Source organism: Copadichromis virginalis, linkage group LG16 (genome assembly GCF_057382275.1).
Source record: "Copadichromis virginalis isolate Kocher_CV1m ecotype Utaka linkage group LG16, C_Virginalis_male_GT1.1, whole genome shotgun sequence".
Lineage (NCBI taxonomy): Eukaryota > Metazoa > Chordata > Actinopteri > Cichliformes > Cichlidae > Copadichromis > Copadichromis virginalis.
This window is the reverse complement of record NC_140633.1, coordinates 25,671,717-25,793,612: the sequence shown is the minus strand read 5'-3', so window position 1 is coordinate 25,793,612 and position 121,896 is coordinate 25,671,717. Positions and strand designations below refer to the sequence as shown.

The window sequence follows — 121,896 nt, the reverse complement described above, 5'->3', positions numbered from 1 at the left end:
TTTTTTGGTCTTAAGTAAGATATTGTGTAGCGCATGGGGGAGGGGGCCAGACAGAGCTCAGAGTTCTGCTGCAGCCTAAAAATGAAGCTATTCGTATTTATCCATAAAGTACTGGAAGCCACACTGAAACAGGAATATGTAGCCTAATAATTGGACATAAACTGGAAACAAACTGGAGGGAAACAGTTTGATATCTCCTGACAATTGGTGTCTTTCCTCTGTGCCTGAAAAAAAAAAAAGACAAAACATATTAAGAGTGACGCGTCCGCGTCAGCTGGCAGAGATGCGCGTGGTTTTTATGAACAGGCAGCGCGTCAGAGAAGCGCTAATCATCAGCGAGCTGCAGAGCGGCGATGATATAAACATGTGATAGTAGCTCAGTTACCGCTACACCTGACAGGATTACACGCACCGGAGGTCTCTGCTCCGTCTCTCTGATACGCTGCTCTGCTGAGAGAGGAACATGGATACTGCGGATCAGGGTGCTCAGATAGAGCCGCTGCTGCCATCGGTAAACAGAAACTGATGTCTTGGGGCAAATATTTACTAATGTACATTAATATTTCAGGACTAGTGTCAAGTTTAGTGCGTGTACTGCGTGGAGTACTGGTAAAAAAGATGTTGCTAAAAGAGGCAGGAAAAAAAAAAAGAAATCGGGAAGCAGATTCAAAACGTTTGGCTCTCAGATGGTTAAATAATTAAGTTAACTGTGGAGTTTTGAGGAGCTGTGGTTCACCTGCAGGGATCTACTGAAAGCACGCTGCCACTCCAATCAAGAGGAATGGCAGTATGTCAGCTCGTAATATTTTATTGAATCCATCCTTTTAGTGAGCCAAAATGTAACTTCATCTCCAGAGGCATGATGGTAAAATTTCTGAATTGAAACAGACATTGGGAGGCTTTCATTGCTACTCCTTTAAATTTCAGTATGATGCTGTGTTAATTCAGTGATGCTGTAACATGCTATAACATTTTGCAAATGTAAGGTAAATCCCTGCTGTGACAGCTGTGTTGCTATTAATACATCATAATTCTGACAGAAGTGACTTTTTATCATCATATTATGTAAATATATTATAACTTTCATCTTGTTAATGTAAAATCAGGCATAGCTACAAGTTGCACTAATAAAAGCAGGTAGTCTTCACACATTCAAATTCTGCTTGAGCATGTCATTTGGAGAAGTCATCTCATAGAGGATGTTCACAGAGGGAGGAGGACCCGTGTTCATTGGTCTCTTCCGATCGTTTTTAGTGGAGATTTGTTGTCATTATCTGCTGGCTGTTATTATGAAAACAGATTTTTCCATTTCTCTGAATGCTGGGAGTTGCGACCCTCTAATACGACTTTTAGAGCCAAATATAGATTTGGCTTTGAAACGTAAGGTCACAACCTCACCTTAAAAGTCACTCAGCAGTTAAGAATTGAACAGAACTCAGTGAGTTTTAAGAATTTAAGGACTGAGTTGAGCTTTTGGAAATGTTCAACTTAAAAAATTTGATTTGGTGTTTTATTAAATAAACTTTATTTGCAACTTTATGTCTTTTCAGGCCAGTTCTCCCATTGGATCCTCAGTTGGGCGAAGAAGTCTGGTGAGTTGTTCCTTGGGTTTTACACCTTAGATGGATGCCGTTAGGGTGAACTTGCCAATAAAAATGACCGTGGCTCAGGGGGTTAGGAAGCGTATCTGTAACTGGAAGGTCGCCGGTTTGATCCCCGGGCTCTCTGTCCTGGTCGTTGTGTTCTTGGGCAAGATACTTTACCCTACTGTGTACTGGTGTTGGCCAGAGGGGCCGATGGCACGATATGTCAGTCTGCCCCAGGGCAGCTGTGGCTACAACCGTAGCTTGCCTCCAAGCTCCACCAGTGTGTCAATGCGAGAGTGAATGAATAGTGGCATTGTAAAGCGCTTTGGGTGCCTTGAAAAGCGCTATATAAATCCAATCCATTATTATTAAAAGTTACATTGATTATCATTTGCATTTGATTATCACTATATCATAAGTGAAAGAAGATAACAGGTTCATTCTTGGATCAGCAGAACACTCCAAGAGGATTGAGTGTAACACAATGACCTTGTGGTTTTACTTTATATACATACAAAGCAGAGAGGAGACACTATATAAACCAAGGTTTATCTGCTGTGCAGCATTGATGATGTCACAGCGATAATCTCATGATGACAGAGTGGCGGCACTGTCGATAGATGCTCGATCACAAATTACAGTTGTTTGACACAGCAGAAGGGCATCAGCATTTATCAGACATGGTGTGAAGCTGGGCAGCAGGAGCTCAGCTTCTACACTGTCTTTCATTCAGTCACTACTGATTAAATAGCAGAGGACACTAAGGGAGAGCTCATGCAGTCTGAAAACGAACAGGCACCTTGGTTTTTCAACAATCAGGTAGGCTACAGCTCATGACGCCAGGCATTTATGTTGATGATGTGAACTGTTTTATTGATGTGAAGTTTCTCTCTGCTGAAAACCCAAGTTTGCTGCATGTTTAACAAGGGAAAAAGTGTTTGGTTAGCGAAGAGATTTTTCAGTGTGTCCAGAATCAGTGGAAAAGCCCGATTAAAAACTGGCAAGTGCAACATTTTTTGCAGCTGGGGGATGGATGCAGACCTAAAGTCTGCCAAAAATAAGGGGTCAGAGCTGCAAAACACCTTACGTAGCAGCTCTGGTTAAAAAGTGATTTGGCGCTAATGTGTCCTCTTACAGGATGTTGAAGTTCGAAGCAGAAACATTTAAGGATTACAGTACATTTTGTGCCACATGAAAGCCTGTGCGGTTAATGATATCGCTGCCACTGATGGATTCAAAATTGCCACAGCCATCTGTAGGGATCAGATCCAAGTATGTGCCACATCCTGTGATATCACTTCAGCTGTGTGGTGTGCCAGCAGCCTTTAACATGATTTTACTGGGTGGATGCTGATCATTAGTCTTGAAAGTAGCTGTCTTTGTGCGTGCATTGGGTGTGGTTTCTGGAAAGTAATCAGACTACTATACAACATTGTAACTATTTTTGTTTTTTTAATATTTGCATCTGTTCTTAAGAGCTAAATGCTTCAGGTGTAAAATGTGCTTATAGGAACCAGTCAGTTTATAACTGAAATTGAAGTGATAACAATAGTAATAATATGAATAATAACCTTTAGTTATATAGGACTTTTTAACCTTATTTTACAAGGTGCTTCACATAAGAAACAAAGCAAGCTCAAATAGCCACCTTTAAAACTTCAGATTGTCACATTGACATAGTATTTATTGATCAGATCTTTTTCTCATGTGAGCCCAGCTTCCTTAAAAGGTGACAACAGTATATCAGTGGTTTTTGTGTTTATAGTTTAGCACCCTTTTTAGTCAGTAAACCCATACAAACCACACAAAATAGAGGTTATAGACACATCATAGTGCACTGCTTCAGTGTATACAACATTCCTACAATGAATAACATATATTGCCATTTATCATTAACATGATGCACATTAATACCATCTCACAGACTAATGTGGCTGGTGTTTTAGTAATAAATGCCGGCTTTTAATCTGAGCAGGATGTTGATCCGTAGCTGTGCATTTGTAGACAGATTAACAGCATCAGCCTCGTGGCTTGGCATGCCCATGTGGCTCTGCAGCTGTAAACAGCAGTGCCCTTCATTATCGTAATGCTCTGACGGTCTACTGGAGGTTAAGATGGCTCACGGAAAAAGCTGGTATTAAGCTATCAAGACAAAAATATTGACTGTGTTAATATTGGTGGGTTTTTTTAAAATCAAGAGATTCAAAGCATGTAAAGGAGTTTCAATCTTTTGGTCAATACTGTGACAGGACTAAGAAACACCAACGTAGCAAAGTGCCTACTTCTGATAAGTCAGCATATTTAAATATCAGACTCATGAATGGCAGTGAAATTGTTGCATTCCTCATTATTTTATGTATAAATGTATTTTTTTTAGTGCTTCAATCAAAAAAATTGCTTTAAAGAAATCTGTCTATTTAGATTTTAGTTTAATGTGTCTAAGCCCACTGAATGAATAACCTGCAAAAAACCTTTGTGCTAAACTTTGGCCTTTATGCTTATAAACACAATAATTATTGAGTTTTTAGGGTGTTGTAGACTTCTGTTACCTGTTACATGGCTCTATTGATTCTGGTATTTTTTGTTAAGATACCCATTCTTGTTGTAGTTTCTGGATGAACGAGTTTGAGAAATGTAACAATCTTTTAAGTGCAAATTCATTTTTTTAAGATTCATTATAATACTTCACAGATTTGTGCATGTATTTAGTTTATTTGGCACATTGACACATGTCAGGAAATATGTGTACTGCCAACTTCCTGTACAAATCTGCATGAAGCACAGGGACAGAAATACCGTTTTATCTCTCCACCCACCATGAAGCTGGAGTGAGCGGGCTTTGTGTTTTGTTGTAGTCAGTGACCTCAGCCTACTCTACATCAAACTTGCCCTTTCTGTCCTGCGCCTTGTTTATGTTGTACCGTGGTTATGCATCCATCAGATGAGCACACAGAGTTCAGCTGTAAGTGCTCATGCTGTTGGTGTTCATCTGTGTAATCCTTCAAAGCTTTGAATTTTTTTATAAATCCAAATTCAAATAATATTTTTTAAAGAAAAGGTAAAAGCACTGGGTTTCTATCTGTTCTCATATGACAAATAATGATTTTTGAAGGTTTTCTGAATCCCTTTTACCACCTCCTCACTTCCATTATCTTTCACAAGTATTACATAAGCTTTCACACCACAGACTGCCGGTTTTCTCTGAGATCTGAATCTAATCATCTAAATCCATGTCCAGTATGAATGGTTTTAAACCTGCAGGTTAATAAGACAGGAGGATGTAGGAAATGCTCAGTCTTGAAAGGGTCTTAATATGCTATTTTGTGTTTTCTTTCATAATTTTAATATTTAAATTGTTGCTAAGGTTTTTGCTCATATTAAAAGTTTGAAATAATAATGGATATTCAAGTAATCACAGTGAGGTAAATTCTTGGGTTTCAGACTCCTCTAAATGCTCAGTTGCACCATTTTCTGTTTACATTTAACTCTGTATGATGTCAGGAAGAGGCGATATTCCTTAAACAGTCATCTGAAGCACTCAGCTATGGCAGAAACATCCCCACCCATCTGCTGTTCAAGACTTAAATTTTCAAGTGGCAGCCAATTAAAAGAAAAGCCGGATTGAAGGGAAAGGTGAGGGAGAGTGTAGCTTGATTCAGAGGAGGAGGAACTGAGGGTCAACAGGGAACTATGTAAAGCTACTTTAGTAAGGTATAAGACTAAAAGTGTAATTGAGCATAATTTAATTTTTGAGCAGTCCTTAAGTTACCTAACCTCTTCATTTGTAATTGTTATTGCAGGACTCGGGGTTTTTAAACTTGTATCTACTCATAAAACTGTTCTTGCTGCAATAAAAAAACAAACAAACAAATATAATATCTTAACAAAGAGAGGGTAATTTATTTGGAATGTGCGAAGTATTGTTATAAGACATTGAACAACGGATAAACTATGAACTGTAATGTGCTTCGTTAACATAAACAACCAGTTAGGAGGAATGCTTACTTGATCAAATTAAATCAAACAGTGATTCTCCCTTTGAACTCAGTTCCAAGTCACCACAAAGGAGACATCTTGAACAAAAGTAAAACTTTCTTTGTGGGTGGGTAAATTATTGTTCGCATTGTGAGAAGCTTTCTGTTTGGACTAAGATCATACTCTTTCCTTTCCAAGATAAAAAAGTGCAATTAGTTTCCATGGCAGCTGCACCGTTCAGTTGGATAATGTGTTTGTTCATAATGTTCTGCAAGGGAGCACCAGGTCAACAAACATTTTATTTCATGCTATGTTGAGTCGGGATACGCCGGCATATTGCAGGATGATGTTTCTTCCAGTTGTTGGTGTAACACTGTATGAGTGTGCTTTAGAATGATGTTCATAATGCTGAATTTGTATTTGTGCATGCATTTGCGTGTCTAACAGAGAAATGACGATGAAGCGGTGGTGGACAGAGGAGGAACGCGGTCCGAGCAGAGAACCAACTTTGAGCAAGAAGATCTTGAAGGTACGTGGATGTACACAATGTGCTGGGAAATACCAAAAGTGTCAAAGAGTGAAAAGGCTTCTGCAGCTGAGACCGCCTACTCTGTCCTCCCAACTGCTGCTTTCCTCTTGACAGCTTTTTTACAGTTAAAAGATAAGAGCAGAGTGGGAGGCAGAAACTGTGGGTGAGCTGAGTTTGCATCAGAAATTTCACAATTGCCCAAAAACACGGACAATCGAAACAAAGACAAAAACTGTGGGATCTCTGGGCCACTAAAGGCCAGGAGCAAGCACCGTCTATATCTGCAGAAACAGATGATCAAAACGTTACAGATTCTCTTTTCTGTGAAAGTGAATTACAATTAGCAGGTTGGAGCTTAAAAATCTATTTTGTTTAGCACGTTATCACAGTTATTTTTGACATATATATATTGGTAAACGGGAGTATTCTCTTTTATTTGTGTGTTTTATGTTAAAACAGCACATACATACTTAATGTAGAAGTATTCTTTCAATATATAAATAATAGTAAAAATAATTACACTCTTTCTTTAAATATACATTTCTATGAAACCAAAGTGGAATATAAAATCAAAAATAAACTGAACTGAAAAACAGTTTGATGTTACTGTAAAGTGCTTCAGAACAACAATATTCATAACAGAATAGCTTAATTAATTACTTGTGTTTTTCATATATGTAGCATCTAGGAATAGCTTCAACAGTCATTCCAGAGCACACTGTATATACATGCAACCCTGTGTTGTTCTGCAGTGAACTGAGTGGGCTGACTCGAGTACAAACACAGACTCTCTCTATCTCTTTCTCTCCTCTACTGTCTCGCTCTCCATGATTGCTGTTTTATACTTCCACAAGGAGATACAACATTTACTGCATTTACACTTATTTTCAGTGTTTATGCCTGACAATTTTCAGAAACATTAAAAAAAGGAACCTAAGTAAAATTGGTACCTAACTCTGGGGGTGAACCAATGTTGTGTCTACACATAATAGACAACTTAGTAAAGAACCAGTTTGAAATAGTATCTTTAGGCATTTTGTCACAAAAACAAATCAGTTGTTTAAATTTCTTTAGCTGAATCTATAAAAAGTGCCAAAGATAACAAAGTTTGACATATAAAATAGTGTTTTTGTGCATGATTCCCCAAATACTATTAAAGCTATAAAACATAAAAAACTTGGCATATCTTGGGATAGTGTGCAGTGTTTCTTTAAAAAATCTGAAAAAACTGGAGAAATGGAAGACAACAGGGGGAGGCCTAAAAATGATCTAGAGCCGTATCTGAGAATCATGACCAAAAAATGCAGCAAAGACCGACAACAGACCTCAGAGACTGATCTGGCCTTTCAGTTGGTCCATTTAATGTTCAGAAGTGGTCTCACTGGAAGGGTATAGCTGTCAAGAATCCACTCTTAAGGAAGAGAAACAGGCAGAAAAGACCAAGGAATGTTAAATTACACAAGAATTGGTCTTAAAATCAGTGTAACAGGTCTTGTGAATTGAATTTTTGGTTCAAATCATCATTAGTATGTGCAGGGGAGGTCATAATAGGCATCTGTAAAACATGTTGAAGGCACTCTCAAAGTTTAGAGCTACATTTTCAGCCAGTTGAGTTGGGGATCTCGTTAAAAATACTGAAATTATAAATGTGGAAAAGTGCTGTCAAAGTTTGCAGACTTTGATCCACCATGCAGCAACATCAGGAAAGCATCTGATTAACAGCATGAAAATGGTCTCAAACGCACTGCCAGTACAGTACAAGCATACCTGGACAGAAAAACACTGTGGAACACCATCAGTCATGGATTGGCCTCCCCAGAGCCTGAACCTCAATATTGCTGAAGCAGTGTAGGATCATCTTGACAGAGAACAGAACCAATGGCAATCAACATTGAAAGAAAAGCTTTGAAATGTCTGTTGAAATACTTCACACTTAAACACCTGGAAGAGTTCTGAGGTTATCTAACCAGTTGCTCTGTTAGATTAAAACAGAGAGGTGATCACGCTTTTGCAGCACAACACTACATCTATGGAATAATCTACCACTACACTACACATCTGCACTGCTCAGACACATTTAAATCTTTTTAATTAATTAATTAATTAATTAATTAATTAATTAATTTTTTAGCATTTGTGACTTTATTGGATAGTGTAGCAGTGAAAATAGACAGAACACTGGGGAAAGACACACTACGAAGGGCCACGAGTCGGACATGACTCCCTGCGGCTGCACTCGGGACATATCTGGGGCCTCTTATGTGCCCCAGATAGACATATACCCAGTATAATAAATGCTCTTGGTCCTCTTTCAACGTTTGTAAAACCATCTGTCAGGAACTTAGGGATTATCCTTGATCCTGCTCTTACGTTAGATAGTCATGTTAAATCTCTTGTTCGGTCTTGCTTTTATCATTTAAGAAATATTTCTAAATTGAGCTCTATTATATCCTATACCGAACTGGAGATTGTTATTCATGCTTTTATCTCTTCACGACTGGACTATTGCAATTCCCTGTTTACTTGTTTAAATAAAGGTTCTTTGGAGCGTCTGCAGATCGTTCAGAATGCTGCAGCAAGACTTTTGACGAAAGCTTCTAAATTTTCACATATAACACCGTTGCTCATGCAGTTACATTGGCTTCCTGTTGAATTTAGAGTCCAGTTTAAGATTTTGGTTTTAACTTTCAAGGCTCTTCAACAACAAGCACCACCATATATCATTGAACTTTTACAGCCCTATGCCCCTAGTAGGTCTCTGAGGTCGAGTAGTCAGGGCCTACTTGTCATTCAGTATACGAGACTGAAAACTAGGGGTGATAGAGCTTTTGCTACTGTGGCCGCCAGACTGTGGAATTCCCTTCCTCAGGACTTACGATCCGCTGATTCATTGATTACTTTTAAAAAACAGCTAAAAACACATCTTTTTAAAACTGCCTTTTGCTAACTTTGTTTGTATTTTGTCTTTTTAATCTGTTATATCTTGTAAAGCACTTTGTGATCTCTATCTAGAAATGTGCTATATAAATAAAATTTTACTTACTTACTTACTTACTTACAGTGGGATGCAAAAGTTTGGGCAAACTTGTTAATAGTCATTATTTTCCTGTATAAATCGTTGGTTGTTACAATAAAAATGTCAGTTAAATATATCATATAGGAGACACACACAGTGATATTTGAGAAGTGAAATGAAGTTTATTGGATTTACAGAAAGTGCGCAATAATTATTTAAACAAAATCAGGCACGGGCATAAATTTGGGCACTGTTGTCATTTTATTGATTCCAAAACCTTTAGAACTAATTATTGGAACTCAAATCGGCTTGGTAAGCTCAGTGACCCCTGACCTACATACACAGGTGAATCCAATAATGAGAAAGAGTATTTAAGGGGGTCAATTGTAAGTTTCCCTGCTCTTTTAATTTTCTCTGAAGAGTAGCAACATGGGGGTTTCAAAACAACTCTCAAATAAACTGAAGACAAAGATTGTTCACCATCATGGTTTAGGGGAAGGATACAGAAAGCTGTCTCAGAGATGTAAGCTGTCTGTTTCCACAGTTAGGAACATATTGAGAAAATGGAAGACCACAGGCTCAGTTCAAGTTAAGGCTCGAAGTGACAGACCAAGAAAAATCTCGGATAGACAGAAGCGACGAATGGTGAGAACAGTCAGAGTCAACCCACAGACCAGCACCAAAGACCTACACCTACAACATCCTCTTGCAGCAGATGGAGTCACTGTGCATCGTTCAACCATTCGGCGCACTTTACACAGAGAGTGATGCAGAGGAAGCCTTTTCTCCGCCCACAGCACAAACAGAGTCGCTTGAGGTATGCTAAAGCACATTTGGACAAGCCAGCTTTATTCTGGAATAAGGTGCTGTGGACTGATGAAGCGAAAATTGAGTTATTTGGGCATAACAAGGGGCGTTATGCATGGAGGAAAAAGACCACAGCATTCCAAGAAAAACACCTGCTACCTACAGTAAAATATGGTGGTGGTTCTATATGCTGTGGGGCTGTGTGGCCAGTGCAGGGACTGGGAATCTTGTCAAAGTTGAGGGACACATGGATTCCACTCAGTATCAGCAGATTCTGGAGACCAATGTCCAGGAATCAGTGACAAAGCTGAAGCTGCGCTGGGTCTGGATCTTTCAACAAGACAACGCCCCGAAACACTGCTCAAAATCCACTAAGGCATTCATGCAGAGGAACAAGTTCAACGTTCTGGAATGGCCATCTCAGTCCCCAGACCTGAATATTACTGAAGATCTGTGGTGTGAGTTAAAGAGAGCTGTCCATGCTCGGAAGCCATCCAACCTGAATGAACCGGAGATGTTTTGTAAATAAGAAAGGTCCAAAATACTAGTGATGGGCAGATGAAGCCCCATGAAGCACTGGAGCTTTTCATCCAATTGGTTCACCCCAACGCGAAGCTTCATGAAGCTTCATTTGCTCTAGCAGGACACCTACTGGACGTAAAAATAATAGCTGGCATGAATTTGAAGAGTGTGGCATTTTGCACACAGCCTGTAAATGTCAACAACAAAAGGAGTGTGTAAAACATGTATATTGTAGTGATGGCAGTATACTGTGTATATTTATGCTGGCAGTATGGAAAATGATTATTTGCGGCAAAGTTCGAACCGCTTCATGAACCAGTCACGTGGTACAGCCGGGCAGCGAGGCTTCGGATGTCATCATTTTCAGCTCCTCCCATAAATGAAGCAAGCCTCGATACGCGCTTCGCGGAAACGCCCCCTCCATTACTCGACACACGCTCCGAAGCCTCGATACAGAACGTCCCATCACTACAAAATACCACAATCCAGACTCTCATTGGAACCTACAGGAAGCGTTTAGAGGCTGTAATTTCTGCAAAAGGCGGATCTACCAAATATTTCTTTTTTTGTGGTGCCCAAATTTATGCACCTGCCTGATTTTGTTTAAATAATTATTGCACACTTTCTGTAAATCCAATAAACTTAGTTTCACTTCTCAAATATCACTGTGTGTGTCTCCTATATGATATATTTAATGGACATTTTTTAATGTAACAACCAAAAATTTATACAGGAAAATAATGACTATTAACAAGGTTGCCCAAACTTTTGCATCCCACTGTAGCATGCAACCTGCTCACCCACTGAACTAAACTGGCACCCACATGTAAATCTTATTATTATTTTAATTTATTATCTTTTGTATATATTGGATTTCACCAACTTAAAAAAAGTGCTATATAAATACATTTGACCTACAGGTAGCCTGATGAACGATTCCTGAAGACTATTTAAATAAAATACAACAAAGGTGGCTGTAAAATGATTGAACTTCAAGCTTGTTAGAAACAAAATTCTGTTTTTGTTTTATATACTGTCCATTTATGGTTACATGGTACAATTTTCACAGCAAACTATAAAGAAAAGAGGTGTAGCTGTAAGCAGGACGGTACATATACTGTACAGTACAATCATTGGATTACTTTGAAATATACTGTTGTAATTTTATCGCAAAATAAATAATGCAATATATTGCACCGTATGCTAAAATGGACCAGGTCACAATATTTATAGTCATCTATATTTATCAGTGGAATTAATATGCATTTTACGTACTAGAGTATTACAAATCCACCAACCAAAAAAACTTTTCCATTAATTTATTACAGTTTTATTGTTTTGTTTTTTAAAATGGTCATTATTATTATTATTATTATTATTATTATTATTATTATTATTATTATTATTATTATTATTATTATTTTAATGTAACCCTTGTTTCTTCTTCCTTTGTTTAACTAAGAAAATTGGCAACCTGGCAAATTGTTTCCATAATGAACATGTAGCTGAATAATCTTTGACAGTGTAGTTATAATTTTGATGCACATTTTCCCCCTCAAATCTAAGAAGGGCCTATTATCACTTAAAAATAATCTGATTATATAATCCTGTCTAGTTTGAAATCTGATTATATAACCTGCTACCACTCAGGCTTGGTTAGCATTTAAAAGATAAAAAAGAAAGCAGACATGAATCAACAGTGAGGCATCACAAATTCACAGAGGGCCCAGTATCACCAGGTATTACCTCATTACTAGGTAACTGCAAGAAAACATATAACACAAAGTCAGAAAGTTATAGAAATACATTTAACTGATTTAGAAGACTCTCATACTACCTCATGCTCTCTGTGTTCCCTGATAATTCACTGTAAGTAACAAATATATAAACAAAATAATAATAACGACAGCCTAACATTTCTTCTTAAAGTATTCTCAGTTATATAATTAATGCCATTTAAATAATTTTTAGTATTTATTTTTGTTATTGTTTTGCAAAGTTACATTTAATTTTTGCATTTTACAAAATGAAAGTGAAAAAGGCAAAACCTGCAGCTTTTATCCAAAATACAGTCTACATTATTGTTTGACTAACTTGAAATGGGCACTCCACCCTTTTCCAACTGAGAACCATTGCCTCAGACATCGACTCAGGTGCTAATTCTCAACCCATCTGCTTCACACCCAGCTTCAAATCACGCCAGTGCAAGCTGGAAGTCATCACTCATTGAAGTCAACAAAACCAGATCCTTAGGCCGCCAAACCTTTAACCCTCCACGCCTCGACTCAATGCAAACCAAAATCTTACTGCAGTTATACAGATACTAGAAACCACTAAAAACAGGTGAAGCTAATCAGACACAAGATTCAGTTCTAGCACTCAGTTTGCCTCCTGCTATGATCAGGGGCATGCTGACATGTTACAGGAGGAGCAAACAGTCGATACCTTCCCATCTGTCATTAAGGAGTAAAGGGAATACATTTTTACAGTACACCTGGAAAAAATATATACTAAAGCAGAAGCAGAAGAAATAAGAAGTAACAGGCATACAGTATACTTGCTTTAATATTCACAACTCTGTTTAAGCTAATTTGGACACAGATTCATTCTGGTTCATGTATCATTAATGACTTAACTGCTTGTCGAGTTAGGTAACGTTTTTATGTACCAAGTATGACATTAGCGCATTACATAATAGTTACACAGAAATCTGCAGGCGCCTGAAGAGATCACGATGAACTGGGCTGAAATAATAATTAATAATACATCAGATAAAGAAGGCTTTCCCATTTAAGTGTCACTGGATTATTGTGGTTTTTCTGCAATCTGTGGATGAAAAGAACTATCTGCTGTTAAATATCTGATGACTAAATGTTTGAGCAAAAAGGTCAAAGAAAAATAATCTTCTCAAACCACAGTTTCTTTTTAAAAATTGTTAAACACAAACAGACACTGCTGATTGCAGTTTTACACCAATGTAGCGATTGTGTCCAATCTGTGGAAGTGCGTCTGGTTGTGCTTTTTAGTATTCTGGTAGTCAACCGGCTGTGTGCAGGCAGGAGAAGGACCCAAAAGCAAACTATTGGAAACAGGGCTTAAACTCAAAATACAGCTTTATTTGCTGAGTGGGAAAAAGGCGATACACAACAATACAAAACTAAACCGGGAAATACTAATTCACACAGGAAACACAGTGAGGTCACACAGCTATGAGGGAGGACACAACACAGCACTGAGGGAGACTCTGACATGAATACACAGAAAGATAAAGAGGGACCTGGGAGCACACGGGGAACACGGCTGACACGAATAATCATAACGAGATAGGGGAAGCTATACTGAACAGAATGAACATGAAAACATGGGACCTTCACGATAAAACACGAAAGATGATGTGGGAGTGGAGGAGAGGCAGACGAGAGGGAGCGAGGGAACACGAGGGAACACGAGGGAACACGAGGGAGAGCACAGACGTGACGGGCTGGGGAAACATGATGGAATAAAACACAATGAGGGGAAACAAAACACAAGGACTCACACAACTCAAAACATCAGACTGTAAACATGCTTTTAAATTTAGACTATTTAGGATGGAAGCCACGAGTCGCCGTTGACCTTTTTGGTGCTTCATTTTTCATTTTTCAGGCTTGGAAGTTGCCCCTTGCTGACCCCGAGTTAATGCTCAGTGTGGCCTGGCGGCATGCCATTACGTGATTACATCTTATCTGTCTGAGCCATGCGTTCGAATAAAATAAAAATACGCAGGATGAATGGATTAACACACAGAAGTAGCATTTAACCTGGGCAGAGTGAGTGTATTTTATAGTCTTTAATCATGTTTGTCCCCAGGTCACAGGACTCTCTACATTGGGGTCCACGTCCCTTTGGGCAGTACCAGACACCGCAGCCATCGCCGGCACCGCCACCATGGAAACAAGTACAGCAGGAGGCGAAGCAAGGAGCGAGTCCGCACCTTGGTGGAGGGTAGAGAGTCTCCGATTTATGGTACAGACATTATTGCTTTAAAGCAGCTAGTTATTACTTTGTAATAACCATAGGATCTTGGCTACAGTTAATCTCAGTTTGTACCAATTATTTGAATCCACTGCGTTTCTAGATACTCCGTCCCAAAGAGTGCAGTTCTTGCTGGGTACAGAGGATGATGATGAGGAGCACATTCCTCATGATCTCTTCACGGAGATGGATGAGATCTGTGTGAGGGAAGGAGAGGATTCGGAGTGGAGGGAAAGTGCCAGGTACTGTCAACATGGACACATTATCTACAAGGTCCTCGCTGAAAGCTCTGATTAAAAATATCCACTTACACTGATGTTTTTGTGTTCACTAAATTAAGTAACTGCAATTCATAGCTGCAATTGTGGCGCATTTTTAAATTCATTTATGTCTGCAATGGTTGTTGATGTTAAGATGTCTTTTCTTGTATGTATCAAAGATTATGGATCTCTGTTGACATGGTAAATCTGACATGTTATTTAAAGAGATATACACTAAAGAAAAGCAGTAAAGAAGGAGACTAAAAAAGTACATTTTAGAGAGAAATATATGACTTATACGTGAGCAGAGAGGGACCTAGAATGAATAAGTGTTGTTACTGCAGCTAGAACAGATGGCCTGCCAGTTTGTGGTCTGTTGGCCTCTCCTGACAGGAACTCAAATTCCTGTTGCAGGTGGCTGAAGTTTGAGGAGGATGTTGAGGATGGAGGGGAACGATGGAGCAAGCCCTACGTAGCAACGCTGTCTCTTCACAGTTTGTTTGAGCTGCGCTGCTGCATTATCAACAGCACCGTGCTGCTCGATATGAGGGCAAGTACCATTGAAGAGATTGCAGGTAATGACTTGAATTCTGTTTTCAAGAAATTTTACTTTTTGGGAAAATTTGTAACTATTTTCAATGTATAAATATGGGTTTATTAATCATTTGCTCAAGATTTAAGTGCAAGAAACTGAATGCATCAGCTTGCGTTTGTCTATCTTAGACATGGTCTTAGACCACCAGGAGTTGTACTCACCACTGGGAGATGAACTCAGAAAGAAAGTGCGTGAAACACTACTGAAGCAGCACCATCACCAGAACCAGAAGAAGCTGGCTAATCGCCTGCCACTTGTACGCTCCATCGCTGACATTGGCCGGAAAACATCTGAGCTTCATCTGGATAAAAATGGTGAGAAAACCTAAGCGTCTGTCTCCTATAAAATAATATTCTAAAAAGAAAGAATCACTCTTTAGTTAAAGTGGTCACAACATGTTGCCTTATACCAACTGTTGGAAGTGTTCTAGTGTGTATAATTTGTGAATGCGCAATATGTGTATGTGTCTTTAATACATATGGTCTTAACTTGTGCATATTTCCATCTTTTGCTCATTCCTCATTCTGTCCACAATCTGCCCACCCACCTGCCACAGCCCCACTCAAGTGAACAGGTGCTGGTTTATACACTATGCCCTTGCCCCTTTACTAGCTTTTACTCAAAAAACACATTGCAGAGAGGCTTCTTGTGATTTATGTTGGCAACTCTCATGACTGGCAACTCAAAATAGATAATTTTGGTAGACAGAAACAGTTAAGTTAAAGAGAAGATTGAAAAGAAAATGTTTACTAGGCTGTATAAAAAATGTTAATATTGGTCTTCATGGTGCAAAAACTATTTGATTGAATTTTGGGCTGAATTTAGTAACTGGAAGCTCTATTTTCCACTATCTTTGCCAGCTACATTTTATAAGCTTAAGGTTTGCCAGAATCCCAGATCACTAAATTAGTTACAGAACAAACCAAACTGTTTGTTCAAAGATTTTCTCATTTGAGGGTGTTCTCAGTGTTGTTTTATTTTAACAGGCCGTTTTAAAGCAACAATCTGAGATAAGCTCCACGTCATGTATTGTGAGTGTATTAGACACTATAATTAGTGTTAATTTTTGACCCTGCTGTTTAATGAATACAGAAATTAGGCCAAACCTGTCAGGCAGCTTGGCAGTGATCACGTTGATGAGCATGGATTTTTTTAGACAGCAACACTGCTGAAATTCATTTTTTAAATCAATAATTGCTCCAGAAAGTTGTACTTATCTCTGTGTGATCATCCTCATTTGCCTTTATTTAATGAAATTAATCAGCTACTAAGTGTAGGTGACCACGGAGCGTAATGAAACTAGTTACAAAGCAGTTCATTAATAGATATCCAACTGAACAATAAAACAGAAGTAATTCAGCTTTTAACAATTTATTGAATAATTAATATTTGCATTCAAATACTTCATCATTTACTAAGTTTTGTTCAGATTTTATGTTTTCAGTTAAAGTATAAACTCAGATGGTCGCCATCATTAGCTGTTCAGTTTTTCGTTAACATGTGGCAGCAACAGACATGATTGACATGTTGAAGTTCAAAACAAGCATCAGAATGAGAGAGAAAGACAATTTAAGTGACTTTGAATGTGACAATAATAAGATTGATACCAGATGGGCTGGTCTGAGTGTTTCTGAAACTGCTGATGTACTGGGATTTTCCCACACAAATATCTAACGCCTTTACAGAGTGTGAAAGAGAGAAAATATCCATATCCTGTCTTCTTGTTGAGCTGCTCTGAGTTGCTCTGAAGGCAACAGTAAGTCAAATGATCACTTGTTACAACCAGGTATGCAGAAGAGCATGTCTGAATACAAAAAATATGTCAGCCCTTGAAGCAGATAAACTGCAGCAGCAGAAAACCACATCGAGTGCCACTCCTGTTATCTAAAAACAGGAAAGCAGGGCCAGAATTTACACATACTCACCAAAATTAGACAATAGAAGACTGGAAAATGGTCTGCTATGAGGACTTTGACCTCTGCTGCGACATACAGATGGCAGAGGGAGAATTTGACATTAACAATATGAAAGCATAGCTCCATCCTGCTTTTTATCAGTGGTTCAAAAATCGCTGCTGTTGGTGGTGTAATGGTGTGGAGGATATTTTCTGGTTTTGACTTTATGCCCTCTGGTATCTGGTCATTGTTAAATGCCACAGACTACCTGAGTATTGTTACTGACTGTGTCCATTGTCTTTATGACATGGTGACGGTTGGTCACTATGTCACCAAGCTAAAATAAACTTAAATTGGGTTCTTGAAGATGACACAGAGTTTATTGTACTCAAATGACCTCCACAGTCACTAATCACAATCCAACAGAGAACCTTTTTGAATGTGGTGGAACAGGAGAATCTCATCATGGATGGACAACAGTAACTGTGTGACGATATCATATCAATATCAACCAAAATCTTGGCATAATATTACCAGCAATTTGTTGAAACTATGCCACGATACTGTAGTATTTAAGGCAAAATGGGATCCTGTCTAAGCACGGTGGCACGGTGGTTAGCACTGTTGCCGCACAGCAAGAAGGTCCTGAGTTTAATTCCACCATCATGCCAGGGTCTTTCTGTGTGGAGTTTGCATGTTCTCCCCGTGTTTGCGTGGTTCTCTCCGGGTACTCCGGCTTCCTCCCACCGTCCAAAGACATGCACTTAGTGGGGATAGGTTAATTGGTCAATCCAAATTGCCACTAGGTGTGAATGTGCGAGTGAATGTGAGTGTGAATGGTTGTCTGTCTCTGTGTGTTGGCCCTGCGACAGACTGGCGACCTGTCCAGGGTGTACCCCGCCTCTCGCCCTATAACAGCTGGGATAGGCTCCAGCGACCCTGAAAAGGATAAGTGGACGCGAATGGATGGATGGATGGGATCCTGTCTAGTACTAGCAAGGTGTACCTAATGAAGAGAATGCAAATTGTTAGTTTCTGCTTTTATTCCCCCCCCCCCCCCCCCCCCCCCCAAAAAAAAACCCAAAACAAAACAAAAAACAAAAAACCCCCCCAAATCTATGACACTTATAGATAAAATTAATTCATGTGTATTTTGAGCTAATTAAATATCTGGTCTGGACTGTTCAGGTCAGCTGACCGCCTCCCAGTCTCAGTTAGCAGTTCAAGATGGAAAAGGGGATATCAGTAGAGATAACAGCTCTGTGGACTTCAGCAAGGTATGGTACACAATTTATACAGGTGCAGGCATAGTGTGTGTAGTATATGTGCAAAAGCCTAGAAGGTATATATATTGCTCTATGTATGCTATATACAATACATTTATATAAAAAAATGCCAATTCTTCAAAAATATTATACATTTTCATATGTAGACTACTCAACATATAAAGAATAAAAACACGCATTAGTGTGCCAGTAAAATGTTTGCATCATAAATGTATTTAATGCTTGAAATAGTAATTGCAAATAACAATGACAATAAAAATAACAATAAAAAGATACTTCTTGGAAATCCAGTGTGAATATACTGTAAGCATATACATAACACTATCAGATATGAGAAAAAGACTGTGTCATACCAGACTCTGAGCAGACTATTACTTTATTGTGTGTCATTGTTGGCATTTTAATGGAAAGGTCATCTAGTAAGGGATTAGGATTATAACCCTGTTAAGTATATAAAAAAAGACTGTCACCACAGATAATAACCACAACCACACACACCAATGATCGAAATAAAATCCTCACTGAAACCATTTGCTTAATGTTTATGAGTTTAGCCTGTTGTCTAGGTCAGTGAATTAACTGCTTCATGTGCTTTGCCAGGAACACTGGGACAGTTATAAAATGCACTGTGCTTTTATAATGGTTGAGATAAACAAACAAAAATCATTCACAGTAGAATTTTTCTTATAAAATAATACACATATGTTTTCCAACTGCAGGTTATAATTTACTTTAAATACAAAGAATAATTATTTCTCTAGTATAAAACTTCTAAAAATTCTCAATATTGCACTATTTTTGAAAGTCAACACATATAGAAATAGGAATTTGTTTGGTATCTGAATGGTTGCAGCACATGCATTACTGTGTATGTTGTGAATATTATTTGTGTTGGCACTAGCAACTGCCCAGTAATACAGAAAAACTAAAAAAAACTAACTAACTAAAAATACAAACTACCAACAACAAAGGATAAAGTGACTGAAAGAGGATTATTTTTATCATCAGGAGCAGGTTTTATATGCTATTAGGCATCTTATTTGCTTGGAAATGAAAAATAACCTAGCCTTATGAGTTATTATGCAACAAATCAAAGTAATATTTGTTTTTTTAACACTGTTTTGTTATATTTCATTCACTCACCTGCAACTAATTTGACTGTTATGTCCTCTGACACATAAATCCTGGGCAATTTCAATGCATTTAGTCTGAATGTCATTTAATATCTTACATTTGGGGCTTATTGTGAAGGTAAGGTGTAAAATGTGGTGCCACTATTTTAAACCATTCTTATTGTGAGACCTGTTTGGATGTTATGCTAACCATGAAGGATATTATTAAGCACTGTTCTTTGTGGCCTTTTTCAGATAGACATTCATTTCATGAAGAAGATCCCACCGGGAGCGGAGGCCTGCAATGTGTTAGTTGGCGAGCTGGAATTCCTGAACAAGCCAGTGGTGGCGTTTGTCCGCCTTTCACCGGCGGTTCTGCTCAACGGACTGGCTGAAGTCCCGATTGCCACAAGGTCACTACAGTATGATGTGCCTAAACTAGGTCAAGATCACAGAAAGAAGTCAGCCACATTTGATTTGACAAATCAAATTAAAATGATGTGATTTTGCCTCTAGGTTTCTATTCATTCTCCTGGGTCCCTTGGGTAGAGGGCCCCAGTATCATGAGATTGGGAGATCTATTGCAACACTGATGACAGATGAGGTAAGAATTCACTAAGGGAGAAATATTACCAAGTTGTCATTCTGAAGGGAGTATTTATTCATTACTGTTTTGAAGAAGTGGGTAGATTGGTGTAAATGTCAGTCAGATGTCATACTCAGACTTTCTGCAGGCACTTTGCATAAATTCACAGCCCAGCAGAACTCACCAAATTTCAAAAGTGATGGAACATTTCTCAGCGTGAAGTACAGCTCAGAGCTTTAATGACATGCTCTTGGTGATTACTCAGCCCCTGTGCTCTCCTTTTCTGTCTGGATCTTATGCTGTCATCCACCATAACTGTGGAAAAGAGAAAGTCTGAACTTAATTACAAACACACTGTTTGGAATAAGCGTAAATGAGTCAGTTAAATTTAGTTTGTGAAGCACCTGTCAGGTAATCCAAAGGTGAAGCTGCTGTAAACCGTCCCTAAGTGTAAATCCTCTTTTAACAGATATAAAAAGTGATGGCTGTTGTTCAGAGAGTGTTGCATATACACTGCACCACACTGATATAGTGCATATAAACATATGTCTCTGCTTGCAGGTTTTCCATGATGTTGCCTATAAAGCTAAAGATCGAAATGATATAATTGCTGGTATCGATGAATTCCTTGATCAAGTGACAGTCCTGCCTCCTGGGGAATGGGACCCATCTATACGGATAGAGCCACCAAAAAATGTACCTTCTCAGGTCAGTAGGAATTTTATTAATCAGTTGCTGATTTTTTAAATTCAGTCAAATTCAGGAACTCTTTAATATTTGATAAAACTGCGCCTCTGTAGTGAGAACAAGATTATTATTTCCACTGACAATACTTTCTATGCAGATCATTCCAAGAATCCATGCAAAACTGAGCCTTCATTCAATAATTGTTTTATAAGTTACAGGCTCTCGAATTATACAGACTGGATCAAAACATTTGCCTATATTTTCTATCCTAAGTTCTTAATTACAGGAGAAATTCACATAGAAATTCCAGGGCTGGAAAACATATTCAAGCTCTGTTAAAAACTCCAAGAAAACCAATTTTACACTTGCTTAGAGTTTCTAAATATAAAGACAATATTGTTGTTTTTTCATAGTTGCTTATAGTTTTTAGATTTTCTGAAACAGTCACCATGTGATGGGTCTCTTTTTTAGTCTAAAATTTGACACCAGGCCTATCCTAGTGCCATTAGAAAACTATGGGATTTTAGGTTGGAGAAACTGAAGTCAAATTATTTTTGACTGAATGATCCATTTGGCATTATGGCTCTGTGCTGGGACATCCCCATCCATCCAGGAAGAACAGCTGCAAGATGCCAGCACAGATAGAGAGCAAGCATCAGTGATGACAGATATGACATTGATTAAGCCAGACAGAACAAGAAGGGTTTGCAGATGCACAGCCACTGTGAGCAGGTTAAAGCAGCTTAGATAGTGCGCCATACATGAGATTTATCATTTGAATGTATAGAAGAGTATCACGTAAGGCATGAGCTGATTGTGTGCTGGGATTGCGGCTGAGCTTGACTTTTGACCTGCTTAAACTAATGCTATGCATCATTTGTGCCTTGTTTGTTAAACAGGAGAAAAGAAAGAAAAGTAACATTTCACCAAATGGATTAGTTGAGGGGGAAGAAGAAGAAGAGCACGATGCTCATGGCAGCCCAGAACTGCAGCGTACTGGGAAGTGAGTCACTTTGTGCTGAACATTGGGGGGGTCAAGATCTCTGTCTAAATAAATAAATAGATATGGATAAATTTCCAGATGATTAAACATGCAACCATTTTGCTGGTAATACCTGAAATGAGTAAAGAAAATCAACAGCCTATTTATGCAAGATTATTCATAATTTTATTGGGGGGGTTATATTGGTTGGGTCTGATTATTTCCAGGGGGGGTCATAACCCCCCAACCCCCCCTGGAAATTACGCCCCTGTGAGTCACCCAGGAAGTTTTTTTTGTTTTTTTTTCTCAAAGGGAACCGTGATCACCAGGAAGTTAAGATGTTCACTAAGCCACCTTATTAAGCATAAATGTGCTGGAGATAATTTAGGATAATTCTACTAAGCGTCTAATGATTCACACTACTTTATTTGGTGTGTTTTCTCCTCATGTGTTGTACACATAAAAGGAGTTTGAGGTTGAATCAGCTGTGCTTCTACAAAATGTAGACTGTGATGCTAATCGGCTATTCCTGGGGAAACTTGGTCTGCAGTTGCAGTGATAAAGTGGTTTCCATAGAAACATTCTATCTCCAGATCTCAGTTTTTGCAGAGAGACTTTATCCGTCACGGGGAACTATTACACTAAGCCAATAGCTGAGCACTGGGAAGGCAGCGAAAGGAAAACAAGTTAGGGGAAAAAAACTAGCTCATTTAAATTAATAAAACTGTCAAAATGAAAAGCTCAGAATGCTGACGCTAATATTTATTCATTTATTTATCTTCCCAGGTGGTTTGGCGGTCTCATTTTAGACATCAAACGCAAGGCCCCTCACTACCTGTCTGACTACACTGATGCTTGTAGCTTACAGTGTGTCGCCTCTTTCTTATTCCTCTACTGTGCCTGCATGTCCCCTGTCATCACCTTTGGAGGACTTCTGGGCGAGGCAACAGAAGGACGCATAGTAAATCACCTTCCTATAAATGTTCACGCTGTTCTGTAAAGACTAGCTTCACACTGTAGTAGAGTTTCACTAGACAATACTTGTAGTTCAACATCATGAATCCCTTTTCAGCATATATATCCATTAGTAATTTCTTTGTCCTTTCCCATCCCCCAGAGTGCAATTGAGTCACTGTTTGGAGCCTCACTGACTGGAATTGCCTATTCCCTGTTTGCCGGGCAGCCCCTTACCATTCTGGGGAGCACGGGGCCTGTGCTTGTTTTTGAAAAGATATTGTTCAAATTCTGCAAGTATGTTTTTTTTCCTTGACAAATGTCGAATTTTGTTTTGTTACATTGTCTGACTTGAAAATGAATGTATTGGCCATGAATTGATCTCATGGACAAAAAGCATGCAGTTTTATTTTAATATTGATTTTCCTCTAATTCGCAATATTTCAAAGACAACTGTTCTTGTTAATCTCAACATAGGGAGTATGGCTTGTCCTATCTGTCACTGAGGACCTGTATCGGCCTGTGGACAGCTTTCCTCTGTATTCTGCTGGTGGCCACAGATGCCAGTTCCCTCGTTTGCTACATCACACGTTTTACAGAGGAAGCCTTTGCCTCACTCATCTGCATCATTTTCATCTACGAGGCCTTGGAGAAACTCGTCCACCTGGGGAAACACTATCCCTTTAATAAGAACAACAACCTGGACAAACTCACCTTGTACTCGTAAGTGGACATTAATTCTCATAGCATGGGCTGTTTAGAGTAATGCAGGAATAATTTTGAAGACCATTTCTTAGCCATACAGTAAATCCATGATGACGGATTATTAACTTACCCAGATGCTCATGTGCTACCACAGATGTTCATGCGTTGAGCCTTCTGACCCCACCAATGGCACCCTGAAGTACTGGGAGATGAACAACATCACTGCTTCAGAAATCTATTGGGAAGCACTGGAGGTCAAGGTATTACTGAACCACTAAAAAGTATTAAAAAACAAAACAAAACCAAAAAGCAAAGCATGAACAAATCTGTTAGTTATGGTAGTTTTATATGCATATAAGACATATTTAAATACTGATTTACATGGGGACAAGTTTGAAAAGCATTTATTTAGTTTTTCCACCTTAAAGTGACATCCTTTTCCAGATGGGAGAGATAGAGCAGATTAAGGGCATGTGTGTTGGATTATATTGGATTACTCAAACTGCACTGCAAATCACTGTAAAAGCACATTTTGAAAGTTTTTTGTAGACATGGGAGTTCATAAACCCTGTAACGAATAGTTGTGCCTTGTTCTCTGCAGGGCTGTATTGAAAATCGTGGGGAGTTTGTGGGCAGTGCCTGTGGACCTCAAGGACCCTACGTTCCTGACGTTCTCTTCTGGTGTGTCATTCTCTTCTTTTCCACGGTCTTCATGTCAGCTTTCCTCAAGGAGTTCAAGTTCAGGAACTACTTTCCCACCAAGGTACTGTCCACAGTCTGTTATCAATTGTGATAGTGTGTCAAGATTATGACTGAATCATCAAGAGAAAGGTACTAGTTGTCACTAACTTAGCATGTCTTTACTTTTGTTGCACAATGCAGTGGCACACTCTAGTGGTCATACTTAAGTATAGCATGATTAAAAGGCAGTAGTGACTCAATTGATTGGTTTCTATTAATTAGTATTAATGAAACCCATACATTTATGGATTGTTTTAAGTTTTTTTTTTTTTTTTTTTTAACAAACACCCCTCTATTTTTTTGGTTTGTTTTATTTAGGTCAGGTCCGTTATCAGTGACTTTGCTGTTTTCATCACTATCCTAACCATGGTCTTGGTTGACTATGCCTTAGGGGTCCCATCTCCAAAACTGAAAGTTCCCAGTGTGTTTAAGGTGAGCCAGAGCATACAATAAATTGTTCAGTTCAACCTTCAAAATGAAAGATTAAATATACACAAGTCTATCTCAAAACAGCACACACATACCCACACACACAACCCCTGTTCTGAAAACGTTTGGACACAGAATAAAACTATTTGCAAATCTCGTAAGCCCCTTATTTAATTAAAAATAGAGAAAAGAAACACATCGATGTGTAAAGTAGGAAGCACATCTCAAAAAAAGTTGCAGCGGGGGTGACAAAAGGGTTCAAGCGGTACTAAAGCAAAACGACTTGAAAAACAAAGAAAAAAAAAAAGCAATGTAGTCAGGCAGAGTTCACCATTCTCCAACATGTTTCCCAACTTAAAATGTCAACATCTACATAACACCATGAAAAGACTCCAGGAATCTTGAAAAATCATGTCAAGGCTGAAAATCATTATTGTCTTAGGAAAACATGGACCTTGCATCCTGCAGACTAAAGAGGAGAGGGACCATCCAGCTTATTATCAGTGCTCATTTCCAAAAGCCTGCATTTCTGATACTGGTACAGGGGAGCATTGGCACCTATGGAACTGGCAGCTTCCACCTGTGGAAAAGCACCATCAGTGGTGAAAAGTGTATACAGGTTTTGTAGCAACATATGTTCCTATCTAGAGGACATCTTTTTCAGGGAGGACATATCTCAGCAAAACAGTGCTAAAGTGCATACTGCGGGTATTACAACAGCATTGCTTCACAGTAGATGAGTCTGGGTGCTGAACTGGCCTGTTTGCAATCCAGACCCTTCACCATATGAAAACATTCGGAGCATGTAAACAAATGAAACAAACAAATAATGAAGCAAAAACATGACAAAGAAGACCCAGGACTGATCTAGTCTGACCTAGCTCTACATCAGACTAGAATGGGGGAACAGTCATTTACCATAAAGTTCAGCAGCTGGTCTCCTCAGTTCCCAGATGTTTACTGATGTTAAAAGAAGAGGGGATCCTACACACTGATAAACATGGTCATGTCTCAAGTTCAGAATGACCTAATATTTGCTTAGTTTAAACACTAGATATGTTTTTAATCTTCTATTGTGAATGAAATGTGGGTTTATGAGATTTGAAAATTATTCTGTTCTCTTTTTATTTACATTTTACACTACATCCCAACTTTTTCAGAACTGGGTTTGCATATGTTGCTGCCCTTACTGGCCAGAAGAAGATACCCATCTATGGTGACTTTAAGGGATGGGGGAATGCACATCCCAATACACAGTGAATACACAATTTAAATACACGAGGACAGAGAATGGAGATTATGACTCCCCATCACTTGCTATGAGAATTCCTTTAAAATTACTCTTGACATGCTATTTTAATGTAATCACCTAACCAAACGCAATATTTTCTCATTAGCCAACAAGAGATGATAGAGGTTGGTTCATCACCCCATTGGGGCCTAACCCCTGGTGGACAGCAGTCATAACGGTGGTGCCAGCTATGCTTTGTACCATCCTTATCTTCATGGACCAGCAGATCACGGCTGTCATAATCAACAGAAAGGAACACAAACTCAAGGTACTTTCCTGCTTTCCTACAGACTGCAAATGAGTTGCATAATATCTTGCTGAACTGCATCAAAACAGCTCAACTTTAACTTTATTAACCGGTATCTCCCCTCTCTAGAAAGGCTGTGGATATCATCTAGATCTGTTCATGGTTGGGGTTATGCTAGGTGTTTGCTCTTTGATGGGGTTGCCATGGTTTGTAGCAGCCACCGTCCTCTCCATCACCCACGTCAACAGCCTGAAACTTGAATCCGAGTGCTCAGCTCCCGGGGAGCAGCCCAAGTTCCTTGGTATCAGAGAGCAGCGCTTTACCGGGCTCATGATCTTTGCTCTTATGGGGTGCTCGGTCTTCATGACATCAGTGCTCAAGGTGAGACGCTCGTTTGAACTCATTCTGCAGTTATGATCACAGTATTATTAAATGTGACTTGAGTTACAAAGATGCTTACTGTTTTATATCGCTATTTTCAACGCCTTAAAGCATTTGAAACATACACAGGTTTTTGTGTTTACACTTAATTTTTCCAAGTATCCCTCAGGAACTGTATGAAATATATTTCTCTATTGTTGATTTTCAGTTCATACCCATGCCTGTGTTGTATGGAGTATTCCTGTATATGGGAGCATCTTCTCTCAGAGGCATTCAGGTAAAAGTTGTTGGAATTTCACAGTAATATGTAATTTATTTGCTGAAATTATGCATGTGAGAAAATAACATGTGTTATTTTTCCTATAGGATAATCTGTGTAGGCTTTACATTCTTGCTTAGCCATCATAGGGGATCGCCTCCATATTGTCTGGCTGCCCAGATAAGAAGAGCTAATTGGTCTCTAGCGTGTTCCCATCTTAAAATGATGGGAGCTCACTAAAATAGTGCTTATTTTCACTATTTTTAACAGTTGCCTTTTTAAACTTCTTTTCAGTGGTCTGACTTATTGTTGCTACACATTCACAGAGAAACTTTTCACTTGCCTTAGTGTTAGACTTTCTGCACAAGCTTGTCAGGAGTCTAGTCTGCTTGGCTTTTGATGCTTAAAAGGCAATTTATTTTTGGTTTATAAAAGCTTAGCTGTTTGACCTAAAAAAAATAAAGCAGTGTTATATCTATAGGTTGTTCATTATAAACTTATACTGCACATCTAAACCTTACTCTGATTTTCTAAGTATAGGCTTTATAAACAGCTGATGCTCTCAGAAGCTCTCAAGAAGATTTATATAACCTTAAAGCTCCTTTGTGGGAAAGGGGGAAATTGTATGTTTAATCAGGATTAAAACAGCTGTCTATGGCCTCTGGGGTGAGACTCAATCATACCTAAAATGTCTAACTTTAAAACCGAAATCATGAGATTGCATTGTAGACAGAGAGTGATTAATCTTAACCCTCCATGTGTTGTGATTTTATAGTAATAATGCTCACATTTGGACTATTTTTAATCAAGAAGTAAATAAGTATAGTAAATAAGAATAATTACCTTTCCTTTGCAGTTTTATGACCGTCTCAGATTGTTCGGTATGCCAGCCAAGCACCAGCCCGATTTCATCTACCTACGACATGTACCCCTGAGGAAGGTGCACCTCTTCACCATCATCCAGCTCAGCTGTTTGGTTCTTCTGTGGACCATCAAGACATCCAGGGCTGCTATTGTGTTTCCTATGATGGTCAGTAAACAGCGCATTTTCCTCACACTCAAATATATTGGTTGGGGCTACAACCTTTAGGAAAACCAGAAGGGAAAAAGAGCGCGTGAAAGCATTGATGCACATGGTCGAAAATGATCTGTGATGATGTATCTGATATCCCTGTGTTGGTGTTGTTCCTGCACCATCATCATGAAACTGGTTTTCAGTTTCAGCATTGCTGTTAACCAGTCATGCTGTTGTGATGTTACAGTGTTGAAAAATTGAAGAAGAAAAAAATGCATTTGTTTATATAAACCTCTCTCCTGGAACAAGTGTTCCAAGTGTTTTCTTTATTAATTTATCCAATATGACAAATATACAGCAAATTTAAGTCACTCATGTCGGTTTGCTTGTAATAGCTTTCAATAGCATTGGCTAACCTCTTGGCTAATGCTATTAAAAGCCCAGACAGGGACTGGTCAGTTTCATTGTTGATTCTGGACCAACACTGTTATGATGACGTAGGAACACCAATACAAGGATATCAGATCATACATAAAAAATGCTGTATATGTTAAGTTTCTTACATACTTTGCTTCATATTAAAATAAATAGATCTAGCTCCTCAGCACAGTGTCCTTCGTTATTAAATGGTTCCTTGAGTCATCTGTTTGTTCTTCTGTGGCACTTCTGTAGGTGTTGGCTTTGGTGTTTATCAGGAAACTGATGGACTGTATCTTCACCAAGAGAGAGCTAAGCTGGTTGGATGACCTCATGCCAGAAAGCAAGAAGAAGAAACTAGAGGATGCTGAAGAGGTGTTTTTTCCCTTCCTTCCTAAACAAATGGCAATGTACTAATATTTTGTTACTATTTACATGGCTTTAAAATGAGTTGCTTTCATTTATTAAACCTTCAGGAGGACGAGGAGCAGAGTATATTGGCAGAAGATGACGGAGTAGAGCAAGTGCCATTAGAAGGGTATAAGTAAGTTTTAGGGGCAGCATTTAAATGCTTTTGTAAATGTTGATATTCATATGGACTATATAAGTCAATTTGTGTGTTGTATTTTTTAGAGGAATACCCATCATCAACATCACAGATGAAATGTCCAAAGGTTCTTTTGGAAATACTTGGAATGCCAGTGGTTGAGATACTTCAAAAAGAAAACAATATGGTAAGAATATTTGCATTGCATATTTGCAACATTTTCATACTTGTAAATCCAGTGCAGGAACTAGTTATATATATATATATATATATATATATATATATATATATATATATATATATATATATATATATATATATATATAACGGCAAGGAGGAGTCAGGACGCCAGGTCAGGGGGGAGATATCATCACCCCCACCCGAGATTGGGTACATAGCCCCAAGTGTGATAGGAGAAGGATCGTTGAGTGCGAGAGGAACTGACCTGAAAAATAGGATCATGGCCAAGCTTGAAACCTGGATCCCCCGTAGCCGGTTACCAAGATTACGTGAAGTACCCTCAGAAGGTCTGCTAGATGATGTTAATGCAGCACTACGGGCAATACCTACAACCACGATTACCGACACTAACAAGCTGATCTACAATACGGCAGCAGTGATCAGTGAGATGCTTGGCTACAAGTTGAACAGCCACAAGGGGCAGTACCCTCCATGGAGAAGGAGGCTAGAGGGCAAGATCAAAGTAGCACGGAGAGAGGTTAGCCAACTAACGGAGTTGCAGAAAGGTGCGACGAATAAGGTGCCTAAGAAATACAGCAAGCTGTCCATACCTGAGGCCTTGGAAACTGCCAAGCAAAGACTCACAGCCTTGGCCAGCCGCTTGAGGAGGTACACCAGAGAGATAGAAGGCAGGAGAATAAACCAGCTGTTCTCCACAGAACCAGCAAAGGTGTACTCTCAGTGGCAAGGGAACAATAAGAGAACAGCACCACCAAGGCTGGAGATGGAGCAATACTGGAAGAGCATATGGGAGAAGGATGCAACCCATAACGGCAATGCTCAGTGGCTAGAGGATCTGAGGGCAGACCACAGCGACCTCCCTGAACAGGGTCCAGTAACCATCACAGTGGCAGATATCCAAGAAAGGGTCTCCAGTATGAAGAGTTGGACAGCACCAGGGCCCGACATGGTTCACGCCTACTGGCTGAAGAAGCTAACTGCACTCCACGAGCGTCTGGCAGCACAAATGAACCAGCTGCTAGTTAACGAGAGACACCCGGAATGGCTAACTGAAGGCCGGACGGTCCTGATCCCCAAGGACCCCAAGAAGGGACCGGTCCCCTCCAACTACCGACCAATAACCTGCCTCAGTACTACATGGAAGCTCCTGTCAGGCATCATATCGGCTAAGATGAACAGGCACATGGGTCAATACATGAGCGGGACACAGAAAGGAATTGGCAAGAATACCAGAGGCGCAAAACACCAGCTACTGGTAGACAGAACAATCAGCCGAGACTGCAAGACCAGACTGACCAACCTGTGCACTGCCTGGATTGATTACAAGAAGGCCTATGACTCAATGCCCCACAGCTGGATACTGGAATGCCTAGAATTGTACAAGATCAATGGGACCCTAAGAGCCTTCATCAGGAACTCAATGGGGATGTGGCGTACAACACTAGAGGCCAACTCCAAGCCCATAGCACAAGTCACCATCAAGTGCGGGATCTACCAAGGAGATGCTCTGTCCCCACTGCTGTTCTGCATAGGCCTGAACCCCCTCAGTGAGATCATTAACAAGACTGGCTACGGATACCGACTACGGAACGGAGCAGTTGTCAGCCACCTCCTGTACATGGATGACATCAAGCTGTATGCCAAGAGTGAACGAGACATCGATTCACTGATCCACACTACCAGGCTATACAGCAATGACATTGGAATGTCGTTCGGACTGGAGAAGTGTAGTCGGATGGTAACAAAGAGAGGGAAGGTAGTCAGAACTGAGGGGATTGAACTACCAGAAGGCAACATTGCAGACATAGAGGACAGTTACAAGTACTTGGGGATCCCGCAGGCAAATGGGAACCATGAAGAGGCCGCTAGAAAAGCTGCAACCACCAAGTACCTGCAGAGGGTCAGGCAAGTCCTGAGGAGTCAGCTGAATGGTAAGAACAAGATCCGGGCCATCAACACGTACGCCCTGCCCGTGATCAGGTACCCTGCTGGGGTAATAGGCTGGCCAAAGGAGGAGATAGAAGCCACTGACATAAAGACAAGAAAGCTCCTTACCATGCATGGAGGGTTTCACCCCAAGTCCAGCACCCTGAGGCTGTACGCTAAGCGGAAGGAAGGGGGCCGGGGACTGGTGAGTGTCAGCACCACAGTCCAGGATGAGACAAGGAACATCCAAGAATACATTGGGAAGATGGCCCCAACTGACCAAGTGCTCAGTGAATACCTCAGGCAGCAGAAACCCAAGAAAGAGGAGGGAGACGAGGAACCATCATGGAAGGACAGGCCCCTGCACGGTATGTACCACCGGCAGATAGAGGAGGTGGCTGATATCCAGAAATCCTACCAGTGGCTGGACAAAGCTGGACTGAAAGACAGCACAGAGGCACTAATCATGGCAGCACAAGAACAAGCTCTGAGCACAAGATCCATAGAGGCTGGGGTCTATCACACCAGGCAAGACCCCAGGTGCAGGCTGTGTAAAGATGCCCCAGAGACAATCCAGCACATAACAGCAGGGTGCAAGATGCTAGCAGGCAAGGCATACATGGAACGCCATAACCAAGTGGCCGGCATAGTGTACAGGAACATCTGTGCCGAGTATAACCTGGAAGTCCCGAGGTCAAAATGGGAGATGCCCCCAAGGGTGGTGGAGAATGACCGAGCTAAGATCCTGTGGGACTTCCAGATACAGACGGACAAAATGGTGGTGGCTAACCAACCGGACATAGTGGTGGTAGACAAACAGAAGAAGACGGCCGTAGTGATCGATGTAGCGGTTCCGAATGACAGCAATATCAGGAAGAAGGAACACGAGAAGCTGGAGAAATACCAAGGGCTCAGAGAAGAGCTCGAGAGGATGTGGAGGGTGAAGGTAACGGTGGTCCCCGTGGTAATCGGAGCACTAGGTGCGGTGACTCCCAAGATAGGCGAGTGGCTCCAGCAGATCCCGGGAACAACATCGGAGATCTCTGTCCAGAAGAGCGCAGTCCTGGGAACAGCTAAGATACTGCGCAGGACCCTCAAGCTCCCAGGCCTCTGGTAGAGGACCCGAGCTTGAAGGATAAACCGCCCGCAGGGGCGTGCTGGGTGTTTTTTTTTTTTATATATATTTGTGTATGTGTGTGGATGCACGCACACACACACACACACACACACACACACACACACACACACACACACACACATATATATATATATATATATATATATATATATATATGCTACAATTATTATTTTAGCATGATGCCATGATACGTTACATTGTATATGCCACATAGATGTTGGCACTCACGACAGTTTTCATGCAATTACACGTAGAAGAATATTTCTATACATGGCACAGTTTAGATGCTCAAAAGGAACAGGATGAAGTTTAGACTTAATGCTATGATCCCACCCACCCTTTATAGTGACAGTGATGGCAATACTTTTTATTGCGAATTTTTATTCCAAATTCAAAAATAGAATAATGTATGTTTCAGGATTTTAAGATTTAATACAGTAATTTTGCAAAATATGTTCTCAGGCTTAAAAAAATCTAACAAAAAAAAATTCTCACTCTAATATTTTATTGGACTGCCTTTCACTCTGGCATTGTTTCGATAAGCTCATGCAATTTTACAACATTTATTTCTGTCCAGAGTTGCATTAATTTCTCGCCAAGATCTCATATTGATGATGGAAGTCAGACTGCTGCGTAAAGTCTCCTCTGGCAAATCCCAAATGATTCTCAATGGTGTTAAGGTCTGGACTCTGTGGTGGCCGGTCCATGTGTGAAAATGATGTCTTAAGCTCCCTGAAACACCCTTTCACTCTGGTTGATGAATCCTGGCAGTGTCATCTTAGAATATGCCCAGATAATTAGCTGACCTCACCTAGACCAGATCATAACAATGACCCACAGGCTTTTGTCGTGTACACTAGGCATGATGGGTGCATCACTTTATCCATCTCTCTTTTTACCACATGGCCTTTTTTCATCACTTTTTTATTTCATTCTAGCAAATTGAAGCATTTCTGATGAAGTTTCATGTTAAGTGTTTTTCTTAAGGGTAAATGGGCTGGTTCTTAAATAACATTTGTCTACTCTAATTGAGCACTCTTAGTGCTTTTTATTGCAAGCCTCATTCACCCAATCACACACACATTTATTCTCACACACAGCCAAACTGATGAATGGATTAGGGACAACTCAGGTTTTAGTAACTCTTCCATGCAGACTGGAGGATCCAGGAATCTCACCATGAACCTCTGATTAAAAGTCGGCCCACTCCACGTCCTGAGCCATAAATACCTCTAAGAGCTAAATAGCCACAATCCTTTGAAGTTCCTTTACTTTGCATACTTGTATTTTTCATTAATTTTGTCCAAGGTTAACACAATATCATGGCCTGTTGTGGATGATAGAGGGCGCCAGATGTTGTGAATGACAGCTGATTATTTTGTGACAGAAAAACAAACAAAAAAATGTATATGGATCTGGGGCACCTCGGGGCTTTTTTGCAAAAAGACCATCAAGTTAGAAATTTTTTGAGCCTTACATGATTGTAATATGAGCACACTGTGGGCAAAACTGTCATCGCCAAAGACAGCTGATGTTGGTTAGGTACAGTGTTTTTATTTATTTATTTTGTTCTTGTAGCTCCATGAGACTAGTACCTTTTATTTTATCATATTCAAAAGTCAGAAAGGAAATAGGTGAATGACATCACTAACATTCAGATGGATAAATAACACCATGAGTCAGAGAAAAGGAATATACAAAATCACTTTAGGTAAGCCGTCGATTTAAAGATGGTTATGTTTACATATTTACTACTTTTACACATTTTTATATCTTTTCTCTTTGGATTCTGATAGTTACACCGCTCTCAGCTTTTCTCCACAACTACAAATAAAAGCTGGAGAAGATGGAAGTCAGTGTGGACAGCATTACGAGTCTTTGTCATTGTTCCGTCTGTGTTTTCAAACAAATCTACATTGTGTGTTTCATATCATCAATCCTTCAAGTTTAGTTTTGCAGATCTCTGTAAGTAAAAAACTGCTTTATCTGATGTATCCCGGTTATTATGAACTAATAGAACCTGCTATCTAATTTTCTCTTGTTGTTAACATCTAACCCTATATACTGTTTGAATGTAAACCACAGAAGCATATATTTCTGCTGTTTTTGGAATGGGACCATTTTGAATTTTACGTAATGATTTTAATTCTGTGGAACCAAAAGCAATAGCTCTTTGTACCAAAATGGTAATAATTTGTATGAGAAAATATTTAGCTATATTTATATTGTCATTTATTTTATGGTATTTATTTTATATTTGTTTTGTGTTTGCTACAAAATACATGGTAGTCTAACAAAGACGTGTGTGTGTGTGTGCATATTGTTTTTATTGTAAATGTAAACTATACTCAAAGTATCCTGTGTTTAATGGTTGTATAAAGTTATGAATCATGAATTTTAAAGGCATCTTATCATCTACTGTTGCATTTCAATGAAGAATTGAGGGTTACTCGATTTTTAAAATCAAATAATAGTTTTATGTATAACTTGTCAGTGTGCTACACTAAATAAATTTCTATAAGCATTCTTGTTTATCTTGTCAAAGTCAAACTTACGCTCAAATGAAAATTTTTAAGGAAGTCAACAATTCTGTTTCTCTGTTTATCATTTTTGATTTAGCAAAACTTGATACACTAAACACTGAATAACTGCAAAAGCTTTGAGTGAATTTTAGAATTTGAAATTTTGAGAACATTCATAGCATTTTATAATAAGGTCGGTGACTAGAGTTTTCATTTTTCTAGATTTAAATAATTATTTAATTTAATTTTTGAATAAAATTTTATCTGTAATTAGAATGTAATTATATTTACCTACAACTATGGTAGATACACTAGAATTTAAATACCCTAGCAACCACAAATAAACCAGCAGTCTGAGATCCAACTGCTCTATTGGGGTGATTTAGTACCATGAGGTCTTTAAGATAAAATGGGACTTGATCATTAAAGACCTTGTATGTCATGATAAGGATTTTAAATTTAAATTTGATTCTGGATTTAACAATGAGCCAATCAAGAGAAGCCAATATGGAAAAAATATGCTCACTCTTTCTTCTAATCCCTGGAAGTCTTACATTGCATGTAGCTCATTTTGGCTGAACCTAGTCAGGCCTCATGAGCTAAGACTCAACCACAAGATGCTTGCTGAGCCTCTCCCCAATCTAGGTGAGGTAACTTGGTCTCTTGTTGACTTTTCCATAAAGGTTTTGTAAATTGCACCTAGTCTGGCTGTTCACCTAGGACCAACTTCCTTGGGAGATACCAGGGGCAAAGATGTCCCAGATTTATATATGCATGCATATAGTGGGTTGTACTTGTTGTATTTGTGGGCATATGCTAATATATTCTTGTGATGACTAATATTGTTATATATATCCTATATATCCTCCTGAGGACCAGTCTATTCATTTATGTCCTTTGTAATGGATTTATTTGGTCTGTGCCTTCTGACTTATTTGAGCTACCCTAGTAAGTCCTGATGTATTAAATACAGGGCATCCTGGGCGGCAGCACGGTGGCATGGTGGTTAGCACTGTTGCCGCACAGCAAGAAGGTCCTGAGTTCAATTCCACCATCAGGCCGGGGTCTTTCTGTGTGGACTTTGCATGTTCTCCCCGTGTTTGCGTGGTTCTCTCCGGATACTCCGGCTTCCTCCCACCGTCCAAAGACATGCAGCTTGTGGGGATAGGTTAATTGGATAATCCAAATTGCCACTAGGTGTGAATGTGCGAGTGAATGTGAGTGTGAATGGTTGTCTGTCCCTATGTGTTGGCCCTGCGACAGACTGGCGACCTGTCCAGGGTGTACCCTGCCTCTCGCCCTATGACAGCTGGGATAGGCTCCAGCGCCCCCCGCGACCCTGAAAAGGATAAGCGGAAGCGAATGGATGGGCATCCTGGGCTTTCCATTGATGTCTCATGTGTTTGGGTGGCCTTCTTCAGAGGAAGGAAATCACCAAAAACGTTCAATGTCAAAACTCTTTTTCCTCGGTTATAGGATATAGTGTACTAATAAAGCATATTATTAACACGTGAGGCAATATTATGGAATAAAATAAAATGTCTGTTTACATACATATATAAAAATATAAACACATTTACACATATATTGATGTGTACTATACATGTATACAGGCACAAACATACTCGTATATCCATACATACACACACTCAAAACTTACATATATACTATATCTTGATTTAACAAGATGTCAGAGGAGCGATAGATAATATTAGTTTGCTGCACATAATGCTTTCATTTGAAATGCCATTGGCAATTTTACTTATATAACACATTTGATCATTAGTGTTAAACAATGCATTTTATTGTATGCTAACACAACGCTCTTAACAATGAGCTTTACATAGAGATAAAAACGTAAAAACCAGTGTAGGTTATCAAGGATAGGGCAGAGATATCCAGTGTCAGTGATGCTGAAAACATTTGCCCGTTTTTAACCTTGACAAATTTTGGCTCACAAGTAAACTTGAATGGGCTGAGGATTACTGTAATCAACAGATGGTTTGATGTGCTACAGATGACAGCTTAGAGAGGTGGCCTATCCCAAAGCGTGTCAAGCTGCTGGCTCATGCAAATTACTGTTTTGTCTCAGTGCCAGGAGGAACTCAAGAGTGTCGACCCAGTCATTTCTCCCAACGAGGTACTTATGTGATTGACATGATTTTCTTTCATTTAGCATAACCATCCTTGGTGTGCAGTCTGCGCATTGCTTGAAAATCCTCCTCCAGTGAACAGCTGACAGGTGACATATCATCATTTTACCTGGTAAAAAATACCACAGCTTATTTCTCCCTCTGGAGTAACGTGTTCATTGATTTTTCTTCTACCTCCATAAACACAAGGATTAAGGGAAGGTGACAGTGGTGCAAACAATCAAATCACATTTTTTTTAAGCCAGTGACTATATCACTGGACCAAAATGTTATGTCGTGCTTATATATGACTTATTCACTAGTCAGCGAATATTGATTCAAATGACCACACAACTTTTGTTCTGTTCTTGATGGCCAATAATGAGTGTATCTTTTGTCTAAAGCATGATATTTATATATTCTCTGACTTCTAGACCTCATGCTAAGACTTGTTAAACCACCTCATTGGATTCAAGTATTTAGAAAGGGAAGCCATGGATTGTACATATTTCTTTATTGAAAACTAAATGTATTTTTTTTCTGAATAATAAGAAAAAAGCATTAGACTATTGACAGATGTAATTAATAAACTTGAAGTTTAAACCAATAATGTGATTTTAAAAATGAAGGAAAAAAAACTGAATAAATCATGTCATGAACGCTTGATCAGACATCTGACACATATCTGACACATTTTAAAATTTCCTTTAGCAATTTAAGGCCAACCGGGCTTCTTGTGAGGGCATTTAATATCTTACCAAGAAAAAAGTCTAGTACAGACTGCAAAACATATAATGGCACAGAGTCAGTGAGAATAGTTGCATTAATTTGGGAAATGGCAAAAGCTGGATCTCTTCAATCTCTTCTCCCTCGGCCAGTCTTCAGCCAGGACACAAACTCCTTGGCTGCCTGGTCTTGCAGGTAGGAACTCACATCGCTGGTGTAAGTGCCGTCTGCATGGCGTCTCCTGTGTGAAGAAGTCACAATAGCTGCATATGTAACTGTGGTGCAACAGACCAAAAAAAACCAAATCCACATGGGTACATTGAACATGACTTGGAATCATTTTGATTTAGGTTAAAATCACAAATGGAAACAAGAGAAGCAATCAACAGAATGAATGCAGTTATATTTAGACTTTAGACTGTCTTTTACAAATTTAAAGGCACAAACTTACAAATTTGTGTCTTTAAAAAAACAAAAAACCCCAAAACACTGTGACACTCACCCATTCCTCTTTGAGTTCTTCAGCCACTGGACAAAGTCTTGTGCTCTTCTTGTCTCCAGGTATTTGCTGTAGTCGTTGGAAAATGTTCCCTCTGAATGTCTCTTCATGTTTTGGATCTCAATGGGTTCGTTGAGGATGGAGTTTTCAGTCAATAGCCTAAAAAAGTGATGCATTATGAAAGTGAACAGAGCTAATGTACGCTCACCATTGCAATAGCCTGGAGTCCCCTGCTTCTTACAAGTTAACTCTTTATTCTTTATTCTGCATCATTCTTCTCATCTGTCCATGACTATTCATATATACTTCATACTTCTCAGAAATCTGGAGTTATATCAATCAATCAATCAATCAATCAATCAATCAATCAATCAATCAATCAATCAATCAATCAATCAATCAATCAACCGATTGATAGAACGATAGAACGATAGATCAATAGATCGATAGATCAATAGATCAGTAGATATAGGTATATAATAACAATATAACATTGTTTAGCATTAAATTCAAGCAAAAAACATTAATTTATAATTATTTATTATTAATTAATAAGTGTGCTAATCAAATTTTGATTTAAATTACACTTTATAAATTACACGGGCTATCAACACTGTGGATCATTTTTTTCATTTTGCCAACAGCTGCTCCATTAATGCAGCACATGAGACTAATAGTAATACTACTATACTACTACTAATGTCTGAGGCAGTGTAAAATGACTGAAAGTTGGTCTTACATAGAGTGTCGGTCTGTGTCCTGGTCAGGAACCTGCCAGCTGCTTTGAATGATGATGAAGAGCAGGAGTCCGGCTAAAGAATGAGCACTATTCATTGTTTGAGCCTCTGAAAAAATACAAAAAGAAATTTATGGAAAAAGTGACGTTAAAAATCCATTCAATAAAATTTAACAAGATATTCTACATTTAGATTGCTGCAAAAACATCTCACCTGTGGTTCTTTCTGCTGAGCGTTTGAGAGAGGGATGGCAGTTTTCTCTTCTTCTCTCTGGCTTCTTAAGCTGTTTCATGGTCCCCTCTTGATCTGCTCAGCGTTTATATAGGGGAGCTGAGGAGCACTCTCCCAGGTGACTTCACCGTCACAGAAACCTTAGCATATCACCTGTTACTTTCAATCCATTAGTCTGCTTCCGCCTTGTTCCCCTGAATATATTTGACTTTGGGTTTTTAAAAAATAACAGCTGGGTGGTGAAATCTGTTGCTTTATTTAGTCCAAAACAAACATGACCTCTACCCTGACAAATAAATCCATGCCCATGTATGTGTTTGATTGAATTCAACAGCTGGCCATTTTGGATATATAATGTTTCCTATTATTCTTTTATATTTTTCACAATTTATATAATTTGTATAATAAAACCTAATTCAAAGCACACATTAATGTTATATATTGTTAGTACTGGGTGTTTTTATTTTAATCTTAATTTGCATGTTTGAACAGTAAGGAGATCAGTAATAATCTTTTGGCCTATTAAAAGAACCATTTGTAAAGAAAAGCAATGAATCAATTAAATGTTGAAAAAAGTTTATTTGAATATTCTTATAACACAAATGACTCCACTTTGCAACAAATCAGTGCAATGCATTGCAGTTAATGTATGCTATGATAATCACACATACACACGCACGCACACACATACATACAATTTTTTAAACTATAAATGCATGATAGGACTTGTATCTTTGCATATCACATATTTTGCAAAAATTCCACACAACATACGGATGCTCATTTAAATGAGCAATCTAACATTTGTTGCATTAGTTCAACCTGGCTTTTAGAATATTACAATTAAAAAAAGCACATTAAAAATGCATTAGACAAAGAAACTGTGGTAACAACTGTTGCCTACAAATGCTGTTACATCCTTCACATCTATTTGGGACTAAGGAGGCATTTCTGCAGGAAGTGACTCATGTGCCTGTATATATGATGATAGGATGATCCACTGAGACTATGGTCCTTGTCGGTGTACCACTGAAAGCAATACCAGAATATGATTAGTGCATAGACTATAAGTCAATTCCAGATAACATCGTGCACATCTTAAATCACACTTATTTTAGATTTAATTTTGCTTATAATAGACCACGTTTTTTTTCCATTTGAAATCTTCATTACATCAACAACATCATTCCTAATATTAGCCTCACTTCCCTAAGCTAATATTTACCATCACCTCGAAGTCCACTTGCGCATCCACCAGAGCTTTGGAGATTTGTGCAGCCTGCTGGAAATGGACATTGTCTACGGGAAAGACAGAGCTTTTACTACGTGACTGAAAGCTCAAGTTTCTATCAAGGCAAACAGAGTCTATTTGTGCATGGCTTACTGTGTTACCTGGAACGCCTCTGAGAAAACGGGCTACCACATGTTCAGGTCTTATCAGAAATAGAAATGACTGAAAGAAATAACAGAACGTACCATCCGCTGTGCCATGGACCAAGAGATATTGAACATTTTTGAAGTTCTTTGCTCTGGAGGTCACTGTGGAGTTCTAGAAAATAAAAGAATTACAACAGTCTCAAGGCAGAAATGTGCCTTTACTTCACCACACAGCTAATCTGAATGATATTTACTTTGTACGAGTCGGAATTCTCAGTTGGCTTGCCCATGTAGCGTTCAGTGTAAACTGCATCTGTGGAAGAAAACTCAGTTAACACCGCAAAAGTGGATACAATGGAAACACAAAAATAAATCATGCGTATTTAACATAGGGAAGGAAAAGTTTAGATTGAATGATTACAAGCTATAGGAAATCTTAAAGATGAACTCCATCAACTTTCAAGGCTGAACGTGTCAAAATTACTAGTGTAGAGTTACAAAGAGGTGTAATCACCATCCTAGTTTTTATCTCTACTTGAGGCCAGAAGCTCAGGGTTCAATAACAGCAATAAGGATGCACTGTGAGTAATGTAGGTTAACCACAGTTAGGTTTTGGCAGGAAAAACAACACATCTCTCTTATTCTGCTGAATGTACACTGAAATCAATTCAAATGCTGTTACTTTTTTCTGGGCTTTTACTGACTTTATATATTTTCACGCCAAATATTTCTTAAGATGATATTTCAGTCTTTAGGTGGGTCAGCTGAATAATCAGAATGATTGCTTTGCATACTGCATCATCTGGTGCATGATGGAGGATGTTGAGAAAGCACTATTCTACAAACATTTTCATCATGACTTCACTAAAGTCGTAATGAAAACAAGATTTAGAATATTCAAGACTTTTGAGTAGCTTTGCAGTGAAAAAAAAGGCAGTGACTCACTGCCCAAGCCAGCAATTTTGGATACAGCATCAATACGCCCTTTCCTGCCTTCCCTGTACACATAAGGCAGGTTCTTATATTCAGCACGAAAATATTAATCACACTGAAGTTGTGGAGAAAAGTAATGGATTAAACATGATACTAACACTGTTACAATACAGCTTATGTAAAGTGAAGGCCATACAAGAAAATAAGCAGCCTGTAAAATTACACTGAGCAGCTACTTTGATAGTTAAATGTGTTCAACTGCTCATCAACACAGACGCATCACTTGCGTTCAACCCAACCACATGCATTTAGGCATACAGACATTGTTAAGATGACATGCTGATATTGATGGTAAATGAAAGTGACTTCGAACATGGCATGGTTGTTGATACCATACAGTCTTGTCTGAGTGTTTCAGAAACTGTTGATCTGCTGGGATTTTCCCATAAAGCCACCTCTAGGGTTTATAGAGCACTGTCTAAAAAAGAAATTATCCAGTGAGCAGCAGTTTTTAGGGTAAAAAATGCCTTGTTGATGAAAGAGATCTGATGAGAATCTGCTTTAAAAGAGCCACTTGTTACAACAAACATATACAGAAGAGCATTGAATTTACAACAAATCAAATCTTGAAGAAGACGGGCTACAGTGGCAGAAGACCACACTGGTTACAAGTTTTGTCAGCTGAGAACAAGAAACTGAGGCTATAATTCACAAAGGCTCAACAAAAGTGGGCAACAGAAGAAAATGCTGCTTGGTCCGGTGTGAGTCATGATTAGTAGTTTGACATTCAGGTGGTAGGGTCAGAATTTGACGCAGCATAGTTGGATCCTTCATTGTATCAACAGCTCAGGCAGTAGTGTAATGTGGTGGTAGTGTAATGTGGTGGAAATATTTTCTTGGCATACTTTGGGCCTCTTAGTACCAACTGGGTATCATTTAAATTCCACTGCCTGCCTGAGTATGGTCGGTGACCATGTTCACAGTGTGCCCATCTTCTGATGGCTGCATCCAGCAGGATAAAGCATTATTTCAGCAGTTGTTAGCAATAGTTCTTTAAAAACTTAACTGAGTTCACTCAGATGCACTCCACAGTCACCAGATCTCAATCCAATAGAGCACCTTTGAGATGTGGTGGCACAGGAGATGCCAACAAATTGCATTATGGATGCCAACAATTTTGCAGCAGCTGTGTGAAGCTGTCCTATCAATACGGACCAAAATCTCTGAGGAATGTTTTCAGCACCTTGTTGAATCTTTGCCACAAAAAAGCGAGGCAGTTTTGAAAGCAAAAGGGAATCCAAGCTACTCTGGCAAGGTGTACCTAATGAAGTGGTGGGTGAGTATGTATATGATAGGCTATGTATGCATGTTCACCCACCATAATAGTCCCACTTGGCTACTGGGGCTACTGCAATTCCACACTTAAAGAGTCCAGTTTCAGCACCCAAGGCCATTGAGGAAACATAACCACCATATGACTGAAGATCAGAACAGATTGCATTAGTAAGAACATGTAAAGTGATTATAAAGATAAAGAAAGAGGAAAAAGCAGGATAAAATACAGCTTACCCAGCCCCATATTGCTATTCTGCCTTCATCAATAAATCCCATGTCAATGAATTTCCTGTAACAGGGAGATCAGTTATTATCTGGGGCAAAACACATTTGTTAAACCAGACTACACCAGGCATTTATCTAGATGAAGACTTTTGTATGTATGTAAAAGATTACATTTCTTCAAACAACAGCTAAAGAACAACACTCATCACAGAGGTGATTGAACGTTTAGACAGACCTACCTCACAGCAGCTATTTGATCTTCCACTTCAAATGTCCCTAGGCGTCTATAGATTGAGTGCATTATTTCATCCCCTTGGTAACCACTTCCCCTTCCATCAAAGCTGGCAATGATGATCTCATGTGAACTGGAGAGGTACGTGCCCCAGTTCAGCTTGAAGCGATAGTTCACACTCTGACTGCACGGACCACCATAACTACACAAGGAGAGCAAGACAGTAAATTTACTTCTGTAAACGTTAGTGGTGTCACATGCAATTTGGAATATTGCTCACTCACACATCAATAAGAAGAGGATATTTTTTAGAATTCTTGAAATTGGGTGGTAACATCATTTGATACCAAAGATCTGTTGGCAAAAACACAGGAAAGAAGATGGAAAACGATGTTTCACATACTAGGACGTCATTACAAAACATCTGGTCAGCACATATAATGGCTGATATACTTACTGACTTACAATCATTAAACAGGCAATACAACCTTAGTTGTAATTCACCATTGTTTATGCTGAAAATGTTGCTGTTACTAAGAACCATCGTGTGTGCTCATGTGAAAAAGAGCACATTAGACATACATTCAAACACAAAGCAGAGGATTTCCATATGTCTTCAACAGTTTCTGAGATGGATTTTTCAACATGCATTTCTCACCAAATCCTCCAATCTTTAAGGTGCCATGTTTCATTGTTGGCATTTGGAATTCAGACAAACTCTTTTTCAGGTCCTTATTGTCTTGAAGAATGGCAAGCTCTGAAAACAAATAAATAAAGTAGCTGCAATGTTGTGTCCATAAAACAAACATAAAGGTGCATACTTCAAAGTGTTCATCATTGAGGAACCTTAACTTCTCTGAAACATTTTGATTTGCTGTTTATTCTTTTTTCTGGGAGCTTCGTGAATTACCTTCCTTATTTTGCACTTGAGGTGACGCGTTTAGACCACTCTGCGTCTAACTTAATGTAGCAAATGCGTTACAAAATATTCAAAACTCATTCTTCATCAGAGCATTTATGGTGCAATGATTACCACATTCTCTGTACATGCAACAGCTTCCCAAAACTGAGATGAGACACAAACCCACCCTCAGAGTTTCGAAAGCTAGTGTACTCTGTCAGTCTGCCCCAGGGCAGCTGTGGCTACAACTGTAGCTTGCCTCCACCAGTGTGTGTGTGTGAATGGGTGGATGACTGGGTGTGTAAAGCGCTTTGGGGTCTCTAGGCGGGACTAGTAAAAGCGCTATACAAATACAGGCCATTTACCATTTACCATTTACCCCCAGTTCTGGTCCCAAGCCTCGATAAATGGGAGGATTATGTCAGGAAGGGAATCTGGTGTAAAATCTGTGTCTAATCAAATATGTGGATCCATCTACTGCCATGAATCCTTGGGAAGTAAAAGAGCAGCCAAAAGTACTTGAACTTGGGCCACTATATTCGATCTACTGGCTGTATGAAACCAAAACAGCACCTAGTGCTGGTTTACAGATTTATTGCAGCCTAAAGTTAATGTGAAGTTACATATATGCTTTCAGTGGTACAACGTATCAAATCAAAGGACTTTAAAAATGAGCTTTTCGGCTTTCAGCTATCAGCTTTTTCAGTACCAAATTAACTACGTTTTATAGAACATTTTCAAATGCAGATAAAAACACAGAGATCTTAAATACTTAAAAACTTTCTGGACTATTAAAGCCTCGCTTTTACCTTGAGATCTGATCCCATATCAACTCCATTGGAAGCACAAAATATGAATGGCTTGTATGGACAGAAGGAATAACTACAGCAAGAAAATTCTGCTGGAATATTTACTGGGTTCTTCTTATTTGACCACCTTCAAAAACAGTAGCTTTATCCTTTAATAGTATACCATGTGAGTGCAATGAGTCATTTAACAATGTGTTTGGGTTATATGAATCTGCACCTGAGCCCTTGCTGTCCATGAGTGTGTACAGGGGGAATCCAGGTCCTGGTTCAAGAAAAACAAAACAAAACAGGATACACACAAATAGAAGTGGATTACACATCAAATCGTCTGCATGCCTTCAGCAAGGATTAGTGTTCACAGATGTTCACTACCCCAAATCGGTGAGTTATTGCTTACAGTAAGAGAAAATGTGAATGGGTAACTGACCGTAGCAGTCCATTCGGTAGTAAGAGGCGTCAAAGCTGAAGTAACCTGAGTTGTACTGGCACCTGTCCTTACGCAGGTTGCAGGTGAGACACTGGGGGGCAGAGGGGCTGCTTCCAATCATAACCCTGATGAAAAAAACAGCACGTCACCTATATAATTATCTACATATAGATTTTAACTGGTAAAAAAAGAGGACAGATGAGAATAATTCCTTACTTGTAGAGGTTTCTCTGTACAGGTATTCCTCCATACTCATTACTCACAAAATATCTGTAGAAAGGAATTTCACACACCAGGTCTTTATATTCTTACTTACATTTTTAAGATTTATGCAGTTTCCCCATAAACGTATGGATTCATCACTCACATGGCATCTTTGGTTAATTTGCTTATGTAGATAACTTCCCACTTCCCAGAGGTAACAGGGGTTGCTTTGCCCTTAATTAAAGAGCTTCCTTTAGTAACTCACTAAAATCTAAACACATGATTGATATGACTGTGCAACACATTCTGCATAAAGAAAACTGGTAACACTTACATCTTTCACATAATGAATGTGTTTGTAGCCATTAGTGTCACTCATCACTTTGTAGAAACTAAGCTTATCTTCAGCAAAGAAAAGAGGCAAGGGCACGTACTAAGGAAAAAACAAAGTAATACGTTATAGTGATACATCAAAGTAAGGTTTTAAAGAACTATATCAGTAATCTTTTGGAAACTTACATGGCCCACCCATCCAGTCTTGCTTGTTTGCTCGAATTTCTATAGATAGTAAAGACATCAGTTGCAGTTAATTAGCAGAGCATGGCCATCAAGACGATTTCCTCAGCAGAGAAGTCACAGCTACCTGTTTTTCTGTCCAGCGACTTCCATCAAAATCATAGATCTGTACAACCACATAATTCTGTCTTCTTGTGAGCCACTGCACTGCAACGCGTACATCTGTAACCCAGGTCACCGAGCACAAGATGTGATCACTGAGTAAACGCGACAGAAGGAGAAAAGGTTTTCACATAAGACAGACCATGAAGGCATCGCATTTTCCGGTAAATGATTACACATGTGCTAAATAATATACAGACCCAGAAGAAACAGAAGCGGGCGCAAACACCTGTGTGCGGTGGGATGGGTTTGTGGTATCGACAACAAAAAGTTTCACCTTAGTAAGGGGTGATCCAGCCTATACAAATACAAATATAATATTTGTGATAAATAATTATATATAACAAGAGATCTGACAATTTTTGACAATTTAAAATGATAAATTGATATTGATGGTTATATTTTGCTCATAATTCCATGTTTGAAAGTTATAGAATCCCACCTTTGGGTATGGAATGGCCACTGTCTGAGGATATTGCTCAGATCCATACCAAGAGAACTCCACTTTGTGAACTTCTGTATTATTAAACTCTGCATATGCCAAGAACTTTCCGGTTGAGGACCACCATACTGCCCCATTCGATGCAAACACCTCCTCTGAAATTATTGGAGAAAAATATTAACCCATACAGATGCACACTTTTGAAAAAGAAATAATAATGTCACTAACCCTCATACACCCAGTCAGGGACACCGTTAAGGATCTCATTCTTTTTCCCGTTGTGTGTCAGTTGCACAGCTTCATCAGCACTGACATTGGATTTGAAAAAAATGTTGAAGTCTGAAATGTAGGCCTGAAAAAAAAAAGTGGATTTCAACCATAAACATACAGCTACAAATTTATTGCAACAAAAATAAGCCACAAGTATTATAAATAAATATTTATTCAGATAAACCGAATTGCAACTTATTATTCACTGGAGACAAAAAGTACATGGTGAGCGCTTACATATTTGTTTCCGGTTGGTGCCCAGGTAAAGTACTGCACAACACGTGGAAGATTTGCAGGCGTGACAAAAGTTCTACGATGAAATATGAACACATACAGGCATAATAGTAATGTACCAACTGATGAATAAACATTTTTACAGATGATACATTTGGGGTGGGAACCAAAATTCATTGATAAAACTCACAAAAAACAGCTACTTACGAACTCTCCCTGTCATAGATCGAATATGAGGCATTGAATGAGTGTCTCCATTTCTGTAGGATTTTAACGACAAACACTTTCATTTGGAGGTTTTTCATTAGCAGAATTATAGAAATAATAATAATAAATAGAAAAAAAAATAATGCTTTAAAAAAAATACAAATAAAGATAGAAACGTAACTAGGTGAAATTTAACACCTCACCTTTGTGTAGTTGCTTTCAAAGGCGATGTATTTATAATCACCTGACAGCAAATAATCTGTGGCTTCAACTTGGGCCTGAAATAAAAATGACTGCATGAACTTATGGATGTGTTGCAGAATTCGTATACTAATATACATAGTAGGCTATTTAACATGCGTGACAGTATATATTAGGAAAATATTTGGTCTAAGTACAAATATATTACAAAGGTTGAATTGCTCAAATACAGCGACTCCTCCTTTGTTTCAGCATTGTGGAGAAAGACATTCCCGTCTCTTGCTTTATGCAAATACTCCTTATCTGCAGGAACAAGGATAATAGATAAGCTTCCAAGAAGTTTGTATCAAAGGTGGAGATTAATGCTACCAAAATCAGAAGGTATAGCAGAGGTTAAGTGACTGACAGTGATACCTGATATCCAATACAAATTGTAGGCTCTCCATCTAAAGGTGTCATTAAAGTAGTCATCAAGAGAAAAAGGCCTTTTGTTACCACCAGATTCTGAAATGATACACATGGGGTGCATTATTTATTTAACTTGCATGTAACGATACCAACTCTCCAAAATATGTGACGACCATTTTTTTTGCGCATTTACAACTTCGTTGCTTGAATAAAGCAAACAAATAGGAAATGCGCAAACACAGAAAGAAGTCTGCTTTGAAGTAGCATCTGTAGCTGCTTTTTGAAAAGAAAGAAAAGAAAAGCGACTCACGGGCCAAGGCTCTAACTTACTGTTGTAAATAACTGCTGGAATGGTTATTAACGTGATGACGACAGCCGCCCCTATCACCCCCCACATCACCTTGTTACTGCAGCCCTGCGAAAGGTGACACAAAAGTGGCAGCCTATAAAAATCCTCTGAAAGCACACAACAAGATGCTGACGCTGCAGGCTCTCCTTTAGTAACTTATTAGTCCCACGGTGAGCTTCACACTGTCACAGTAAGTAGCCATGCTTTTACACAGATTTTCTTTGTTTCCCCCCCAGTACTGATGGTAAATCGATTACTGACCATGGTCCAGATGAAGTCGCCGTGAAGCTCTTGGTTTTTTAAAATATTCCTCAAAGGCAGCTGGCGTGAAGTTTACAGTCACTTCTTGGAACATGCAGCTTAGTTAACATAACCGTACGCTTGCAAAGGTAACTTTAAACTAATGCAGCCGCATGAGAAAACGGAGCTCCGTCCCGCTTTAGTCGAAGGTTTCCTTCTCTCCTCGCTGCATTTCTGAGACCAGTCGACAGAAATGCCTCCTCGAAGTCTGCTGCCCAACTTTGAAAGAGCGCACAAGTTGCTGGTATTAGGAAGTGGCTTTTTCACTATGGGCGTAAAGTATTCACGCAACAAAACAGGACAGCTGGAAAAGCAGGTTTTTTTTGTGTGTCTACATCAATATACTTAACCATGAAGTGTAAAAAAATATTTACGTGGCTTTTCACTTAGCATACACAATGAAGTAACTGTATTTTTTTTTAAATGTTGTTGATTTATTATTTAAATATGAGCATAAAGAGGAAAAATGAGATAAAAATGAGAAGGGCAGTCAGTTTTGTAATACTTTTGGATCAAACAAGCTTCCTGCTTGTGTATCCAGACAATACGATCAAGCAGGTAATATATATGTTTGCGCAAACAAGCTTAAAAGAGGCTTTTAGGAATAGCAGTGCTGTCTCAATCGTAGTGACTCACTAACCTGTGGATTTAATGGAAAATCCACAGCACCTGTTTGTGTGTGACAGGTGGGCTCTGAGGGGCTATCACAGACTCGGTGACTCCCATCTCATGAGACAGCCAGAGTTTGAAAGGGAAAAATATATATATACTTTATTTTCTTGCTTTGCTTTTCCAGTTCATTTAATACCAGTGACAAACCCTTACATAGAAATTAATACACTGTAATCATGCATTATTTCAACAGTAAATCCCATCAAATGCAAACATAATTGAAGAGTAAAACCCTTATTCTGCAATTTTGCACAATTCACAATAATACTTTAACCATTAAAATGATGTAAAACATTCACACTTTTTCTTTACGAACACACTTCAGTCCCATCACCATTCATTTCTCCAGTTAACAAGTAAACATTCAAAGGAAACATAACATTCACTACTCTGCTAAGGTTATTAATCCTGTGTCGGCCATACGGCAACACAATAGAAATCAAGGCTTTCTCAGTCGCTGGTTATTCTACGTGGTTATAATTCACATTGTTTCGTCATCATCCGAGTTATCGGACATGGTCATGTTGATTGCATGTTCAGCGTAGTCGAAGGCAGAAAACTTGATGGGGACTTCATTCCACTTGGTGCATTTGCTAATCTTCTTTCCATTTAAATTCACCACAAAGTTTTTCACATCAAGGCAGGGGCACTCGATCCCCTTGTACATCATCATTGAACCCCATCTCTGTAACAGAATGCAACACAACATACAATGAGTATTTTATTCTCAATGCAGGCCTAACCAAGACTAAATAAAGGCTTGCTTTTATGCCCTTTTGTCCTGTAATCTAAATTTGTGGTGAAACATGATCTCAAATTAAAGGGCTGCAGTCTTATGTCATATGACAGACTCACATTTCTCTTTGAACTAGCTTTATTGCTTATGACCAAGAGTATTAAATGTCCTACTTTTTCTAATTATGCTTAAGCATCATGTTTGTGCATATGCTGAACGACTCCTTGTTAATGCAGCAATGCTGTGTTTAGTTATCTACTAAATTGAACATTCTGAATAAGATTATCTTTTTAAGATTCACAAGAGAATTTCCAAATAATTGAAAAAGCTAAACTGAATCTACCTGTCCGCAGTTTTTACATGCAATGAAGCCGTTGGTCTCATAGTCGAGAAGACGCTCCTGAAGAGTAGTATTTTCTCTCTGAATGTAAAGTTTTCTGTAAAAAGATGCAGTAAAATTGATAATAATCACAGCACAACTACACGAGTGGAATACAGTTCAACACATACAAACGGTTAAGAACTGAATTGTAAACTGTACCTAAATTGTGGCGTCACATTGACTCTGTGCATGTTTTCGATGATCTGGATGTCGTCGCCCGTGCAGATTGGCTCGCTGCAGCTTCGGCAACTAAACTTTACATTAGATGGGCTCTCGTTCTTTATGTCCTTCTGCTTCTTCTTCGTCATTCTTACTTTCTCTTCCATTATAGCCTGCATCTGAAACTCAGTGATCTGATGAACAAACAAACAAAAAAAGTCTCAAAGCCATGTGGGTTTTCAATTTAACTGAGACTAAAAATTCTGAAGTAAACGTACTCTTTTTTCATAGGCTGCCTGATTTAAGGATTTAATTTTCTGAATGGCTTTGTTCATCATGTTCTTGCGGTATTCATTGACGCACTCCTTTTCAGCCACCCCGGAGTTCTTCACCTCGACCAGCGTGTAACTGCTGTCCTCGGCTCTTCCTCTGCCTTGGGCCTGAGAAAGGCGATTGTGAGTGAAGGGTAGGCAACCACGTTTGTTTTACACAGGCTAATATTCCTTCAATTACTGGGTATACCACATTCAATGCTCATTATTCAACTCATTACTGACCTGAATCATAGCGATCTCGTTTGTCACAAGGCCATATCGAATAACGAAATTGCAGGCTGGTATGTCCAAGCCTTCCTCGGCTACTGTGGTAGCAATCAGCAGGTTGACTTGACCGTTGCCAAATTTTTTCAACACATCCTTTTGCTCTGCCTGATTAAAACAGATTTATAAGAGAAGGTTAAGTGTAAGGCGCAAATAATTGTGCAGGAAAATAGAGAGAAATGTAGCACTCACCGAGGTCATTGGTTTAACAACACTCTGGTCTCCTCCTCCAATGACATATGCTGATTTCACTCCAATGTCAGCAAACTTGGAGTTTTCCTGTATCCACTGATTTAGAGCAATGGCGCTGCGTCGTGTTTTGATGAAAACAATCCCTCTGGCTTCATCCCGAGAGCTGAACTCATGCAGAATTTTAGTTCTTAGTTTTGACAGGCTGTCATTTTCATACTCCGGATTCTTTGCTAGAGTTTCCAGCTCCTTCTTGTTGTCTGTCAGACACAGATTACAAAGAACTGAATTACACTTTTCTATCGCTGACATCAAAGATATGGTGTCTTTTTATGAGTTAAATATGAGGGTTTATACCTCTAGTAAGTACAGTGATAAGCAGCTTAGCTCAGCTAAACAACAGGACCGGAAATGTGGGAAGGGTTCAAATCTACCACAAAATTCACAGGTAGACTATAAATTTGTTTAAGTTGTGCCTGGTAGAAATCTGTAACGCATAGGGCTCAACTGCCAAACCATGAAGGTTCTCAAATTACCCTTTTAGGCTATCTCCACATATTCCAGAAGTAAAATGGCTAATTTTATAGGCAGTAATATAGAAAGTACAAAAATAATTTTGGTCTCTACAGCTTCTTTACCCCTGATGATGAAGGACACATTCATTTTTAGATATTGTTCTTGTTTAAATTGTACAAAGGCTTAAACTTTATTGCATTATTAGGAAATTGGATAACAAAAAGCTGCTATTTCTATGCTAAGAATCACTTTTTAGTTAATCTGAATGCCTTAACTGGAACTCCTGATAATAGTTTATTATTTTGATGAGTCCTGGAACCTTTTTAATGCATGAGACTGGCACAGAAAATGAATAATGGCTCAATGTGTATCAATCATAATAAAAGACTGTTGAAGAGGTTTTGTGTTTTAAATTTTAATATAATTGCAGGCACATATTAACTAATATCTGTGCAGTCTTTGGCTGGATCTTGCTATCCAAGCTTGCATCCATTAGCTGATAACTTATTACTTTACACTGTCGTTCAAATATGATCACATCAGCATCCAAAGTCAAATGACGGCAGCTATGATGCCAAACTCAGTATTTCAAAATGGTAGACTAATGACCATTGGCTGATGTTGCGTGGCCATGTCTGTCTTTTATATACAGCCCAAATAATTTGTCTTTTTTGTTCTGAATGCTGGCAACCACTGCAGACTTCAAAATCCTTTTTGCTTTTCATTTGCATATGTTCACAGGTGGACCTCATTTTCCGTGGACAAGTCTTGTTTAGCTAGATCCCAGTTTCACATCTATTAGCTAATCTAAGCCAAACGATATCTTACCTCACATTTACCAAAAAAAAAAAGATTTTCCAAATCTCAGATTATAAAGTCAACAACTACTTTGAATTTTCAGGCGAATGCTTAGTTTCACAATACCTTTAAACAGATTGAAGAGGAACCTCTCAGTATCTGTGATTTGTATCTTATGCTCCTCCTCCGGGGCAGTTTTTTTCTTCATCTCCTCCTCGTAGTATTTGTTCAGGAAACTGAAGGCATCTTGCATGCGAATCGTGTTGCAGAGATTCAGGCTCTCGCTGTACTGTCGGAGGTGCTCTGCACAAACTCGTACTTTCTGATTTTCATCTTTTGCAGCTAAAATGGATCGAGACAAGTACTTTTAGACACTACACACCATGGGAGGTTGAACAAACGATAACTAGTGAAAGATGAGCGTAAAAATCTGTTTTCACCTTGTCGTTCTTTTTGAACAACCCACTGTTCGTAATTCTGAGAGCCGAGGTCACAGGTGGGGGTCAGCTCGGCATGGTTGTGGATGGCGGTCATAATTTTCTTGATTACATCACCAAAGGGATCCTAAAAAGGATATTTAGTTTCACACACATGTAATCCTGCATTAACATCAACTGGAGTCCCTCATATGAATTAGAGTCAAAGAAAAGCTTGGCACAAAACCATGCCATGTTAAACAGCCATACCTCCCTCCTATCTTCAACAGAAACAACTATTTTTCTTTGCTCCTTTTTGAATTCCTCTTGGCGCCTTGTCATTATTCTGGAAGCGTCCAAGTTTGCACAGATCTGTGAAAAAAATACAAAGATTTATAGTGTTAAAATTAATCCCACATCTTGATCTCATGATAGAGCGTATTTCTGCTTATTTTCTGCTGCAGTGGAAACTTTATGGCTGCCTTGTGTGCATGGTCAGTGTGGAACAGTGGAAAGAACTTGGCTGAATCAACAAGTTTCTCTATGACTGAAGCAGAAAGAACTGGAGCAGGATTCTGATTAAAAAAAGATGTTGTTCACTGTGACATGTGAGTTACTTGGTATGGACACAAAGAAGCATGACTGATGACTAGTTTTCTTTCCCAGACTGTCAGATATATTAATCAGAAGCCTTAAAGACTATAGCTAACTTTAAATAATGACTAAATGTGCCAAGAATGAGTAGAGTAATATGCATGCAACACTTTTATCCACACAGGTGAAGACAGAGAAACAGTATTTACACGCAGTATGTGCTCCTCTGCTTTTTCCATTTTCGTGGCTCCCCCAACCCCTGGAGAGGCAGTCAGGCCCAGGATCTGAGGGAGGGGCACAGGCTCCTTCTGCTCCTTTACGAGCCTTTTGTTCTTGTGTTTCTGCTTCAGGTATCGCATCATTATGTGGTTGTAGACGCCTCCCTTCTGAGTGTGGTGACACTCATCTATTATAATGAGTGTCAGGTCTATATGTGCAAAAGAGAAACACATAAATGTTGCTTTGTTTCAAAAATAACATGCACGTGTCCCAATTTCTCGCTGCCACATTACTGCCAAGAGACAAAAGTGCTCAAATCTTAAAAGACTGTAATTTTCTCGACCAGCAGAGCTAATTTTATCCCATTTATTTTGCTTGTTACGTAAACAGAGGTGATTTCCCTCACAGATGCCATCTCTCTCCCAAACCTACCCACGCAAACCAGTACTTTTCTAGGAACCTTTGACACAGCAGTTTATGCCACACAATAACATATGTTGGAAAACTGTCTACTTCAAAGAACAAAAAACAAAAAAAACTTTATATAGTTTGGATTTTACAAAAGTGTAAGCAGGGTGAATTCTAATTATTCCCATGTACTAGTTTAAACGATGCAATGCAAAATCCTCCCTGGAGGAAAAAGAGAATGGAGAGTGGCAGCTTGATGTATTTTGGGTGATAGAAGCTCTCATGTGAATTTGATGAGCCACACACTGATGGCTTGAACAGACGTGTGGCCTGGAAACCAGGAGGAAAAAAAAGTACATGCTTTCAGGCGTTTCAACAAACAGCATATGTTCCACTGAGGTGGCTATTCCACCTTGGACTTGTGAGTGCCAACAGGAGTAAGCAGCAGAGTCGGAAGACTTTGACAAGATGCTATCAGGGGAGATGCCGCTCTGTCCTTTGGGTGGCTTTCCATTCCAGAAGCTGTCAGAGTTTGAAGCTTAAGCCTGGATAGATTTTAGTTAAAGAGTGTGTTTTTTTAAAAAAAATACAAGAATAATGTATTAAATTTTGTGAAATTTTGTTGAAATATCATACCACTTAAGTTCACGCCCTCATCCTCTCCACTGTTAGCCCTCTCTAAGTAGTTTTCCAGAATCTGGGCAGTGCAGATGATGATGTCATTTTTCTTCACGATTTCTGTGAAAGAGATTTTGAGCTGGGAGTCTCCGCTGACTCGCTCCACTTTATATTTGTTCTTGAGAAAGGGCAGGAATTCTGCAGAGTAGTGCTGCTCAACAAGAGGAACCTGAGGGCATCAGAGCACATGAAACTTTCATGAAGTCAATGCCACAAAAGTCAAGAGATTTAACTGACAAAATTAGAAAAAGTCTTTACTGTTGTTTTTAGGATCAGAGAGCTCCTGATGATTTAAGTGTTTGTGCCAACATTAGTAAACCAGAACACATAAATATATGCTAGACTGTTTGGTTAAGGCATGGTCTCAAATTAGCTGTGCAGTAATTTAGGAGCTTCTGTTGATGTTGGTTTTTAGAGCAGAGAGAGTAAAGGCACCGGGGTTACTGTTCTGCTCTTTTTCACAAATCAAGAATCAAAAACTGTGATGATTTTCTATGTGGTTGCATTGTTTTCAAATGCAACCACATAGTTTTACAGCTGGAAAACCTACAACAGACCACATGAAGTATGTGCTGAAAAATAACAATGTTCAGGAGTGCTTAATGAGAAATGGACAGAAGTAGGTTAGCATAATAGTGCAAACCCAGAAGTATTCTATACCAGACAGACATTGTAGTACCTTGTTCACCAAGACGATCACTTTTCTTGGTTTCCCTTCAGCCTTCCTTCTGTCCAGATGTTCTTTGGTAATATAAACTGCAACTCTGGTTTTACCGCTTCCTGTGGGGAGACATACGATGATGTTTTTCCCCTCCAAGGCAGGTCCAGCGACTTCCATCTGATAATCTCGAAGAGTAATTTCTTTTTCTGGGCTTCTGGCAACTTCTAAGGCACTTCCATCTGCAAAGGAGAGCAGAGGTTCAGAATCACAAAACGTCTGTCTGTGTCAGCAACCCACAATTACAGACATGACCAACAGGAAATGCCTGCTTCTCTTTGTTTTTGTTCCTGGGTAAACAGAGAACATACACGTACACTGTACAGTACATCCATATCATGTAAGATGACCTAACTTTAAAACACTTCCAATAGTTAAACCACAAACAAAGGCACCGAGTAGAGCATGTAAATCATGTTTCAGTGTTACAAGAAAACATTGTGCTCTATAAATGATGTCACTGAGAGGCACTACTTAATGCAAACCATACAACACTAGGACTTAAAAGCAAATGCTTCTCTCTATATAGTGAGTGCTATTTGATATTTCACACCAGTCTACTAATCTAAAGGTGAAAGTGACAATAAAAAGGGATGGGTTGAGGCGGACTAACATCAAGCACTATGTTTTCTTATATATGTTTTTATAATAATCAGATTACTTAGAGAGAGACATTACAAGTCATTGCTATTTGCCTTATTTCCTCTACAAGTACAATAGACTTACTATGATCCACTTAGACTCCAAGTTGCTGGCAGGCTGTTACTTATTTGCTGTCTAGGCAGGGGAGAATACATGGCTAAGACACCAGGAGCAATATGAATGTACCCCCTACTCTGCTCCCCTTTCCACTCAACTCTAAGTTCTTCTTCCCCCCCAGTGAGAGTTTAAACCCCCCAAATCTTATTTTTTTTTCTCAGTGCAGACAATTTTTAATGACTTGGTATGCCAGAGGTTACGGTGTTGTTTCAAGCAACTTTATGCAAGCAAATGCAAGTCTCTAATGATTAGAAAAAAGAGCTTTAATTATATTAATAAGTAAACAGTGGTCCATGTGGCCTCCTGAACTTCTGAAAGCAGTTCCCATAGAATTATTCAAGAAATAAACATAGAGCTGTTTTCAGATTCATTAGGACTGAGTATGAGCTCTGCTCATTTTAGAAAACATTTAAAAAAACAATTCTGCTAGAGACTCGCCTTGCAGGAACAATCTTTCATGTAAACTACTCTGTTAAACCCATTTACTCGCAGGCTGCAGACATCTTTGGGGCCTTTCTACTACTGAAATAACCTGACTAAACTGCAAAAGAACTAATCTGATTCAACTCTTTTCTTCCTGCTTCGCTATTCAGGGTAGAGTATTCCAAGCAGAAATGTACTTATCCATCATATAAGCCAAACACTACAGAGCCACATGAATGTAACTTTTCCTTTACATTTCCTTATACTCCAGCATATGGTTTTCATTTGAACTGCTAGCTATGCGCTGTCCTCTTTGACCTCTGTGTAGTTCATCATGATGCACACATGGAATTTGTTTATTAGTGCGAAACTGGCAGGACAGAGTTAATGTTCCACTAATGTAACCACATGTTACAACAACATTTTTCCTTTACCGTACTTCATGTTGCCTTTAGGATACTCAGGATACTTTAGGGCAACTACAGCTGCACTGATCTTAGTTTGGTTATTGTGCATGACCTACTGAGGCAAAATAAAATATTTGTAATTACCAAAAACCCCTTTAAATACTTTAATTGCCTTAACAGGGTGAATAAAAGTGAATCCATCCCACCTGGCTGTGAGGGCTCCGAGTTGCTGGGCAGTTCACTGCTTGCATATAAGTCTGAAAGGACATAAACCAAAGTTTAAAAAGGTTGGTAGTTACAGTGTTAGCTGTAGTTTTAAGTGAGTAGCTACTTTTTTGTGCTGCTCTGTGTTTGCATCAGAGTTAATGATGAAGAGTTAGACTTATTTTGAGTAATTATGAACTAATCATTGCCTTCATACACGCACCGGCCTTTTTGTTAAGTACACCTTGCTAGTACACAGTCGGCCTCCTTTCGTCTTCAGAACTGACATAATTGGATTCAGTAAGATGCTGAAAACATTTCTCTGTGATTTTCCATATTAACATGATGATCATGTGGTTGCTGCAGATTTGTTGGCTGCAAATCCACGATGTGATTGAAATGCCCCACTCCATCACATCCTAAAGGCGCTCTATTGGATTGAGATCTTGTGACTGTGGAAGCCATTTGAGGACGATGAACTCATTGTCACGTTTAAGAAAAAAAAATTGAGATGATTTGAGCTTTGTGACATACCACAGTATCCTGCTGGGAGCAACATGGGTACACTGTGGTCAAGAAGGGGTGGGATGGGATGCAGGCTGTGGCATTTAATCGATGCTCGTTGGTAGTAAGGGGCCCAAAGGGTGTCAAGAAAATATGCCCCAAACCATTATGCCACCAACACCAGCCTAAACCACTGGTACAGGGCAGGCCATGTGTGAGCCTGTGCAAACTGCAGTCTCAGTTTCCTGTTCTTATCTCGCAGGAATGACATCCGCCATGGTCTTCTGCTGCTGTGGCCCATGTGCTCAACAAGGAGTTACAGTGAGGTGCTGTTGCCTCCTATCAGCAGTCTGGCAAACAAGGTATTTTCTCCCAGAAAGCTGCCACTTACTGGATATTTCTTTTGTCTTTTTCTGGTCATTCTCTGTGAACCCTAGAGATGGTTACATGGGAAATTCCCAGCACATCAGCAGATTCTGAAATAGTCAGAGCTGTCTGCCTGGCAGGACAGAGTTAATGTTCCACTAATGTAACCACATGTTACAACAACATTTTTCCTTTACCGTACTTCATGTTGCCTTTAGGATACTCAGGATACTTTAGGGCAGCTACAGCTGCACTGATCTTAGTTTGGTTATTGTGCATGACCTACTGAAGCAAATAAAATATTTGTAATTACCAAAAACCCCTTTAAATACTTTAATTGCCTTAACAGGGTGAATAAAAGTGAACCCATCCCACCTGGCTGTGAGGGCTCCGAGTTGCTGGGCAGTTCATTGCCTGCATACAAGTCTGAAAGGACATAAACCAAAGTTAAAAAATTGGTAGTTACAGTGTTAGCTGTAGTTTTAAGTAAACTGAATTTTGTTTGTATTCCTTCAACCTTTTACATATTTCCGTATACGCATTAAAAGTTTAAATTTCTAGTAAAGAAATGTTAGATATATGTTAGATTAACAGTAAGAATGACACGTGTGAGCGCACTTCCTCAGCTCTCCTTAATGCTGACATTAAACAGACATGCTCTGTGTGACCTGTGGATTGATCCATAGGCTGTTCGTTCACGGTGATCTCCATGGATTCAGTGCCATCACAACTTTCAGCTGATGTTGGACTCTCCCTTGTAGCTATAGGTTTGTCTTTCAGTGATGGTTTCTTATCTGATCCTAAAAAATGTAAAAAAGGAACATTTTAGAAATGAGGAGTAACAATTTACCAGGTAACACTTTATAATACAGTACATCAATATTTGCATAAAGACAGATGTTTCACTTTACTTGAGTAGGTAAACAGTAATGGCAAACCAGTCCCTGAGTATTAAGGAATTACCTTACAACTATTAAATCTGACATTTCACTTTACTTAAACCGACAGAGAAATAGAAGGTACTGGTGAAAATACTGAGAAGAAAACAACTGATCAGAAATTAAATATGATGTTTTGTTTTGCTTTGTTAGTAATGGTAAAGTAATTTTGCAGTAAGAAGGAACTACTGAGTAATTACTTAGTGTGATGCATGAGGCAACAGGAAAATAGTAACTAATGGTGAAGTAATTATTAATAAATGAGTAGCTACTGTTTTGTGCTGCTCTGTGTTTGCATCAGAGTTAATGATGAAGAGTTAGACTTATTTTGAGTAATTATGAACTAATCATTGCCTTCATACACGCACCGGCCTTTTTGTTAAGTACACCTTGCTAGTACACAGTCGGCCTCCTTTTGTCTTCAGAACTGACATAATTGGATTCAGTAAGATGCTGAAAACATTTCTCTGTGATTTTCCATATTAACATGATGATCATGTGGTTGCTGCAGATTTGTTGGCTGCAAATCCACGATGTGATTGAAATGCCTCACTCCATCACATCCTAAAGGCGCTCTATTGGATTGAGATCTTGTGACTGTGGAAGCCATTTGAGGACGATGAACTCATTGTCACGTTTAAGAAAAAAAAAAGAGATGATCTGAGCTTTGTGACATACCACAGTATCCTGCTGGGAGCAACATGGGTACACTGTGGTCAAGAAGGGGTGGGATGGGATGCAGGCTGTGGCATTTAATCGATGTTTGTTGGTAGTAAGGGGCCCAAAGGGTGTCAAGAAAATATGCCCCAAACCATTATGCCACCAACACCAGCCTAAACCACTGGTACAGGGCAGGCCATGTGTGAGCCTGTGCAAACTGCAGTCTCAGTTTCCTGTTCTTATCTCGCAGGAATGACATCCGCCATGGTCTTCTGCTGCTGTGGCCCATGTGCTCAACAAGGAGTTACAGTGAGGTGCTGTTGCCACCTATCAGCAGTCTGGAAAACAAAGTATTTTCTCCCAGAAAGCTGCCACTTACTGGATATTTCTTTTGTCTTTTTCTGGTCATTCTCTGTGAACCCTAGAGATGGTTACATGGGAAATTCCCAGCAGATCAGCAGACTGTGAAATAGTCAGAGCTGTCTGCCTGGCACTAACAGCTATGACACACTCAAAGCTATTGAGATTACTTTCCTCATTCTGATGCTCGTTTTGAAGCAGGTTATATTAACCATGTCATGAGCTGCTGCCATGTGACTGGCCAACACGATATTTGCATTAATGGGGAGTTAAACAGGTATACCTAATAAAGTGGCCAGTGAGCGTATATACTAATGCCTTCTAGAATGTTTTAAGTTAATGATGATTATCTTTTTCCATAAATATGGTTATTCCAGGATTATTTGAGGTTATTTGGATAACTGTTTAGTAAAATGATAACTTGTTATTTTCCATTGTTACACTAGTCTACACCAAGAACATGGCTTTAAATGTAATAAAGACTATAACTAAAACTCTTAATCATAATTAATCATCCCAATTTTAATTAGTGGGATTGTTGCAAAGCAATGATCACAGTATATTTACTAATGCAGTTGGATTAAAGATACTGAATTCCCTCTGTAGTTGTAATCACTTATGTGCACATGTTTTATACAATCTGTCTATATCTCACCACTGAGACTTCTGTGTCCCAAACTTCCCTGATAGTATTTGGTGTATTGGGTGTGTGTCTTCCAGCGTAGTTCAGTTACCTTCGTTGCCAGTCAACTCATTATAGAGCACATGGTGTTCAGTGTCTTTAAGAACTTGAAGAAATGTTGAATACCATCCTGGTGGACATTTGATAATTCTTCTTAAAAGTTCCCTTGCGCCACTCCTGGATCCCCTGTTGACTATTTCAGCCATAATCTAGATGACAAGTGTAATGAATAAAGTCAGTTTGCTAAGCAATAAGAGAAAGGCATTGCCACCAAAAGGATGAGCGGCCTACATTTGTCTGCCATCTAGTGGTCAAAGACAGAAAAGACATGTTTTGGGAAACAGTTGGAAGAAAAGGTAAATACTGAAGCTATACTGATACTTTCGAGGTTTTTCACACCAGTGAAATTAGTGTGAATACACACAGTGAACCTTTGACACTTGAATATTTTCTCTCTTACCACCAAAGCTCATGTGCTAAGCAGCATGCAGATAAAGCAGTAGTAGTTTTGAAAGGTTGGTTGCACTATAATGTACTTACTCTGTCGCGCTCATCTTCGGTGAGCAGTCTTTTACTGAAACAGTGTGCACACACTGTTTCTGTAGCCATGTCTGCAAGGCTGGGAATAAGTAAGTGAATAAATCGGACACAGTTTTCATTCTCCGCCTCAGCTTCGGGAGTTGGGAGATTTAACTGCATGTAGTCAGCTGCGAAGTTACAGCCCCCGTTATTCAGTGCGTCAACGAACGCAGTGAACCATCCGGGAGTATGTGGCTTCTGAACTACTGCGTTAATAAGGTAGTCCGCAGCCGAAATATCACCATCGTTTCTGGCCTTCTGCCTGATCCGTTCCTTTTGCTCGTTTTCGATAAAGTCTATAAGATCCAGGACCCGATCCACCACAATAAGCTCCTTCAGCCTCGGCCTCAAGTAGTCGATCAGGCACTCGCGCATTTCATCCGTTTCAGACTCCATCGGTACTCACTTAACCGATAACAGATCACTAAACTGGCTCCTGCGTTGCCTAAAACTACATTCACAGCAAACGCGCTGATTCACGGTGCCTTTATCGAGGAAAATGGAGCTCTTTCACTTTCGTTTCTCCCAAGCAGTCAACATTTAAAACGGCCACTGGGTGTCACTAACGGACCACAGTAGTTCCAATAGATCAGAAAGTGACCTAAATTGACTTTTTGTAAATCGTTTATCGTACACAGTATTATTGTAACATTATTGTAGTGAACTTTCTGCATTGGCGACCATAGCAACACCTTTCTAGTACTATTGCCTGGTAGGCCAAAATCTGACCTTATATAATTCAAACTTTGAAGCACAGAGACCAGAAAAGAAAGGGAAAACGAATATTTCAAAAGCGAAAACTTCCAAGCAACTCATCTCTACGTCACGAGTTATTTTGGTCCATCCCCGGTTTCTTTTCTCCACCCTGAAAACTCTGTTATTGTTCTTTAATGTAGCGATAGAGCCAGCCAGCCAGTTGTGCCAAAACGTGATCGTCTTGTTTGCCTATACTATGAAATATATGTCAAAAATATCGATATCAGAGAGAATATTTCTGTCACGAGGTAGAAGCTACAATCAGTTTTTGGCGAAACAACTTTTATATAGCATTTATTTATCAATGTAAAACGCTCACTGACGTTAAAAATGCATTTTTAAAGAGAGACAAGGGGGTTACAGAAATTTCAACAAACATAACACAGTTACATTTAAATAATATTTCTATAAAGATATTTTAAGTGGTCAAAACGAGTAGATGGGTTACAATGTAGTATGCAAAAAAGCGCAGAAGTCTCCTAGGCAATATTCTTCAGGAATAGTTTTCCAGGCTTCATGAAGGACATTCACAACAATGATTCTTTGGATATTGGCCGCCTTTGTTCTGTTCTCTCTCAAGATGATCCCACATTGCTTCAATAACGTTGAGGTCCGGGCTCTGAGGAAGCCAATCAATGACTGACAGTGTTCCATTATGGGTTTTTTCTATGCAGGTATGTTATTACTTTACTGGCTGTGTGTTGTGATGTTGAAAAATGAAGCCAACTAGATGTTTTCCAGATGATATTGCCTGGTAGGTCAAAATCTGACCTTACTTTTTTCTGTCTTCAAATTACATTAATTTTATCCTTTTCCTCTTCATAAAGAATAGCTTATTGGCAGCCACCCATCTGATTCATGTCCTGGGTCAGATCTTTGCTTTTTTTCTTATTTACTTTCAAAAACTCACCCATCAAATGCTCATCGTTCATATGCTGTAGATAGTTTTTAGGCCTGGCTTCTTCTTTTATCCTCCACTTGTCAAGTTTCTTAAGATTTTTTTAAGAAGACACCAAACATCATGCAAAGATTTGTCAAGTTTTCAGCTTTTAGCTCTGTGCAAATCACTTTCTTGGTGCAAAAACACTACTTTATGGCAAATTGTCTTATATAACTGTGTGTTATTGTACTTGATTGATTCATAGGTCAGTGTTAAGTGACACACACACACACACACACACACACACACACACACACACACACACACACAAAACAAAACACATTCCTGTGAAAATGGTCCGCTACAAGGACTGAACTGAAAATGAATGAAAAAGCAATCAATGTCCAAACTACTGGTCAAGATTGTTTTTTTTAAAAAAGGAAAGTCATGGCTCCTAAGAGCAACAATATAAAGAAATGCATTGTACGTTTGGCAGATGCTCATTAAAAACAAACAACTGCAACAAAGTATTTGACATACTGTGAAATAATCACTCACCTTCCTCAAGGACCCACAATCCTCCTGGAACACTTCATAATTCATAGTATATGTTCTACTTTCAGTTATGTACACAGCAACTGTAAACACATATATGGACTGAATAACAGAAAGCCAGCGACACAACTCCAACTGTGCGTTTTTATTTATTGCTCCCACAGTTTCAAAACTAACATATGCACTACTGTATGTTCTATAGAATACTCAATGTAATTTATTCAGTAAAAAACAAAAAAAAACATTTCTGGCAATGGGATGTATTTATTTCCTACAAATGTCTAACAACAACAACCTTCATTGCCAACAGAAAAAAAAACTGTACAGGGACTATATAATTCATTATGTATGGTTATTTATACATAAAGATGCTGTCTTAGCATTTGGATTTGTCATATAGGCACAAGATACTCTCTGGGGTCTGTTTATGCACAAGTACTATGTGTCCTTGTGTCCCGCAGTGCCCCTTCCTCTTCTCCCCCCAACACCTCATCCGAGTAAAGTATGCTGACATCATTTTATATTGTAATGTGCTACTTTGGGCTGACAGGCAGTGCAAAACGGTAAGCATATAGAGACTCAAAAAAATGCATGCTTTGTAGATCCATATGAAAATAAATAAATAAATAACTACAAAACTAATAAGAATTCCCCATAGGCTGCAATAGTATATGTTATATTTCATAGGTAAGTTTTCCCAAACCCTTTAAATCTCAAACCATGATGCACTCATTTAAGTGGCCACTTTCACATTTTTCCCATACAACATAATGTTGACTTAAAAGGAACTCAGATTATTTCAGCTCGTGTGATCTCATATACTAAACCACGGTGTTAAAAAAAACACATGGCATAGTTCCCTATTTAGCCAACCAAAACAGGAAAAACATGCTGTTGGCTGTAAGCAACAACTACAATGAAATGCCACATGGCCCGTAAGTGTTCTTCTGTTCTCCAACAAAGACTGATGGAGCTTATCAGACACTTCGGATGCAGGTGGCTGGCAGATGTGCGCGAGCTAGTCGTTATGGACCATGTTTACGTGTGTTACTATTAAACTGACTAAACCCAAGACTAAACAGTCTTGGGTAACGAAAAGAAAGGGGGGCTGTATTATTTCACCGTCGACCTGAAAAAAGTTGAACAAAATACGCGCTGTAATATCTAGACATTAAGACCAAGACTGTTCCAACAATGTGTCACTTTTTTAATTCACAAACGTTTTTTAAATAACATTCAAATTGCTGTTAATCTTAATATAATCAGGTATGCACGTCTTCATAGTCAGAGTTCCTTTAACACTTTTGAATAATTATATTGTAAGAGAAAAATGAGAAAGTAAGTTATAAGACACAAAACATTTGATATGATTTTTTTCTATTTCTTTTCTAAATGTAGAAATGTCTATATCATACTTCTCCAAACGGCGAAAAAAAAAAAAATCTCAAATCTGCATGTTATATTTTTCCAGATAAGTATGTATAGTGTATTCTGTTGGCTTAACATTGTACACCAGGTGCACATTAGTCATTGCAGTAATAAAGCACATTGTTTATAGAAGAAAACCATAGTCTTTTTTTTTGATACTGTACAGTATATTGCAGTGCAATTGTCCATAACCCCTGAGTCACACTTCAGAGAAGACAGGCATACAACATACATCAGAAAACTCTTATTTGTAATAATGCTGTATTACACTAATGGCTACAGAAGACTTATATTTCTTTCATATACAGACTCATTACTCCCAAAGCCTGGAATGTTTTTATGTGCCCACACAGACTTTACACTCTAAACGGGCTCTAACATTAATGACCAGGCTCATCCGTGACTGTTGCATCATGTAAGATAACCTCCACTGTCCTCAGTGCCTCAGCGTCAGGTGCTAGGAACTGCATTCTGCAAATGGAGAAAGAAAAAGAAAAAGCCACCTCCTCACGTTTCCGGTGCTCACGTGTTTTGATAGCAGTGCAGGTACCTATGACTCGCTCACATCTTTGTTTCCAAGTTTCAGGTTGGACAGGTTAACTGCCTAAACAAACATGTCTGTATTCAGCTGCTGCCAGCCAGCCTTGGTAACAGTAATGGGTTGGCTCCTTTCAGCATTCACAATATTTTAGTTGAGGCTTTCATGTGTTCTTGTCTGCTGCTCTGAAGTATAACAAGCAACAATGATCACTTGCATTGAACTTTGGCAGAGAGTAATACAGTTGCGGCTCTCTGTTGACACCCAGCGTCTGGAGAGATAACCTTTCCCTCTTCAGACTACAGGCATGAAAGGATTGAAAAAAGGCTCGATGGGGTTGTTGGCAAATTCTTGTGTAAAGACTTTTAATTTGCTTGGCAGTGTGTGTTAGTCCTGGCTTTCTACAGCCTCCGCTCTCTGTGGATTCTGCACTTGAGTACTGGTATTATGTTAGTTAGCTTAAAACTAGCACCTTATCCACCAGATGACCCACTTTTGTCACTTTTAAATGACTCACACCTATTGCTCATAAGATGTTATGAAATGCTAGTACAGTAAGTAGTCGTGGTGCCACCATCACCTTCAACTTGTTTTTTGAGAGTATGTTTTTTCCACAAGTTCCTCTATTTTTTTGTATCTTTCTTAATACTTTCCATGAATGTTCATCATCCACAGACCCCTCACTGAGGAACAGCTGGCTGCTGTTATGCACTGCACCTCCCGGTGTTTTTGGCAATTCTGCTGCAGAACCTGGTGAGTTATTGTATCCACTGTGGGGAGGTGGAGATGCCAGTCTTTCCCTGGTTTTGCAGATACCAGCAGGAGGAACCCTATTTGTCTGATGACTGGAGCCTGTCTACTGTGAGGTAGGTCAGTCGGCTCTTCTTGCTTACACTTGGAGCTAGTGTCACTATCCACACCTTCGATTTTGCCCAAGCCACATAGCCCATGCTAGTGTGACCAACTGTGTGGGAACATAAAATGCTGCAATAGTGTGTCTGCAAAAAACACAAAGTCCGTTAACTAGAAAAGCATTTGCAAAACACATTGGTTGTGTATTTCTATCACAACCTAGTGGAGACCAGCATTCTTGCAGAGTAAGAAGAATTTAATTAAAAATGCTGAAATGCTGTCCTCATGGGTTAAATAGGTGCATCAAGATTAAGTGGGCATCACCATGTAAGTTTAAAGAGCAAAAATGAATGAGGATGATGATGATTATGGATTCAATCCTGTTTTGACAGAACTACTGTTAAAATATGTAACTATTGTTACATATTATACTGGCAGCTGCAGGAATAGTTTCTTAATTCCGTGTCAACCACGTAAAACAGTGTTTTGTCTTCATGCACAATGTAAGAACATCTCATTTCTAATACCAAGCCACAGATGACTGTGCCAGCATGCTGATAAAAGAAACTGCTACTTAGTAATTACAGCATTACAACCTCAATATTAGAATACCGTGCTGCAGAAAAGATTTATGGCCTTGGAGACTCTTGGTCTGAGGCAGGTTTATGGAGTCCAGTGGCATTGAGGTTGGAGTCTGAAGGTGACATGGAAGAAGAGGAAGCAGGGTTTTCAGGTGGAAGAAGGATCAGTGCTGACTGTTGATGCCCTGTGGATGGTTGTTGATGCTGTTGTGCCTCTGCATGTCTCTGCACAAGAAATTCTTTAAGGCTGTCCTCAGTGGGTGCATTCACACTGGCCAAGCTCAACACAGAGTCTTTAGATTCCTGAATGGTGCTCCCTAGTTTTTGGTTGGGGGCCTAAAAAAACAGTTTTTGACAATAATAAGATCTTAGTTGCCTGTGCTGGGGTAAATAATCTCATTATATATATATACATTTAATATCCTGTTTCAGATGTGAAATTATATTTACCCTTAAAACACAACTGTATTTGTAGAAAAACAAACAAACCAACAGATGTGACATTTAGTTTAACAGTATGAAAAAGTGAAGGGAAAGGTCTCAATGTGTACATAAGTGGAAAACAAATGCTCTATGTAAAATAATGTCTACCAACTAAAGTGATGGCATCCTTACTTGAGTTCCTGCAGAGCTAAAGAAATGGCTTGCATTCAGAGCAGCCGGCTGAACCTTCACTGCAGATCTGTGATAGTCTGGATTAGCAGTCACAGTGCTGTAGGCAGGCGGTCCCAGAGTTGGTTGCCTCTGCAGCAGCTGCAGGATCGCCTGCATATCAGATAACAGCTGAGATTCTAGCCTAAAAAAAAAAAAGGACTGATGAGCAAAAACAGACAGATATACTGTATAATATTAGCAAAAGATAAGTATGAAAAGAAAGAGTATTTACGTAACTCGGACAGTGTGAACCTAACTGTGTGTGACAATGGCTGAAAGCACACTCAGATGTGCTTCACTGAGCACTAGATGGAGCCGTTGCTCTGGACAAAATTAAGAGACGGCAACGGTGTGGAAACATTCTGTCAAAGCAATAGATGAAAGACATTGCCCCTGCTAGGAGCGATAATGAGCTTTGTGTGGGACATGTGAATTCTGCATTTACTGTGCAAATAACTATTATACTCATCTGGTAAATCTAATTAAGTCTAGATTTGATCAAAGTTCTATATTTAGGACTTAAGGCAAAAAACCCCAAACCCAACGTGTATTCCATCTAATGCACAAAGACACTGTCAGCCTTTTTGTTTTCCTCATTTAATATGCTGTGGCTCATGAGACACTAAGTAAAAGCAGCCGCACAGTATTTTTCAGCGTACCAAACAATATTTTTCTTGGCTATTTACATAGATGTGTAAAAGAGAAAGGCCACACCGACATTTTTTTCCTGCCACATATGCTTTCAGACTAGTCAAAGCCACAAAAACACCAAAATGACAGAGAAGTGCTGCTCATCCTGCAGCCAGCCAGCATTAAAAAAAAACAAGGTCAGGTATAGTGCAGTGGATAAAATGCCTTATTTGTGCTTAATAAAATGAGCTTGCCCAGTATTTCAGGCACCCTGATGCGATCTTTCATTCTCTGTGATAATTCCAGCTAAAAATACCATCTGCTGTTCATTTGCGTGTCCGTTTCAGGTGGCTGCTGACTGCAGGTGTGATTCTGAAACTACTGCCAAAGATGTGTTTCTACATTCCAGGAATGACAAAAATAAAATCTATTCATTTTAGGGAAGGTAAAGTACAACGTAGCTGCTAGAAATCAATCTCACCATTTTGTTTCTATCATTCTAAATTGTTTCAGGCACATTTTTTTCTGAGCGCTGCTTTACCATATAAAGACTTTAGTACCAGGTCATTCTCAAGTTTGATTTGCACCGGTCCTACAATGTTGCATCCTGCTTCCATTAGATCCAACCTCCCACTCCAAGTCCGACAACGACTTCTGCCAGCTAGTTGCCGTCCTCCACCTACTCCTTCACATTTGGTGTAGCCTACTTTTAGCAGTGTGGGAGGTGACATCTTAAAAGAATAAAGCACTGCCTTATCATTTACTGAAATTAATAATAGCATTTATCTGAAAATGCAATGATAAATAAGAATAGTGACAAATATACCTATGCTGTCGCCACAGAACATACCAGAAAATGCTCTAGACTAAAAGACTACCCGAATATTTTTGTGCACAGTGAAAATCCATCATACATTCAATATCCGCTCAAATTAGACAATGCAATTGATAGATAAATCCATTCTTTCTGTTTTTAAGAACTACTATTAATGTTATATATGTAGACTTGAAGACAGTAGAAAAAATAACAACCAATTGAACAAACAGACAAATACATAAACACATAATGCCTCTAGATAAGGCTGCTTCTCTCCCAAATCAGTTTTACAGAATGTTTTGAAAAAATGGAAAAGGCTCCATTTAAAGCCACCATGAGTCACAAGTGAAAATTTGTGACTTTTATGGTGCGCTCGGTTGCTGTAATGTCAGACGTTACATCAGCAGTAGCTATGGTTTACAAATGAGATTTAGATGTTGAATGGAGAAAGTGAGGGGAACAGAGAGGAGCCTTTACCCTGCACTTAAAACTGGAAAAAATATTCCACTCTGCTCCTTCTGAGTCATTTTAAGTGAAATGTTCACTCATATGACTCCATGCATTTTTAATGGGCAGACTGTTGAATCTACCAGTTCAACTGCTGGGTAACAAAAATAACTAATTAGCAAATTACACAGCAGCAACTCAATGCATTTAGTCATGCAGACATGGTCAGGTTGACCGGCTGAAGTTCAAACTGAGCGGTTGGGGAAAAAAGGTGGTTTAAGGGACTTTGAACATGGTATGGTTGTTGGTGACAGATGGGCTGCTGGTATTTCAGAATTTCTACTAATCTACTGACATTTTCTCACACAACCATCTCTTTACAGAGACTGGTATGAAAAAGAGAAAATATCCAGTGAGCAGCACTTCTCTAGATGGAAATGCCAGAGTTCAGAGGAGAATCGCCTGGCTGCTTTGAGCTGATAGGATGGCAACAGAGACTCAAATAACCACTCACTATAGCCAAGGTTTGCAAAAGAGTATCTCTGAATGAGAACTGTGTTGAACCTTGAAACAGATGAGTTACAAGAGCTGAAGACCAGATCATGTGCCATTCCTGTCAAATAAAGACAGGGAACTGAAGCCTCAATTCACATAGGTTCATCAAAATTTGACAACAGAAGATCAGAAAAATGTTGCTTGATCTAACAAGTGTCGATTTCTGTAGCAACAACTGGATGGTTGGGTCAGAATTTGGCATAAACATGAAAGCATTGATCCATCCTGTGTTGTATAAATGTTTCAGGTTGCTGGTGGTGTAATGGTGTGGGAGATATGTGGAGCAACTGAGTGCAATCAAAAAAGACAACTTCAGTAAAGGAATGCCCCTGGATAAATGTAAAAAATGTAATCCTATTTTCTTCAGAACAAGTAGAGTTCCAACTTTAACTTCAAAGTTAACCTAAACTTTTCACATTAAAATTAAAGGAGAGAAGTTTTAACATCATTTACTTAAGTAAATTTAGACAATAATCTAGAAATACCGTCCAAAAGAGCAACTCTTTGCACCATCTGATAAGATGCTGCACTGTTTCCAAACAGAGATGTGCTAAGCGCAACTGGTAAGTTTAAATGAGAAGAGAAATTTCTGCAATTTCATGTGGCGCCACACGTGAGCTGTGTGGCTGAAATGGCAAACCATTGGTAAAAGAAAAAGGGTTAGTCAAAAAAAAGAAGAAGAAAAAAAACAAGCACTGTTATTCACACTAGAAAAGTTCACATTTTCGGGTAATTCATAGTTTATGACAGCAAAGTGAAGCTCAACCATCTGCATGCTGACTCTAAAAATATGTACCTGTTTAAATGGTCCTGAAGCTGACCTAAGCGTTGTTCCACCTCTCCATATGTGATTTCACTGGCAGAATTATCATCCTCTCTCAGGTCCTGGAACTGCGCTGACTCATCCAGGTAGTCTGTAGGCTTCTTACAGGCCCATTTATCACAGCACAGATCTGGAGGACCAAACCAACATGCATGATTTACATCCTCACTTGCAGGTCAGAGCAACGTCATCACTAAACATTACTAAAATAGAATATAATTAATCTCTACAGCAAACTGTGTGTAGATCCTTTGTTGTAATTTATCACACTGCTATACCAGGAGAATTATTATATCGGTGTTTTCCAGTTGCAAACTAACCCTGTTATCTCTGTTTGGCACATGGTAGTATTTAACCTGCTGTCTAGTGATATGTGTGGAGCCTCTTTTGTTGTTTTAAACAGAGGGGTGGTTAATTCGGTGATTAAGTTATCTCACTGAACAGACTGTGCAGGTGGCTTTGCACTAATACAATGAGTTGCATAGATTCGTTTAGAGTTTGGGCTGAGGGTGCATTGATAGTCGTTCTCTCGGTCCGACTTTGTATCACGTAGAACCCCAGCTCCAAAACAGTTGGGATACTGGGTACATTTTAACTGGGTAAATTTATTTTATTTTCAATAAAACATAGAAAATCAGGTCATTTTAAATTTGATTATAGCACATATAAACAACAGCACATGGCCTATTGAATCATGCCATTATTTATTTAAAAAAAAAGAAGCCAAAATATAAAAATGGTGTGTGGAAAAACCAAGTATATCCCATGATTCAGCACTTTTACAGCAGCAGTAACGTAAAGTAATTTGAAGTAATTGTTTTCTGTATGACCTTATCAGTCTCTCATATCATTGCGGGGGAATTTAGGCCCACTCTTCTTTACATCATTGCTTCAATTTGCTGAGCTTTGCAGGCATTTGTTTATACACAGCTCTCTTAAGGTCATATCACAGCATTTCAATCAGGCCGAGGTCTGAACTTTGACTGGGCCATTACTGCACCTTGATTCTTTTCTTTTTCAGCCATTCTGTTGCAGATTTTCTGCTGTGCTTGGGGTCATTGTCCTGTTACATGATTCAGTTTTGCTTTAACTGTTGGACAGATGAGTTCACACTTGACTCTAGAATACTTTGGTATGCAGAGGAGTTTAAATGACTGCAAGATACTCAGGTCCTGTGGCTGCAAAATAAGCCCAAATCCTCACCTTCCCACCCTCGATTTGGCAGTTGGTAATACACTGTGTTTGGTTTTCACCAAATGTGGTGTTGTGCATTGTGATCTGGTTTAAATGATGGTTTGTTTACAAGAAGCTCTACAAACTTAACCTTGCAATTTACAATTTCTCTGATTTAGTAGTGTGTCCACTCCTGGAATGACTGGCAACTGTCTTGAATGTTTACCACTTATGAATAATCTTTGTCACTGTAGAATGATGGACGTAAAGTATTTTGGAAATGGCTTTATTACCCCTTTCAGACTAATAAACTGCAGCAATTGGTTCTGAGACCACTGCTGATGTCTTCCCTCCTCAGTATTTTGTTAATGCACACCTGAATGCTCCAGCTGAGCAGTTGCTGCTTTTGGTCCCAAAGTCACGGCTATGGCCAAGCGTTCTCTGTTGCAGCGCCACTGCTTTGGAATAACCTTCCTCTCCATATTAGACAGGCTACATCAGTGCCAGTTTTTAAGTCTTTATTAAAAAACTATTTTTATTCTCTGGCTTTTAACTCTGTGGGTAACTGATATTTTTTTTAATGTTCTTTTTTATTGCTATGTCTGGTTTTATTACTATGTGCATATTAGTATTGTACAGCACTTTGGTCTACCAGGTGTGTTTTTAAAGTGCTATATAAATAAATAAATGATGATGATGATGATGATGAAACGAGCAAACTGTCAAAAGTTATTTTCTACAGAGATAACTTGCACGGGCTGATGATTTTTTGTCTGAAGGACTGCAGTTGCATGCTGTTCCTTTGCCACCTGCACTTATAAAATTGTCTTCAAAAGAATATTAAATGTAGAATAATTTGCGGATGGAATCATATCAATAGTGATCTACAGCATGTAAGGCATTTGTCTGGATACTGGACTAGAAAAAAAAATTAAGAAAAACTGCAAGACCCTGCAGCTCTTCATATGCATGTCTGCAAGGGAGAATAATGCAGTCTTAATTAAGTCTATGATTTTTGAGACAGATGACATCCTGTCTCTTAGAATTATAATCAGCTGAGCAGCATTTTGGCAGAAGGCAACCTAAATATTTAAATTCCCAAGTTTTTGCTCAAAGCAACTCTAGAAGCCTGGGAACATCCCAACACTCTCCACACAACCAGTCACCCTCTTAGAGCTGCTAATGCAGCGTCAAAGACATTGTCCCTCAGTGTCTTCCCACCACTCACATTAGTGTTTGTCCTACAAATATTCATCACGATTTGCAACACTGCTTTGAAAGTTCTTGCCAAAAAAGCTACAATTTTATCCACCAGATATTTACAATTCATCTGTAAGACAAGATCTGTTACCTTCAAAAGGTGGTTTTCTGTCCAAGCTGTCTCTGACAATAACGTCTGAGTCTAGGCCTGGAACTGTGAGTGAAGAGCGACCCAGAACTACTGAAGATCTCTTTAGGCACGAGTTAGACTCTCTCTCCCTTTGAACTTCTTTAACCATTTCTTTGCTTTCCCCTGTAGAATGGCAATCAGCAGGAGTCAGTGGAATAACACCATATCCCATAGAGGACAGACTTTTGCATATCGGAGCACCAATCCATGAATAATAACAAAGAAAAAAATTTGCAGCCACAAAGCATGCTTGACAAGGTTCTCCTGTATGTTTCTACTGACCTTTAGACAGATCTGCTGTGAAAGAGATTCTTCTTTTCACATTTTTATTTCCCTCACCATCTGAATCACTTTCTTTGACACTACAGGGCTGCAAAATTAAAATGCTTCAATCAGAAAATGTGTCAGTTACCAAGAATAAACAAAAAAACATAATTTAGGCAAATTACAATATGAATACTTGTTATCAAAACACCCATTAAACACATAGGTCCAAAATGTTCTTACATTATCTGCCTTGGTGGAGTCATCTCTCAGGTTGAAAGTAAGCTCCAGGTTGTTGAAGAAGTGATCTGCAAACTCCGGGTACATGTCTAGCACCTCCAGCAAATCTTCTCGCTGAATGGTGCTCAGGTCACAGTAACTCAGAGCCCGCACATCAGCGTTAGACTTTCCAGGCTTGGCATAGAGATGGATCATTTCTCCAAATATGTCATTTTTACCTGGAGGTGACAAACACACAAACAACAGGTAATCTTGACAGTTTTAGTGGGAAGATGTAAAAATGCTGACTTGAGCTACAGTGAGTTCCAAAAAAAGGCATGACGCAGGCATAAATCTCTGCTGCGATTACAATAGGAATTTATTTATCACTCTGATTTCACTAAGGGGCGCAGACGTGTTTGTTTTTGTGGATAATCAAAATCAGACAGCCTCTAATTTCTGTGTAGATCGTCTCCCACATCAGTTGTCTTTCTATCTTTGATCCATTATTTATGTTGAGGAGTAACTACTAACACGCAGCAGCTTTGATGCGATGGGTAAAGGAGGGCTTGATTGCAATTGACACACTTTACTTGTGCACTTCAAAGGCAATTTTTGCACTGATTTTGGCTATCACATAATTAAGCCAGCTCTTCAGTGAACTTGCAAAAAGTGAAAAAACCCAAAAAATCTACGGTAAGCTTAGCTTTTAGTCTGGAGAATAAAAGAGCTTCCTTTGCAGAAATAAGGGCCCATTTTCCAAAGGACGAGAGGCCTGGTTTAAAGGGCATCATGAAAAATCCCTTTGTTGGTGTGGGGGGTTCACTAAATGCCAACAGTGTAAGCAGGGGTTCAGAAGAAAGAGATATGATATGCTGGCTGCCAGTGTGCCTTTCACAGCATGCACCGGACACCTTTCGGCCACAGAGGAAAGCCTCACACAGACTGGTGTGTCTCTCCCCCGCACACAAACACAGAGCTCTCCCCACAACGATTGATTAGGATAAGAGATTAATTCCTCACCTGTAGAACAATGCTAATCGCCTTGCTGGAGTCATGATCATTACAAGAGAAAAATACTTTAACACCATGGGCTGACCATTGCCATGTTAGAGGTTGGTATAGTTCCCCATGTGAGAATAAACTATGGCGATGGAGCATTATAATTATGCTTGAGTGGCTTTTCCACGATAATCACTAATAACACGTTTTGTGTGATGCAGCAACCGTTGCGAAGCTGAAACCTCATTCTTTCAGGTGCAGCTTTAGTGAGAATTAATCTCATGAATAATGAATAAAATCTAATCCAGGCCCGGTCTGGAGTGCATGAATGAAGTTTACCCATGAAGAAAAAATAAATAGACATTTTTCCAGTATTGGTATTTTAACATTGATGCATCAAGCTCAGTATCAATACATAAAGAATGAAAAATATAGCTTCAAATTTAGAGCTGCTAGTTGTTTTAGCCAAATCTCCTTTTTACTGACATTATTTTAATACTCTCTATTTTGCAGCTTTAACTCATTTCCCAGTGCTGTCAAAAAAGTGGCACCATTTTCACTGCGTTCTTTGAAACTGCCAGACAACCTTCCATGAGGCCACTTAATAGAAATGCCAGAGTGTCAAACCTGTCACACAAACACCCCAGAACACTCACAGAAAACGAAATGTGAAAACCCACATGAAGGCACATTTTATTTTGAATTTTCTGATGCTAAATACGCCAAGGTCCAGAACATCTGTGCACATTGAATTCACATGTGGGTAGTAGAATGTTTCTTGTACAGTATGTGCTTCCTCTCTGACTATATAAACAAAAGGTAAATCTTAAAGATCTTTTTACAAAATCAACAATAAGCTCAAAACAGTATGAGACTAAATTAGACCTGCCTAAAGTTTTAGTTAGCTTGGTGCTGACATTTAACACACAGTCAGCTGAGCGATCTAAATACAACAGGGAGGTGACATTGACTATTACAGTTCATCACATTTCCAGGTGGAGGCAGAGGATTTTATGTGTAGCAGAGACTGACATTATATGCACAAAACTCCTGATAGACATTGGCAAAATGTCAAACAGCACAAAAGAGTTTACTCTGGGTATAAAAAATTTCCATACAGGACTTAAATTTAAAAGCTCTTAATCAACTGAGCACCATCCACCCAACCTACTTATTGTAATTGAGATAAAATATCAAATAAACACTAGATGTTAGTACACATCAGTAAAATGATCAACAAGGGGTTGTATTTACCCAGGATAGCTACCACAATGTCATCTTTCAAGATCTCAATAGAACCACGCGACAGAAAATAGAGAGCAGTGAGCACATCACCACCGTGGACCAGAGTGTCTCCGGGAGGCACATGAGCGGAATTGAAGCGCATGGCCAAGGCCCTCAAGCATCCTTTGGTGGCTCCTTGAAAAGCTTTGCAGTTGTCCAGAAGACAACTGTTGAGGTGAAGGCAGATATCTGCCTGTAGGCACTCGGGAAACCCTTTTAACACCTAAGATGCGGAGAAAAAACAGTAAATAAAGTGCTCAAAACATTTGTTTGATATCCTTACAGAGATGTGTTTCAGAGATAATTGTGACCACATCATCAGATCAGTTTGTCAAGCTTTGTTCTCTCAGATACAAAAGAACACAAGTTAGAAAAAAAAAGCACTTTCAAAAGAACTTTGTATAGAGGTGGCCTCTAAACTTGTGAGTTTTTAAAGAAAACAAAGCAGCCATACACTTGAGGTGGGCTGACAAATACTAGTATTTTGCAAAGGATGGCACTAAAAGGATACTCTCCCCTGTTGATTTTAAGAATTTAATTAATAGCATAAACACAGGCATGCAAGGAAATGTGAAGTACATGCAAGCTTGAATGGATGCTGCCATTACAGAGAAAGGAGAGCATAAGACATATGAAGATATTATGCATATTTTTCAAAAGAAATAGGCTGTCATGACATTGAAATGATTAATATGAATAAACTACACTATAAGCTGAACCGGTAACAAAGCAGATCAGAATCAAAAGTGTGCTATGCGTTTGCATCTACACCTGTTAATCTAGTGTAGTTATGCACTGAATTCATACTCTGATATATAGAATGTACTGAGTGAGTCCATCAAACACTACGTTTACATAACTTACTAAAGCTGAGATAAAACAAAAGTTGTTTTTTAAAAAATATTGTTGGTTTTTGTTTTATAGCACTAAATCACTGAACAAGAATAATGTAAAGCAAACTTTAGACATTACAATAGTAGAGATGTGGTAAGTATTCAGAAAATTACCAGGAGCTAATTCATGGGAATGTAATGGTTCACAAAAAATGTAACATTTGCCTTTTTTTTTCTTAAATAAAGGATTTATTTAACCGTCATTTTCAAAAATGTACCTGGGAATAGACGTCTACTGGTAAACTTGTACTATTACAATCTCAAATGTGAAAAAAAATCTTTGTATGTCTCTAAGTTTAATGTCTTCATTTTATTATATTACTTCCTTCCTCATCATCACAGTATCTGTTGGATTTCCTCACACATGTCCAATTAGCCAGTCGGTCACTTTGGTATGTACAGCACCAGTTGTCTACCTCCCATTTATCAGAATGTTTTTGTATTATGCTGTTAATCTTCCAAGGCATTCCCTTCTCGCCTGTCCCCAGTTAGATTTATTTGCTACAATGCCTGACCTTCAGTGTCTGACCTTAACTTTGATTAGAGACTATCATGTTGAACTTCAGTCTACCTCCTGTGTCCTGCATCTGGGTCTTCTAACCCACAGTCTGTAGACAGCATAATGAGGTTCTTATTTTAAACAGTGATCAGACAGAAACCCATTTTAAAAATTTAAAGAAATTAAATATGTACCTCCTGCTCTTACCAATGAAGAGATGTTAATCCAATTGAAAAGCAGACAAGGGAGAGAAAAAAAGCTCTTTTAGTAGCATGTATTTATATTGTCATCAGTGCAATCACTTGTTTTGTTGGATATCCATATCCATTACAGGGACAGGTGGATGAGTGACTTCAGTTATTTACCGTATTCATATCAATGCCATTAGTGTAGGTCCATGAGTGCTGGAAGTACTCTTCCAGCCTTTGCCTCAGAGGGTTGGGAATTTGATGAAAACGGATGAATTCCTTGACCCGTAACATTTGAGCATGATAGCGGGCCGTACCCGAGTAGAGCCTCTGGATGATGGCAGAAACATTTCCAAAAATGCTGGCATACATCAGGGCTGAAATAAAAAAACGCAATGAGTGAAGAGAAGGTACTGTTTTTACTACAGTCAGCATATTTACTGCTGTTACCCATGAAGACACAGGTAATTTGATAAAATGTCAACACATTCTGCTTAAAACATATACAATGTTTTGTGAAGGACCTGGAAAAAAGATAGATTTTTGCTCAAAACCCATTCAAGTGATAACAAAAAGAATGAAATAATGGTAAATTGAAATACAACCTGAAAAGCATATAAAATACTCACAGCCAATCAGCATGACACATATAGAAAAGACCTTCTCTGAGTTGGTGTTGGGGGAAACATTTCCAAAGCCCACACTGGTCAGACTGCTGAATGTGAAGTAAAGTGCTGTGACATACTTGTCCTTGATAGAGGGACCAGAGTTAGGATCACTGTAGTTGTATCGCTTTCCAATTGACACGCCCAGATTGTCTAGCCAGCCAATCCTGTGTTCCAAGTAAGGCTTCTCCACATTGCCAATGGCATACCATATACAGGCTAACCAGTGGGCGATAAGGGCAAAGATGCACATGAGCAACATTAGGACTGCAGCTCCGTATTCAGAGTAGCGATCCAGCTTCCTGGCTACACGCACCAATCGCAGAAGCCTTGCTGTCTTCAGCAGGCCAATGAGAGTGGTAGTCTAAAACAAAAATACAATAAGGAAGATTATTAGTAATAGCAACAGTAGTTTGGATGCCAGATCAACGGTTTTAGATATTGCTTCATCATGCTAAAAGATCTGACATGTTATCTACTACTTATCTACTAAACTTGTCTGCATGTGTATTTCCTTTATATTATCAACAAGTCTAAAGCTGTGGGCCAGTTTCACAGTCACTTCACAAACTAATGAGCTTCCTTGAAAGAAAAAACTGGATAAGACACCCCAGAGCTCTTTGGTCAAAGGCAAATTAAGTGAGAAGTAAGGACACCAGCAGCCCATAGATAAATCTTCATTTGTTCAATCCTGAACACAGAGGCACACTCATTTAATGGGTCCCTGGGAGCTGTGTAGCTGCTATGTGTCAATAAGAAATGTGTTAACAACTGTAACTGCAATTCCTATTAAAAGGACCATTTGTTTACCTGACAATTACAGAAGAAAAAGTCCAACAAGAAACAATGACACTTCGTTCATAATCACTTCTTTATATCGTTTACCATTAGTTATCTAAAGGTAAATGAACAAAATTCCACATCATTCTTCTATAAATATTTCAGAATTTCTCTATCTTTTATCAAAATGTTGACAGTCATTGCAGCACAGGTTTACCATTGGTGTAATTTTGGAGGAAATAGGACCGCCACAGTAGTTTCTAACTGAGACTTTAAACTTAAAAAGGGGTTCGATATCTCCCCATCACTGATTTATAATATTAACAAAAATGTACTTTAAAATATTTTCTCACAAAGCAGAAGAAAAAGGTAATATCTTGCATTTCTGCAAACTTCAAATACAGCAGCTTCAGTTTCAATCTGTTATAGTAACCACTCATGGCAGTTTTGAGGCATTTTTGGTAGATTAAGAACACTGAATGAGGGTAAGCTACAATATCTAATTATTGTATATATACAATAACTTATTGTACGTGAGACGCTATACACTATAGCCATATTGTATGTGGCCATAGCGTAAAATAAATGACATTTATTTTTTTACATGCCAAATACTTTATGAGGAACAATGGCATGCACATTTAAAGTTTCTTAGCCCCAGATGCACGTATTTCCTGTTAGCCAGAGATGGGCAGTAACAAACACATACTATACTTAAGTAGAATTTTTATGTATCTATAATACATACCTTTTAACAAATATCTACTTTCTACTACTTCTACTACTACTTTAGGCTTAAACCATTTGAGGGGAGTTATTTCTTGCCACAGCATGCCTTCAAACACCAAACTAATTTGAATCTAAATGGAGGGAACAATAACATATAAAACACAACCTTATTGGTGTATCCCCCACTTGCGCTTATCATACACAAAGAGTTGAAAGAGCCAAAAAACACATAATTTATGCATCATTAATATCACTACACCTAGACGTTAAAGTCAGCCAGAAGCATTGAAGGTGCAGATATCTGTAAGTTGAAGTTACTGTTCTTCCGGATCTATTGCTACACAGCAAGCACAAAGCCAATCACTTCTTTCTTTTTTTGTTTTACATGGCAGCTAATTTCAAAAGCCACATTTCTAGCAGTTAAACAAATATATCGTACACAATGTGTTGCTGAAATTATGATTTTCATTTGCTTTTTAAAGGTTGCTTCATATACTAGTTGTTTTAAATCAGGCAACACTGGCTACTTCAAACAGTCCATTTTAAAACAATGCAGTATGTTGGACCAATGCAAAGCAGCTATAGTGTTCATGGTTAACATCAAGTGTAGCAGACAAATTTAAGGTGATGATGCTGATCAGATTCACTCATTGAATTCTGTCTTTACACTAGATTTATGCTGTCTGGGGTGGGAAATCAGTCAGAGATAGAGCATGTAACCCCAGCTTAAATCTTGTCAAATTGAGTTGGCTAAATCCACAAAGAGCAGCAGCACAGGTCAGTTCATCACAGCCTGTTCACAAAATCTACTGAAGCTCACAACAACAATTATTGTGACTTATTTGTGATTCTTTCCCCCACACTGCTCCACTATAAGTGATCTTAGGGTTCCCATACCAGTTGAATTCCACTTTAACCCTTGATTATCCTCATTTTCCTGTGTGGACGCAAACTGCAATGAAGATAGACAGATGAAATAGAACTGAAATAAAGCCTTCATTCATATCATTGTATTGGTATTATTTTATCATAATATTAATATGACATGAGCTTCAGTTAGCTTTGCGTATAGCAGCTGGTAGAGGAGCAGCTATTTTTTTAATATAATACCTCTTTACTTTAGAGCCTCCACTTTTTTGCTGTTACTTGAGCAACAAAGTTGAATCACTACTTTGTGTACTTCTACGTAATGAATATGTCTACTTTTATCACCTCTACTGTCAGCTATTTTATGATTGTTATTCTTGGCATGTACCAAAATGGTTTCTTGTGAAACACTTATGGGGCATTGGCTATGGGTTAACTAAATTTGTGTCTCTGTGGCCTGTATTTGTTGAATTCAAATCATCCTTTTCTAACCAACACTAGGACAGAACCATTAATTTGCCTTAAAGTATTGTAGCAATTGGTGATCATTTTCTCATTCCCTGTCTACACTCTCTTGTTCAATCTCTCCAGTTAAGTCAAGAATTTCTTGGCTGTGCTTTAATTAAAAGTCTGAATGTCAGTCAGATTTAGACAAGGTGTTTAAAGTCAGAAATAATATCACAGGGCCAGTTTTACACTGATAAATCTGAACAGAGATATATACAGAAAAGCCAACACACAAAAAGGGCAGCAAGAGAAAATCAGAGCATCACCGGTCCAGAAAGAAGGAAAAGAAGACTCAGGGAGGAATTTGAACCTCATATCCAAGTGTGATGTAAGGCTGAATGTAATGTTAATGTAAATATATAGGCAGCTCCACAAAGATTTTTTTTGAAGCTTAAAGCACTTAGATGTTTTAAAATGATAGCCTGTGCTTGTCACACTGACTCAAAATTTATTGTCGAAAACATTGCAAATCTATGCTACAGTTTACTTTTTTATGTTTTATTTACTTACTTAAAACTCACTTTCCACTTACAAAGTCCCTTTTCCCCTTAAGTATGTTAGATCTTCATTAAATCTAAAGTCCTAAACTGATTTAAAATGTGAGGCTTATGTTTGCGTATAATTGCAGTGTGATGGTAAATGAACATTAGTCTCCTTCTCAACCGCTAACAGCGCCTGTTTTACTGATAGATGTGATTCATCCAAAAAGAAAAAAAAACAGACAACTGAAACGTAATCAAAGTGAACTGAATGAAATCACAGCATTAACTGTACCTTCACAGGTAGCTGGGTTTTATGGTTACACAGGGCTACACAGCCTCATCACTCTGTCATTCTACTAATCTCTATCAGAAACAACATTTACAGGTTCAAGTCAGGACAAAGCAACCAAATTCACAATGAAACTGCTGGACACTGGACAGTAGTTTATATAATAAACGTTCTCAAAACATTCAGTTTTTCATATTGCCCAGTTTTGCATGATAACTTTCCCAATATGTTCAATACTATGGTAAAACGAAGTTGTTTTTAAAGCAAACAGACACTGAAATCTATTTCACATATTTTTCCTACTCTAATCAAAAGGTTTACTTAAGCGATTGTAGGTTAAAACCGTCTTATTAAGCTGCTAAATTGAATGAGCCTTGTGAAAAACCATCTGCCACTGTCTCGGCTGGTTTTGTTTTCTGAATGAGAATGCTGCTGAGCGGGAATTTTCATGTTCAATCTGACATAAACATCAAGATGGAAAGCTATAAATAGAAGTCATGCAAGCACATGTTCTCACTGTATAACTCTATCTATCTATTTATAGAACAGGAGTCAATTGGTTTTTCATTTTTGGCAAAAGTGGAAGTTAAGTAAACATAGTCACATACTCGTAGTGAGGATGTGCTTTAGTTTCAAATCATGGTCTCGTTTTGTTTGTCACTGTCTGATGAGTGAAACAGATGTCCATGTTCTTTTTGATTTGTTGTCATTTACTGAACTGACTCAGCAGCAGCCGCATTGATGGAAAAGATTATTATGGTTTACTGTATAATCAGGAGCTTTCCGGGTGTAATGGAGTGTCTACAAAGCACGATAAAGCCCTGAAGTGGATCCAGAGCCTTAGGGGACATATCCTACCAACAAACAAGCCAGCAGTCCTGGCAGCCAGCCTACCAATGGACATCTCACATTTGCATGTAAGCTGTGCACACAGCCCTGTTGGCCTGCTCCTCACATAAATGCATCATTGATTGCCATTTGGTAAGCCATTAATCCGTGTAAATGGATTCTAGAATGAGGACCATTCAAAAAAAGGGAAAAAAAAAGAAGAAAGAAAGAATGAAAGGAAAAAAACATGCAATTTAAAGTAATCTCTATGAAGCCAAAATATTCAGGCTTTAAGTAGTGGAACAGGGGCAAGTACAACAGTCCAAGCATCCCTGGGGTGATGTGCAGTAAAGCTCCCTGGGAGAAAAAAACAACTAGCTGAAAAAAAACTAAATACATGTACAACATTAACAAAAGATTACATACCTCATCTGATCCTGAGCCAAATATTAGAAGATCAAACGGAATTGCTGCCACCATGTCTATAAGGAACCATCCTTTAAAATAATGGATTGCTATCTTGGCTGGGTGGCTGACCACTTCCTCGTTTTGGTTTACATAAGTTGTCCTGAAGTTTATGAGGATGTCAATGATGAACATGATGTCCACAATTAAATCTACTACATTGAGAGGGTTGCAGGAGTATCCGCATTCTCGTCTCTTCTGCTCCTCTTGGTCATTGAGAAGAAAAGCAGCTGAGTACGGAGTGAGGATCGCCGTGTAGATGACCAGCAGCAGGATCAGCCAGTCCCAGACGGCTTTGAATGGGCTGTAGTGAAGGATCGTGAATTTGTCAATGCGAGGTGTTTGGAGTTTGTACTCTGGCAGCACATCTGCTCCGAGGGACAGGACCTGCAGGAATGGTGAGAGAGGGTCAGAAGAGCTACAAAAATCACTTGATTACATCGCTGTCAATTTTTATTTTGGGTCAACCTCTTAGAATAATTGATAATATTACAAGCTATAGGTTTTAAGCTTATGGTGCTTTTTTGGTATAAAACAATATATTTTAAATCTATAATTTGATTAAACACAGTTTCCCATTTCATATATCAAATCCACGGGTCATTTAATCAGCTCACAGACTTTAAGGAATGAATTGATAACAACTGTGACACCCAATGTGTCCTCTACAGTCAAACCGAGTTAGTCAAAGATAGCCATTATGACAAGTGGATTGCCTCTGACCTGGCACTATAAATAAATGTTACTACCACTTGTTCTCCATTTGCAGAAGGTACATTGAATTACTCTTGGAAAAAGCACTTGATAGACTGAAGAAAAGTAAAGTCTGCATACATTTTAACTGATAGATATGAATTTACTATGCAATGTGGTACCCAAATATTTGTTTTAATTTCCCCAGATGAATGAGCTCTGGTTAGATGGTAAATTATTCAATGTGTCACGGTCTGCAGAGGCAGGTCGTGCGGTGGTGTGTGTAATGGACCCAGGAGCGTACACAAGTGAGTAGACGGGAGTGAGTTTAACAGAAAGCGAGCCTTTAATATGACTGAAGACCAGGAATACAAACACAGCAGGGATAGCGTGGCTAAACTATAACTAAACTGGGAAAACTAATACTGTGACAAACTAAGAGAACTCTGAGACGAAGATGATCACAAAAGACTGATCGTGAAAACATGGGGGTGAGAACACAGACGACGCGACACAGACTGTACGAAACACAGAGACTAAATACACATGAGGGAAGATCAGGGGAAGTGGATGCACACGGGGAACACAGGTGACACTGATAATCATAACAAGACACGGCAGGAGTGAACGTAACACTGATGGGAGATGGGCAAAGTAAAGCAGGAAGTACACAGAGGTTCAAACAGGAGGAGAGAGAGCACGGGGAGAACGCAGACATAACGGGCTGGGGAAAACATAGAATAAAGCACAAAGAGAGACGAGGGCTCATAAATACACAGAGGGGCACACAGGGGGTAAGAGTCACGAAGGGAAAACACATAAGGAACAACGTAACAGATCAACCCAGGAAGCATGGCCTAAATAAAGAACAAAATACAAAAATACATGAAAACTAAGAATACTGGGCCCACATGGCCCAGGACCATGACACAATGTGGTCAGGAAAGCAAAGCCGTTCTCTGTTTCTGGCTTCACAATGTGCGACAGACTAGCAGAAAGGGCTCTCTTATGGCAGAAAATGGTGTACGATTGAGGATGAGGGCAATGGGTCTTTCTATTCTTTTCAGCACATTCCCTTATCTTCAGCACATGAATTATAGATTTCCCCATGCTAGCAGTCAGGAAGCAGATGCAGCGTTCACATCTCTGCAGTGTCTTCAAACTCCAAACTAAAATCAGCAGGGAGGGAGAACATTTAATCACGATGATGGTTCTTTTTCATTTATAGATGAGAAAGCTGTGGTGAAAGAAGTTTAAATATAAAGTTTCTCAGCTTTTCTTTTGCTTGGTTACTGGGCCCCAAAGCATTTTATAGTGTCCTACACAGAGTTCTTAATTTACTGAAATATCCCAAAACAAAACACATTTTGTTATTTATCAGAATAACTGCAACGTTATCCCTAAAGTATACTTTGTTTGGTAGTGTGCACCTGCATGCGAACAAAAATGTCTAATCAGCCAATCACACAGCAGGAGCTCAATACATTCAAGCATATAGACAAGGTCAAGATGCCATGCTGCATTCCAAACAAAGCATGAGAATTGGGAAGAAATGGGTTTTAAGTGATTCTGAATGTGGCATGGTTGTTGGAGGCATACACACTATTTCAGAATCTGCTTCTCTACTGGGATTTTCCCACACAACCATCTCTAGGGTTTACAGAGAATGGCTAGTAAAAGAGAATATATCCAATCCAGCAGTTGATGTGCAAAGGCCGAGATGAAAGGCCAGACTGACAGACCGACAGAAAGACAGTAAATCAACTAACCATGTGTTTTTACCAAGGTATGTAGAAGAAGCACTTGGTATAAACAACAAAAACCATGGATCCACACTGCCTTGTATCACCATTTCAGGCTGGTGGTAATGGGGGATATGTTCTCTTCAGCCTGCTAGAGTATTGTTGCTGACCCTGTCCATACCTTTATGACTACAGTGTACATATCTTTCAGTGGCTGCTTCTATCCATAAAATACACCATGCCACAACTCTCGGATCCTTTCAAACTGGTTTATTGAACATGAAAAACACGACTAGACTCAAATGGCTTCCACAGTCACCAGATTGCAATCCAAAAGAGCACCTTTGTGATGCTATCAAGTCAGGATGGACCAAAATCTATTCTGAAGGCAAAATGGGCGGGGTCATACTAGTAAGGTATTCATAAAAAAGTGGCCAGCAAGTAAACATTTTACGTTTTTCCCCTCACTTAATTTTATGAAACATTGTTTTTTTTATTAGTTTAAAAATAAAACCGCAATGAATATTGACATGTCTAGCTAGCCCTAGAACCCCTGTTTGTTCAAGTGTTAAGAACATCCACTTGTGACTTGTAAACATAATGAATTAATAGGTTCTATAGGGAGTCAGTGAAATGTTCTTCCTGTTGTTCTGAAACAGAAATAGATGTTTTTTCTCTGATATTGCCACTAAGTTTGCTTCAAGATGAAAGTACTTTCATCACTCGGGACATGTACTGGTATCCTGGGTGGTTTAGGGCTCAGGTGAATATTCAACTTGAATAGTGATATTATAGCAAGAAGGAATGAAAAGAGCTATCAGAATAAATACACTTGTACTCTTGCCCTCGTGCAACTGTGTCCATGGTTCCCAGAGGTGCACTCCAAAGATGCACACATGTACAGATGTAAGACTTGAAACAAAACAGAATTGCAAAACTGGAACTTATCACCAGAATAACTGTAAACTAAAACAAAACATACATTTTTGTCTTAGACTTAGGGATTGAGACTCCTCTAACTCCATTCACTTGTATTTTGACAGCAAGTTATTTGTCAAAATAGGCAATACTAATGTTTCATTTTTCAGCTTATTGTACTAGATATTCAATAAAATCATCGAGTCATTCCAAATCAATACATAGAGTAAACCTACAAAATTAGCAGCATGTTTGTTTGCATGAAGAAAGTGTAGCTGGGCTGGAAAATAATTCCTAGACTGAATATCTGTTTCAACTCCTGGCACTACTCCTCTATTAATGTGGATGGGCAGTAGCCATATGTTATCTCTGCAGCATGATAGACTGTCAGCTGTTTGTTAGCGTCTCCAAAAGTAAGGCTTGTATTGTTTTCATCTTTTGAGTCTATCTGTCATCATGGGAAAAATGGGGAAGAGAAAACTACTGCAAAAATGATTTTGACCACTTTGGTATACACTTCTCTGGTTCAATGCCTCTCTATGTAAAAGTCTTGCTATCTCAGTTGAGTTGAGAAAAATTTAGATGATATTTAGTTATTGGCATTGCGGCTGGTGCGATCTGATTGCAACATGATTTCTTCTTTAATATAATGAGCTGTCAGTGAATCATATCTCATCATCTTCATGGAGGCATCCAATTTCAGAACTACATTTGAAATGATTAGTGCACTGGCAAGCTTCCCATCCATCCCTCTCAGTGACGTTCTTTGAAATAGAGAACCAAGGATATGTGTGGAAAGGTGGATGGATGGATGGATTTCTAAGAGTTGGACCCAGGTCAGAGAAATGGTAGCTGAGAGAGTTTTGCAAGTCAAACAATAACAGATGCTTCAATGTAAAAATAAATTGGAATTTTCAGACTCACCTGTGTGACCTTTTCTGTTACATTGTGAGTTCTTTCTTTAACCTTTGGTGCTATGATGGGTTTCTCACTTGTTGGTGGAGAGTGGGTCTTCTTCTCTGTCCCCTCTGAGAAGTTGAGTGCAATCAGGGGGATCTTGTTGATAGTGCTATATTTGTTGATGTTTGAATCAGAGGTAGAGCCAAGAAGGCTGGACTTCACGTGGTTGAAAGGGCCTAGTGTTCAAGAGCAAATGGCAGCCACATTAGTAACCTTGGCAAGATGTAGAGGTTAACACAGTATTTGGTGGGTTTTTTGTTGTTGAATAAATATTAAGAAATTACCTGCTTCACCCTGATTAAACAAGAAAATTTTTAATCTCCTGTCCATTTTTAGGTATTATGGCAATATAACCATAATAAGCTGAGCTTTGTATACTGTAAATCTATTTCTAGCCAGAGAGAATAACAGCCTCATTTACTGTACATGCACATCACCATTGACTAATGTAATCTTACATCAACTGATAGTGGAGGAACTACTGGGAATTTTTAGTATTTTTTCACCCAAGAAAAAATGTGCTACAACACATCTAACGTGCTTTTAGAGCTGCGGTTGGCTGTGAATTAAAGCCTACTAGGAATCGGGGGGGAAACTGATTTATTCATACACAAGCCTTTAAATTACATATGCCTAAAAAGCAATGTTTTCACCTTCTGTTTTTCTCATAGCTATACACGGATTGAGACAAATTATTTAAAAGCAATGCTATTATCTACGATTTTACAGATGTTAAGATTACATTGTGACAAAATGACGACATCTGTCTCAATCATTAGTTTACAATCATTTCAGTGCAGTAAGCCCATATAACCTATTGATATATTGATCAGACTTTACTTATCATAATAGAGTTAAAACATGAGCAGCCAATTGTAAGGTGTTGGCTGGGCCAATATATTAATACGACATAACACAGACAGAAGCTACAAGTTATAGAGCGTAGTGTAGCACATACCTTCATTTGTATGGCGATCCCTGAATAAGTTTTTTGAATTGGAACTATAGCCTTCAATTTCATGAACGGATGAGGCCCTTCTCATGCTGCTGATGCTGCCTCTGGGGAAGGTATTTGACAGGGAGGTAGAGGACTGGTGTGGCTCCGAATGGTAGAGTTTCTCCCAGGGGAGTTTAGGGGATGAATGGTCAAGTGGTTCAGGACCGATGCTAGCCTGGGAGGAGTGGTGGCTTGAGCCTATGAGGGCATGTGTGTCATTGGCCTCAATGGGACTGCAAATGCTCTTGGTGGGTGATGGGAAACTCTCCAGGGCCACTGAGTCCTCATCCTCTTTGGGCAAGTCCACCATCACAGCATCTGGGTCCTCTTGCGGAAGAGATTGCTTGTTGGTATTCATCAGGCTCAAAGCAGCCTGGCGGAAACGGAAGAATCTACTCCTCCCTAAAAATAGAAAGGACATTGAGAGAAGACCTCAATGTACAGCACAGTAATATGTATATCTATAAATATATTTAATAGCCCCAGGAGCATGTCTGATATTGTTTTCCATTGTGAGTTTTCTATTGTGTATGTGTCATCATTGACTGATTGCTGTAGTGCTGGTGATTTTTTTTTTGTGTTCCTTATGTGTTCTAGTCCTTAATGTGTAATAAACCTTTATTTTGGTTGGTTGATTTATATATGAACCTTCCAGAATATAATAAACAGGTTTCTTTTTGTTGCAAATATCTGTCTTTGTGTCCTGCACTCATCTCCTAAGTCCCCAGTACTGCAGCAGTCTGTTGTTGTTATTTGGTGCATCCTGCATATCTTTGAAGGATTACAGTCGAATACATCTATCCATTGTGCCTAAGGAAAATGGTATTTTACTCTAATGGTTTCAGTTGAATTAGGTATAGTGAAACAAAGTAACATTATCCATAGTTTATTCTGTTTTGTTGTATTGTTAATATTCACATAACATGCATTCTATGAAAACTGTCTCCTTGAATGGTTTTTGATATCTTGGTATCTTTCCACTCTAGTCTCTACATACAAATGACAAATTATCTTTATAACTTTTATAAATGTCTGTAAAAACAAACAAACAAGACAAAAAAAAAAGAAGTAAATTTACTATTCTCTGAATTAGATTTTAACTTGAGTCTTTCCTTTGGTGCATAAATGCTAGTATGAAAGAAAGCAGAATGAATGAATAAAAAACTTAATTCAAGGTTTAAAAAGAGAAACAGAAAAATAACAATTCTTTGTTTAATCACAGAGTGAATCTCATTACAACAAAATTCAGTAACAGTGACATTAGGGGGCTGTTTCATAAGCACAAAAATCAAGGACAGCTACACACATCAGTCTTAAGGACATGCCTGTACTCATTCAGTAGGCTTCATCAGTTCTATTGATTTAGGCAGTTTCCAAACCTTTTAAACTGAGTGTACTGACTTTACTCACTTTGATGTCACATGACATTAAGTAAGGTCACAGTATTAATAAAGTTATCATAGGGGTCTAGTATGGTGTGCTGTTAAGGAGTGTTATATAGGCTGAAATGTTTACCACAATGATGCTGCAAATTACTGACAACATATGATGCAGTTCACCTTCCTCAGTTTTTATTTTTATGGATGCTCCATGTCGCCAGTCTCGAATTGGACTGCAGATCATTGTTGTTGTGCTAATGTTTGCTTTGGTTATTAGGTTGGAAAGATCCTACTCACTTCCTTTGACACGCTATCCTTTTATAGACTACCTGTGATGTTACATTAAATTTCTACTCCTCTGGCCCGTGTGCTGTGCTGGATATATTTTTTACTATCATGCTGCTATATTGACAAAAGCTTTTTAAAGCTTTTATGAAAAATGATTAAAGGACTGGGTCTATAAAAAAATGTCTTATCACTTATCAGCCAGGCACTATCCACTACCTTTAAGTAGAAATAATGAAAAAATGGTATGCAAAATCAATCAAAGACATGCCCATATGGCATATTTACATGCCTTATTGTTGGATAAATGCATAAAAAGATGATTTTGTAGGCTGGACTTTTTTACATGTCTTGAAATGCTGTATAGTTATTTTAAACTATACATTACATTAAACTTTTCATTTAGTCCCTAAATACAGTAAGCTTGACTTCATAAACAATCATTAATATAATATTAGTACTGTAAGGATCACAATTTATAGATATCAAAAAGGATATCTACAAATTGTGTAAGTCTAGCATATCATATCACATCATATCATATCATATCATATCATATCATATCATATCAAGTGTATTCAGTATTCATTAATTAGTTGTTGTGAAATCAAAATGATACAATTCTTTTATAGGTTTTTATTAGTGCATAAATGCTGACATCATAATAAGATAAGTCACTTTAGGGGCTTAATGTGTACCTGTGTGCAAAGTTAGATTGCTTACCTTCTGAATATGTGGGAGGAATTTTCAGTCAGACAGTGTATTATATTATTGTGTATCATAGTAAGAGGATTTAAAAAAATATCTATTTTAGCATATTTATGACACTATGATAGTGTGGCTTACAAGGACATCCCTATGTGTATAATTGAGCTGTATTCATTTGGCAGCATGCACAACATTTCAAGAGATATTTTTTAGTTGGTTCTCTTCTTTAAATTTGCACCTTCTCTCATTTGCTGCGTTCCTCTCACTGAATCTGTCATACCTGCTCCAGCTAACCACGTCAAGGTTTGATGGCCATAAAAAAGTCCGGTGTCCTTTAGACATACAGTATGAGATTGACATTTGGATAGCTCAGTAGGTAGAGTGGTTGCCCCATGATCGGAAGGTCGGGGGTTCGATTCCCCTTAACAGCTACCCTGAGGTACCCCTGAGCAAGGTACCGTCCCTACACACTGCTCCCCGGGCGCCCAATGGCTGCCCACTGCTTCACTGAGTGAATGGGTTAAATGCAGAGAGCAATTTCCCCACGGGGCTCAATAAAGTACAATAATGTACACACTTTCTTCTTTCTTCTTCTAAAGCAACATTGGCAATCATATTAGCAAAGTACTGGACTGTTGTTGGTTGAAAAAAATCTGGCTGAGCCTGGATTTATGTTTGATTTTCCAGGACTCTACGCTATGTTCGAGAGCTGTGGACAATATTCCAGAGAATAACACTGCAGTTACAAGAGGCCAACATCAGACTCATTCCCAGAGTGCAGATATGAGCAAGCATGAACATTTAGAATTGAGTTAAAAGTTCATAGATTCAGAGTTTCAGAAAAAAGCTCATAAAGTCTCTATTATCAGAAGTCGTAAAAATTATGTATTCATAGAGTGCTATAATAACCGATTTTTTGTTAAGTCGCTGACTGAAAACACAATTTCCATTTTATGCAGCAAGAGTCTGGTTTGCATAACACAGTATAAGTGTACCATCTCTGGCTTTAGGCCTTAACAGTTGAATTTAGTGGAGGATACCTTTTAGATAGCAGCTTGAGGCGAGAGGGATTACTCTCTGCCAAGCTCCGTACAGTACTAGTTGACACCTGCTGGCCTATAACCAGCTGTCAGCACCAGATGATAATTAACACCCCTGTATAACGAAAATCACCTTTCAGAGACTGTTATATTAAATCACAGGAATAGGCATGGTGGAAATTTTCTCCAAGGCTCTTTCTATTTTGAAATCAGTGACGTTATTTCTCAGCCAATGGTACGTGTCTGCCACTGCGCTTTAAATGCCCGATAACCTAAAACTAATTTCATCAGTAAGCATTTCTTTTTTTCTATCTTCTATACTTATGACGTGAATCTTATTAAATACATATTCATTTAGAGAAATAATACTTTTAGCAATATCTGAACATAATACATTCCAATAGCCAGCAGATTCAGTTCAAAATGACTAGCATCAGTTTTTAAAACTCATTTCAACCAAGCAACTAGAATAAAATTACACTTTAATGCACTGCTATTACTTAAGAGCTGCTCAAAGAGAAAAATAAATAATACTACTATCATATATAAAGTGAAAGTGTGCATGAAGTCAAGAGTCATTGTCTCTGACTCTCCTAATCTTATGTCACATCATATGTTTATCTGTCTAATTTACCCACAGGTTTCCTCTGCTGAAGCACAGTCACAAGCAATCAAGTCTGACTAACAATGCTGGCAACAAACAAAAGAGACATACACACGTGCACATGCACACTTAAATACACACAGCACAGCACAAGATGAATGTCAGTGCTCTGGAGGAATACATCCTGAGCGAATAGCCTAACTCAGGTCAAGAGAAAAGACGCTGAGTGCTTCCAAACAGAGAAGAGCAGGAAGGTTTCACTGACATTAACACCTCTAGAAATACACCAAAAAAAAGAGAGGTGTGCTATATGCTGCTCTCCCCCAGGGTGTAAAATGGATATATTTAAACATTTTTAACAAGATTACGTTATGTAAGTCGACCATTTCCTCCTTGCATGCAGATGGTATATTTAATTGCTGTTGGTGTAAACTATATTACACTGGCAAACTAAATAATGCACCATTTTTAGAACAATAAAAGCCAGCAATATGTTTAGAAGTTACACAGTGCATGAAAAGGAACACAGTACTAAATTAGAGCCTGCCAAATGTGGAGGGATATTTTAGTTTTAGCCATCTGCTCTGGTATTGACATACTTTAAAGAAGCGAGGAAGGTTTTGTTTTGTGAATGGTGTTATTACATGATAAATGCAATGCATAAATGAATAGTGATGCATATTTATGAAAAAAAATCAAGTCTTCTTTTGTTAACTGAGTTTGGGTTCTGATTTTATTAAAAGATGTTCGATTGGTTGAAGCTTGTTTTATTTGCTTGCTGAATTTCTTGATTCTTCTTTTAGTTCACTTATAAATCTTGTCAATTATGAGTTTAATTTCTTCATTCTCCACCTGCCTCCCATCTCATCTCAGCATTTAGCCTGTGTATATTCAGACTTCTTTTTCCTTTGTCCTTTGTCAAACCATCTGTTTTCTCCCCCTAATGTAGCTCTTTGTCTTGCTTCAGTGTTTTCCTGGATTACTCCCCATGCCGGGTTTTTGGATTTTTGTTTTGAGTTATCCTTCTGGACTTTATTGATCGAACTTTGCTGTCAGCCAAATAAAAAAAAGGTCCCTTATTATTTGCCTCTCCACATCGCCGACTGATAGACAGAAAAAAATTAAGATGGAATTTCTAGTGTTAGAAAAAATCATGACAGCAAAGACATAAAAAGAAATAGAACTTAGACACACTGATCTGCTTGCTGCTGTTACATTTATTAAACTCTTTTTCTCTTTTGACCTCGTAGTATATGAGCACAATCCCTGCATTGCCACATACACGCGAAGTATCTCAATCGTCATCACATGCAGTGAGAGGACTAATGAAATTAATCTGACTGATTAACACCTTGCATGTATGTCTGTCAGTAGTCAACCAAAAGCATTAGCAGGATCACCTGTGTGATAATACTAACCTCAAGTGACATCCAAATGAATTCAAAACTCCTCAAGTTCAAAATACAAGACAGACTGTAAATGAAAACCTTTCAAAACATCAAAATATTGTATCATTCATATACCATATATGCCATATAGGAATCAGAATGTATTAAAATACCCAACGGGTAACATAAGTCAGTGAATGGAATAAATGTAATAACAAGTAGTATCTAGTCATTTTCATTTTCATAGGAAATATTTACTTAGTATGATGTTTGTGATTATTTGTGATTTGTGTATACTCTTAATGGACTATGGCTGATAATATGATGTTTTGATGAAGCACACAGTTTGTATTAAGAGCCTACTGTTGTTTTACTCTGAACTTCAACAGTTTTGAACTTACCTGGATGTCACTTCAAACACTCAACATTACTGACACACATACACAAAGTGTTCATTTTTCAGATTAATAGAATAGAATAGAATAGAATAGAATAGAATAGAATAGCCTTTATTGTCATTGTACAGAGTACAACGAAATTGGAGTGCCACTCCCTTGGTGCAAGATTCAATAATAAATCTAAATGTAAAATATAAAAAGTACAATAAAACAATCGCAAGTACTCAAACAATAGTAAGTCTGATATATACAGGATAGCAGCATTAATATAATGACAGTATGAATAGCAGCATAATATAATGGCAGTGACGGTATGGTATAGCTAAGCAGGTTCAATTGTTTTTGTGCTTATTTACTACGGTGATAGCTCTGGGAAAGAAGCTATCCCTGAATCTGTTTGTCCTGGTTTTATGTGATCATACAGTTCCCTGATTGCATGTTGGAATGACTAAGGAATTTCCCATGTGTGCATGCTTGTTTAGTCCATATGTTGCTTGTATACCTGATGAAGGTCAGATGGACTGAAATAAGAAAGTGAGAAAACATGCAGGAGTTCTTGATATTTTTTTTTTTAAACGTTTATCCTGCAATGCACCAGTTACTCATTCGGGTATGCAGAAATTTTGTCACAGATGTTTGTATGGCAGCAAAGTTAAACAGCTCCACAGTATTTGTTAGATACTGGTGTCATTAGGGAGGTATGTCATGCTATATCACTAATTATTCCAGTAGTATTTAACATACTTACTTTGATCAGACTTTGTAGGGGACGTGGGGCTTATCTTCTCTGTGGAGTTGTCACTTCCCTCATCCACAACATAATCAAAATTTAAGATAAACATCATCACCACGCCCTCTTCATTCTTCACTGGGATTATATGAGTGTTACACTGAAAGTCAGACCCTGAAAGAGAAACAAAGAATCAGTGTCAGAGAGTTGAACATACAACGTGCCAGTTAAAAGTCCTTGTGAGAGGACTATAAAGAACTGTAAAAATGACTTACGACACCTTTGGAAAAACAGAGAAGACGTTAATATTAAAGGTCAATGGCTGTATGCCAGAATAGATGAAATAGATGAGATAAAATAAAAACATCCAGAGGTTAGATTGGTTCATGTCTGTATGTTGTTGTTCTTATGCATATATTGCATGCATATTTTAATGAGAAATATATTACATAAAATAACCAAGTTTCAATACGATGGCTGAGACAGCACGATTTAGTGTAACAGATCAAACAAGCAAGACAGATTACAGCCAACACAGAAACTGCAGTGTGCACATAGAAATAATCACTAAAAATATCCGTTGTGTGAGGCAGCGGAGCAGAAAATCCAGCGAGATCACAATTTCTCAACTGCACTGGTTAAAGCTGCGTTAGCAAAATCTACTCTTGCTTGTGGGCATAAGTGCTCACCAATAAAACTCTCTACCCACTGGACTTGAAGCAATAACACAACAGCTACTTACAGTTGGGGGACATATAGTATCAGTGGCCTTTTCTCGTATGAGGAAAAATGTTTGCTCTGAAACTACTCCAGTTATTATTACATTATAAAAACCAGTAAAAAAAACAGCCCCATTTGAACCTTTAAAAAAAATAAAAATAAAAAATTAACACGTGTAGATATATTCATCATTTTGAACTGAGCTATAAAATCAAATTGTTTCATAGTAAAATTACACCTTTGTCTCTCTGTGTGGATCTGTCCGTCATTTTGTCTGTCTGTTTGTGTTGTGCTCATACTCACAGAGGACACATATTACCAGTGTTCGCTGCAATTTCCTCAGGGCTCACAGACACCCTGCCAGCAGCATTCATTAGCAGTAGACTTGCTGTCTGACTAAATATAACAAGCTTGGTCTGTTTCTACATGCCACAGTTCTCTTGGACAGATTTCAGCATCAGAAACCCCAGAAGTGATGATAATGTAATCTAAATGAAATGGAAAACATTGAAAATGCACCAGCTGGTGTTAGAGAATAGTGGAATTCAGTGTTTGGAACAAAACACAGTTACATATGTGATGTGTTACTAAGAGCAGAAGGTGTGCTGTGTGCAATCTCATCTCGTGTAAAGGCTTCCTGGTCATGTTACGTTATAAAGTCGAAAGTGGCGCTTAGAGAGCAGGGCAACCTCGAGTCCTTGCCCAATTTAAATCCCCTGTTCATAAAAAGCACTTTTCCTGCATTTCCCAGAAATCCTTCACCTAATTCTGCATTGTCCTTTCTGTAAAAGGGAGCACTTTGGTATTGACTTTGATCTCTTTGAGTTAACACTGTTCATTTGTTCAGGGAGGGAAAGTAAGTGGATGAGAGTTATTCAGAACTGATTGTCTGATAAACAGAATAAGAGTAAAAAATTGTGAGCTTACAGGATACAAAAACAGTGCAACAAAGTTCACCAGTAAGAAGAAAGGTGGGAAAACTGTAGTCACAGTTCTGATGTGTGTTATGGACATAAAAAAAACAGTTTTTGTTAAGACTCACTTTTAATTATACTCGGATCAAGTATGTAGACCAGTTTGTCAAGTAAAAAGATCCACCCTGGTACAGAGCAGGTGAGTATAAGATAAAGAATATGTAAGGTAGAGTGTAGACTGTTAGTTGTAGTTATTTCAAGATATATCCTAGACAAAGAACAAGGGACAAAGTGGTTTATTAGCATGGACGAATGAAAAAATATGGCCAAGACTTCCTCATTTCTCTTCCTTACTTGAACAGATGTGGATACCATCCTTGCTCTATTGCTCAGCCGTGAATAGACTTCTGTAAATTTTACTTTAAATTTTCATTTAATTTGACAGCTCTAGTAGAGATTAACAGGAAAGAAGACAGAGGAAAGAGAGAAGAGGAATGAAATGGTCAGTTTTCACCCATGTGCTATGTGCCTGAACTATTTAGCCATCAGGTCACCCAGTTAATTTAATCTCTGTCTTTCTGTGTGATTATGTGTTTTTTTGTCCGCAAACTCTTCCTAGATAATCAAATAAACAAAATTGGCATAAAGGATACATCCAAGGATTTTTATCTATATCAAATATTATGGCATCGTCATATTGCCTAGCAACCACTCACCGACAGCCCAAAATGACCCATTTTAAGCATTTGTGCACCGACAATACCTTCTGTCATTATTTTACAGCAATAATATCTAATTATATCCACAAAAGCTGAATTATACATGTCGAGCAACCACCTCGTAATGGGTTAAGGGAAGATGCTGCCAGCAACTATGTGAAATTGATACACAGTGCTGCAATGAAAACTTCCTTGCGATTACTTTGATCACTATAGCAGATTGGCACAGTTAGCGATAGTTTGCATGGAAGACTACCCCCTTGGTAAGTACTTGGCCAATGTTTGCAGAAAAAGCATCAAGACCACTACAATTGCTAATTGTTAATGTGCTAATGTACAAAGCAATTGCAATGAATGTTTTTGGTGTAGCTGCCTACTTTATTTCACCTAGCAACAGATAATACCCTCTACCAACCACTTGCAAACACTGAATACACCCGAGCTTCCCAGGGGTTTGCCCATTGGTGTCTAGGCCTGTGTGACTGAGGCTAAATATTACCAATTTTTGGCATATGAACACTAACTACCTTTCTTTCTTTCTTTTAAATTTTTTTTATTGTGATAAGCATATCAGTTTGCCGACAGCATGAACAAGGAAAACTACTAGCATGCACTAGTATAAATAAATAAATAAACAAACACCATATGGCTTGCATGGTTAAAGACACATTGTGTTCATTCTGTTAGGCACATTTATATTTACATTATAGCTAATTAACAGAAGAGTGATGTAACTGCATAACTAACCAGCAAAAAATAATTAAATGCTAAGCTTAAATGCTGTAAAATCTAGCCTGAATAATAAGAATAACTAAATATTTATATTAGTAGTAGTTACTACTAATAGCTGATAGTGGAAATAGTGGTGTAGTCTGTTTTTCAGAGAAGGCTCCGTGATCAGCCAGGATGAAACTGTAAATTCAGCAAAAAATATTTCGGGGCTGGGCTTTACCTGACCAGATGGGAAACAATAGTCATGTTTAAAGGCTAAGCCATGGGGGTCCCTTCTCGTCTGGTCTCCTGCTGAATGTCACCTTTACCGAAACGGATGAAAGCAAAGCTTCTTCTAACTCTTGAGTTGAATCAGCACGGACAGTGTGTTACCAAGTTTAATCTCATAATACGCTCTTATTCACGTTTTCATTTTAATTGTTTTGGAACCAAACAAAGGACACAGTGCTTCTTCCTGTTAAACAACAAGCATATTCAGTCAGAAGAACAGGGAGTTCTTGTTTCTCTGACCAAAAAAACCCCAATGGCAGTGTGCCATGTGATCAGTTGAGTTATTTGTTACCAGAAAAAACAAAAGTGTCATTCACAGTTTAAGTCTACTGAAGGTATTTTAGTAAACATTACTGCAGGGGCACAAATCTGAATTAATTGTAATTAAAATTAGTTATAATTTATTTGTAACTAACTGTTACTGTTAAATCATAAATCAATTTAGCAGTTTTTTTTAGCTTATCACCAAATTAATATTCTAGAATATCCAACATGTTAATTAAGTGGGGACTTAGACAATCAAATCTTATTATCTGAGGATGTGCGCTTGTTATTTAAATGTTACAGTAAAGGCAAGCCATAAAATATGTGAATAAAAATGAAATTCAGATGAAAAGATCCCATTATATGTGACACCACCCCCTGCTGGGTAACAAATTGCCTTGGCAGACATCACTTCACAGCTGAAGTATCATTAGAATAAAACTGCCAGACAATTTTTATGAAGCTAAGGTATTTTTCAAACTCATCAAGAAAGGTTTTCAGATTTCTAACTTAACCTATTTACAAGCATTTATGTTTGGATCACAGAGTTAGGAGAGAGTGAAAGGAAATAACAGAAAAAAGCAGTATTAATATATAACAGTAGAGTAAGAAGCTCAGTGACATTAAAAACAAGGTGTACTGAGTATCAAAGCTGTGTGAGCCCCATCAAGTCTTACCGATGTATATGTTTTTATACTTTTCTATTGTCGTGTCTTGGATTAGCATTTTTGCCTTTAGATGCAGTCAGGCGACACTTAAAAATGAGATTATTTCAAGCAGCTGCAACTTTTATCAATCAAATGAAGAATGCATATAGTGCACAAAGTATACATTGCATAAACAAATGCGACAAGTCAGAAACAAAACTGAGGTTTAACACAAAATGAAATTCGTGAAGCCCCTGAGCTGAACATGTCTGCAAATAGTTCAGAGCAAACACTTTTGCTTTAATAAATAAATAATAAAGTGACTGCCTTGTAAAAGCTATAGCCCTTCTGAAAAAAAAAAATCAATTCTTTCAAAAGGATTTTGTTAAACTCTATTAGGAGAATCAATAAAATATCATCTTTTTGTCTGTTTACTGATGTTTTATGCAATTAAGGCCTGAGCTTTTACAGGTCCACTCAAGGACAGCCAGAGACTTTTCAAACCCATTGCAGAATTAATGTGTTTTTATGTTTTGTTCACTGTGGTCCTGAATCTGAATCCTCACCTGTCTTGTCTTGTAGCACCTTGGTTCCTGGAGGAACGTTGTTTCGCCTCACTGTGTATTTTTAAACTGTATATGGTTGAAGTGACAATAAAGTTGAACTTGAACTTGAACCTCATTCTCGCTCCCTATTTCAACTCCAAGGCCTTTTTTGTTCCAGCCACTCTGAATTTTGGTTGTGTTCACTCTTCTCTCAACCCAGGCTCCATGTCCCTGACCCTGCACCTCTAAAGAATACTGCCACCACCATGCTTTGCTGGGGGAATAGTATTAGCCAGATGCGAGTTTTCACCAGACAAACTGCTTGCAGTTCTGACTAAATAATTCAATTTTTAGACTTTCACAGTTCTTTAAAAGCAATTTTTTGCAAAAGCCAAGAAGCCTCTCATAGATTTTACTTCTGTCTATCTCTATGTCCTGATTTATGGACTGCTGCCAAAGGGTTGTGCTGCAGGTTTTGTTCTCTCTGCAGAGAGCTTCTGAAGCTTTCTTCAAAATACTGGTGGTATATTCTCTTACCAAAGACCAACGTGCTTGATTACTCAATTTGCCCAAAGGACCAGCACTATGAAAGGCCCTTTCAGTTTCACATTTAATTCATTTCACAATTATTTTGTGCCTTGGAACACTCAAAGCTTTAGAAATTATGAAGGATGCAAACAAGTAAGGGTTTGCACCCTTAATGACCCATGGTAACCATGGCAACTGGATAGCACTGGGACAAGGAAAGCCAATATATGTGTGTGTGTGTTGTGTGTGTTTTGTGCAGCCAAGAGTAGATGCACCCTCATGCTCAGCAGACCTCCTGAATAAAGTCGTGGTTAAGCCCTGCCCTGATGTATGCCTCACCAAATGTTATCATGGCAGTGTGCAGAGTGTCTCATGACTTAATTTCTTCCACTAGGTATGTGTAAAATATAATTAAAGTCAATTGAATGCAAATGACTGTAACTTGTCCTGCAGCAAAGGTTCTAAACACACTGATAAAAACATACATTTTGACATTACTGAGTCCAAACAGGTGGGAAAGAAAGCCAATTTGAGTCAGTTAATGAAACTAGTGTATGCAGCCATCCACAGTATATCTACTGATATCAGTATTACATGACTAGAATGCCACTGTAACTCTAAAATACATTACACATTTTGCTCAATACCGAAAGAAGAAAGAAGAAAGCTCCACATGTTTAAGCGTGCCATCTGCGTCCCTGGAAATTGTTAATGTCTGTAGAACTTGGAGTACTCTAGGTGTTAAAAATTGCGAATGTGTCATGCTGCTCAAAAACTGTGGAAATACTTGAATAATTTTGACTTGTTTTGGATAATTTTTATATCACACAATGTACGTCAGTAAAGGCTTTTAGTGTTGATGGAATAATAAGGGTGTTTTATTACTTCTATATATATTTAGTCCATTTTCATTTTCATTTTAAGTCACAGTCCTTTTAAGTGTTTAATGCTTATCAACATATTTAACATCTTTGACAAGCAAACTCTTTTTTTTTTTTTTACTGAATGTGCATTCATTTTGAGATCTTTATATAAACTGTTTTCCCTGTGAGCCAAGAGACGCTATTTACACCTGCTTGAAAGACTGGACACTGTATTAAGACTAGCTCCCTATACATGATGGAAATTTCATTACTGTAGATTCTGTTTCCATCATCAATTATTAAAACATTGCTGCTTAATCAAGTGATCCTTTCAACACAATTGGAATGATGAGCAACAAAGAAAAAAAAGCTGTGGTGCAACTTTAAGATGTCTTAAAGACGCATAAATGCACATAGCTGTGTTCATATTTGTACACAGTAGTGTTTATTAAGGATTCATATTCTCCTATGTAAGTTGATCTGCTTTGGGAAGAAGCATGAGTAACATTGTTGAATGCAAATTTTTCTATTTGTATCCTTCCAACCATGTTCTACACAACTGTACTGTAGCTTTTAAACACAGCCCCACAACTACTAGTGAGTCTTGTATAATGAAATCTGACATGTTCCTCTTTTAGGGCTATTCTGCTTAAGCCAATATACAACATTACTGGGGCATAGCCCATCAGGACTGGTGTATGTAGAGAGAGGCCATGCAAGCTAACCCGTTGTTTAGAGTCCTTAGACCCTGTGGCAATATCTCGCCTCAATGAGAGCGCTGTAAGCTACATAGACTGGCCTAATTTCATCTTCAATCAGTGTCTTCAGAGCCATCAGGGATAACTAGCAGCTCCAGCACACACCATACTGAATTTATATTTATTAGTTGGTGAGATTTTGCTTTGTGATCTTTTAATTATGTTTAATTTGGTACAGATGCTGGCAGGTTAAATGAACTGAAGGGTAATGTAGGTTAACGTACGGTAGCTAATTAGGAGAAAAATACAGATGGTATAGAGAGGAACATTGGATTTCACACTCCACTACAAGAATCTCATGACATTAAAAATAGTCCATGATTTACTACTGCTATCTAATGCAAATATTGTTAGGGTTATGTCAGTAACTATCACTATCAATTTCCAGTTATTAATTAAGCTTATCTCGATTTGTTGAGTTTGAAAGGAGCTCGTGCTACAGCATGTTTTAACAAACATTTTACCGGACTTGAAATCATCTGCTTGCACGGGCTGAAAATAACCAGATGTAGAAAACCTTATCTGCTTCACCTCATACTACGAGACACTAAAGAAGGCTCGCGTGATGAAAAATGGATGTGCTATTTTAGAGAGAAGTCATCCAAGTGTCTCGCAGCACACCTTATGTACTGTAGGCACTCCCTGTCCCCTCACTCCCCTGCCACTAAACCCTCAGCAGGGGTACATGGCCCTGCAGTCCCCTTGGTGGCGTGCCACCTATGAAACTCTGCACCCAAGCATACCACATGTCCCACATCATTCAGCATGGTTAGCTAAGCTGCTGCTGTTATGTCGCCATTATCCATTTAACTTCTCTCTGCTCCATGGTGTCAGCTTCCTTTTGTTAATACTCATTCAGGTACAAAGTATTATTACACCCTGTGGAATTGGATAGCTCTACAAAGCCTTCAGGGGAAAGCATTTATCTCATTGATTATGTATCATAGCTGGTGTAACACAGCACATGTGGTATCTCTTCTAACAGCACGTCATGCTTCTTCACATAGAGGGAAGCACAAAAATTAGAAGCAAATGGTCTGGTGCAAAAGGCCTTTGCTGTGCTCCCATGGTTGCTATTGTTCCCCTACTTTTAATTTCTAAGCATTCACATAAGCTGCTTAACTTTTGCTTTTTAAGTGAAAAGAGAAATAAAGCTTTGTTGCTCCTGATGTCGCACAGCTTCCTCAAATCCAAACCTTACTTTCTTACCGCAGTTATTGGTGGAAGGGGAAAACAAACTACACCTGCCTCACTTCAGTTCCTTCAACCTCTGGCATTTTAGGCACACATCAAAAATCAACCAATACTTGGAGAAAAATATGCATGAAAAAGGGGAGAAACAGAACATTGGTAACCTGCCGATGCTGAGACTGGTTTATTTCATAATTTCATAACAGTGTGTGCTCGGGCTTTAATACAAAGGATTAACTGATTTGCATTAGGACTGATAACTTCAAATGCAGTTTGGAGACATGAAATGCAACCACTTTCTGCCCATCAACTTCAATTTGTCAGCTGTCTTGAATCAATAGGGCTACTTCTCTCAAGGATGGCATGAATCTTTTATTCCCTTAAAGCAGGCGAATGGTGTCCTCCATACCCGTGTAATGCATCTACTCTGAAAGCTGCTCATTCCCAGTCACTGCACTGTCAGCCCTGACATCTTTATTCATGAGCACACATGCTAACTATAAATTCCTCTGAGGAGTATTAAGAGTTATGTTTTGGATTCGTAATGCACACTAGGGAGGATTGTGATAGGACTGGGACAAACGATTACGTTGGAAGGTTTTCAGACTCTCATCCACAATGCTTTAAGCATTGAATGCTCACGACTTTTAGAACAGAGTGCAGAACAAGCATGCAATATGGGAAGATGGGAACCTAAATGAAGTTTCTTTAAAATCCTGTTTGCCATACACCAAGCACTTCCAGTTAGACCCTAGAGTTTGGTGTGAAATTGTCTTGCAGGTTTCTGCAACAATCTATTTAACAGTGCAGCAGCTGGATCATGATTAGCAAAAAAAAACCCAAAACATGCCTGATGGTTACTGATGGAAGATTAAGCATGTATCCATGGCACAGAATCTAATTAAACTCATGATTAAAAATTAGGCTCCTAGGATTAAATAAAATATTAACACTTTTCTTCTATTTTAGAATCCACATATATAAAACTGCTGTTTGCCCATGATTTAAAGTGATCAAATGCTAAAGAATATTAGTGCAAAGCAACAATGTCTCACCAGAAGAGGTCTCACATGGCACAAACACGGGTGCTAAATGAAAACAATAAAGCATGATCAAAATGTGCAGCTCCACAAGAGTAGTACCTTTGGGATTAACTGTGTACAGATATGTCACGCTGACCATAAAAAAAAAGCCTCATGTGAGAGCATGGCAGGAGGTGGTCAATCTGCGGATTTATGCCACTGAGTGGTAACGTCGTATTAAATCTCTCTGACTCAGGATTGCTGTCTCTCAGTACACCATTCATAATAGGACTGGCCAAAAATGAATGACAAAAGTCTACCGCTTAAGGGAGAGCATTTTCACTGCAAGCAAATCTGTACAGCAATTTTATAGGTCAATGGACTGATCCACTGTCTACTGAAACAACTGAAAACCTTTGGTACAAACCACCGCATCAATAAATGCACCATAGAGATTCAAACACACAATCAGTGTATTTTACTATATTTGAAATTTGTAAAGTAGACAAAGAATTTACTGCAAGGTAAGATTCAAAAGACAAAACATAAACTTTACAGCTGCTGACCTGTGTCCTACAAATTCACCTGCAGAGCTGCTTTGTGTAGTGCATTATTTGAGATGTAAGACTAACAATATTACAGAAACACTGTTTTTATTTGAAAAAAACAAAACAATAAACACAATCCAATAATATTAAAAAACAACAACATTCCTGTTGTATTATATGATCAGAATATTTTTTGTTTCTCGTAAGAACACGTTTCATAAATCTCTAATAACCATCATCTAGTTATTTTTTGCAGAACACATGAAATAACACCAGCATAAACTTTTAGGAAGATCTAATTTTAGACTAGACTAGCCTTGCTGTTTTCCTCTGTCTGAGGTACTGTGGACATGCACCTCTGGTTGGTTAGTGACCAACTGACTGACACAACATGAAATGAGGAGAACTCCAGGTGCTCTCCAGACACCTCTCAGCTTACGGGCATGCTGTGCCAGCCCCCTTCTGTTTTACCAGATCAGTTACTTACCATCCTTGCGGTAGTAGGTGATCTCCACCTTGCGCTCCTCAGACCCAAACACTGCCTGTGTCACCTGGTTGATGGCCTCTTTGTCAGTGAGGTCACCATGGAGGAAGTCACACGTGCATGGCTTCTGCATGATGTCTGATCTTGAGAAGCCTGTCATCTCACAGAAGCCATCATTGCAGTAGATGATTGCGCAGTTCTCCACCCTGGCGTTAGCTATCACAAATTTCCGGTCTGTATGAAAGAGGGGAACAAATATATATGATCTGATGTGATCTCAGTGTAAACCATGGCTCACATATATTAACAGTCAGCAATCAAGTGAAGTGCATGGCAACTACTAAACAAACCGAGTCTATATAATAATAATAACAATAATAATAATAATAATAATAAAACAAGAATCTAACATTTCAGTTTTATCCTTTTGTTTAAGAAATATCTTAACATAAAGTTACACACACACACACACACACACACACACACACACACACACACACACACACGTATATACATATCTTATTCTGTCAATAACGTTTACTTTGTGCTATTTCTTCATCTGGTAGCAGAATTTGTACATCAACAAAATACTTACTCTGTCCCTCGAATTTCCGAATTATTATTCCAAGGAATGTGTTCTGTGGTGCAACGTGACCTCTTCTTATAGGCATATTTAGACAAGGAATATCCCGAGATCTTCAGTAAAAAGTGCCTCCACAGTAAATCCCCAAGTTGCAAAGGTTCGCTGTTTATGGGGTTTCTTTTACCAAATTCGCTACACGCAAACACTCTTTCCACTTTAAATTACCTTTCTACTTTACCGTAGAGTTATTTATCCCGCTTGTATGACTGAGCATCTAAATGGCTCATCTCCGAAACGCGCGGAATCGGGGAGGATTGCTTGAGTTAGGTTTAGTTCGCAAAGCATTTCGCGTTGAGGTTGGGTGCGATCCTGACGTCCTCTGTCGCGGTGTGTTGAGCGCACACAGCGGACAGTGGTTAATATGCCAAGGGGAATGACGTTGCTCTCAGGGGGCTTAGCCCGCGTATGGATAAGTCCCAGCCTTGCGGAGCAACAATGAGCATTGCTGGAATACACTACAGTATGTGCTTACATACTGCCTTGTGTGTATGGGTGCGTGCGTGCGTGTGTGTTTGTGGTTGAGGGGGAGGGGGGTCCACATAATGACAGGAGAGTTTTTAGTGGAGGGTGATAGTTAACAGCAGTTTGATAAAAATTGAAACGCACACATATTAACACTGGCAACTGACATGCTGTTTTGAACTCTTAAATAACCGTTTATACATGTTTGATACTCTAGACTGCTGTAATGTTTGCTGTCCAACATCTACTTAGCGCTTTTTTCCACTTCACCGATTTGAATATGTAAGCTAACTCAGCGACCGCTGATTAATGAATTAATGTTCCTTAGCATTTGCAAACATTTCAAAAAGAGTCTAACCGCTTGTGAAATATGTTTATGTGCTTTGTTGAGCAGCCCACTAATTAACATATATCATTACTTTTTATAACATATGCGACATTTTAACCCGAGGCTATCTACTGTACTGTCTCATCACCCGAACCCCCACCGCTGGTAGGGGAATTATGCTAAATATGGCTACAGCTAGGCAACTCCTTACAGTGAATGGGCAGATATTAGAGTGGATTCTATCTTAATCATCGAGTCCTTAGTGAAAAAACAAACAAAGACTTATTTCTATAACTGGAGAACTGTTTTTCTTTGAATGAGGAGAATTAGCATTCATGATATCTGGTGGTCTCCTAGAATCCACCCAACAAACAAGCAAACAAACATATAATTTTGCCGACAAAATGCACTTACCTTATTAATGTGTAAAATATTATACATGTAAAACTTATGTAAAACTTCAACAGTTATGTTAAACACCGTGTTATACAGAAACACCATGTACCATGAGCTTAAATATTTCATACAGGCACACAAAAATCAATCAAAAGTCATAAAATTAGATTCGATATATAACCATACAGCTTCAAGCAACTTAAAGAAGTCCAGACGCTTTTCTTTGCAAGCTCCTTTGACTACGATGACCTGGATGACTGAGAATCTTCACAGACATAACCATACAGCGTTTCTTATATTTTTTACATTTTCTTGGGTTAGTGGGTCTGTGCAAGCTGCATTTGACTGACCTCCCTGACTCTTCTGTTAGTTTTCTTGTACCGTATGGATCAACGGCAGCTTGAGTAGATTCATATAGCTTGAGCAACTGGAAAAAATAATCCTATAGGTATGCTAAGCCCTTAAGAATCACTTCGGACATCTGTCCATTGCGTTAAAAAGACTAATAGATTCAAGTGATGGTGAAAATGCAGGGCGAGAGGCAGGGTACACTCTGGACAGGTTGCCAATGCTCATACATCCACAGTCCACTGAGAATAGCCAATTAAGCTAACATGCAAGCACCACACAGAAAAGACCTTGCTGACCAAGACATTCAATCCCCATATCTTTTTGCTGTGTGACAGCTGTTTTTCTTAACTTTCTCCTTCAAAATTCTATTTTACTGAAAAAGCAGTGACATCAGCTCAAGAAACATTTACAGTGGCCTGCACATGAATGTAAACCCAGAATCTAGACAACTTTTCAGCTCGTCTGCACTCAGTTTATGCCATAAACTGAGTGACCGAGTTTGTAGGCTTCTGCTTGGCTTGACAAAAGAGGATATGTGAGTGTAAAGTACTTTTTATTTTATTTATTTTACTTAAATGAGACTATCTCCTTAAACTTACATACAGAACAAGTCTTTTGTGAATTTGTTTCATTTGTGAAACATTGTCAAAATGAGGAAAATCCTTTCTCATTTTGAGCGATGTTAAAAAAGTTGGTCACTACTTTTAGGGGTTATTGTTATTTCTTATTTTCAGAATGTTCCAAACCCATGATTCAAAGTGTTTTTCAGTGTTTTTCCTTTGGTTCGTCCCAAAAAATCCAGAATGAAATTTTAAACTCTTTTCTTTACATACAAATCCTTTAATGACCATCTCAGCTTAAAAATCACCATATTATCTCAATGGAGAACGTTGCTCTCAGACACCACTTTTTAAAGCTTATGCAGACACATTCCTCTGTGGAACTAGCTCTGATATTGTATTTTTCTAGGTAAACACAGAATTTGCTTTCAAAATCAGTATTAAAACCTTCCTGTAGCTATACAGCTGTAAGCTGACACTGCTGGATAACTTCCCACGATGCACTGAGCATCTATCTTCTACTTTATTCTTTTTTTGCTGTCCATGCATTTATATGCCACTATATCATGTCATTATCATTGTGCCTTCTCTCCCCTATAGCTTTTTTCTCTCTCCCTGTACCTTTCTGCAGGTGCCTCAGGCTCTGTGGCTGCTTGCTCCTGATTTGCAGTTACTTGTCTCTCCAGCCTGCCCGGTGTTTATTGTTACTGTATATAGCATTTCACTTTACTATGCTCTCTTTTTCTATCTTTGCTTTCCCTTCAGCCCAACCAGTCAAGGAAAATTCAGTAAAAGGACTAGATGTTACAATCCCTGATAATCCCTGAGTCGTGTATGGTCTTCATCAATCAATATAATGTGCAAATTGGATGTTATTGTAAAATCTAATATAAAATATTTAAATTTATGTATTACACTTTATACAATTATACAGAAATGTGCTTATTAAGTACTACTTAATACTAATTAATAGCATTTAGTATGCTGTATATATCTTGTGACACATTTTATGCTGGGGACGTATTTCACAGGTATTTTTAAAATATGCTGATTGGACAGTTAAATATAATTTTTTTTCTTTCACCTTTATTTTTTTACCCTTTTAGTTATGTATACGTATGTATATGTGTGTATATCTTTATCTATATATATATATATATATATATATATATATATATATATATATATATATATATATATATATGACAAGCAAACCAAGCATAAAACATAAAAAGCTAACAAACATAAAAAAAACTGTCCAGAAAAGTTGAGCACAGATTAGCGGTAGGTGCCTTTAACTGAGGTGCTGTCCATGGTGCTGTAGTTTCAGTACCACTGCCTGCATGCGAACATGACATGGAGCATAATGATGTGCTATTGTATCCTTGCAGTTTCTCTTTCTTTCTGTCTCACTCAGTCATTCGCTCTCTTAAGCTTTGGCAATTCTACACAAACAACAACCAGGTGGTTAAAAAAATGTATGCATAATGCAAAACCTCACTTACAGTCTTGAAACATCTGTCCCAGTATTTCAGCTTGACTTCTTCAAACAGCTGGCCAATTGTGAGTGAGAGAACATAATGAATAACTTCACATGACATGATCACATTCACAGATCATACATGGTGTACTTCATCACTGTCAGTGAGGACTTAAATATTTATACCTGTTTATTTCAATTCCAGCGAGCATGCAATTACCTGCTTTGTGGTTTATGCGCCTATTTAATCTTTTTCATCACAATATTATCATATTCCAGTTTAGTATTTACAGTGCCTTTGAACCTTGTCTGGTGTGTTATTTTGTTGCTTTGCACTGTACTTCTTGAGAGGCTGTGCCAAGCTGCAGGTGTGTCTTAAGATGAAAACACTCCTGTTCTTTTGCCCTACATGTTGAGGATTGGGGCAAACACGTGTGGAAGTATCTGCTTTTTTGTTTTGAACTGTTCTGGAACAAGAGTTTACTTTAGAAGTTAGCTTAGAAAGCATTTTTTGACTTTGAAGGTACTTGAAGGTACAGTAACATGCACAATATAATCACCCCTACCCCCGCCTCCCGTACCCATAAATGGAGACCTCTCCAGGCCTTGTGTGGTGTATTTTATCAGATCACTGTTGCATTAAGCCAGTCTGAAACTCGTATCCATTATTCACAACAAGAAACAGAGCTGAACCTTTCAAAGGAAAGCCATAACTCACTAACAATTAAGTTGGTTTTTTTTTTTTAAAAAAGCTTTGCATTTTGGGAAGAAAATTCATTTGATTAAGTGTCCAATGCATGGTTTGACACAGTGGTTGAAACCATTGCTTACATTGGTATGGCCAATGTAGAAATATCGTTGTTATGTGTATTTCACTTCTATGAACACAACTAATTAATACTGGCATATATGCTGACTTGTAAAAGCAAAGGGTAGCAATGCGTGCATGATTGTGTGGTATTAGCTGAGAGAAAATAACGTTCCCATGCCATGACGAGCTGTGTTCTGTCACATACTACTTCAGCATGCTTGTTCACCTCACAATACATCTGCATCATACTTGTGAATTAGACAAATTATTATTTAATGTAATATATTACTTCAAACTTTTACATCAAATAAAAAAACCACATTGTGCCGGTGCTGGTTTGCTAGGAGAGCGAAAATAAAGAACGGGTTTTTTTTTTTACACATTACCATTAATTCCTTGCTATTAGCCAAACTTCTATTCATATGTATTTAATTTTTTAAGTGGCTAATGGAGGTTAAAAGCCCCATGCATTAAATTATGTCATGTGGAAATGTTAAATACCGAATATCAGATATGACAGTTTACATTAAGTCCAAGTTGAGATCATCAATCCGATGAACCGAATGCACTCTACTCAGTTATCAATGTGATATTAAGCAAAACCTCAAACCTGCACTATAGAGTTCTCAGCATTAAATCTTCCAACAATGACATGCAGTCATGCCATGTAGCAAACAATATGATCGCGCTGCGGTTAGTAATTGGTCTGTTGGGTTACAGTAGTTTCAGGTTTGAGTGATTGTGAGAGTGGTTTCGTGAAGAAATAGCACCCAGTTTCAAAACGCTGTCTTAGATGGCATCCATCATTTGAGCAACAAAATGAATGCATACCTGCTCAGACAAAGACTGCCGTTCCACAGCTGTGGTTAACTGTCACTAGTAGGAAGGTGGAAATAGAAGTTGTGCATAAAAATCACAATCTTTGTGTCATATCAAAAGGCATTACATTGCATTGCATTATAGAATGGCATTCTTAAATAAATCATAAGGTGTTTTTTAACAACATCAAATGGCATCTGTTGGTCTTCCATGGTCTCTTGTGTTCTGGGGGCCTCTGGATGTCTGGAGTTTTGATCTCCTCCATACCCGCTTCACACCCTGGAGGACGGGGCTGTGGCCCCCCCACACTCCCTAGCAGATCATTACATGGAGAAACCTTTGGAATGCAAGCATGCTGATCCACACAGGTATGCACACATGGGTATTCACAGACGCGGACTAAAGCTTTCTTGGCTGCTGCCTCAAAGCACACTGTGCGCTGTCTATCTTGCATGCTGCACAATATCGTTTATTATTTAGTAAATATTGATATCTATGACTAGCTAGTTTATTGTGATGGTGCTTTGTTTTCTCTATTATTATGTTGCTCTTTGTTGTTTGTTGTCTCCTCTGTTTGTTTTTTTTGTTTGTTTGTTTTTTTTTTTCTCCATACAGGTGACCCAGGAGTTCTTTTTTTTTTTCTCTCTCTTCCCCCCCCTTCTCACCGTCTCTTCTCCCCTTTGGTTTTCTTTCTTTCTCTCCCCCTCTTTCTCTCATTCATTCCCCCTGTCCTATTTATTAAAAAATAAATAAATAAAAAATGACAAAGGATGAACTGAAGCTCTGCCATCACGTAATGTCGCATACTGCTGTTTCTGATGTCATTTAGAAAAAAAAAACAACAAAAAAAAAAAACAACATCAAATGGCATGCATTTCTAGATATTGTATGGTAATTTTGAAAATCACACGCCTTTTCATTCATTCATTCATTCAGTCGTTGCACATAATCTCTGAGATTTTAGAGCAATCTGAGCCACCAGAGCAGCATGCACTGTCCAGAGCCTAATCCAGGTCTCACGGCAGTAGTGCGCTTTCTGTCTCTCAGTCTCCCTTTATCTTTTTTTTCCCTCTCTCCTTTTCCTCTCTGTGGTACAGTGACACATACGTACACTTGCACCGATGGTGCACACTTGCAGGGCTTACTCAACGTTCATATAAACCATTACGGCCCTATCTCTGAGAATAATCCACTACTGCAAAACATCAGAGTGCTATTGCCGCACCCACTGCTGTGCCTTACCCCATAAATGGCAGCACACGTTCTGCACCATCTGCCCCCAATGAGAAAAAAAGGGCCACCCTGCACTTTTGGCTTAGTGTGTCACTTCACAATATCATTTAATCCGCCAGAGGTCAGTGCTTTGTCCCTTAGGCACTAGTGAAAATGTTAGACCTATTACATGGGCTGAAAAAAATGTGCTTTCATAAATGGTTTCTCCAAATTACATGAAAAATATACTAAGCTAAAGCTTCGGCAGCTATGCTCTCTCGCTACCACGTGCACAAAGATTGTTTTGAGCATCCTGTATCACGTTTCCATTAATTTGCAGGGTCAGAAGTACTGCAGCATCTGTTCCCAGTGTTAGGCCCTGTGTGAATACAGATGCAGTCTCTTGGCACAAGCACCATATGTTGCCACCAGCAAACAGGCAACGAAGTCATTTGACAGTGAATCCATGTGGCTTGCTTTGCCGTTTGCCTTTGTCCAAGCTGTGACTGCTGATTCAACACAAAGCCAGACATCTTGTATAGGTCAGCCATCCATTGTTGTTTATCAGAGTAGCAGTGGAAGGAGAATTAGTCGTGATGCATAAAGCTTACACAAGTCATGCCAGGGGACAAATTATATTTATGGATGGATCTCACATACTTGTAGGCTCTGTGTAAAAGAAAAGAAAAGATTTTCCTCAGATTACCAAACAAAACAACAACAACAGATCATTAAGATCATAAGTGACATTAACTTCAGTCATCACTCACGCTGCGAAGTAATTGGGATGTATGTAAAACAACCTGAAGTGACATTAAAAGCCTTTCATCCTTTCCTAATGGTAGAAGTTCCCCACTGAGGTCACCAGCTTCAGCAGAATGACACTTTTTTGTGAGAGAAAATGGCTCTCCAAGGCTACAGCAAAATATGATTATAGATCGTTTATTTGGATCACTAATGCCAGATGACATGCAAAGGCCACCATCAGTGAACCTTTTCCCACTAAGAAACAATTTACCTTTATGAATAATTAAAATGATGCCAATTAAAATCCAGTGCTGACAACCCCCCCACCACCACCACCACCATTTGGAATCACTTTGATGACCTTCAGATCTGACTGCAGATTAATCACTTAATAGGAAATAATCAGCAACTGTTTTATGACTCCTGCTACTGCTGGCGCAAAAAAAAAGTGCAGAAGGGAGAGGGAAGTAACAATTGTTTCTAAAGAGCTAATTCATTAGCTGGAAACACTCTCTGATATTAAAGTGCTTGTTTTTTGCAGCTCATGATAATGACTCACAGTCAAGTTGGGAAAAGACACGTTATAAAGATGCGATTACTCCAGACATTCATGCTTTGTTTCCTGCTGTGTGAAATCACTCCAATCACATGTTAAATACTGAATATGAAATCACTGACACCATTGTATTCCTATAGGAAAGCGTGACAGTGAATCTCACTGAATCTCACAAGAAGAAACTTGTAAATGTCATCAAGGTGTGCAGAAATTTCTAGCTGTTGCAGTGCTCTTGCCAAGTTTGAGGAGGAGCAGTTCGTTCTCACTGTTGTCAAACTGCTGGCAGGATTCAATGGAGTGATTACCTCATTTCAGTTATCCCCTCTGTGATCAAAGGTTACCATGGAAACTGGTGTGTCCCAGCAGATGTGCTGCTGCCCCCTCCCCCTTTGCAATGTAGACTTCTCAGTATGAAATTATTCTATAGCGCTGTCTTTCTCATATTTTTCCTATTTTTTGTCATAGCTCACTATTGCTTGTGTATTATTTTACAATTAAAAAATAAGCTACTTATTTTAAGCAACAGGGTGTATTGGTTAACACAAACGCTGTATAGATATGATTGATGGAGAGTTAGATCTGTCAGTATTGCAAAATGTCACCAATTGAGTCTCTATCATGCTTAACAAAAATGCCATCTCTTCATGAGCTGTCTGGTTGGCACAGCACACACAAGGGACTCTTACTGCGAGTAGTCTGGCTTCACAGCTCGGTTTCTGGAGGACAGCCAATATAAGGAGTCCGTCTCCGCATCTGAACTAACTAATGCATGCGTAGACAGCCTGTGTAAACCATGCACAGGCTATCTTTGAGTAATTTTTCTCATGGATGAGCCAAAAATATTGGAAAATGATGACTCTAAAAATAAAAGCTTAGATCTTTGTCCATATGATTATGAAGATAGACAGCTACATTCATAGCTTTCCCTACAGAGATATACACCCACCAGAAGTGTGAATGCTGGTTTAACAGGTAACAGAATCATTGGGAATGAATAAGAAATTGCTCAAGGCTTCGTCTCTTCCTTATTTGCTTCAAAGAGAAAAAAATACTAACACCAACCACTAAAATAATTTTTAATTAATGCTCCCTTGTGAGGTACTGTACTTCTCTCAGATCTTCAATATTTTCCTGTGTAATATTCTTCTTCTTCTTTTGGCTACTCTCTTTAGGGATTGCCACAGGGGATCATCTGCCTCAATCTCTCTCTATCCCTACCATTCTCCTCTGTCACACCAACGCTCTGCATGTCCTCCTTCTTTACATCCAGAATACATCTTCCTCTTCTCTTCCTGCAATATATCCACTATCCCTCCTCAGCGTTGCCTCCCTAACTTTGTTTCCAAACCACTCGACCTGCCCTGCCCTGTCTGATATACTCACACTCATCCTGGCTGCTCCCCATAAAAATCTTTCAGCTTTAATGCCTCCACCTCTTGTCTTTTTGTTAGTGTTTTTGTTTTCATGTTTCCAAACCAGATATCATAGCAGTGCTGTCTCCCTCACAATAACATACAGGTATTCTGACTTTATTCAATACACTTTCATTCCTCTTCTTTTCAGTACATACCTCCACCTCTGCAGGCTCTCTTTTACCTGCCCCCTATCTTTAGTAGAGATCACAATGTCATCATTATGGTGCCTGGAGACTCCTGCCTGAATTCATTTGTCAGCCTGTCCATCAACATTGCAAACCCATCTGCCAGTTGTGATTACTACCACACACCTAAACACTGTCTTGCTGTCCTTGCAGTTCTGCACCACCCTCACATATTTCCCTGCCACTCCTAATTTTCACAGAACCACGGTTCCTCTCTTGGAACCCTGCCGTCTGCCTCTCTAGATCCAAAATGATACAGTACAGCTCCTTCTGACTTTCTGTATACTTGTCCATCAGTGCTCTCAAGACATGTTATGTGTAACTCTTTCTTGGCATAAAGTCGTACTGCTGCTTGCTAATTGTCACCTCTCTTTCTAACCTAGCTTCAAAAACTCTTTACTATGGGACTCCCGCATGACTCATCAACCTTTTTCCTCCCCTCTGTAGTTACTACTACGCTGCATTTCACCATGGTTCTTGGTTCTGTACTAATACACTAGTCAGTTCCTCATTCATCCTTTCAGGATTAGACAAACTGGTTAAAAAGTCTGCTTTCCTCTCACCTGGACTTAGTGCTATTCCACCCTTCATAACTGTCCTCACTTACTAATCCTCTTCACTCCCTGATTTACCATCTTTCTTTCATCTGTCCTCCCCTTTCTCTTTTCCTTCATTCCTCAGCTTCCCAAAGTACTCCTTCAACCTTCTCAGTGCTTCACCCAGTATATTTCCAGTAACTCAGTATTAGTTGTTTCCTTTGCCTTTGCTAGTTCTCCCTGTACAGGCTCTTGGTAAATGCATTGAGGAAATCAATGACTGGTTGTGCCACAATTTTCTCCAGCTAAACAAAAACAAAACTGAGGTAATAGTCTTTGGCGCCAAAGAAAAACGATTACAGGTCACCAGAGAACTTCAATCTATACATCTAAAAACCACAAACCAGGCGAGAAATTTGGGTGTAGTGATGGATGCAGACCTAAACTTAGAAAAACACATTAAGACAATAACAAAGTCAGCTTACTATCACCTCAAGAATATATCAAGGATAAAAGATCTGATGTCTCAACAGGACCTGGAAAAACTAGTCCATGCATTCATCTTTAGTAGGCTTGATTACTGTAACAGCATCTTTACAGGTCTACCTAAAAAATCAGTCAGACAACTACAGCTCATTCAGAACTCTGCTGCTCGAGTCCTCACTAAGACCAAAAAAGTGGACCACATCAGTCCAGCTCTGAGGTCCTTACACTGGCTGCCTGTCCGTCAGAGGATAGACTTTAAAGTTCTGATGCTGGCCTATAAAGCTCTGAATGGTTTAGGACCAAAATACATCAATGACCTCCTGACCCAGTATGAACCATCCAGATCCCTCAGGTCATCTGGATCCGGTCTTTTATCAGTTCCCAGAGTCAGAACCAGACACGGAGAAGCTGCATTCAGCTTTTATGCTCCTTATATCTGGAACAAACTCCCAGAAAGCCTCAGATCAGCTGAAACACTCAGTTTATTTAAATCCAGGTTGAAGACTCACCTGTTCTCAGCTGCATTTGAATAAAGCACCAAATCCACACTTTAAGCTTAAATTTCAAAACTTACATTTAACTACTGATTTTATCTACTGTTCTGATTTTATCTGTTTTGATTTTATATACTGTTGTTTGTTTGTTAATTAGTTAGTTAGTTTATTTGCTTGTTTTATTCAATTTTAAATCATGCTTTTTATTTGTTCTTGTTTCTAATGTCTCTGTAAAGCACTTTGAATCACCTTGTTGTTGAATTGTGCTATACAAATAAACTTGCCTTGCCTTGCCTTTCTTCATCTCCTAGAGATGAACATTTTTATTTGCTTTATTTTGCTATTCCAGCAACTATCACCTTGTTTTCTTTCCTCTGTCCAGAGCATAACTAAACACATTCTTGGCAGTTTCCCTCAACACTTCGGCTGTACTGTCACAGTCTGGCAGAGGCAGACTGTATGTATTATGAAGAGGACCCAAAATGCAGACACCATGAAACAAAACTTAAATGTTAACAGAAAGCGAGCCGTTTATTAAGGCTGGTGAAAACATTACAAAACAAAATGCAGAGGAGAAGCTAAATAATAACCTAAACTGGGAGAGCTAAGATAACATAGAAACTAGTGATGGCCCGCTTGAAGCTGACGCTCCGGAGCGTGTGTCGAAAAAAACAACACACTGGTTCAGAAGCACTGTGTCGAGGCTTGCTTCGTTTGGCAAAAGTCACGTGACCAGTGACGTCCGAAGCTTCATTACGCACGTAACTGCTTCGGTACCTGATTCAAACGGATATAAGGAAGTGAATCATCCACGGGATTCGTGGAGTGTGTTGATGGTGACAGAGAGCGAAGAGGTGATCATTCCACTGACAGATATGGAGCCAGCGAGGAAGAGAGGACGTTCTGGCGTGTGGGAATATTTTGAGTTGATTTTGCTCAATTCATTTTATCTGCCGAAGTGAAAAACTTGAAATGTCCAAAATCATGTTTTCATAATGTAAATATCATTACAGCATATGACTTTAGGAACACTTCCATGTGAATTAAAGCTAATGAAGACTACAAAAATGTATTTGACACTATACGTACATTACATTGCTACACAGTTTAGAAAATCATTTTGTTTATTGTTTTTAGGTGATAGTCTGCAGGACCCAGGAATACCTGCATATCTACCAGCTTGCAGTGTAGTTCCTGCACTCCACAGCCTCTTCTGTTCCATGCAAGTGGATTTTCTCCAGGGCAGGAGAAACTATTTCTAAGAAAAGAAACAGACTCAGCCAGCGCACAGTAACACTAATCCTCTTTTTAAATGTAAATAACAAAAGTGCTACCTGACATAGATCATGTTTTTACTTTGCAAGTTCTTGATTAGGGGTGGGTTTTGATTATCGCCTTTCTGATTACAATCCATGCTAAATTGAATAAAGTGATATTGATTCATTAAAATCCCGTGTCGATTTGTAAATTAACGTTATTATGCCTGAAACGCCAGCATCTCAGGTTAAACCTCACAACATGTCGTCAAACACCATACAGCTAAAACAGTAACTGGGAGCAGGTTTACGGATTCTGCATACAAACGTGAACACCGAGCGCGGACCCGACGCGTCAGAGTCAGATTTTGGTGCGTCGTCGGGTCCGCGCTGTGTTTGCCTCTTTTTTCCCGCTGGCTTCTGCAGCTGCAGGTTTCATAACTCTCTGTTTACATCTCTAATTAAGTCTCACATGTGTCAGCTTTCTTTTAATAGATACGAAATTATGGATATATACTGTTAAATGATCAGAATTGTAATATTTCTGACTGAGGCAAAACTTTCCAGATTCCAATCAAATTGAATCGGATCCTGTATCGAATCAAAAATGATTCTACAAATCAGTGACGATGCAGCCGTACTCAGCTCCCTAAGCATTTTCCCTTTCCAGTTCACAATCAATCCCACCCCTAGGTCAAAAATATGTATAGGACAATTGGCCTCATCTAATATTTTGTATGAACCTGTCCAGCTGTCCAGTGATTAAACGACAAGTAGATGGAGGCAGGACTTCACAGCAGGGGCATACTCCATAATGTGCTGTGCATTCTCATATGTATATTATATATATTGCTCACTTATTGTATTTACCAACATCAAGGAGTTATGAGCAAAGAAAGGCCACACCATAGTGCATGTTTAAATAGGGAAAGTTTATTGATCAAAATGTATTACGCAGATACGCATTACATTTTTTTCAGCCCCCCAATCGAGAAAACAAAACCAATTACATGTTCAAAGCAACGGAACGGTGGCCCAATATCAGAGAGAACTCCACTCTTGAGTGAGCAGCGATGATTGAGCAGTCCGTTTTATTTTGCAGATTCAAGCTGCTCTTCAAAATTTTCACCACCAGATGTCACCGGAGAGGACTGTGTTGAAAAGCTTCGAGTAATGAACCGTTTTTCAATACAAGCTTCAGTGCTTCGGAAAGCTTCATTTGGCCATCACTAATAGAAACCCAAAACATGAACCCTAACATGGACACAAAAATACCTAGAGCACAGAACCTGGAAATATGACACAAAGGACAACAGACGACCTGACAGTGAACGAACAGAAACACACAGACTAAATACACACAGGGGTGATTAGGGGGAAGTGGAAACACATGGGGAAACAGCTGACACTAGTCTGACATAACGAGACAAAGGAACCAACGCTGACTACACTGACATAGGACACAGACCTTCAAAATAAAACAGGAAACATGAGATGTAGACAAGACAATATAAACTTGACAACATAAGATACGCAGCATGAAACAGGGAGAGGGAAACTTAAATACAGGGGTAGAAAAACACAAAGAGAAACTAATAAACAAATGAACTTAGCTATCCTAAAGAACTTAAAACATCCAAATAAACTAAAACTCAAAACGCTGGGTCAATAGACCCAGGAATGTGACATATACTTTCTCATGACATCTGGTAACTCTTCCCAACCACCCAGAGACACTCTCAGCTCCTCCCTAAACTCTGCGTTCACTTCCTTCACTCACTTAGCTCTGGTATTTGAAGTCATGCTACTAACTATCTGTGCTGCCCAGCTGCATATGCCCCTGTTACCACCTTAGCATCTCTTTCAGATTTCATCTTCTGCATAAGATGTAGTCCACCATCTGTCCACCTTCTTCCCCTCTTATACATCACCCTGGGTTCCTCCCTCTTCTTGAAATATATGTTGAACACAGCAATTCTTTTTGCAAAATCCAATACCATGTATCCTTCTGCATTCCTCTCTGCAAGACCATACCCACCCAACCCCTGTTCACCACTTTTATTCCTTTCACCTATGTCCATAGAAGTCTGCTTCAGTTACCACTCGCTCACCCCCCAGAGATACTCTCTATTTCACACTTCATCCAGCTTACTCCAGAATTCCTCTTTTTCTTCTGACATCCAACTTGTAGGAGATATGCACTGACAACATTCAGCATCAGTTCTCAATTTCCAGCTTCAAACTTATGATCCTGTCTGTAAACATTCTTACCTCCACAACACTATTTACATTCTTTTCTTTCAAGATTATCCCTATCTTTTTCTCTTCCTGTCAGTACCATGGCAGAACCGTTTGACTCTACCTCCAATGTTCCCAGCCATGCTTGCTTTCCACCTTGTCCCCTGCACACACAATATATGTGCCTTCCCTCTTTCAATTATATCATCAACTCCCTCCTTTTACCTTTACTCCCTTCATTTAAAGTCTCTCTCATTTCCACACTCTGCCTTTTCTTCTCTCACACTGCCTTTGAGCATGCCTCCCCCCTCTCCTTTTCCTTTGTCTTTGGCCAACAATAGCACAGTTTCCACCCGCACCATGTTGGCCGACAGCACTCGAGGCGGTTGTTGTTAACCCGGACTCCAACTGATATGGAAATCTTATTCTTGATGTTTGATTTGGCAAAGCTTTTAAATTGCCCTTCATGACACTACCCTTCCCATTTATTCGCGTTTGGGATGAGTACGGTGGCTTGTGGCCCCCCTGTGGCAGGGTTATCTTACTGTGATATAAGTGGTGAAAATGCAATTCATTATATTTAGGTCCAAGGTATGAAGCACACAAGGGTGAACTCAGGCTACATGCCTTAGAAGGCAGCGGGAACAGAATATATCACTCTCAGCTTTGAATGATTATAGTTTTATAAAGTACAGTATTATAGCTTCAAATGTAATCAAAGTAACACATATTCTGAACATTTACATAACTGTGTTCTTTAATGCCCAAAATAATTGTGTAGTCTCTGCTGAATAGTTTAATGACACTTGCACAGTCTAAACGGTCTAAAGCATGTGTGTGAATGTTATTCCACTCTGTGTAATTAAAGTTGTGCACTGAAACATGACAGTAGTGCTCCAGGCAATGTTGTGCACTGAAACATGTCACTAGTGGCAACAATAAACCTTAAAACTTAAATAGTTTGAGGAAACAAATCTATGTCTGCAGAATAAAATAAATATAAGCTAAGGTTCACAAGTTTAATTATGACAATAAGTGGATTTAAATTGAGCAGGTTACTGAGTAGGGCGACTTAGAAGATGCACCTCCTGATATGTATAAAGCCACTGAGACCTGGCTGTTTGGCAACTTCTTCCAATTTCCATGGTGAATATCAATATCAATATCAATGCCACTTTTATTCTTTGTCTTACTATTAACTTTTGTTTTTGATAAAGCTTATAGTTAAGGCTGGATCAGGTGACCTTGAACCACCCAGTCTTGCTGCTTTAGGCTTATAACTTGCTGGGGAACCACTCAATTTGCTTTGAGCACTTCCACATACCCATCTTTTTACTTCCTATGTCTTTTTTTTCTGTTGCATCAACTGTAGTCTTTTGTCGATGT

At 38.7% G+C, this 121,896-nt stretch overlaps 5 protein-coding genes across 7 annotated transcripts; 1 reads left to right on the top strand and 4 right to left on the bottom strand.

Annotated features, from left to right (window-relative positions):
* Nucleotides 1–294: 294 nt before the first annotated feature.
* Nucleotides 295–34,629, top strand: slc4a10b (solute carrier family 4 member 10b). 3 transcript variants are annotated; one of them, XM_085434081.1, is made up of 26 exons: nt 295–511; nt 1,551–1,592; nt 6,009–6,090; nt 14,285–14,440; nt 14,553–14,691; nt 15,124–15,284; nt 15,433–15,618; nt 18,388–18,476; nt 19,853–20,010; nt 20,114–20,201; nt 20,745–20,891; nt 21,770–21,873; nt 22,639–22,813; nt 22,970–23,103; nt 23,284–23,529; nt 23,666–23,771; nt 24,113–24,274; nt 24,571–24,684; nt 26,079–26,240; nt 26,349–26,600; nt 26,809–26,877; nt 27,716–27,889; nt 28,547–28,666; nt 28,768–28,829; nt 28,925–29,025; nt 33,900–34,629. In XM_085434081.1, exons 1-25 carry the CDS (start codon nt 464–466, stop codon nt 28,998–29,000), a joined length of 3,252 nt encoding a protein of 1,083 aa, XP_085290207.1. In that variant the 5' UTR covers nt 295–463; the 3' UTR covers nt 29,001–29,025; nt 33,900–34,629. The 3 variants fall into 3 exon arrangements, with proteins under 3 accessions (XP_085290207.1, XP_085290206.1, XP_085290208.1); XM_085434080.1 differs by having other exon boundaries at nt 28,768–28,835; XM_085434082.1 differs by lacking the exons at nt 295–511; nt 1,551–1,592 and adding an exon at nt 2,270–2,405 and having other exon boundaries at nt 28,768–28,835.
* A 2,625-nt stretch (nt 34,630–37,254) lies between these two features.
* gcgb (glucagon b) lies at nt 37,255–39,011 on the bottom strand. The gene is made up of 4 exons (XM_085435171.1): nt 38,933–39,011; nt 38,722–38,827; nt 37,986–38,141; nt 37,255–37,724 (listed from the first exon to the last, which is right to left on the bottom strand). Exons 1-4 carry the CDS (start codon nt 39,009–39,011, stop codon nt 37,613–37,615), a joined length of 453 nt encoding a protein of 150 aa, XP_085291297.1. The 3' UTR covers nt 37,255–37,612.
* Nucleotides 39,012–39,509: 498 nt separating this feature from the next.
* fap (fibroblast activation protein, alpha) lies at nt 39,510–48,714 on the bottom strand. Its single transcript, XM_085434079.1, has 26 exons — nt 48,444–48,714; nt 48,164–48,248; nt 47,840–47,929; nt 47,634–47,728; nt 47,428–47,502; nt 47,225–47,277; nt 47,021–47,093; nt 46,742–46,865; nt 46,514–46,668; nt 46,272–46,369; nt 46,037–46,166; nt 45,913–45,951; nt 45,728–45,826; nt 45,557–45,627; nt 45,406–45,459; nt 45,190–45,314; nt 44,980–45,024; nt 43,711–43,809; nt 43,337–43,406; nt 43,060–43,254; nt 42,830–42,884; nt 42,639–42,738; nt 40,582–40,640; nt 40,427–40,499; nt 40,176–40,249; nt 39,510–39,979 (listed from the first exon to the last, which is right to left on the bottom strand). The coding sequence occupies exons 1-26, from the start codon at nt 48,444–48,446 to the stop codon at nt 39,878–39,880; spliced, it is 2,241 nt and encodes a 746-aa protein (XP_085290205.1). The 5' UTR covers nt 48,447–48,714; the 3' UTR covers nt 39,510–39,877.
* Nucleotides 48,715–49,226: 512 nt separating this feature from the next.
* ifih1 (interferon induced with helicase C domain 1) lies at nt 49,227–61,981 on the bottom strand. The gene is made up of 17 exons (XM_085434078.1): nt 61,410–61,981; nt 60,922–61,078; nt 58,898–59,029; nt 58,605–58,655; nt 57,362–57,412; nt 55,528–55,748; nt 54,807–55,017; nt 53,753–53,970; nt 53,220–53,321; nt 52,974–53,097; nt 52,660–52,875; nt 51,223–51,479; nt 50,989–51,138; nt 50,710–50,871; nt 50,432–50,625; nt 50,234–50,327; nt 49,227–49,839 (listed from the first exon to the last, which is right to left on the bottom strand). Exons 1-17 carry the CDS (start codon nt 61,842–61,844, stop codon nt 49,636–49,638), a joined length of 2,979 nt encoding a protein of 992 aa, XP_085290204.1. The 5' UTR covers nt 61,845–61,981; the 3' UTR covers nt 49,227–49,635.
* A 1,788-nt stretch (nt 61,982–63,769) lies between these two features.
* On the bottom strand, nt 63,770–106,492 carry kcnh7b (potassium channel, voltage gated eag related subfamily H, member 7b). Its single transcript, XM_085434077.1, has 15 exons — nt 106,131–106,492; nt 105,539–105,769; nt 95,349–95,504; nt 88,760–89,200; nt 87,766–87,977; nt 83,450–83,875; nt 78,506–78,905; nt 78,054–78,253; nt 76,267–76,519; nt 74,035–74,249; nt 73,810–73,897; nt 73,489–73,650; nt 70,938–71,094; nt 67,654–67,834; nt 63,770–67,374 (listed from the first exon to the last, which is right to left on the bottom strand). The coding sequence occupies exons 1-15, from the start codon at nt 106,204–106,206 to the stop codon at nt 67,087–67,089; spliced, it is 3,486 nt and encodes a 1,161-aa protein (XP_085290203.1). The 5' UTR covers nt 106,207–106,492; the 3' UTR covers nt 63,770–67,086.
* Between the last annotated feature and the right edge of the window lie 15,404 nt (nt 106,493–121,896).

What these genes read in the sequence shown, in the direction of transcription:
- slc4a10b (XM_085434080.1), top strand. Translation starts at nt 464, where the DNA reads ATGGATACTGCGGATCAGGGTGCTCAGATAGAGCCGCTGCTGCCATCG. An exon ending in TACCATTGAAGAGATTGCAG is followed by an intron (nt 15,285 to 15,432) that starts GTAATGACTTGA and finishes TGTCTATCTTAG; the next exon opens with ACATGGTCTTAGACCACCAG. An exon ending in AGGCAACAGAAGGACGCATA is followed by an intron (nt 22,814 to 22,969) that starts GTAAATCACCTT and finishes CCCATCCCCCAG; the next exon opens with AGTGCAATTGAGTCACTGTT.
- gcgb (XM_085435171.1), bottom strand. Translation starts at nt 39,011, where the DNA reads ATGAAACAGCTTAAGAAGCCAGAGAGAAGAAGAGAAAACTGCCATCCC. An exon ending in CTCAGCAGAAAGAACCACAG is followed by an intron (nt 38,828 to 38,932) that starts GTGAGATGTTTT and finishes GTATTTTTTCAG; the next exon opens with AGGCTCAAACAATGAATAGT. An exon ending in AAGAACTCAAAGAGGAATGG is followed by an intron (nt 37,725 to 37,985) that starts GTGAGTGTCACA and finishes TTCTTCACACAG; the next exon opens with GAGACGCCATGCAGACGGCA.
- fap (XM_085434079.1), bottom strand. An exon ending in TCCAGCAGTTATTTACAACA is followed by an intron (nt 47,930 to 48,163) that starts GTAAGTTAGAGC and finishes GTATCATTTCAG; the next exon opens with AATCTGGTGGTAACAAAAGG. An exon ending in GTCGCTGGACAGAAAAACAG is followed by an intron (nt 45,952 to 46,036) that starts GTAGCTGTGACT and finishes TACTATCTATAG; the next exon opens with AAATTCGAGCAAACAAGCAA.
- ifih1 (XM_085434078.1), bottom strand. Translation starts at nt 61,844, where the DNA reads ATGGAGTCTGAAACGGATGAAATGCGCGAGTGCCTGATCGACTACTTG. An exon ending in CCGAAGATGAGCGCGACAGA is followed by an intron (nt 61,079 to 61,409) that starts GTAAGTACATTA and finishes CTTGTCATCTAG; the next exon opens with ATTATGGCTGAAATAGTCAA. An exon ending in AGGCAGCCTATGAAAAAAGA is followed by an intron (nt 50,626 to 50,709) that starts GTACGTTTACTT and finishes TTTGTTCATCAG; the next exon opens with ATCACTGAGTTTCAGATGCA.
- kcnh7b (XM_085434077.1), bottom strand. Translation starts at nt 106,206, where the DNA reads ATGCCTATAAGAAGAGGTCACGTTGCACCACAGAACACATTCCTTGGA. An exon ending in TCGGAAATTCGAGGGACAGA is followed by an intron (nt 105,770 to 106,130) that starts GTAAGTATTTTG and finishes TCTTTCATACAG; the next exon opens with ACCGGAAATTTGTGATAGCT. An exon ending in CCCTACAAAGTCTGATCAAA is followed by an intron (nt 89,201 to 95,348) that starts GTAAGTATGTTA and finishes TTCTATTTTTAG; the next exon opens with GGAGGAGTAGATTCTTCCGT.